Consider the following 144,179-nt stretch of genomic DNA (forward strand, 5'->3'; position numbering starts at 1 on the left):
AGTGTATAGAGAGGTGACACTATATAAGCTCTATCTATTCCGCCTGAGCCCTTCCCAGTGTATAGAGAGGTGACACTATATAAGCTCTATCTATTCCCCCTGAGCCCTTCCCAGTGTATAGAGAGGTAACACTATATAAGCTCTATCTATTCCCCCTGAGCCCTTCCCAGTGTATAGAGAGGTAACACTATATAATAGCTCTATCTATTCCCCCTGAGCCCTCCCCAGTGTATAGAGAGGTAACACTATTTAAGTGCTCTATCTATTCCCCCTGAGCCCTTCCCAGTGTAAAGAGAGGTAACACTATATAAGTTATCTATCTATTCCCCCTAAGCCCTTCCCAGTGTATTGAGAGGTAACACTATATAAGCTCTATCTATTCCCCCTGAGCCCTTCCCAGTGTATAGAGAGGTAACACTATATAATAGCTCTATCTATTCCCCCTGAGCCCTCCCCAGTGTATAGAGAGGTAACACTATATAAGCATTCTGTCTGTTCCCCTAGAGCCCTTCCCAGTGAATAGAGAGGTAACACTATATAAGCGCTCTATCTATTCCCCCTGAGCCCTTCCAGGGTATAGAGAGGTAACACTATATAAGCATTCTCTCTATTACCCCTGAGCCCTTCCCAGTGTATAGAGAGGTAACACTTTATAAGCGCTCTATCTATTCCCCTGTGCCCTTCCCAGTGTATAGAGAGGTAACACTATATAAGCTCTATCTATTCCGCCTGAGCCCTTCCCAGTGTATAGAGAGGTGACACTATATAAGCTCTATCTATTCCCCCTGAGCCCTTCCCAGTGTATAGAGAGGTAACACTATATAAGCTCTATCTATTCCCCCTGAGCCTTTCCCAGTGTATAGAGAGGTAACACTATATAATAGCTCTATCTATTCCCCCTGAGCCCTCCCCAGTGTATAGAGAGGTAACACTATATAAGCGCTCTATCTATTCCCCCTGAGCCCTTCCAGGGTATAGAGAGGTAACACTATATAAGCATTCTCTCTATTACCCCTGAGCCCTTCCCAGTGTATAGAGAGGTAACACTATATAAGCGCTCTATCTATTCCCCCTGTGCCCATCCCAGTGTATAGAGAGGTAACACTATATAAGCTCTATCTATTCCCCCTGAGCCTTTCCCAGTGTATAGAGAGGTAACACTATATAAGAGCTCTATCTATTCCCCCTGAGCCTTTCCCAGTGTATTGAGAGGTAACACTATTTAAGTGCTCTATCTATTCCCCCTGAGCCCTTCCCAGTGTATAGAGAGGTAACACTATATAAGAGCTCTATCAATTCCCCCTGAGCCTTTCCCAGTGTATTGAGAGGTAACACTATTTAAGTGCTCTATCTATTCCCCCTGAGCCCTTCCCAGTGTAAAGAGAGGTAACACTATATAAGTTATCTATCTATTCCCCCTAAGCCCTTCCCAGTGTATTGAGAGGTAACACTATATAAGCTTTATCTATTCCCCCTGAGCCCTTCCCAGGGTGTAGAGAGGTACCACTATATAAGTGCTCTATCTATTCCACCTGAGCCTTCCCCAGTCTATAAAGAGGTAACACTATATAAGTGCTCTATCTATTCCCCCGGAGCCCTCCCCAGTGTATAGAGATGTAGCACTATATAAGCACTCTATCTATTCCCCCTGAGCCCTTCACAGTGTATAGAGAGGTAACACAATATAAGTTGTCTATCTATTCCCCCTAAGCCCTTCCCAGTGTATAGAGAGGTAACACTATATAAGCTCTATCTATTCCCCCTGAGCCCTTCCCAGTGTATAGAGAGGTAACACTATATAAGCACTCTATCTATTCCCCCTGAGCCCTTCCCAGTGTATAGAGAGGTAACACTATATAAGCTCTATTAATTACCCCTGAGCCCATCCCAGTGTATAGAGAGGTAATACTATATAAGCTCTATCTATTCCCCCTGATCCCTTCCCAGTGTATAGAGAGGTAACACTATATAAGCGCTCTATCTATTCCCCCTGAGCCCTTCCCAGTGTATAGAGAGGTAACACTATATAAGCACTCTATCTATTCCCCCTGAACCCTTCTCAGTGTATAGAGAGGTAACACTATATAAGATCTATCTATTCCCCCTGAGCCCTTCACAGTGTATAGAGAGGTAACACTATATAAATCCTCTATCTTTTCTACCTGAGCCGCTCCCAGTGTACAGAGAGGTAACACTATAGAAGTGCTCTATCTATTCCCCCTGAGCCCTTCCCAGTGTATATAGAGGTAACACTATATAAGCTCTATCTATTCCCCCTGAGCCCTTCCCAGTGTATAGAGAGGTAACACTATATAGGCTCTATCTATTCCCCCTGAGCCCTTCCCAGTGTGTAGAGATGTAACACTATATAAGCGCTCTATCTATTCCCCCTGAGCCATCCCCAGTGTATAGAGAGGTAACACTATATAGGCTCTCTATCTATTCCCCCTGAGCCCTTCCCAGTGTATAGAGAGGTAACACTATATAGGCTCTATCTATTCCCCCTGAGCCCTTCCCAGTGTGTAGAGATGTAACACTATATAAGCGCTCTATCTTTTCCCCCTGAGCCGTCCCCAGTGTATAGAGAGGTAACACTATATAGGCTCTCTATCTATCCCCCCTGAGCCCATCCCTGTGTATAGAGAGTAGGGGTGAGCGGGTTCGGATTTCTGAAATCCGAACCCCCCCGAGCCCCCCCGATCCGAGTCCGATCCGAGTCAGGCTCGACTTTTCCCGCCTGACTCGGATCTGACATCGAGGCAAAACGTCATCATCCCGCCTTCCGAGTCTCGCGGGTTTTGGATCCTATATAAGGTACCCGCGTCGGCGCCATTTTCTCACTCGGCTGTGGACAGTGAAGAGGGAGGGTGGGAGTTAGTGCTGTGTAGTGTAGTGTAGTGTAGTGCTGCTGTTGTCCACTACTTCAAAGTCCATAGGGGCTGGCTGTGTTGTGCTGTGCTGCTGTTTTTAATAGGGGCTGTGTCCACTACTTCAAAGTCCATAGGGGCTGGCTGGACTGTGTTGTGCAGTCAGTTCCAAAGTCCTGTGCAGTGTCCCAGTCCTAAAGGGGTGCTGTAGTGTTGTCCAGGGGGTGCTCTGTCCATCAGGGGTGCTCCCCCCAAGTGCTAAAAAAATAATATATTTTCTGTGTTTGTGAATTGTGTGCGCAGTAGCCGCACGTGCATCAACAAAGTAGTGCCAAGCGTGCGCCTGTGTCATAAGTAAAGGGCCGGCTGGCTTGACCGTTAAGGGTGCTGTAACCCCCGAAAGTACACTCCAGTCCAAACCAAAAAAAAAATTATTTTCTGTGTTTGTGAATTGTGTGCGCAGTAGCCGCACGTGCATCAACAAAGTAGTGCCAAGCGTGCGCCTGTGTCATAAGTAAAGGGCCGGCTGGCTTGACCGTTAAGGGTGCTGTAACCCCCGAAAGTACACTCCAGTCCAAACCTAAAAAAAAATTATTTTCTGTGTTTGTGAATTGTGTGCGCAGTAGCCGCACGTGCATCAACAAAGTAGTGCCAAGCGTGCGCCTGTGTCATAAGTAAAGGGCCGGCTGGCTTGACCGTTAAAGGGTGCTGTAACCCCCGAAAGTACACTCCAGTCCAAACCAAAAAAAAATTATTTTCTGTGTTTGTTAATTGTGTGCGCAGTAGCCGCACGTGCATCAACAAAGTAGTGCCAAGCGTGCGCCTGTGTCATAAGTAAAGGGCCGGCTGGCTTGACCGTTAAGGGTGCTGTAACCCCCGAAAGTACACTCCAGTCCAAACCTAAAAAAAAATTATTTTCTGTGTTTGTGAATTGTGTGCGCAGTAGCCGCACGTGCATCAACAAAGTAGTGCCAATAGTGCCCCTGTGTCATAAGTAAAGGGCCGGCTGGCTTGACCGTTAAAGGGTGCTGTAACCCCCGAAAGTACACTCCAGTCCAAACCAAAAAAAAATTATTTTCTGTGTTTGTGAATTGTGTGCGCAGTAGCCGCACGTGCATCAACAAAGTAGTGCCAAGCGTGCGCCTGTGTCATAAGTAAAGGGCCGGCTGGCTTGACCGTTAAAGGGTGCTGTAACCCCTGAAAGTACACTCCAGTCCAAACCAAAAAAAAATTATTTTCTGTGTTTGTGAATTGTGTGCGCAGTAGCCGCACGTGCATCAACAAAGTAGTGTCAAGCGTTCGCCTGTGTCATAAGTAAAGGGCCGGCTGGCTTGACCGTTAAGGGTGCTGTAACCCCCGAAAGTACACTCCAGTCCAAACCAAAAAAAAAATTATTTTCTGTGTTTGTGAATTGTGTGCGCAGTAGCCGCACGTGCATCAACAAAGTAGTGCCAAGCGTGCGCCTGTGTCATAAGTAAAGGGCCGGCTGGCTTGACCGTTAAGGGTGCTGTAACCCCCGAAAGTACACTCCAGTCCAAACCAAAAAAAAATTATTTTCTGTGTTTGTGAATTGTGTGCGCAGTAGCCGCACGTGCATCAACAAAGTAGTGCCAAGCGTGCGCCTGTGTCATAAGTAAAGGGCCGGCTGGCTTGACCGTTAAGGGTGCTGTAACCCCCGAAAGTACACTCCAGTCCAAACCTAAAAAAAAATTATTTTCTGTTTGTGAATTGTGTGCGCAGTAGCCGCACGTGCATCAACAAAGTAGTGCCAAGCGTGCGCCTGTGTCATAAGTAAAGGGCCGGCTGGCTTGACCGTTAAAGGGTGCTGTAACCCCCGAAAGTACACTCCAGTCCAAACCAAAAAAAAATTATTTTCTGTGGTTGTGAATTGTGTGCGCAGTAGCCGCACGTGCATCAACAAAGTAGTGCCAAGCGTGCGCCTGTGTCATAAGTAAAGGGCCGGCTGGCTTGACCGTTAAGGGTGCTGTAACCCCCGAAAGTACACTCCAGTCCAAACCAAAAAAAAAATTATTTTCTGTGTTTGTGAATTGTGTGCGCAGTAGCCGCACGTGCATCAACAAAGTAGTGCCAAGCGTGCGCCTGTGTCATAAGTAAAGGGCCGGCTGGCTTGACCATTAAGGGTGCTGTAACCCCCGAAAGTACACTCCAGTCCAAACCTAAAAAAAAATTATTTTCTGTGTTTGTGAATTGTGTGCGCAGTAGCCGCACGTGCATCAACAAAGTAGTGCCAAGCGTGCGCCTGTGTCATAAGTAAAGGGCCGGCTGGCTTGACCGTTAAAGGGTGCTGTAACCCCCGAAAGTACACTCCAGTCCAAACCAAAAAAAAATTATTTTCTGTGTTTGTGAATTGTGTGCGCAGTAGCCGCACGTGCATCAACAAAGTAGTGCCAAGCGTGCGCCTGTGTCATAAGTAAAGGGCCGGCTGGCTTGACCGTTAAAGGGTGCTGTAACCCCCAAAGTACACTCCAGTCCAAACCAAAAAAAAAATATTTTCTGTGTTTGTGAATTGTGTGCGCAGTAGCCGCACGTGCATCAACAAAGTAGTGCCAAGCGTGCGCCTGTGTCATAAGTAAAGGGCCGGCTGGCTTGACCATTAAAGGGTGCTGTAACCCCCAAAGTACACTCCAGTCCAAACCAAAAAAAAAATATTTTCTGTGTTTGTGAATTGTGTGCGCAGTAGCCGCACGTGCATCAACAAAGTAGTGCCAAGCGTGCGCCTGTGTCATAAGTAAAGGGCCGGCTGGCTTGACCGTTAAAGGGTGCTGTAACCCCCGAAAGTACACTCCAGTCCAAACCAAAAAAAAATTATTTTCTGTGTTTGTGAATTGTGTGCGCAGTAGCCGCACGTGCATCAACAAAGTAGTGCCAAGCGTGCGCCTGTGTCATAAGTAAAGGGCCGGCTGGCTTGACCGTTAAAGGGTGCTGTAACCCCCAAAGTACACTCCAGTCCAAACCAAAAAAAAATTATTTTCTGTGTTTGTGAATTGTGTGCGCAGTAGCCGCACGTGCATCAACAAAGTAGTGCCAAGAGTGCGCCTGTGTCATAAGTAAAGGGCCGGCTGGCTTGACCGTTAAAGGGTGCTGTAACCCACAAAGTACACTCCAGTCCGAACCAAAAAAAAATTTATTTTCTGTGTTTAGCCGCACGTATATATCAAATCGATATAACATAAATGGAGGACCAAACTTTCTCCGATAAAAATAAAATAGAGAAAGATCAAGAACCACTTCCTCCTAGTGCTGAAGCTGCTGCCACTAGTCATGACATAGACGATAACATGCCATCAACGTCGTCTGCCAAGGCCGATGCCCAATGTCATAGTAGAGGGCACATACAATCCCAAATGGCAAAGTTCAGGAAAATGACCTTGAAAAAGACATTTAAATCAGCTGAAGAGAAACGTAAACTTGCCAATATGCCATTTACGACACGGAGTGGCAAGGAACGGCTAAGGTCGATCCCTAGTATTTTCATGACTAGTGGTTCAGCTTCACATGACGATGGAAGCACTCCTCCCACTAAAAAAATCAAAAGAGTTAAGCTGGCAAAAGCACAGCGAAGAACTGTGCTTTCTAAGAAGATATCACAAATCCCCAAAGAGAGTCCAAGTGTGGTGGTGGTTGCGATGCCTGACCTTCCCAGCACTGGACGGGAAGAGGTGGCTCTTTCCACCATTTGCACGCCCCCTGCAAGTGCTGAAAGGAGCACCCACAGTCCACTTGCTGATATGCAAATTGAAGATGTCACTGTTGAAGTACAACAGGATGAGGATACTGGTGTAGCTGGCGCTGAGGAGGAAGTTGGCGAGGAGGAGACAGTTGTTGTCCGTGGGATGAAAAAGCCCATCACGGTCATGCCTGGGCAGAAGACCAAACATTCCACCTCTTTGGTCTGGCAATATTTCTATCCAAATCCGGACAACAACTGTCTTGCCATATGTACCATATGTAAAGGTGAAATAAGTAGGGGTAGGGACGTCAACCACCTAGGAACATCCTCCCTTATACGGCACCTGCAGCGCGTTCATAAAAAGTTACTGTCAAGTTCAGAAACTTTGGCTCAGACCGTAAGCAGTCCAGGGACACCTAAATCCCGTTGTCCTGTTGTATCCAAGCGCCTGCAAACCACACCGTCAACTCCCTCCTCGTCAATTTCCTCCTTAGTCAGGATCGGAAGTAGTCCTGCAGGCCATATCACTGGCATGACTGACTCTCCTATCCGGGATTCCTCCGGAGGATCCTGCATTGCTACGCCTACTGCTGCCGCTGCTGCTGTTGCTGCTGCTGCTGGGAGTCGTTCATCATCCCAGAGAGGAAGTAGGAACACCACTACTTTTACTAAACAATTGACCCTCCAACAGTCCTTAGCGAGGAGGATGAAGTACGACAGCAGTCATCCTGAAGCAAAACGTATAACTGAGGCCTTGACTGCTATGTTGGTGTTAGACGTGCGTCCGGTATCCGCCATTAGTGCAGTGGGATTTAGACAATTGATGGAGGTAGTGTGTCCCCGGTTCCAAATCCCGTCTAGATTCCACTTCACTAGGCAGGCGATACCGAGACTGTACAGAAACGTCAGAAAAAGTGTCCTCAGTGTCCTGAAAAATGCCGTTGTACACAATGTCCACTTAACCACGGACATGTGGACAAGTGGAACAGGGCAGACTAAGGACTATATGACTGTGACAGCCCACTGGGTAGATGTATCACCTTACGCAGCAACAGCAGCAGCGTCACCAGTAGCAGCATCTCAGAAATGCCAGCTCGTTACAAGGCAGGCTACGCTGTGTATCACCGGTTTCAGTAAGAGGCACACCGCCGACAACCTCTTAGAGAAACTGAGGGAAATCATCGCCCAGTGGCTTACCCCACTTAGACTCTCCTGGGGATTTGTGATATCTGACAACGCCACCAATATTGTGCGGGCATTACATCTGGGCAAATTCCAGCACGTCCCATGTTTTGCTCACACAATAAACTTGGTGGTGCAGAATTTTCTGAAAAGCGACAGGGGCGTGCAGGAGACGCTTTGGGTGGCCCGAAAAATTTCTGGCCACTTTCGCCATTCAGCGACTGCGTGCCGAAGACTGGAGCGCCAGCAAACACTCTTGAACCTGCCCCGCCATCACCTGAAGCAAGAGGTTGTGACGCGGTGGAACTCAACCCTCTATATGCTTCAGAGGATGGAGGAGCAGCAAAAGGCCATACAAGCCTATACATCCACCTATGACATAGGCAAAGGAGGGGGTATGCACCTGACTCAAGCGCAGTGGAGAATGATTTCCGTGTTGTGCAAGGTTCTCCAGCCCTTCGAACTTGCCACACGTGAAGTCAGTTCAGACACTGCCAGCTTGAGTCAGGTCATTCCCCTCATCAGGCTTTTGCAGAAGCAGCTGGAGAAAGTGAAGGAGGAGCTAAGACGGAGCGATTCCGCTCGGCATGTGGGACTTGTGGATGAAGCCCTTCATTCGCTTTGCCAGGATTCCAGGGTGGTCAATCTGTTGAAATCAGACCACTACGTTTTGGCCACCGTGCTCGATCCTAGGTTTAAAGCCTATGTGGTGTCTCTCTTTCCGGCCGACACAAGCCTGCAGAGGTGCAAAGACCTGCTGGTGAACACACTGTCAGCTGAAGCGGAACGTGACACGTCAACGGCTCCTTCTTCATTTTCTCCTGCAACTGGGGCTGCCAGGAAAAAACTTAGGTATCCTAAGCAACCCGCTGGCGGTGATGCAGGGCAGGCAGGACCAAGTTTGGACATCTGGTCCGGACTGAAGGACCTGGCAACAATTTCTGACATGTCTACTGTCACTGCATATGATACTGTCACCATTGACAGAATGGTGGAGGATTACATCGGTGACAGCATCCAAGTAGGCATGGCAGACAGTCCATACCTGTACTGGCAGGAAAAAGAGGCAATTTGGAGGCCCCTGTACAAACTGGCTCTATTTTACCTGAGTTGCCCCCCCTCCAGTGTGTACTCCGAAAGAGTGTTTAGTGCAGCCGGGAACCTTGTCAGCGAAAGGCGTAGGAGGTTGCTTCCACAGAATGTGGAGAAGATGATGTTCATCAAAATGAATTATCAGCTCTTCCAGGGAGACCAGCCTCCAGAAGGTACAGAGGGACCTGTGGTGGTGGATTCAAGTGGGGACGAGTTAATACTTTGTGAGGATGAGGATGTACACACTGAAGAGGGTGAGGAATCGGTGGATGAGGAGGATGAGGATGACATCTTGCCTCCATAGAGCCAGTTTGTGCAGGGACACATTAATTGCCAACTTGTTTTGTGGGGGCCCAAACGAACCAATCATTTCAGCCACAGTTGTGTGGCAGACCCTGGCGCTGAAATGATTGGTTTGTTAAAGTGTGCATGTCCTGTTTATACAACATAAGGGTGGGTGGGAGGGCCCAAGGACAATTCCATCTTGCACCTCTTTTTTTTCTTTGCATTATGTACAGTTTGGGGCCTAGTTTTTCAAACTGCCATCCTGTCTGCCACTGCAGTTTCACGCCTAGATGGGTCACGTGTTTGTGCCGCCCACTCGTGTCGCTTAGCATAGTCATCCAGCTACCTCGGTGCAACGTTTTGGACATAAAAACACTATTGTGAGGTGTGAGGTGTTCAGAATAGACTGGAAATGAGTGGAAATTAAGGTTATTGAGGTTAATAATAGCATAGGAGCAGAAAAACCTACAAATTCTGTGATTTTAGCTGTTTTTATGCTTTTTTAAAAAAAAATACAGATCCAAAACACAAAACCCAGAACCCAAAACACGGAAGGGTGGTTTTGGCAAAACCAATCCAGATCCAACACACGAAGAAAGATCCAAAACACGAAAAGTGGCCGGTGCACACCCCTAATAGAGAGGTAACTTATATAAGCGCTCTATCTATTCCCCCTGAGCCCTTCCCAGTGTATATAGAGGTAACACTATATAAGGTAACACTATATAAGCGCCTGTCATGTTGATATATTACATATAAGGAAGAGGTACAACCAGTTCTTTTTTATAATGCTAATTAATATTGTGAGAACTTTGCCTCTAGCTATACACTTATATGCTGCAATAGTTGAACACATTTTTTATTGTGACATTAATAGAATGAGATCTGGAAATTGTCCATGAATTCACATGAAGGTGCTTAGTGTTACGTAACGCCTTAAACAATTAGGATTTAGGATGGACAGTGTGCGTAGTTACTATTGTGAAATAATGTACAATAAAGAATGTCCTCTTCCCTGTCCCTCCTTTGCTTCCTCCTTGTGCAGTTCCTATAAAGTGCTCAGCACTTCCCCCTGGGTCACAGACCAGAGTTCAATGGCCACAACAATTGGGAACCGCTCCAGCAGAAACAAACAACTCATAAGACCTACCTCACATCAATCCCGGAGCCAAAGAGCCGCGCAAAAATCACCATCAAAATAGGAGCCAAACAAAACCCGGACGAGCCAGCCGCACTGGAGAACAGATGCCTTGACATTTTGCCACTGAAGGCCAAGGCCAAATGCGTTTGCCATTAAATTGCACCAGAAACCTGGACCAGCTACGGAGTGTGTCATTACTCTCCACCAACAATTAACATGACGATGAGGCTGGCTCTTCCCGGCAGTGGTCCGCTCCACTTCCTAGAGCAACTTGAACTGTGGGAAGTTATAGAAAGCAAAGTTAAAGGAGCCTATCAACTAACCACCCATGCTCAAAACAACTCTGCCAACCGTTAATCAACCCGCAATGTGAGCAAGCAAATTACAAACCTTGGCAAATGACCACCTGCTATTTTGATCCCCAAATGACAAACAGTAAACGTGAACTACAATTAAGTCTTGTGTAACTGGACCTATGAAGAGAAAGTAACCAGATAATGTGCGACACCAACCCATCCAGTGCCATCATGAACACATAATTGCAAAAGAAACTGGATTTCTCAAAATAGGCACAGGAAACCGCACAGGCTGTAGTCAAACATTCATTTACCAAAACACCTGAAACCCACTGACACCCCATGAATTGCATGGCCTCGGAGACAACAAATGAAAAACCAACCTAGCATCAAACGTAACCTTCAAGGCACCATAACCACAAAGAGGAATGAGGAAAAAGAACCTCCAACTGCCCCGCTACACCTCTGCTCCAACCTTGGCCCTCAAAACTCAGTAATAAACCCTGAAAGCAACGCAAGCTGCGGGGTGCCCTGGCAAGCACAGGCTCCACCAACGTCCAACAAAATCCAAATGAAAAACCCCACAATGACAACAAAAATTCTACCAACCAGGTAGCTATAACCAGAGAGAAAGTAGCCATACAAAATGGCGACTAGGCCATAACTGGCTCCCTTGGATCTGACCTCTAAGTCAGGGGTTAAGCCCCCGATTCATGTTGGCAATCCTTGGCTAGGAGCTAACCTCCGCAGAGGTGACAGGAGAGGATAAATGACAGCCTGATCCCCGAGAGAATCAGGAATCATAACAGGTGAAACATCTGCCTCTCGCCACCTCCTATAACCAGGCTTACCAGCAGAAGAAGATCTGTGGGGTGGCCCCATAACCAAGGGGGGTTGATGCTGCTGCAATACCTCTACCTAACCTAAACCTCTCTAACCCCCAAAAGGCATACCACCCTACCATCGCAGTTCCACCCAAACTGGGCATCAACTCACCCCTTGCCAAATATAGGCCATACAAACATGTACCGCACCAAACAGATATACTGATACAATAACAATGCTCCTCAGCCCGCTCAACAAATAGCATGTGGCAAAGATGAGCATGTATTTAAACTAGAGATGAGCGGGTTCGGATCTAAGAGATCCAAACCCACGCGAATTTGGGGGATCTGGGGCGATCCTTAAGCAGCTCGGATCTCCCTGCCTGACCCAGATCCCTGACCCAAGGCAAAATCTTGTGACCCCTCTGTCGAGTCGCAAGGTTTTGTTTGCAGGGGGCTTAACGCTGATTGGCTGAGAGAGCAATCTGTCAAGGCTCTCAGCCAATCAGCGTTAAGCCCATTGAAAACAGCACAAAGGAAGAAAAGAAGATGGTGCCCATCATCCCCTGCCACCTGATACCACAGGCACCCCCCGCTGCCGACACTGCCGGCACCCAAACTGGCAGCATCCCCTGCTGCCTACACCACCACTGCCGACACTCCTTCATTGCTGCCCAACGTACTGAGGACACCGTCAGAGACCCCCACATTGCCAACACAGCCGACACTCCCACACTGAGGACACCACCACCACCCCAGCATTACCGACACAGCCAGCAAACCTGCACTAAGACACCGCTGGCACCCCCCGCAACTGCCGACACAGCCAGCAAAACTGCACTAAAAACACAGCTGGCATACCCGCATTGCCGACACAGCCAGCAAACCTGCATTAATGACACCGCTGACACCCACACACTGCCGACACAGCCAGCAAACCTGCACTAAAGACACCGCTGGCACCCCAGCACTGCCGACATCACAGGTACCCTTCACTGAGGACACTGCCATTCCATGTACTGAGGACACTGTCAGCAACCCCGCTCTGCCGACACTGCTGTCACAGTAAGTGCACTATTGGTGTATCCAACCCACACTTTATAACATACTGTATCCGTGTTGGAAATTAGAACTGAACTGCCACATGTTAGTGCCGACCACTGTGTCACTTAGCTTAGTCAGCCAATTAGCTGGATGCAACCTTTTGGCCTTAACTAGATGAAACAAATAATATTGTGAGGTGGTCAAAATTGATTGGAAATTACTGGAAATAAATGTTATTGAGGTTAATTATACTGTAGTAACAAATACAGGCCATTTTATTTGATTTTAGCGGTTTTTATGAATTTTTAAGAAAAAATCCAGATCCAAAACCAAAACACGAAAACAAAACACGGAGGTGAGGTTTTGGCAAAACCAATCCAGATCCAAAACCATGGTAGATCCAGATCCAAAACCAAAACCAAAACATGGGGGTCGGCACACATCTCTAATTTAAACCAATTATTATAGTCAAAAATGTGCGAGTCACCCATAGCACTTGTCTTCGTAACCTGATCCCACCCTACTACATCACACCAGTGAGCGAGAAAAAAATCTACAAAATTACCTCTGCGGATCCTTCCTCGCTGTAATGCAACCACGCAGAAATGCTGCATTCGCACAATGGCCCTCATTCAGAGCCGTTCGTTAACAGCAGTACGCTCGTTGCGTTCCGATGTTGAGTAACTGCGCATGCGTCAGTGTTACACTGCGCATGTGCGTACGGCAGATTGCGAGTTTTTTTTGTCTCGTTCGTCAAATAGCATACAGGAAGTGACATGTCAAATGTGATTGACAGAACAGGGCGTTTTTGGGTGTTGACGGGGGAGGAGATGGAAAAACGCAGGCGTGGCGAGGCGTTTTTTGGGCGTACATACATTACCAAATGCGAACGTCAAATGTGTTCGTACCGACTCATACGTCACTGGATGATCCTCTTTCCCTTCAAAATGCTCGCACAGCTTAGGGGCTGAATAACTCGACCACAGTGGCGATGGCCTTCTCCTCCGTCCCAGCACTCCACGATGTTGCATCGATTAATCACGGCTTGTCAGAAAATCAATTAGTGTTGGATTGAAAACCGGCATGGTATGTGTTTGGAAAGCAGTTTTTTGGGATAGCACAAAACCGAACGCAGGTGGAAATCATAGCTGCTAATGTCTGGATTACACATTCAATTAGCGTACATTTGTGGGGGTGTATTTTGGCCGCAATGTGTTCTTTTTGGACTATTGTAACAATAATGTCATCATGTTTAGGTTTTGTGGCTCATTTTGTGTTTGCAAGGTGATTTTTCCTCCTTAGGTAATGTTTTAAACGTTCCTTAACGAGCCCTTTTTTTCAATGTGTAATTTTTTAGGTTGAACGTTGTTGGCTTGTTGGCCCGGATTAAATGTAACCCATTTTTGCAATAATGTCAGAATACAAAGTCGTACATTTTAGGAAAATTTATTGGTATCCCACAAAAAAAAAATACACATATTTAACTCAAACATTTTTGCCAGTGTTCATTCCACAATATTTATTAATTGTGCAAACAATAATTTTTGGGTAAACGTAAATGCAAAAATTAAAAACAATACACAAGAAAGGAGAGGGAAGTTTTGGCCAGAAAGGAATATGAGGCAAGCACAGAAGGAGTGTGGGAAAAGTAGCCAATGGTGTCACTGTTTTTTCGGCCGTTTGGCTGGGGGAGGGAGGGTGCCAGACCGGGTCGGGGATGTCATCGGGCTGGCCTGTCCAGAGGCAGATGTTGTGGCCTCTGGACTAGGCACAGGGCTAGGCACATTTGGAGGATTGGCTGATGTTGTGCCAGAGGTGGAGGATCCTGATGTTCCGGCAGGAAGGGAGGTCGGCTCCACCATGTGCTGGCGAACGAGCTGCTCCAGGGCAGTGGTGATGCGGATGTTGGCCCTGGTATTTTCCGCCAGGGCCTGACCAATGGTCACGTTGGCCGCAGCATTTTGCTCCAGGGCCTCAGCCACCCGTGCCAGACTGGCGTCCATCCTCTGCAGAATCTCCGTATGGAAATCTGATTTTAAATTGAGTTCTGAGAGGAGGGCCACTGCCTGCGAGGGGGATTGCCCTGGAATGGCTTCTGCAGGGTCCTCAGCCGGATGTACTGGTTCCTCCCCTGCAGAGCCAGCAGAAATTCTGCGGCCAAGGCTCCCCTCCGGAGCAGACTCATCCGCCTGTGTCTCTGTTTGAAAAATGAGAAAAGAGTCACATTAGAATCTACATATTGGCACAATAACATTTCAGAGTTGGTGACATCACAATATTTACCTGGGACAACATGAGGAGCAAAGTCTGGCATGTCCGTATCCATGACACGCCAAACACCTCCACAGGCTGCACACACCCCTGTGCCAGCTCTTCTAAATCAGTCAACTCCAATGACACAGGGGTGGGACCCCCACCTGTCCCCCTTGCATGCCTAGTCCTGTCCGCCAGTTTTTGCTTTAGGCGATATTTGAAGTCGGCCCATCTGTGGGATGAAATTGGAACCATTATCCTTTTGTTTAAAATGGGTTTTGGTTTTAGGGGGGGCAAGTGTTTACTTACCGCCGTTTGACATCCCGGGCTAGACGGACATAATCACCCCCCCTATTGACATCCACGGCTACCTCTTCCCACATTCTCCACTTCTGGCTTGCACTCATATTCCTGTCTGCCTGTGGCAGGATGTCCACATACTTCTGAATCAAAACCACAATCTCCTTTCTTGTGAATTGTGGCTGCCTTTTCTTTTTGGCAGCTTTGCCCGGAATACTGGGCCCAGCAGCCTCTTCCATGTCATCCTCCTCACCTATTTGTGTAAATTTGCAGAATTCTCAACTTCACAACTTGCACAATCTTATGTTTCTAATTAATCATTGAGTCAAAATGCATGAAATACTTACCGCCAGACTGTTGTCCATTGTTTCCCTGGTCTGTAGCCATGTCAGAGCTCCAAACAAGAAATACACCAGAATTTTGTTTTTGTCTCGTGACGTATTTATACATGTGTCCTTATTTTGCGGCCGCATCATTGATTATGCGTTCCTAGGATCCCTCCTTAATTTGTGCGGGAAACAAAACACTATTTATGGCTTGGTGCGTCTCGATTCCAGGTGGCGGTTTTTGAATGTTGGAGGTTACGTTGGTTGGAGTTGATTGTTGGCTGGTGTTGGAGTTAGCGTTTTTTGAAGGAGTTTTTTTGGATTTATTCGTTTTTTGTTTTCCGTTAGTTTTTTTTCCCTTGTAATTTTTTTGGTCATTTCCAGTTTTGGTAAGTTTGTGGAAGTCTAACTTTGGGTCAATTTGTCTCTCATTCTGGTGACGATTTTTCTAATAATTTGTTCCCGTCATTTCATCTCTCTTAGGTTTTATTTTGGCTCTGCCCCAAAGACCTTTTGATCCGGATTTTTATTTATTATCTCTTGGTAAGCTAATTTGCTAAACTGTTTTGGAAATGTTCTTGTTTGTCTTTACGCAACTTTGGTTGGCCTTACACATGTAACATTTGTTTTTCCAAATCCGAAATCTGTGTTGTTGTTTTTTTTATTTACGCGGCGTTTTTGCGACTTGTATTTGCGAACTAATTAGCGCATTTTTACTACTTACTATTGTGACTTGTATTTGCGAACTAATTAGCGCATTTTTACTACTTACTATTGTGACTTGTATTTGCGAACTAATTAGCGCATTTTTACTACTTACTATTGTGACTTGTATTTGCGAACTAATAAGCGCATTTTTACTACTTACTATTGTGACTTGTATTTGCGAACTAATTAGCGCATTTTTACTACAGGTTGAGTCTCCCATATCCAAAATGCTTGGGACCAGGGGTATTTTGGATAACGGAATATTCCGTATTTTGGAATAATTGCATATCATAATGAAATATCTTGGGAATGGGACCCCAATATACACACAGAATGCATTTATGTCTTATATACATCTTATACACAGCCTGCAGGTCATTTTATACAATATTTTCAATAATTTTGTGGCTCAAGCAAAGTTTGTGTACATACATGAAATTCATTTATGTTTCATATACACCTTATACACACAGCCTGAAGGTCATTTTATACAATATTTGTAATAATTTGTGCCTTAGATAAAGTTTGTGTACTTTGAACCATCAAAAATCAAAGGTTTCATTATCTCAGTCATGCCAAAAAAATTCCGTATTTCGGAATATTCCGTATTTCGGAATATTTGGATATGGGAGACTCAACCTGTACTTACTATTGTGACTTGTATTTGCGAACTAATTAGCGCATTTTTACTACTTACTATAGTGACTTGTATTTGCGAACTAATTAGCGCTTTGTGAAATGTTTATTCATCCCTTAAATTTGTTTGTGTTTTTTCGGTAGCATTTGTTGCTTACATTTTGCCTCAATTTGACGTAGTGTGCGCAACGTTGTTTTGCTCTTTGGCCAAATGTGTGTGTGTCCCCTTTTCTGTTTTTTCTTGCTTAAATTTTTGAAATAGACATGGCCAGCATAAAATGATGTATATTTATGTTGTGATTATTTCCAGTTTCAACATATCATGACAATACCCCGGCATGTAAGCATCAATGGATGGTATTTTCAAGCTAAGTAAAAATTTTTTTTTTTGGGTGGGGTAAAAAGCCTGACATTCCAATCTTGCCATCTCAGGTTGATAAGGGTCGGATTGTTCTGGCCCTGCTCCCGGAAGCCGACCAACCTCAATCACGTCCCAGGCATAGGCATCGTAGGCATGCAAGGCCCCAGATATTTTGAACATGTGTCACCCTTTTTGGAATGCCCGATGATGAGGTTTTAAGATGCTACCGTCTTCCTCCAACAATCATCATAGACACTCTCTCATTAATAGAGAGTGATCTTGAGCGGCAAATTGACAGTCCTACAGCAATACCACCACTTACGCAATTTATGGCAGTGTTACATTTCTGTGCCTCAGGATCATTCCAAACAACGGTGGGAATAGTGGCGGGCATCTCACAATCCTCCTTTTCCCGGATCCTGAGGGCAGTGATGGAGGCACTTTTCAAGCACCTCCATCATTTTATTGAAATGCCTTTGGATATGGGTGCCCTTAGTGTGGCCAAGGCCAATTTTTACCAAATAGCTGGCTTCCCACACATCATAGGGGTTGTGGATGGTACTCACATACCACTTCAGCCTCCAGCATGGCTGGAGGCAATATTTAGAAACCGGAAACACTATCACTCCCTCAATGTAATGGTGGTATGTGATGCCTCCCTCCAGATCCTGTCCTTGAATGCAAAATTACCAGGAAGTGCACATGACTCCTTCGCCATCCGGCAATCAGGGATATGGCACAAATTAACCAACCTACAAGCTGGTGATGCATGGCTTCTGGGTAAGTGTAGACCTTTAGTACATAACAATGTTAAGCTTCATACAGAGTGAGCCTGATGTTGACTATTCTTTTTCACAGGAGACAGTGGCTACCCTTGCACGCCCTGGCTGCTCACTCCTTATTTGGCTCCCACACCAGGGCCACAAAGTGAGTACAATTCCACACTTACAGCCACCAGGCAAGTGGTGGAGTGCTGTATCAGCCTTTTAAAAGGCCGATTCAGATGCCTCCACTGCTCTGGTGGCGAGCTCATGTATTTGCCGGATATTGTTTCAAAAATTGTAGTCCTGTGTGGGATATTTCACAACATCGCCATAAGGAGTGGTGTCCCAATGCAGCCAGAGGATGCCTTACCTGAGGATGGCCCCCCCGAGGTTGGTCGGAGGTCAGTATGTGGGGGGGCAATACGCGATGATGTGGTGGCCAGATTTTTTAGGTAATTATTGACAAAACAACAGTGTTGATACCTAATGTGGTCGGGTTTGTTTGAGAACATCTAATTATTTTATTTTTTTTGCTCCATCTTCTGTTTTTTCACATAATCTTTGGCACTCCAACGCTGACTACTTCCTGCTACCCTTACAAAACCTGTATGTGGACATTTTGGGGATATATTCTGGAACCCATATTGCAATGCCTTATTTGTGGAATCATGTTGGCATGGTCCTTCATCAACCAGTTCTTGATTTGTTGTTTTTTGATTTGGTTTGGTTGGTATGTGTTGCATTTGAGATTATCACTGTGTGTTTTGTTTGTGAGTGACCACTTTGATTTTTCAGTTATGTTGTGAATAAATGTTTTGAGAGTGAAATGTTGTACCTTTTTTGGAACGTTACCAGCAAGTGTAACCAGGTTCACACACGTTACATTTGACTAAGGGGTAATCCAGTACTGACGCAAGTTGAGCTAAAATGTAATCTGTTTTCAGGGTCCAAACCAACACCAAAAGGAAGCCTGTACAATCATTTGGCTTCGTAAGATTGGCCTAAGCAGCTTGCACACCAACTAGGAACCTGTAAAATGTTGAAATATCTAATTGTGACTACACCAAAAAAGGGAAATGAGATTGTTACTGTTAGGTGTTTCTTGTGGCTGTTTTACATACAAATACAACACACAATCTTAGTGTCAAAAAATGGAAATCCTTGCAGGAACAGTCTACTTATGTCAGGGTAAACAATCTGTGATTTTGAAAAAACGAATGATCCAGAACGTTACTTTGAAAAAAACAATTTATTTTGCTAATGGGACAAAACAAAAAAAAACTAATCCCTAAGGAGGACCGACATACGGTCAAGGACCACCAGCACCCCGATTATATTGTGGCGCATCCGGGCCACACAGGTGGATAATTTGGCCCGACGCCTCTGTTCCTCTGTGGGTGAGAAAAGTGTGGGGATTAATACAACAATAGTGAAACCACATTAAAAAAGAAGCCAAAACCAAACCCCCCAAAAAATAATAAAAATTAAAATACATTAAAACACAGCAAACTGAAATGGTGTCGGCCAAAAATACAAGGCCTATGTACAAATTCCGACAGGTGTGATATGTGTATGTTGAAATCAGCAGTAACAGGTAAAGGCAATCGCCAAAATCCCCAAATGTGTAGGCAAAATCTACAAAAAAAGGAACCACACATGATTACATACAAACAGTTTGTGTCGATAAAAAACTGCAAAGAAAAACATACCGGAAGATCCAACACCAGCTACGGAAGGCCCTCCATCATCCTCCTCGGAGGTGGCTCCATTGTCCAAAGATCGGGGCGGGGTAATGACCGACTCCGGGGTCATTACCCGGGGAGGGGGTAATTCTAAGAGGGGTGGTTGGAGGAGAGGGGGAATTGGGACGGAGGGGAAGGAGGCCCGAAATTTCAGGCTGAGGGTCTAGGAAGGCTGGGGAGGACTGGGGAATAGGGGAATTAGTGGTTGAGGAGTGTTGGCTGGGGGTTGGGGAGAGTGGCCGTGAGCGCCGTCTGGCCGGCCGATGATGGCATAGTCTTGGCAGGGCCCCTAAAAGATGTTAAACAAATTGTGGTTAGTTTCACCACAAATCCTTGCCAGAAAACAATTTCAAATCCCCCCCAAAAAAAACGAAACATGCAGATATGAGGACAATGAATAATTATGAAATACAGGGAAAACATGGCCATGCAGATATGAGGACAATGAATAATTATGAAATACAGGGAAAACATGGCCATGCAGATATGAGGACAATGAATAAATATGAAATACAGGGAAAACATGGCCATGCAGATATGAGGACAATGAATAAATATGAAATACAGGGAAAACATGGCCATGCAGATATGAGGACAATGAATAAATATGAAATACAGGGAAAACATGGCCATGCAGATATGAGGACAATGAATAAATATGAAATACAGGGAAAACATGGCCATGCAGATATGAGGACAATGAATAATTATGAAATACAGGGAAAACATGGCCATGCAGATATGAGGACAATGAATAAATATGAAATACAGGGAAAACATGGCCATGCAGATATGAGGACAATGAATAAATATGAAATACAGGGAAAACATGGCCATGCAGATATGAGGACAATGAATAAATATGAAATACAGGGAAAACATGGCCATGCAGATATGAGGACAATGAATAAATATGAAATACAGGGAAAACATGGCCATGCAGATTTGAGGACAATGAATAAATAAGAAATACAGGGAAAACATGGCCATGCAGATATGAGGACAATTAATAAATATGAAATACAGGGAAAACATGCACACGCAGTTAGGGCCACAAAGACAAACATGAAAACCACAATACATAAAACGTACTTTCTGGGATCTGCATGCGAAAGCATGCCAGCAAGCGGGGCGTCCGCCGTTGCAAGTCCAACCACCTGCGCTCCAGCTGCCCGATGTTGCGGCCTGAGCCGAAGGAGCGCAGGCGGGCCCGTACCTCCGCATATGCGGAACGCTTCTCGCGGTTGGTGATGGGTGGAGGCTGGCTGGTGATCCGCCTATCCATCACCTCCGTAAGCACCAGCAGCTCGTGCCTGGTGAATGCGGATGCTCTCATGATGGCAATGGTGTTTTTCTTAAAAATCATTTTTGATAAAGTGCAACAAAATTTTATGATTGGCTAATGTATTTGGGTAATTAACAGGACCTATTCTATTGGTTAGTGTATGAGTCATGTGTTCGACAGGGCCAGAAATCTGTTGAGACTTATGATAGGCTTGATGCAGTGACATGCGTAAGCAAATTTAAATAAAGAAATTAACTCCGGGAAATATGCGGCCTAAAAAACAAATAGAACAATTATTTAATTGAGGCTAACATGTATTTTGACAATTAAAAGCGAATGTTTAATCCGTACGTATTCTGCTGGTAAACACAAACACGGACATGAATAAAGTTTATTGCATTGTGTTAAAAAAAAAAAAAAAAAAAAACAATTTAGCTAATTGATATATTGATTTGCATGATACGATTGAGGGAGGTAGGCAGAATAAACGAGCAGTTAATCAAAATCTGACAGTCCAACTTCCGGGTAGTACTAGTGCGTGCGTTCCCTTCAAGCCACTTCGCTATTTGGCACGCTCGTTAGTTAGAGGAGGGGTTGCTTGAGTTTGGGGAGGATGTTTGTCGGCATGCGAAAATACGAGCGTGTGCTTGAATTTAAATATTTTTTTACATACGCCGAACGTACGAATGGTCACTTGCGTCCGGGTCTGAATTAGGGCCAATGTACCGTTTCCTTGTTACCAACAACCTGTGTCATCAGCCTTCCTAGAATTATCACCGGAGCTCTTGGCTGAATGCTGCACAACCCTCTTGTCCATCTTGTGTGGCCGCTCCAGGTAAACGGAAAATGAGAGGAAGAACTGAAATCAGAGCAGATATGGTGAAACAATTCATACTCACCAGAACCAGGCGGTCTCAGAGGTATACAATCGGGAAGCTGGCTGCCTTAATACCTGCAGCCGGCTTCCCGACTGTCATATCCTGGTGATGGTGAAATGCCAGGCGTCTAGATGTAGACGCCTGGCATTTACCCGATGCCAGGAGACAGGCGCCAGGCATCCCGATCGAAGGGATGCCAGGTGCCACGAGTGGACAGCCATGGGGGGGAAGGGATAGGTTTAGGGCACCGAGGGGGGACTTAGGGTTAGGCACCCCCCAGGAGGGTTAGGGTTAGGCTAGGGGGAGGGAGGGTTAGGCACCCTCCCAGTGGACGTAGGTGTAGGCAGTGGGGAAGGGGGGTTAGGGTTAGGCACTTAGAGGGGGGATTAGGGTTAGGCACAGGGGGGGAAGGTTAGGGTTAGGCACCCCTAAGGAGTGTTAGGGTAAGGGGGGTTAGGTTAGTAGATACTTACCTTAGGACGATTGGGATTTCCAGCGCTGTCGGGCTTCCGCTGCCGGGCTCTGCTTGTTTGTCAGGCTGCCGCTGCTGGGATTCAAACTCCCGGCCATGCGGCCGCCAGGATATCATACCGATTCCGTCCCAGAGCCACATGCCAGTGGAGTAACTAGGGGGGGTCAAGCAAGGTACATGCCCTTGGCGCCGTGGGACCAGCGGTGCGGGGGTGCCGCCGGCCATGGTACCGGCCCACCCTAGTTAGCCAGTGTAGCGCCAACCGCAGTGAGTGCGGTCAGCGTTACACATTTACACAGGACCGGCGCTAGGCTTCCAGCGCCGGCACTGTGCTGCACAGCTGAGCCCGTTCCCTCCCCCTGAGAGCTTGCCCAATAGCGCCAGGAGGCGGGCTCAGGCTGTGCATAAGACACGAATCGCCGCCAGCACTGGTGGCAATGCGTGTGTTAAACAGCAGCCAATGAGAGTCAGATAGACTCTCATTGGCTGCTGCAGCACCCACTGCAAGAGCCAGGCTTCCGTCCAGCTCCTGCAGTAGGTAATGGGACAGACGTCATGACATCATGATGTCTCTCTCATAATGCTGAGCGCACCAGCCTGGGAGGACTGGCAGGCGGCGGCAGCGGGAGCGGTGTCGTGGTCCAGAGCAGCTGTGTGGATTCAGGTAAGTATATTTTTATATATATATATTTTTAAACCTGTCTGCACTACTGGGGGCACAATGGGGGAGGGGGGTGGCTACTACTATGGGGACCTCTACTGGTGGTGGGGGCTACTACTACTGGGGCACCATTTCTGGGAGGACCTCTACTGGGGAGGGACTACTACTGGGGGCACTTAATCGGGAGGGGTAACCTCTACTGGGGATTACTACTTGGTGGGGGGACCACTACTGGGGGCAATAATAGGAAGGACCACTACAGGGGGCACTGGATAGGGGGACCACTACTGGGGTCACTGCATGGGGGGGACTACTTCTAGGGGCACTATATAAGGGGATTACTGCTAGGGGCACTGCACTGGGGGGACCAATACAGGAGGCACTAGATAGGGGGGACTACTACTGGGTGCCTGCATAAGGGGGACCACTACAGGGAAAACTGCAGGTGGGGGTACTACTGCTGGGGACACAATATAATGTGCACTGCATAGGGGGGACTACTGCTGGGGGCACTATATAAAGGGCACTGCATAGGGGGGGACTACTACAGGGGGCACTATATAAAGGGCACTGCATAAGGGGATACCACTACTGGGTGCAATGCATTGTGGGGACTGCTATTGGGGGCACTGCATAAGGGGGAACACTACATGGGGCACTGCATTTGGGGGGACCACTACTGGGGGCACTGAATAAGGGGAACTAATTGGGGGCTGTAAAAGGGGGACCACTACTGGGGATACTGGGGAAAGCAAGAGAGGAACCGCTGTGGGAGCGGGGATGTATGAGAAAGTGAGTGGCCGGAATGGGTAATAGAGTAGGAAGGACAGCCCCAATAGCGCGGGCAAACCCAGTGTAAACAGGAGCTGCTGATGGCCGCATGGGAAGGAGTAAGGGTGGGGGGTACCTGGTGGAATGGAGGTGCAAGCTGAGTAAAAATACATACAAAGGGGGGCTATAGTGAAGGAGGAAATAGTGATGAAGGAGAGGGTAGAGAGAAAAGGGGGGATGAGGAACAACTAATAAGGGAAAAAAGCAGGAAAAAATGGGGGTACAGTGAAATGGGGAGCAAAGCCGGAGCACTATGATGTCTGACCAGAGAGGTCCAGCTGAAGAACCCCCTGCACAGGATAATAAGTGAGGAAGACACGAGGAGTGGAGGTAACAGAGCCTTGTGGGGAAGAAGCATGCAGAAACTGTGATACCCACTACCTGACAATTAGCCTTGGTGACAAGGGGACATATGGGCAATAATGTGATTGGCAGGATGACTGCCCATATGAGCAGTGCTGAGGAGCACTGCCCAAAATGGACGCCATGATATTAAGATGGCCGAGGGCCTTCCGCAAGGGCCCGGTGCTGAGACCACCCGCAGCTAAGGGTGGGCATTGCTGCACCATCCGGGGACTGCACTACTGTGCTAGCCACAGGAGGGGGAAAGGTGATACCGCAGAGTGTGCAGCAAGAGCTGCTGAAGTTGGAGCTCCTGCTGGTCCAGCAGGGCAAGTGTGCTGATGGGGGTTGCACATGCAGGAGACCTCACAGCCCCTGGAAAGCCTGAGCAGGTGGGGGAGGAGGGGGTATAGCCCTTGTACGAGCTGCACTGAGCATTTGGCAAACTGAAACCAGTGGTGGGAGGGCGGGTGGCGTGGGGGGGAAACAGTGAGATAAAGGATGGCACCAGAGGATGAGAAATAACAAAGTGTGGGCAAAGGATGGCATTATGAAACTGGAAATACAAAGTTGAAAGAATATATAAAAGGCAAAGCTACTCAGCCTGATCCTGTTTCAAAGATCCATAAAAAAGAGGCTGCCCACAATGCAAATGAGCCATTATATAATGTGCACCCGACCACTCCCTCAAGCAATATCATTGGCTCCCCCAACCAGCTGACCAGACAGCACTAGAAACTGCCCAGCCACAAGGCTGTCATCAACAGCCATACAGCAAAAAAAACAGTATTCTTAGTTATTCTCAAGCTTATCCAGTGTTCGCCTACTATAATAGAGGTGAAATAATGTTTGATAACTTCTTTCCATCACTATTCCAGCAGTTCCAAGAAATGTTCTGCACATGTAGGATGCTTTGCCTACACCATTCTGTCTGTCTGTCTTCACCTCAAACTAAATGGTGTCACACACCTCCTTGCTGCATCTGAAATCCCAGAACTGCGACCAGCATTGCATGCTGGGTTTGCCATCTCCACCATCGAGACCGATGGTTATAATGGTTCCTCCTACTGGTTCCTCCTCCTGCCCGGGCATGCCCCTGTTCTGCCCGAAATGCCACAGCGAGCGAGATCACAGGACCCATTGGCGTAGACTCTTCACCATTGGAGATGTGTGTACATTTCTGAATCAGACCCTAAGACCAGAAACTGCACCACCATTCCATGATTTGAGGCCTAATGGCTAATTATGTTCCATGTAGGTAGTTCTGATATAGTTGGAAGGCAGTTGTGGGTCATTATCATTCTGTAGGATGTACCCTAGACCAACTAGACATAGACGAGAGGGTATTGTATCATGGTACTGTATAATGCTGTGAAGCCCTTTTGGGAGCAGGTCACTGACTTGAGAGCCAGTAATAGAGCCCCGCACATCATGTTTCCTCCATGTGTGACAGGGGGTTATTTCCTTATTGGGTGTTTTGCTGTTTAAATGATTGCCCTTTTATTGTGAATTTATAAAATGCTGGGATTCAGCTGCTTTTACATTCTGCTTCTTAAGAAATAAACTCCACACACTGATGATCCCCCCTTTCACCTATTTGATGGCATACTAAAAACACTGTGTATGTGTGTGGTACCCCAGACCTTGGTGTACTCGTGCATGTTGTGTCCTACATGTAAATACTGTATATAGAATATGTAAATACAGTGTGCTCTGTGTATGTGGCAAAGACTAATCAATATAAACCATATTGTAACTGACTGATACATTTCTGCCCCACCAGAGACCTGGGGCAGTTACCCGTATACCTATATGTACTGGTGCAGGTAATATGCAGTGTGTCAGCAGTAGGTCACATGACACAGAAGCTGCTGGAATCAGCTGTAGGGGGTGGAGTAAGACAGTTACGTCGGTTACAGGGAGCCCTGAGAGGACGGTGAGGAAGGAAGGACTCGCGCTGCAACACTCACCGGGGTCTCTGTGGACACCAGAGTAACATCTGGAATCGGTAGCGCTGCACATTACAACTGGCTGCTAAAGCTCCTGGCGGTGTGCCTGTGATCCGACAGTGATGTACAGCTTTTGTGGCTGGAGGTGGAAGGTGGATCCCTTCTATCTGGAGGCCGGCTGTGAGGCAGACTCTCCCTCCAACAAGGCGTGCAGGGAAGTGAGCAGGGAGCCCGATGTCAGAGCTGATATGAAGGAGGGCGCTGATCTTATTAGCCGATCCTCATTTCCGGACAAAGGTGACGCCTGGAGAGGTCTGTAGTCACACTAAGCACAGCCCTGCATTATAGCACTAGCTCCCTACTGCTACACAGTGACAGCCAGTGTTCACAGCAGAGACTACCTCATCTCCCCAGGCCATAGTGCCTCTGTATAAACAGGATAGTTACATCTGTTCCTAGGACACCATTAGTAGTGCAAAGCAGCCAATAAATACTGTACTGAAAGACTCGCTAAAGTCACTGAATAGTTCTCAGTCCTCAAATTACAGTGATACGCCAAGTGCAACTTTCACAGTGTCTTGTGGTGGCAGAAAAGAGATAGTAAAAACTGTTTTAAGAATAATTTCTTTGCCACAAACAGAGCCAGCAGTTTGGGGATTTTCAAGGCCCTCTGCAGGGACAACTAATAATAGCTACTTCCCCTGGACACACTATCTGAGAATGAGATCTGCAACGTACAGTATGTGCACCACCTCTACAGATCCAGCGTATGTGCACCACCTCTACAGATCCAGCGTATGTGCACCACCTCTACAGATCCAGCGTATGTGCTTCACCTCTACAGATCCAGCGTATGTGCTCCACCTCTACAGATCCAGCGTATGTGCACCACCTCTACAGATCCAGCGGGGGAATTGTACTAGAGAAAGTATTAACTAAATTTAGTTTATAGTAGTCCTAAAGGGTTTTATGCAAAAATGCCTTTTACGTTGTTCCTGTTCCCTCCAACCTACTAGTGGTTTGGTCTAGATAATCCGTTTAGGTGGTTCAGATAATAACTAAATGGTATTTAGTAATGTGGTACAGTTTGGTTAAGGTAACCTGCATTGGTATTGTCAAACCAGTTTTGTGTCCTCAGGATCACATAGATCTAACAGGTGATAAGTGAAGAAAAATTTGGATCTTGCCAAGTTCCAGTATAATAAACCTTGCTACATTTTATGTGTATGTTACATATCCAGAAATACCTTTTGCATGTATTAATTTTATGAAATGTATTGTAACTATGGGAGTCATTCAGACCCGCTCGCGAGCAAAGGACGCTCGCAAGCGGGTCGATGTTTGCAGAATGCGCAAGCACACAACGGAGGGAGCTCCGTCATGCGCATGCACGAGACCCGGCGCGCGACGAGGAATACGTCGCTCGGGGTCTTGCACCAAAGGGGGCGTGCTGTCGATGGTGACTGACAACACAACCCCTTCGGTGGGCGTGCCGGGGCCGTGGCTGCCAGACGGAGGTGTTTCCATGGGAATGCCTACCGTCTGAAGCCGGCCCCACTGACATCAGTGATGATGTCAGTGGGAGTGATTTTGGCTCTGATAGAGCCAAAATCACTCCTGAGCTTGCGGCAGCGAGACCCTACCACAGGGTCTCGTCGCAAGCCCGATGGGCACGATGGTCAAAGACCATCGCAACCATCTTTTTGGCCGCTCGCATATGCTGTGGGTGGTCACCCACAGCTATGCGAGCGGCCAGGAGGCCGCTCCATTTTCAGGTAGGAGGGCCCTGATTCAGAGCGAGCGCTCTGGTCAGAGCGTTCAGCTCTGAATCAGGCCCTATATCCCTAACATTACTTCAACTGTGCTAATGAGTTAATACTGTCAATAAATAGAGTCTAGTTGAGACAAACTGGCATAATTCATTGGGTGAAGAATCAAACTCCTCCTCTGCTGTGAAGATAACCCTTGTAAGAGCTAATACAGAGAGTGACCAACCCTCTATTCCTTCTAGTAAGATACCTGAACCTCACGTAACAACTCTATCCTACCTGGCGGGGTGTCACATGTGTAGAACTAAAGATTTCAAATATTGATCCATCACACCATAATACCCTCTTCCAGTCCTACGGTGCCACTGTTGGTGCCTCATGGCTCAGACAAGCCTCCTCTATCATTGCTGCAGGACAGCTGTAAATAACCCGTTACTTGTTCCTTTTTTTTTCAATAACTCTGAAATTTACATTATTTGTCACTTTTGCTGCCCTGACCTAAACTGTTTTCTTCACCTCTAAGATCAGGTTTGTGCATCCTGTTATTCACACATTACCTGCGTAACGTCATACGTTCCAGCTGTATCTTGTGCATCTACCCTATACCTGCATTGCCTACATAGATTTTCTGCAGGGAGCCAAAAGCTTGCAAGGCCAAGAAATCTGCATCCACGGATGCAGACCCTGGCCTCAGCACTACCGTAAAATAGGGCAATGCTCTCATTTCTGGGAAGATTGTCCAGGCTCTGCCCCCAAGCCCTGCAGTATGTCAGACATGGGGGATCTGCAAATGAGATAGCAGAACCTGCTCTGCACATGCACTAATGGGTCCTGTGGATGCGTAGCTTTGCTATAATCAGAAAACTGCATTATACCACACAACAGAGGCCAGACCTGAGTCAGGCCCAAAGTCTCTGCATGATAAGATGGTAAATGGACCCTGCTTCCTGGCTGCATGCGGCTATTGTCCTTGTGTCAGGCCTATCAATATTTTGCGTTGTATGGGGGTCATTCAGACCCGCTCGCTAGGGAGCTCCATTGTGTGCATGCGCGAGACCCGGTGAGCGACGGGCTCTCTATCGCTCCGGGTCCCGCACCAAAGGGGGCGTGCTGTCGATGTTGATTGACAGCATGCCCCCTTTGGTGGGCGTGCTGGGGGCGTGCCTGCCAGATGGAGGCATTCCCATGGGAACGCATACCGTCTGAAGCCGGCCCCACTGACATCACTAGTGATGTCAGTGGGAGTGATTTTGGCTCTGATAGAGCCAAAACCACTCCAGGGCTTGCGGCAGTGAGACCCTACCGCAGGGTCTCCATCGCAAGCCCAATGGTTGCGATGGTCAAGACCATCGCGACCATCATCATGGACGCTCGCATATACTGTGAGTGGTCACCCACAGCTATGCGAGAGTCCAGGAGGATGCTCCATTTTCATGGAGGAGGGCACTGATTCAGAGCGAGCATTCTGGTCAGAGCGTTCAGCTCTGAATCAGGCCCTATATCAAGTAGTCTGCAATATCCACCACTAAATCATGATGGTGAGCTGCAGTGATGACCTCTAACATTTATCTGGCACAATACAAAGTATCCACTAAAGTGCTGAAATCTGTTGTTTGACAAAAAGTCCCTCTATCTATTCCCCCTGAGCCCTTCCCAGTGTATAGAGAGGTAACACTATATAAGCTCTCTATCTATTCCCCCTGAGCCCTTCCCAGTGTATAGAGAGGTAACACTATATAAGTGCTCTATCTATTTCCCCTGAGCCCTTCCCAGTGTATAGAGAGGTAACACTATATACGTGCTCTATCTATTCCCCCTGAGCCTTCCCAGTGTATAGAGAGGTAACACTATATAAGTGCCCTATCTATTCCCCCTGAGCCCTCCCAGTGTATAGAGAGGTAACACTATATAAGCACTCCAACTATTCCCGCTGAGTCCTTCCCAGTGTATAGAGAGGTAACACTATATAAGCTCTATCTATTCCCCCTGAGCCCTCCCAGTGTATAGAGAGGTAACACTATATAAGTGCTCTATCTATTCCTCCTGAGCCCTTCCCAGTGTATAGAGAGGTAACACTATATAAGCTCTATCTATTCCCCCTGTGCCCTCCCAGTGTAAAGAGAGATTATACTGTATAAGCTCTATCGATTCCCCCTGAGTCCTTCCCAGTGTATAGAGAGGTAATACTATATAAGCGCTCTATTTATTCCCCCTGAGCCCTTCCCAGTGTATAGAGAGGTAAAACTATATAAGCTCTATCTTTTCCCCCTGAGCCCTTCCCAGTGAATAGAGAGGTAACATATATAAGCTCTATCTATTCTCCCTGAGCCCTTCCCAGTGTATAGAGAGGAAACACTATATAAGCGCTCTATCTATTCCCCCTGATCCCTTCCCAGTGTATAGAGAGGTAACACTATATAAGCGCTCTATCTATTCCCCCTGATACCTTCCCAGTGTATAGAGAGAGGTAACACTATATAAGCGCTCTATCTATTCCCCCTTAGCCCTTCCCAGTGTATAGAGAGGTAACACTATATAAGCGCTCTTTCTATTCCCCCTGAGCCCTTCCCAGTGTATAGAGAGGTAACACTATATAAGCTCTATCTATTCCCCATGAGCCCTTCCCAGTGTATAGAGAGGTAACAATATATAAGCTCAATCTATTCCCCCTGATCCCTTCCCAGTGTATAGAGAGGTAACACTATATAAGCTCTATCTATTCCCCCTGATCCCTTCCCAGTGTATAGAGAGGTAACACTATAAAAGCTCTATCTATTCCCCCTGAGCCCTTCCCAGTGTACAGAGAGGTAACACTATATAAGCTCTATCTATTCCCCCTTTAGCCCTTCCCAGTGTATAGAGAGGTAACACTATACAAGCGCTCTATCTATTCCCCCTGAGCCCTTCCCAGTGTATAGAGAGGTAACACTATATAATCTCTCTATCTATTCCCCCTAAGCCCTTCCCAGTGTATAGAGAGGTAACACTATATAAGCTCTATCTATTCCCCCTAAGCCCTTCACTGTGAATAGAGAGGTAACACTATATAAGCTCTATCTATTCCCCCTGAGCCCTTCCCAGTGTATAGAGAGGTAACACCATATAAGCTCTATCTATTCCCCCTAAGCCCTTCCCAGTGTATAGAGAGGTGATGCTATATAAGCTCTATCTATTCCCCCTGAGCCCTTCCCAGTGTATAGAGAGGTAACACTATATCAGCTCTATCTATTCCCCCTGAGCCCTTCCCAGTGTATAGAGAGGTAACACTATATAAGCTCTATCTATTCCCGCTGAGCCCTTCCCATTGTATAGAGAGGTAACACTATATAAGCTCTATCTATTCCCCCTGAGCCCTTCCCAGTGTATAGAGAGGTAAAACTATATAAGCGCTCTATCTATTCCCCCTGAGCCCTTCCCATTGTATAGATAGGTAACACTATGTAAGCTCTATCTATTCCCCCTGGGCCCTTCCCAGTGTATAGAGAGGTAACACTATATAAGCTCTATCTATTCCCCCTGAGCCCTTCCCAGTGTATAGAGAGGTAACACTGAAGGAAACCACTCTAACCTTAAACCATTCTTCAACAAGATTATATGGACAAAGTATAATCAAGAAATGTAAGTTCACAATATCCACACTGCAAGGAACTGCTGTCTGCATCACCTGGACAATCTTCTCTGGCCTCTGTTTGCTCACTATGTGAACTCACACTTCCTATTATTTGTACTGACTCACTCGTTTCACAAACACCTCATAGCTTACTGTATTCTGTGCCTATTTCAGCTGATTTCTTAGAAATAACGTCTTCCCACCTCTTCTCTTTCTCTAGCCTGTCATCTGTCTTCTAATTCAGTTTACTTTATTAGTCCATTTCTCCTCTTTTCCTCTGCTCAATAATAGTTTGGAAATTGTGCAGGCTCCATTGTACCATTACTTGCTTCTCTGCAGATCTTTTACACTGTTTTTAACTCTCATACTTCTTCCTCCGTCTAGTTTTCCTCCCCCTATTCAACTCATCCACACAACTATCAAGTGTACTTCCCCCTCCACTCATTGTCTACCTAATCCTCTGCTCTACCACCTTTTTCCACCATTATCATTTCCCCCTTGTATTCTCCACCTCCTCCTTCCTTTTTCTGCCTTCCTCTCTCTCCTCTCCTATTGCTACTTTCATCCTCTTCTTCCCCTCCTATGACCTACTACCCCACTGATAATCCCCCCTCCAAACCTCCTCTCCATATCATCCCACCCCACCCCCATCATATTATACTCCCTCCTTGCCAACCACCTACAAGTTCCCTTCCCAGCACTGGTCCCCGCTCAATCTCTCCACTACATTCATGTCGGCCACCCATATTAAACTGACCTTCTCGCTATAGCAACCCAAACAATCTAATTCACATCTCTCCCACAATCACTGTCCCTCTATCTTGTGCCCTCTGGAATGCCAGATAAGTATGTAACAAACTCGTACCCACCCGTGACCTTTTCATCTCTAAAGCTGCATACACACACAATTTAGTTAATGAACGATTTTAGTAAACTACTTTCTATCTTGAAAAAATGAACTAAAATCGTTTACTAAAGTTGTTCATTTACTATGTTCATTTAAATGTAATGAACGATTTTTATGAACTACAAACTATTTTTGCATATTAACTTAGTGAAAATAGTTGACAAGTCTGACTGAACTACAAACGTGAACGCGCATGAACAATGATCGTTCACCGTTTCACTCAAAGTGAACGATTTTTTCAAACGATTATCGTTAAATGATATCGTTTAATGATTATCGTTAAAAAAATCGTGTGTGTGTGTGTGTTTGTATGCACCTTAAAAACTTGCATCCCCTAGCCATTACTGAAACCTGGATTTCTCCCTCTGACACCACTTTCCCTGCTGCTCTCTCCTCTGGGGGCCTCATCTTCTCTCATACCCCTCAGCCTGGGGGTCACCATGATAGTGGGGTAGGGGTCCTTTTATCCCCAGGATACTCCTACCAACTCCTAGCCCCTGAACCATCTCTTACTTTCTCTACATTTGAGGTTCATGCTATACGCTTCTTTCAACCAGTTCACCTTAGAGTAGCTGTCATTTAAAGTCCCCCTGGCCCTCCTTCCAAATTCATTGACAACTTTGCTTCCTGGCTCCCTCACTTTCTCTCCTCTGACCTTCCCTCTATTATCTTTGGTGACTTCAATATTCCTATTGATATCCCCACAGAAGCCTCCAAACTCCTTACCCTCACATCTTCATTTGGCCTCTCCCAATGGACCTTCTCACCCTCACATGTGAGTGGGCATTCGCTTGACCTGGTCTTCACTCACTGTTGTGATATTTCTGATTACTCCAATTCCCCATTCCCCCTCTCTGACCATCACCTTCTCTCTTTTAACCTATCCCTCTCTCCTTCCCTTCCTCTACCTCCTAAGGCCAAAATCACTAAGCTTAACATTGAGGCTATTGACACCATTTCTTTTTCTTCCCAGCTTGACTTACCTCTGTCCCCTATCATGTCTCTCTCCTGCCCTGAACAAGCCATTTCCCTATACAATACCTCCCTTACTTCTGCTCTGGACTCTGTTGCTCCGGCAATCACTATTCACCCTCGCAGAATTACACCTCAACCCAGGCATTCCAAATGCACCAGATACCTGCAAAAGTGTTTGCAAACTGCCGAGCGACAGTGGAGAAGATCACGCTCTAATGCTGATTTCCTCCATTTCAAATTTATGCTCTCCTCATACAGTGCTGCCCTTTCCCTCTCTAAACAGTCATATTTTAAGAACCTCAATTCCTCTTGGTCCTCAAATCCCCAACGTCTCTTCTCCACCTTCAACTCCCTCCTCCGCCCACCACCTCCTCGCCCCCCCTCCTTCGTCTCTGCCCTTGACTTTGCTACCTACTCTACATCTAAAATTGACTCCATACATCAGGCAATCATATTCCACCAGTCCCTTTGCCATCCACCTCCTCTTTTCCCAGATAACCCGTCTCCTTCCATTTTACCAACTCTTACTTTCTTCTCCCCTGTATCTGGAGAGGAAGTAATGTCCCTCATCCAGTCCCCCCCTTCCACCTCCCCCCTTGACCCTATCACTTCATGTCTCCTCTGCTACCTCTCTCCATCTGCCTGCTCCCATCTTGCCCACCTCCTCAATCTCTCCCTATCATCAGGCACTCTCCTGTCTGCATTCAAACATGCCCTTGTCTCCCCCATACTAAAAAAACCTACCCTTGATCCTAACACTCTCTCCAACTACCGTCCCATCTCTCTACTCCATTTTGCCTCCAAGCTCCTTGAGCGTGTTGTTTACAACTGCCTTACCACCTTTCTTTCCTCCCACTCCCTCCTTGACCCTATTCAGTCTGGCTTCCATTCTCTTCACTCCACTGAAACTGCCATCACAAAAGTAAGCAATGACCTCCTTGCTGCTAAATCCAAGGACCACTACTCTCTTCTCATTCTCCTTGACCTCTCTGCTGCTTTTGACACTGTGGACCACCCTTTCCTTCTGCAAATCCTTTACTCCCTTGGTCTACGTGACACTACCCTCTCCTGGCTATCCTCCTACATCTCTGACCGATCCTTCTGTCTCCTCTCATGACTCCTCTTCTCCCCCACAGCCTCTTCCTGTAGGTGTTCCCCAAGATTCTGTTCTTGGACCTCTCCTTTTCTCACTCTATATACATCCTCACTAGGGGAACTCATCAGCTCTTTTGACCTCCAATATCATCTCTATGCCGATGATACCCAGATCTACCTTTCCACCCCCGACCTCTCTCCATCTCTCCTCACTCGTGTCTCCAACTGTCTCTCTGCCATCTCTTCCTGGATGTTCCAGAGATTTCTTAAACTTAGTATGTCTGACTGAGATAATCATCTTCCCACACACCTACATAACCACACTTCCCACCATTTCTTTATCAATTGATGGCACAACCATCTCCTCTAGCCCCAAAGTGTGCTGTCTTGGAGTTTTCCCGGACTCCCCCCTCTCCTTCAATCCACATATCCAGTATTTCTCACAGTCCTGTCGTTTTCATCTTAAAAATATTTCCAAGATTAGACCCTTTCTCACCCAGGATGCCAAAAATACCCTCATACACTCACTGGTCATCTCCAGATTGGACTACTGTAACTTCTCCTATCTGGCCTCCCCAACTCCCTTCTCTCCCCTCTCCAGTCTGTCCTCAATGCTGCTGATAGGCTCATTTTCCTCTCAAAATGCCCTGCATCTGCCTCTCCTCTACTACAAGCTCTCCACTGGCTCCTCTTCCCTTTTAGACCACAATTTAAGGTTCTCACACTCACTTACAAAGCCCTCAGCTAATTCCTCTCCCGTTTACATCTCTGATCTCTCCTTTCACTTTCCTGTCTGCCCTCTTCATTCAACAAATGCACGCTGCCTCTAATGCCAATTGATCACTTCTTCCCACTCCTGCCTCCAAGATTTTGGCCACGCTTCTCCCCACCTTTGGAACTCTCTCCCACTTCCCATCAGACTCTATACCTCTCTTCAATCCTTTAAATGGGCTCTCAAGACCCACTTATTCATCAAAGCCTTCCAGCTCTCTTCTTAACTTGCTGCTACATACTCAATCCTCCCTGCCTACCCCACCTGTGTCAACCCCTGTTTGTCTGTCCCTCCCCTTTAGAATGTAAGCTCCTATAAGCAGGGCCCTCTACCCTCTTGTGCTTCTCCTTACTCTACCTTCATCTACTTCTTACTATCTACCAGGGCACCTAACACTTGGTTGCTTTGCATTGTTGCTTATCTGGGTGTTATGGTTGCAAATGTAGCAATGTATATTATCCTTGTACTGTATTGTATCGTTTTGTTAGTCACTGTAAATTAACCTATTTGTTTATGTACTTTGTAAGGCACTGCGGAACACTTGTGGCACATTATTATTATTATTATTATTATTATTATTATTATTATTATTATTATTATTATTACTCTATCTATTCCCCCTGAGCCCTTCCCAGTGTATAGAGAGGTAACACTATATAAGCTCTATCTATTCCACTTGAGCCCTTCCCAGTGTATAGAGAGGTTACACTATATAAGCTCTATCTATTCCACCTGAGCCCTTCCCAGTGTATAGAGGTAACACTATATAAGCGCTCTATCTATTCCCCCTGAGCCCTTCCCAGTGTATAGAGAGGTAACACCATATAAGCTCTCTATCTATTCCCCCTGAGCCCTTCCCAGTGTAGAGAGGTAACACTATATAAGCTCTCTATATATTCCCCCTGAGCCTTTCCCAGTGTATAGAGAGGTAACACTATAAAAGCTCTATCTATTCCACCTGAGCCCTCCCCAGTGTATAGAGAGGTAACACTATATAAGCTCTATCGATTCCCCATGAGCCCTTCCCAGTGTATAGAGAGGTAACACTATATAAGCTCTTTCTATACCCCCTGAACCCTTCCCAGTATATAGAGGTAACACTATATAAGCTCTATCTATTCCCCCTGATCCCTTCCCAGTGTATAGAGAGGTAACAATATATAAGTGCTCTATCTATTCCCCCTGAGCCCTTCCCAGTGTATAGAGAGGTAACACTATATAAGCTCTTTCTATTCCCCTGATCCCTTCCCAGTGTATAGAGAGGTAACACTATATAAGATCTCTATCTAATCCCTCTGAGCCCTTCCCAGTGTATAGAGAGGTAACACTATATAAGAGCTCTATCTATTTAACCTGACCTATTCCCAGTGTATAGAGAGGTAACACTATATAAGAGCTCTATATATTCCCACTGAGCCCTACCCAGTGTAGAGAGAGGTAACACTATATAAGCGCTCTATCTATTCCCACTGAGCCCTTCCCAGTGTATAGAGAGGTAACACTATATAACCTCTATCTATTCTCCCTGAGCCCTTCCCAGTGTATAGAGAGGTAACACATTATAAGCTCTATCTATTCCCCCTGATCCCTTCCCAGTGTATAGAGAGGTAACACTTTATAAGTGCTCTATATATTCTCCCTGAGCCCTTCCCAGTGTACAGAGAGGTAACACTATATAAGCTCTATCTATTCCCCCTGATCCCATCCCAGTGTATAGAGAGGTAACACTATATAAGTGCTCAATCTATTCTCCCTGAGCCCTTCCCAGTGTATAGAGAGGTAACACTATATAAGCTCTCTCTATTCCCCTGATCCCTTCCCAGTGGATAGAGAGGTAACACTATATAAGCTCTCTATCTATTCCCTCTGAGCACTTCCAAGTGTATAGAGAGGTAACACTATATAAGAGCTCTATCTATTTAACCTGACCTATTCCCAGTGTATGGAGAGGTAACACTATATAAGTGCTCTATCTATTCCCCCTGAGCCCTTCCCAGTGTATAGAGAGGCAACACTATATAAGCGCTCTATCTTTTCCCCCTGAGCCCTTCCCAGTGTATAGAGAGGTAACACTATATAAGCTCTATCTATTCCCCCTGTGCATTCCCAGTATATAGAGAGGTAACACTATATTATCGCTCTATATATCCCCCCTGAGCCTTTCCCAGTGTATAGAGAGGTAACACTATATAAGCTCTATCTATTCCCCCTGAGCCCTTCCCAGTGTATAGAGAGGTAACACTGTATAAGCTCTATCTATTCCCCCTGAGCACTTTCCAGTGTATAGAGAGGTAACACTGTATAAGCTCTATCTATTCCCCCTGAGCTCTTCCCAGTGTATAGAGAGGTAACACTATATAAGCTCTATCTATTCCCCCTGAGCCCTTCCCAGTGTATAGAGAGGTAACACTATATAAGCGCTCTATCTATTCCCCCTGAGCCCTTCCCAGTGTATAGAGAGGTAACACTATATAAGCTCTCTATCTATTCCCCCTGAGCCTTTCCCAGTGTATAGAGAGGTAACACTATATAAGTGCTCTATCTATTCTCCCTGAGCCCTTCCCAGTGTAAAGAGAGGTAACACTATATAAGCACTCTATCTATTCCCCCTGAGCCCTTCACAGTGTATAGAGAGGTAACACTATATAAGCTCTATCTACTCCCCCTGAGCCCTTCCCAGTGTATAGAGAGGTAACACTATATAAGCTCTCTATCTATTCCCCCTGAGCCCTTCCCAGTGTATAGAGTGGTAACACTATATAAGCTCTATCTATTCCCCCAGAGCCCTTCCCAGTGTATAGAGAGGTAACACTATATAAGCTTTCTATCTATTCCCCCTGAGCCCTTCCCAGTTTATAGAGAGGTAACACTATATAAGCTCTATCTATTCCCCCTGAGCCCTTCCCAGTCTATAGAGAGGTAACACTATATAAGCGCTCTATCTATTCCCCCTGGGCCCTTCCCAGTGTATAGAGAGGTAACACTATATAAGCTCTATCTATTCTCCCTGAGCCCTTCCCAGTGTATAGAGAGGTAACACTATATAAGCTCTATCTATTCCCCCTGTGCCCTTCCCAGTGTATAGAGAGGTAACACTATATTATTGCTCTATATATCCCCCCTGAGCCTTTCCCAGTGTATAGAGAGGTAACACTATATAAGCTCTCTATCTATTCCCCCTGAGCCCTTCCCAGTGTATAGAGTGGTAACACTATATAAGCTCTATCTATTCCCCCAGAGCCCTTCCCAGTGTATAGAGAGGTAACACTATATAAGCTTTCTATCTATTCCCCCTGAGCCCTTCCCAGTTTATAGAGAGGTAACACTATATAAGCTCTATCTATTCCCCCTGAGCCCTTCCCAGTCTATAGAGAGGTAACACTATATAAGCGCTCTATCTATTCCCCCTGGGCCCTTCCCAGTGTATAGAGAGGTAACACTATATAAGCTCTATCTATTCCCCCTGAGCCCTTCCCAGTGTATAGAGAGGTAACACTATATAAGCTCTCTATCTATTCCCCCTAAGCCCTTCCCAGTGTATAGAGTGGTAACACTATATAAGTGCTATATCTTTTCTCCCTGAGCCCTTCCCAGTGTATAGAGAGGTAACACTATATAAGCACTCTATCTATTCCCCCTGAGCCCTTCCCAGTGTATAGAGAGGTAACACTATATAAGCTCTATCTATTCCCACTGAGCCCTTCCCAGTGTATAGAGAGGTAACACTATATAAGCTCTCTATCTATTCCCCCTGAGCCCTTCCCAGTGTATAGAGTGGTAACTCTATATAAGCTCTATCTATTCCCCCTTGGCCCTTCCCAGTGTATAGAGAGGTAACACTATATAAGCTCTCTATCTATTCCCCATGAGCCCTTCCCAGTGTATAGAGAGGTAACACTATATAAGCTCTATCTATTCCCCCTGAGCCCTTACCAGTGTATAGAGAGGTAACACTATATAAGTGCTCTATCTATTTCCCCTGAGCCCTTCCCAGTGTATAGAGAGGTAACACTACATAAGCTCTATCTATTCCCCCTGAGCCCTTCCCAGTGTATAGAGAGGTAACACTATATAAGCTCTATCTATTCCCCCTGATCCCTTCCCAGTATATAGAGAGGTAACACTATATAAGCACTCTATCTATTCCCCCTGAGCCCTTACCAGTGTATAGAGAGGTAACACTATATAAGTGCTCTATCTATTTCCCCTGAGCCCTTCCCAGTGTATAGAGAGGTAACACTACATAAGCTCTATCTATTCCCCCTGAGCCCTTCCCAGTGTATAGAGAGGTAACACTATATAAGCTCTATCTATTCCCCCTGATCCCTTCCCAGTATATAGAGAGGTAACACTATATAAGTGCTCTATCTATTCCCCCTGAGCCCTTCCCAGTGTATAGAGAGGTAACACTATATAAGCGCTCTATCTATTCCCCCTGAGCCCTTCCCAGTGTATAGAGAGGTAACACTATATAAGCGCTTGGCATGTTGATACATTACATATAAGGAAGAAGTACAACCAGTTCTTTTTTGTGATGCTAATTAATATTTTGCCTCTAGTTAAACACTTATATGCTGCAATAGTTTAACACATTTTTTGTTGTGACATTAATAGAATGAGATCTGGGAATTGTCCATGAATCACAGAAATGTACTTAGTGTTTTGTAACGCCTTAAACAATTAGGATTTAGGATGCACAGTGTACGTAGTTACTATTGTGAAATAATGTACAATAGAGAATGTCCTCTTCCCTGTCCCTCCTTTGCTTCTTCCTTGTGTAGTTCCTATAAAGCACTCAGCACTTCCCCTGGGTCACAGGCACTGCTCAGGGACTCAGATATGGCTCCTGTTACCGGCTCCTTCTTGCTGCTTATCCTGTGCTGTGTGGGCTCCTCAGCTACAGATCCAGCTAAGCCTGGTCTAGATACTGGTAAGTAACACACCTGAATGCAGGAATACCCTCCTGAGTTACAGAATAGCGACATTACACTTATACACTGTGACTGATACACTAATGTGTGAATGAATCCTGTAGTGTGATGATATTCTGTACAATGAATCTCTCTGTATGCTTTACCATTGCAAGAGAACATGATATGCTATATATATTTCTATATGTACTGTATAATTATAAAAGAAAGAATCGTATTTTGTGCTGATGTGATTCTATAGGTTCTTAATAAAAAGCTAGTTACACTTTGTAGAAATCTTTCCCTAATTCTTCATACTATAGAAAGTCCCTGCCCTGGATGTTACAGTACGGTCAGAGCCTATTGCAGTAGTGGTACAGTCATATGTTTCTGCTTCTATGAAGTGATGTGGAAATTAAAAGGGTTCTAAGTAAATGGGTATAGGAATATGCCATTATATGTAGGAGACGGGTATAGGAATATGCCGTTATATGTAGGAGATGGGTAAAGGAATATGCCGTTATATGTAGGAGATGGGTATAGAAATATGCCGTTATATGTAGGAGATGGGTATAGAAATATGGATGGCTTCACTGTAGTCAAAAGCATTTTGGATATTTTTACAATTGCATTCCAGAAATTGTGGTTATACCAGAGATGTTACCTCTTGCACGATGTAGAAATAAATGTCAATGAACCATGATAACCACAGCTACTCTCAACTTTTCTTATGCTCTTCCATAATTTTGTGAACTTTTATATTTAAAATCTGGATCAAAAGATATTTTCATATTACAGAATTGTAATCTCCATAGCACTCCCCCACCCTCCCACCATTCAGAGTATTATGAACACGAGGTCTCCTACAAAGCTGCTTCCAGATGTTTTCCCATGTAAAACATACAACTCGCACAGTGTAATAGGATGTGAGCTTAAGACCCACACAAAACTAGTTAAACAAATTGCACAATAATAGATCTGTTTCAGGCTAGCCAGTTTAACCTGAGCAGCAACATGTAGCAGAAGCCTGAACAGATCAGTGAGATCCATTAGGTTTCTTTGTGTACAAAGGGTATGAAAGTGTTAACTAATGACATGAAGTCCCCCCCCTAGAGCATAACCAGCACTAAGCTCTGTGAGCCGATCCTGGTTGTAAAAATATGGGGGATAAAATAAATAGGAGTCCCCAGTATTTCCTTCAACCGGCACCAGGCTGTGAGTCAGTTCTGGCTGTGGAAATATGGGGAACAAAATGAGTAGGGGTCCCCCATATTATCCACAAAGAGTACTTTGCTCTAGCTAGTGGGGGTATCATTCCACAGCAGTGGGACACACTTGATGCGGACCCCAGTCAAAACATTCATAACCCCACTCTAGTCAGCTATAGGCCGAGGTTCCTCAGAAAATGGGGACCCCCATAAAGGGGTTCCCCCACCTGAGTATATACCAGGCTGATATCCTGAGCTATCCTCTGTGCCCCTGGGTAATAGGTGCAGAGTTTATGTGTATAAAATATAAATAATATTGTCTTTTACAGTGGGACTACTAGTCCCAGAAAGCCTATGCCAACATGTTGGCACTTGGAGATCCACAAGTGCTGACATTCCGAGACCTAAGGGCACCTCTAGTCCCATTGTAAAGAAAATACTGAACAAAAGACATGACACATCAAATATTGTATTAGTTTATTACACTCAGACTACATAATCACCTACTCTCATGGTGTTCGTCTGTCCTCTTCTCCAAGCAGGCATCCCGAGACTAGACAAAACACAGAAATGAAGTACAGTAGCAGTGCCCATGGACAATAGTACTGTACTCTAAGTACTGTCATTCCTGAATGAGCATTCACCTGCCCATAGAAATCGATGGTCGGATCGTTCATTAGCTGATAGAGACAAGCCCCCGGTTCTCTCTGCCAATAACCACTTTATCCCTTAGACTTCAATGGTAGGAGGTGCCTAGTTATTTGATTTCATTCTCAGCACTGAAGTCTATGGAGGAAGAATTTATTGGCTGAGAGGGCCGGGGGCTCACCTCTGTCAGCCAATAAATGGTCCACGGCTGGTGGCTCATTTGGGATGTGTTGTACTTAGAGTACAGTACCATTGTTAGTGGGCACCAGAAAGTATTTTTTTTTTACTTTACCCCATGAGTTTAACCATGTCAGCATCTTAACTGTCATCATTCTGTTGTCGACATTCTGGATGTTGATATTGTGAATGCTGACTCTATGAATACATATTCGTATTTTCAGGGCTACAGGGAAGAGAATTGCCTCGCGATTGACATATCAGTGGCATTGTGCAACTCTATGTAGAGAGAATTACATGATATACACACCTTACTCCTGCAGGTCCCCCCTCTCCACCTCTACACACATGCTGTAAGGAGGCGCGAGGCACGGATATTGAAAACAATGTAAAATAGAGAAGGATTTCACATTTGTGCCAAAAAGGCTAATTTTAGTCTATAAGTAGGGCAGGGTCCAAATGAGCCCTGTAAGGTGTAGAGGAAGATTTGTAGGATGATGTCACAGAAAGGTTTATGTGTTATGAGCTTTATTTCTTATATTCATATATGGTCCTAACTGCCCAATATAGTACATCTAACAGCACCACTAGTAAATGTGATGTCTCCATTGATTTCTCCATTATGAAATGCTAAATAATGGAGATATTGGGCAGACTCGTCTGTGTTGATGTTGTACTCCTCCATTGGCACTAGGGCATCTACTACTCCAGCCAAATGTACAGGTTTGGGGAGCACAAATGAAGGGGTGTAAATCAGTATGTTACCAGTAGATCCATGTGCTCATAATCTGGTTCCTGCTGGCTGATGATGTGACATATACCGAGGCATTAATACACCAATAACAACATGATATTTGCAACAGCTCAGTGATGATAGAGTCACAGTATCAACTTACTGTACTCTCTTACTGTACTCACTTACTGTACTCACTCATTGTACTTATTTACTGTACTCACTTACTGTACTTACTGTACTCACTTATTTACTCTAATCACTTACTGTACTCACTTACTGAGTGTACTCGCTTACTGTACTCACTTATGTACTGTACTCACTGTACTCATTTACTTTACTCACTTTTTGTACTCACTACTTGCACTCACTTACTGTACTCACATACTCTATTCCGTACTCACTTACTGTACTCACTTACTGTACTCACTGTTCTTACTGTACTCTTACTTATTCTACTCACTTACTTTTCTCACTTATTGTATTCACTTACTGTACTCATTGTACTTGCATAACTCACTTACTTTACTCACATACTGTACTCACTTATTGTACTAACTTACTCTACTCACTTATAGTACTCACTTATAGTACTCATTTATTGTACTCACTTTTTCTGCTTACTGTACTTGCTTACTGTACTTGCTTGCTGTACTCGCTTATTGTGCTCACTTTCTTACTGTTCTCACTTATAGTACTCACTTACTGTACTCACTTATACTCACTTATACTCACTGTAATCACTTTCTTTTTGTACTCGCTTATTGTACTCGCTTTCTTACTGTACTCACTTACCAATAGTACTTACTTACTGTACTCACTTATTGTAATCACTTACTGTACTCACTTACTATACTCACTTACTTATTGTGCTCAGTTACTGTACTCACTTACATATAGTACTCACTGTACTCGCTTATTGTAATCACTTCCTGTTCTCACTATACTCATTATTATACTCACTGTAATTATTTTATTGTGCTCAATTTCTTTACTCACTTACTGTACTCACTTAATGTACTCGCTTACACTACTCACTTACTGGACTCAATTACTTTCTGTACTTACTGTACTCACTTACTGTACTCACTTACTGTACTCCCTTACTGTAATCTTATTTTACTCACTGTACTCATTGTACTCACTTACTGCACTCACTTATTGTACTTAATGTACTCACTTACTGTACTCACTTAAAGTACAAATTTACTTATTGTACTCGCTTACTGTACTCGCTTACTGTACTTATTGTACTCACTTATTGTACACACTAACAAAACTGGATCAGAACCTCTATATACCCCTGCCTATACCTTTCTAAAATCCTTCCTATAAACCTCTAAGAATAATGCCAATTTGCGTACGCAGTCTGACCGCAAATAAAGACAGGAGTGGAATCTGTGGTTCCAAAGCACAGGTATTATTCAGGTAAAAGTTCAGTCAGTTACACGCAATTGATCCATACAAAATTTAGGCGTAAAAGGAAAATAATACAGACCCAAGTACAGTATACATACAATGCGCCTCCGGACACGTAGATAGGCATCAGTAAGAGACCCTCAGTACATACAGCATTCAGCATGGACTAAAAAACCAGTATCCGGGCACACATATTTATCCCCCCCAGACTAAAACAGGACAATGGGGAAGTTTCTTGCTGATGTCATTGGTTCCCAGAGGAGAAGCATATGTTACAGCACATTTAACAGGCTGGTTCAAATAGACTCTCCCTGCCTCTAACAGCAGGGGAATCTTTCTAGTAACGCCCTCTGTAACATTCTAACATTTAAACATTTTGTTGCTTGTAAGTTCTGCGATCCATAACTTGAGTTTGCATGATGTAATCTCTCCACCGATAACACCAGAATACTGTAAAAAGCATACGCATCAGAACAAAACCAAACACAACTTTCTCATCATGTAGAATACCTTAGTTATCAAATACCTTTAATTCTCAGCATTTAAACTAACTTAACCAACTTAAATCATACATTTTGATGCTTATTGAACCTTATGAGTGAATATGAAATGTGTGGGTATTCGGGGTTTGATATAAAGACATATTAATGTGTGTATGAAGATGGATGCATTTGACTCTAACATTTTAGCAGCGTGACATGCTGGGCTAGATAGTTCTACATGTCCTGTCAGCAGCCCCCCCAACTTTCCTGTGTTCAAAGGAAAGATACCTCTGTCAGTCTCTTCTGTGAAAATGCAAAATATCCCAACTACAAGAGACAGACCTAAGGTGACACTCTAGCCTTTGAAATCATGTCATTGCAGGAAGCTTGCTTATTTATTCTAGCCAGACCACCCGTAGTGAACAAACACTATGCAGGAAGCTTATCTACACAATCCAGTTGTCACCTGGCCACTTGCTTAATGCAATACTGTAAAGCCATTTCTGGAATATATCCTTCATAATATGCAAAGTAATGAAATAGGCTTTTAGTGAATCGCCGTAACATATAATGATGGACACAGATGCATTTGCATGATGCTAATGGTATTATCGCCACATGTACTAAATTGTGAGTTTATCTAAAATGGCGCTTAGGCGGCCATTTCGCAAAATGGCATCTTGCGATCAGTCGCAACATGGTGTCACTGCGATTCAATTTTAAACTGATCTTGTCTCAGCCAATAATCCAGATTCGACAGTCCACCCTTTGATAGCGAACAACATGCTATTAAAATTTAATTTATGCTTACATTTACGTATTATTTAGTGTTATTATGGGATGGCACAAAGTGGTTCTTACTCTATCAATAATGTCTGAGTGGGGACATAAAACTACTATTATACACACACCGCAGATCTTGGAAGATCATGTGAAAGGTGTGGGAATGCACCCGTCTTATAACAGCAGTCTTGAAGGGGAATTGAGACTTTACATTATCTGAGGTGTTCTATAAATAACATTTCAATAATATATTCTATGCATGTCTAAATATTATACATTTAAATGATGGTACTTCCTAGCTCAGGGCTGTAATGCAGGTCTGTATCTACCTCGGTATACATATTATCATTTCTGACCACCATCATAGTTTCATTCTTTCATTTCACTCTGTTTTTACATTTTCCACACTTCAACACTATAGGAACACACCGGACGCATATGCCAATTACTATGATGACAATCAGTATAAGGATCAAGAATTTGCCTATGCTGGCGATCACTTCCTGGACCCATTCCGACCTAAGAACCATTTCACTGGGTTCAGCCATGACAGCCATCCTTCTATCTTATCCCCTGCTTCAGCCACTGATGCATTATGGTTCTTACGAAATTCCTACTTTAGCTGCAGAATCTCATCCATCTTCTGGTCTATCACCTCCTTAGGGTCGCTGGTATCATTGGTGACATAAGTGCAACATTTTACTCCAAATTGGGTGGCTAACGTTACGCAATACCCTCCAGTAACAGCAGTTAAATAATTCAACACTAGCCTGTGTTGCACTAGTTCTTTCTTGTACGCTTGCAACTCTCTCCCTGTGTACCTGAATGTGTCATCGTACATCTCGGTGATATTATCTATTAATTTAGCAAGTTCCTGGATATATCTAAAATTTAATGTACCCCTAGCAATCCTGGTGGGATCCAGGGCGACTAAAACTTGGAAGCCAGTTGTCTCACTGATTAACTGAGCGGCTTTATGCATATCACCAAGTATCATATTTCTCTTGCCTCTGTGTTCATATTGTGTGTGAAGATATGGTGACAGTGTGTTTTTATGTATTCCCAACATTTCAACATGTGTGAGGGTCATAACTTCTGGGACTACTCTTCCCAGGTAACACAAACCTTCAGAACTCGGGGAGAGCCATTTATACGCTTTTCTTCCACAGATGAAATATACATTATCAGGAAGAACATAAGGAATGGTATGCATGATTATCATTAAGCACATTTCCCTTGCAAACAATCCTATTTCTGGTTCTTCCATCTGATACATGCAAGTTTCTGGCTGTATTATTTTAGCGCAATAACCATTTGGCACCTTACCAATAATTTCTTTGGTGGAACTCAATGTATACCGATACCTAAAATGTTTCCCCCCAGACTTAATGGAGCGCAATAAATCATGGTTTATGGACTCATTATCAGCTCTTTGGGAGAAGGTCATCGTCTGATTATTCCCCGTCACTTCCCATCTCCCGGGTTTATTGGGGTTGGTTATGTTAGATCACTTTTGTGTTTAATCTACTTGGAATTGATAGAGTTTGAAATGAGGTGGTTTAGATGAGAGGAATTTTCCATCCAATGTTTTCCCTTTTTGTAATTCTAAAATTTCCGTGATATTTAGCGGAAATGGCACCAACACTGCGTTATGCTGTCCCTGTGGTACATGTGAACACACCCAGCAATCAGTTTGGTTTAACACTTTGCCTACCAAGCTATGATAATCCTCTAGAGGATACCCACCCCAGTATGGATTATATTTAGGTTGGCACTGTTGTATACAGTTCTCATCAACTAGGAACCCACAAAGCTCACAAATACCGGAATCTTCAGACGATTACCCTCCACACCTTCCCCGAGTATCCAGAATGACAGCTCTTTTAACAATAACAGTACTAAGATTGGGAAGACACTCCCCTGATTGGCATTGCACTCCTACTGATTCCACTCCATCAGCACTGCCATCTGCTCCCGTTTCCTCAATCTGTCCCCCATCACAGACACTGGATATCCCTGGACTGAACAGGATGGTGAACACTCTAAAAGAGAATATGAAAATGAACACAGCAGGCCCAGCCATTGTCACAACAAGACCTGCAAATTTCTCTCAGTTCAGGTATCTTACAACGATCTTTTCAATCCTCCTGGAACAAGCTCGCGAGCGACAGATCCACGCTATCAGCTTTGTCTCTGACTTGTTTCTCCACTGGTTGATTGACCTTTTTGCAGTGAGTGGAATGGACCCAGGTATCTCTCTCGGCCACCTTCAAAGATGTAGTACTCATCAGCAGCACCTGGTATGGACCTTCCCACCGATCAGTCAAACAACCTGAACACAAGAAATTCTGATCATTACATATTCTCCTGGTTCGACATCATGACAGTTAGTTTCAGGCATATCATTAGACAACAATTTCAGTTTCTGCTGTTGCTTTAACCGCTTACTCATTGATATAAGATACTTCACAGTTACCTCGGACTTCCTGGGGACTTATAATCAAATGAGGTTGTCTGCCGAATAGTATTTCAAATGGGGACAGATTCAGAGGAGGTCTAGGAGTGGTCCTTATGCTATGTAGGACCAAAGGTAACGCTTCTGGCCATCCTAGTCCAGCCTCTGCCATAATTTTACTTAATTTATTTTTAATAGTCCTGTTCATCCTCTCTACCTTGGCACTGGCTTGCGGTCGGTAGGGGGTATGAAGTTGGCTATTGATACCCATCAGCTTACACATATTTTGGAACACATCACCTTTGAAATGAGTACCCCTGTCACTCTCGATTATCTTAGGGATACTGTACCTGCATACAAATTCCTGGACTATTTTCTTGGCAGTAAATGCAGCAGTATTAGTGGCCACTGGGTAGGCCTCAACCCAGTTGGAAAATACGTCTGTGCACACTAATACATACTTAAGGTTCCTTCAGGGTGGTAATTGGATGAAATCAATTTGTCTCACCTGGAAAGGTCCATCAGTCGGAATGTGGGACAGTTTGGTAGGGATCGCTTTCCCTATGTTCTTTCTCAAGCAGGTCAGACAGGACATTGCCATCTTCTCTGCTTGTGAAGAAAAACCTGGTGTGCACCAGTATGCCCTCACCAACTTGCACATACCTTGTATACCTAGGTGAGTTAGACCATGTGATGCCTAAGCCAGGCTGGGGTAATATCACTTGGGGGCTACTGGCTTACCTTGTCCGTCCCTCCAGAGCCCGGAGGGCTCTGGCCTACATCCCTTGAACTTCCAAATGGATTTTTCCTGAATTGAACACAAATTTTGCATCTCAATTAATTTCAGCATATCAATGGTTTGGAATGACATAATTGTTTCAATTAGAGAAGACATTATTAACCCTGCTGCCCATTTTGCAGCTTCATCAGCTCTGTTGTTGTCCAGTGACACCGGGTCATTCTCACAAGTGTGGGCTTTGTATTTAATTACTGCCACTGCTTTGGACAGTTGGATTGCTTCTAAAAGATGTTTTATGTGTCGAATGTGCAACTGGTGTGCATGCTGCTGTCATAAAATTTCTCAGATGCCATAGAGCCCCAAAATCGTGCACCACCCCGAACGCGTACCTCGAGTCAGTGTAAATGTTAGCAGATTTGCCTGCTGCCAGTTCACATGCTCTAGTCAGTGCTACTAACTCTGCCACCTGGGCTGAGTGAGGAGGACCAAGAGGTTTAGCTTCTATGATGTCTGTCATTTACAACAGCATAACCTGTACATAATTCACCTGTGTCTGTTTTTCTATGACAACTCCCATCCATATAGAAAGTTACATCCACATTCTCTAAAGGTGTCATGTATGTCAGGTCTAGCAGTAAAGGTCTGATTCAGATAAGTCATACAATCATGAGTATCATCATGTCTGCTGAACTCACCTCCCACCAGCAACTCCTCTCCTCTCCTTCCACCCTTTGTACATCATGTTGTACATATGGTAGGTATGTTGCTGGATTCAGCGTACTGCAACGTTTGACATTAATATTTGCAGGAGCGATTAGAGCTAGTTCCCATTTGGTGAACCTAGCTGAGGAGACGTATCTGGTTTGAGCTGAGTTCAACAGAGCAGATACAGCATGAGGGGTGTAGACAATCATATCATGGCCCAATACTATGTCCTCACTTTTACTCACCAATAAAGCGGTAGCTCCTACACTTCTCAAACAGGTGGGGAGTGATCCTGCTACAGTGTCCAATTGGGCACTGTGGTATGCTACGGGCCTACTGGCCTCACCATGCTTTTGTGTAAGGACACCTGCAGCACAACCATCGGCTTCCGTACAATATAATCAAAAGATTTTTCATAATCGGGTATTCCCAATGCGGGAGCTTTTGTCAGGCTATCCTTAAGATTAAGAAAAGCCTGTTCTGATTCCTCAGTGTGTATGACACGATCGGGCTTTGAGGAAGAGACTATTTCCTGTAAAGGCAAGGCCAAAATATAAAAACCTGGGATCCACATTCGGCAGTATCCACACATTCCCAAGAAGGTACGAATTTGCTGTTGATTCTGCGGCAGTGTCATGTTTTGTATGGCCTGGATTCTATCATTTGTAAGATGTCGTAACCCTTGGGTTAGGCAGTGTCCCAAATATTTTACTCTGGATTGGCACAGCTGTAACTTGTCCTTAGCCACCTTGTGTCCTGTATGCGAGAGATGAAGTAACAAAAGTTTAGTATCACTCACACATGACATAAACAAGTCAGAACATAGCAATAAATCGTCCACATATTGAATTAGAACCGATCCATTGGTAGGTTGAAAAGCTTGTAAACAGTCATGCAATGCCTGGGAGAAGATACTGGGGCTGTCTATGAAACCTTGGGGCAATCGTGTCCATGTTGTTTAATGTTACCTTTAACCTGGTGTTGTTCCATAATAAGTAATATTCTCCAATCCAGTATACTTAAGAATTTCTCATTTTATTAATTAATTAAATAATTAGATCAAGCCCTTTTAACTGGGACATATTCTCCCAGGGTTATAATACAGAAATAACCATGATTGACATTGTCACACAGTACTTATACATTATTACAATATTCAGATTATACGCCCCTTTCATACACCCACTAACATTATCAGATAGACAAAGCTTATTTTTGTTAACTCCTCCTTAGCAATCAGACTCGAAACTGAATTCCTTTTGAGTGATACTCATGGAGTGCTGCATCCCATATTTAGTCAGAATAGTTTCCTCAGCACAAAATATATGGGCATGATTTCGTTCTCTTTGTTCGTTAAACAGTTTCCCTAGGGAGCGGCCTTAAAGACATACACTGATTTCCATTTAAATCTGAGTTTGAACAGAGAAACAAAATGGAAGTACCAATGCCCTATTAAATCTCATGTACTGCTTCATTATACAGCATAAAGCATATGTAAATATGGAATTATGTAAATTAGTCTTCGACAATGTATATTGCACACCTCTGTATGTGAATAGGTACTGACAGTCAGGATGGAGAGGCACAGAGAAGAAAGCTGAACAGAGGTCAATGACAGTGAAATGGGTTGCATTTGGTGGGATCTGCATCAGGATGACAGCTGGATTTGGCACTACAGGGAATTGGCTCTCACTACCTTATTAACACCTCTAAGGTCTTGCACCAGTCTATAACCCCTCCCACCACTCTTCTTTGCTGAAAAAATGGGACTGTTGGCTACACTCGCTGTACGAACTAAGATTCCCTGTTGCAATAATCACTCAATTATTGGAAACACTCCTAATTCTACTTCCTGTTTTAGTGGGAACTGGGAAATTTTTGGAGCTTGCCTACCGCTTTTTAAGTTTACCATTACTGGGCTTACATTTTCCATTAATCCAGTGTCCTGTCCATCTTTAGTCCAGAGGGAATCTAGAATTTGGAACAACATTTCATCTACTTGTGATGGATTTTCTTTTAAAACTGTAGAGTGATACATTATCCTTTTGAGGAGTGTCTAACATATCCTGCACCTCGTATACCATTCTCTCTTGGATATCTAAATATACACCATCAGGGGTGCAATATAGAACACATCCCATTTTACATAAAAAGTCTTTGCCCAGCAGGTTAGAAGGATCCGCGACACCCAGGAGAAAAGAATGTCTGGTATGCATCGGCCCAATACTAACCTCTGCGGACTTTGTTAAAGGATAACGTTCCACTTTACCTGTCACACCCATTGTTGGTATTGTCTCGTTGGTCACCTGTAAATTTACGGGAGATTTCATCACTGATTTGGTTGCCCCTGTGTCTACAAGAAAAGGATATTCAGTACCAACTACATCAACCATCAAGACCGGTTCTTCCCTAGTACTTCCCGTTAACCTGACTACCTGTAGAGTAGAGGTATGACCTGACCCCTAGCGTTGACTATCATTCTCCAATAAAGCATTTACAGCTACAATTGAAGCTGGTGCTTGCTGAACATTTGCTGGTCTCTGTGCATATCCCTTATAGGGGTATCCAGGTTTCCCTTGATGTGGGGTCCATACTCTTTTTACTGTACAGTTTCTACTTAAGTGTCCTGTTTGTTTACAATGAAAACATGTCCGTGATTCAGGTGAAAGCATGTGTTGTGAAGTTTGAGCAGAGGGTAAAAGTGGTGGATATGGGTAAGGATTAGGGGTGAGCGGGTTCGGATTTCTGAAATCCGAACCCCCCCGAGCCCCCCCGATCCGAGTCCGATCCGAGTCAGGCTCAACTTTTCCCGCCTGACTCGGATCTGAAATCGAGGCAAAACGTCATCATCCCGCCTTCCGAGTCTCGCGGGTTTTGGATCCTATATAAGGTACCCGCGTCGGCGCCATTTTCTCACTCGGCTGTGGACAGTGAAGAGGGAGGGTTGGAGTTAGGGCTGTGTAGTGTAGTGTAGTGTAGTGCTGCTGTTGTCCACTACTTCAAAGTCCATAGGGGCTGGCTGTGTTGTGCTGTGCTGCTGTTGTTAATAGGGGCTGTGTCCACTACTTCAAAGTCCATAGGGGCTGGCTGGACTGTGTTGTGCAGTCAGTTCTCCATAGGGGCTGTGTCCACTCCAAAGTCCTGTGCAGTGTCCCAGTCCTAAAGAGGTGCTGTAGTGTTGTCCAGGGGGTGCTCTGTCCATCAGGGGTGATCCCCCCAAGTGCTAAAAAAATAATATATTTTCTGTGTTTGTGAATTGTGTGCGCAGTAGCCACACGTGCATCAACAAAGTAGTGCCAAGCGTGCGCCTGTGTCATAAGTAAAGGGCCGGCTGGCTTGACCATTAAAGGGTGCTGTAACCCCCGAAAGTACACTCCAGTCCAAACCAAAAAAAAAATATTTTCTGTGTTTGTGAATTGTGTGCGCAGTAGCCGCACGTGCATCAACAAAGTAGTGCCAAGCGTTAGCCTGTGTCATAAGTAAAGGGCCGGCTGGCTTGACCGTTAAGGGTGCTGTAACCCCCGAAAGTACACTCCAGTCCAAACCAAAAAAAAAATTATTTTCTGTGTTTGTGAATTGTGTGCGCAGTAGCCGCACGTGCATCAACAAAGTAGTGCCAAGCATGCGCCTGTGTCATAAGTAAAGGGCCGGCTGGCTTGACCGTTAAAGGGTGCTGTATCCCCCGAAAGTACACTCCAGTCCAAACCAAAAAAAAAAATATTTTCTGTGTTTGTGAATTGTGTGCGCAGTAGCCGCACGTGCATCAACAAAGTAGTGCCAAGCGTGCGCCTGTGTCATAAGTAAAGGGCTGGGTGGCTTGACCGTTAAAGGGTGCTGTATCCCCCCAAGTATACTCCAGTCCAAACCAAAAAAAAAAATATTTTCTGTGTTTGTGAATTGTGTGCGCAGTAGCCGCACGTGCATCAACAAAGTAGTGCCAAGCGTGCGCCTGTGTCATAAGTAAAGGGCCGGCTGGCTTGACCGTTAAGGGTGCTGTAACCCCCGAAAGTACACTCCAGTCCAAATCTAAAAAAAAATTATTTTCTGTGTTTGGGAATTGTGTGCGCAGTAGCCGCACGTGCATCAACAAAGTAGTGCCAAGCGTGCGCCTGTGTCATAAGTAAAGGGCCGGCTGGCTTGACCGTTAAAGGGTGCTGTAACCCCCGAAAGTACACTCCAGTCCAAACCAAAAAAAATTTATTTTCTGTGTTTGTGAATTGTGTGCGCAGTAGCCGCACGTGCATCACCAAAGTAGTGCCAAGCGTGCGCCTGTGTCATAAGTAAAGGGCCGGCTGGCTTGACCGTTAAGGGTGCTGTAACCCCCGAAAGTACACTCCAGTCCAAACCTAAAAAAAAATTATTTTCTGTGTTTGTGAATTGTGTGCGCAGTAGCCGCACGTGCATCAACAAAGTAGTGCCAAGCGTGCGCCTGTGTCATAAGTAAAGGGCCGGCTGGCTTGACCGTTAAGGGTGCTGTAACCCCCGAAAGTACACTCCAGTCCAAACCAAAAAAAAAATTATTTTCTGTGTTTGTGAATTGTGTGCACTGTGGCTGCACGTGCATCAACAAAGGAGCAGCGCCAAGCATGCGCCTGTGTCCCATAAGTAAAGAGCCGGCTGGCTCATTTCTTAAAGGGTGGTGTAACCCACAAAGTGCACTACTCTCCAGCAAAAATAAAATAATATTTTCTGTGTTTGTGTGCGCTTTAGCCGCACGTATATATATCAATATAACATAAATGGAGGACCAAACTTTCTCCGATAAAAATAAAATAGGGAAAGATCAAGAACCTCTTCCTCCTAGTGCTGTTGCTGCTGCTGGGAGTTGTTCATCATCCCAGAGAGGAAGTAGGAACATCACTACTTTTACTAAACAATTGACCCTCCAACAGTCCCTAGCGATGAGGATGAAGTATGACAGCAGTCATCCTGAAGCAAAACGTATAACTGAGGCCTTGACTGCTATGTTGGTGTTAGACGTGCGTCCGGTATCCGACATTAGTGCAGTGGGATTTAGACAATTGATGGAGGTAGTGTGTCCTCGGTTCCAAATCCCGTCTAGATTCCACCTGCATCCTCAAAGCAGCAGCGACAAGCGTGCGTCTGTCTGTTAAAGGGTGGTGAGACCCTCAAAGTGTGCTACACAAACAATTAAAATATTGTTCTTTTTTTTTCTGTCTTTGTGAATTGTGTGGGCTGTAGCCGCACCTGCATCCTTAAAGCAGCAGCGACAAGCGTGCGTCTGTCTGTTAAAGGGTGGTGACACCCTCAAAGTGTGCTACACAAACAATTAAAATATTGTTCTTTTTCTGTCTTTGTGAATTGTGTGGGCTGTAGCCGCACCTGCATCCTTAAAGCAGCAGCGACAAGCGTGCGTCTGTCTGTTAAAGGGTGGTGACACCCTCAAAGTGTGCTACACAAACAATTAAAATATTGTTCTTTTTTTTTGGTCTTTGTGAAATGTGTGGGCTGTAACCGCACCTGCATCCTTAAAGCAGCAGCGACAAGCGTGCGTCTGTCTGTTAAAGGGTGGTGTAACTCTCAAAGTGCTCCAAAAAATAAAAAACTATTTTTTTAATGTGTTTGTGACTTGTGTGTGATGTAGTCGCACCTGCATCCTTAAAGCAGCAGCGACAAGCGTGCGTCTGTCTGTTAAAGGGTGGTGACACCCTCAAAGTGTGCTACACAAACAATAAAAATATTCTTCTTCTTTTTTCTGTCTATGTGAATTGTGTGGGCTGTAGCCGCACCTGCATCCTTAAAGCAGCAGCGACAAGCGTGCGTCTGTCTGTTAAAGGGTGGTGTAACTCTCAAAGTGTTCCAAAAAATAAAAAACTATTTTTTTAATGTGTTTGTGACTTGTGTGCGATGTAGCCACACTTGCATCCTCAAAGCAGCAGCGACAAGCGTGCGTCTGTCTGTTAAAGGGTGGTGACACCCTCAAAGTGAGCTACAGAAACAATTAAAATATTGTTCTTTTTTTTTCTGTATTTGTGAATTGTGTGGGCTGTAGCCGCACCTGCATCCTTAAAGCAGCAGCAACAAGCGTGCGTCTGTCTGTTAAAGGGTGGTGACACCTCAAAGTGTTCTACACAAACAATTAAAATATTGTTCTTTTTTTTTCGGTCTTTGTGAAATGTGTGGGCTGTAGCCGCACCTGCATCCTTAAAGCAGCAGCGACAAGTGTGCGTCTGTCTGTTAAAGGGTGGTGACACCTCAAAGTGTTCTACACAAACAATTAAAATATTCTTCTTCTTTTTTCTGTCTTTGTGAATTGTGTGGGCTGTAGCCGCACCTGCATCCTTAAAGCAGCAGCGACAAGTGTGCGCCTGTCTGTTAAAGGGTGGTGACACCTCAAAGTGTTCTACACAAACAATAAAAATATTCTTTTTTTTTTCTGTCTTTGTGAATTGTGTGGGCTGTAGCCGCACTTGAATCCTCAAAGCAGCAGCGACAAGCGTGCGTCTGTCTGTTAAAGGATTACATCGGTGGCAGCATCCAAGTAGGCATGTCAGACAGTCCGTACCTGTACTGGCAGGAAAAAGAAGCAATTTGGAGGTCCCTGTACAAACTGGCTCTATTTTACCTGAGTTGCCCCCCCTCCAGTGTGTACTCCGAAAGAGTGTTTAGTGCAGCCGGGAACCTTGTCAGCGAAAGGCGTAGGAGGTTGCTTCCACAAAATGTGGAGAAGATGATGTTCATAAAATGAATTATCAACTCTTCCAGGGAGACCAGCCTCCAGAACGTACAGAGGGACCTGTGGTTCCAGCAGAGACGAATTAATACTCTGTGAGGATGAGGATGTACACACTGAAGAGGGTGAGGAATCGGTGGATGAGGAGGATGAGGATGACATCTTGCCTCCGTAGAGCCAGTTTGTGCAGGGACACATTAATTGCCAGCTTGTTTTGTGGGGGCCCAAACGAACCAATCATTTCAGCCACAGTTGTGTGGCAGACCCTGGCGCTGAAATGATTGATTTGTTAAAGTGTGCATGTCCTGTTTATACAACATAAGGGTGGGTGGGAGGGCCTAAGGACAATTCCATCTTGCACTTCTTTGTTTTCTTTGCATTATGAACAGTTTGGGGCCTAGTTTTTCTAACTGCCATCCTGTCTGCCACTGCAGTGTCACTCCTAGATGGGTCACGTGTTTGTGCCGCCCACTCGTGTCGCTTAGCATAGTCATCCAGCTACCTCGGTGCAACCTTTTGGACATGAAAACACTATTGTGAGGTGTGAGGTGTTCAGAATAGACTGGAAATGAGTGGAAATTAAGGTTATTGAGGTTAATAATAGCATAGGAGCAGAGAAACCAACAAATTCTGTGATTTTAGCTGTTTTTATGCTTTTTTAAAAAAAAATACAGATCCAAAACACAAAACCCAGAACCCAAAACACGGAAGGGTGGTTTTGGCAAAACCAATCCAGATCCAAAACACGTAGAAAGATCCAGATCCAAAACTAAAACACAAAAAGTGGCCGGTGCACACCCCTAGTAAGGATAGGGAGGGTAAGGGTATTGTGGGGGATAAGAAGTAGGTGGATAGCCTGGGACCTGTGGTTGCATTGGGTTAGTGGGATAGAGTTGTGTTTGTTGTTGAGTGGGGTTAAGGAGAGCACATACTTATTCTGACATGAGTGTGTGTGCAAGTGCAAGCGTGTCCGTTGGCTGTGATGTTACCGTCATTCCCTCCAGAGCTTGTATACTGACAGCCATTAATTTTTCGCTCTGGATCTCCCTCTTTTTTTAGATGGTTTTTGTCATGTTCTATGGCAGACTCTATGAGGTTATCTATTGTTAGTCCTCTCCAGCCAGGCTGTGAGGTCTGAACCCGAGTTTTTAAATTCTCTTTCAAACCGTCCATTAATATCATGACTATCACTCCCCTGTGGTGCATGCTATCTTTAATATCTTCTATCCCAGTGTACTGGGTGATAGCCTGCAGAGCCCGGTCGCAATAGTCTTCTGCAGTTTCACTCTCCTTTTGTTTGATTGTGAAGATTTTGTTCCAGTTAACTACTTCTGGAAAATATACACCCAACTGAGTTACAATGCGGGAAATGTTAACTTGGTTTTCTTGGTCTGTTAAGGGAACGTCACCATCCAATACACAATCCGTGATAAATTTTGTCACGTCGGTATTGCGTGGTAGACAGGCCCTTAACAACACACGCCAATCTTTATTAGTGGGCTCATGAGAACTACCCAAATTTCTAAAATCTTTGACATTTGGCTAGCTCCTTTTTGGGATCGGGGAAATCATTTATGATGGAATTTATTTCTGCTCTTGTCCATGGACAATGCATTACTACTTCCCTCGTGGACACTATACCGTTCGCATCTGCATTTCCATTTGGAACAGTGATTGTCCGAATGGGATGCAGACCGGCAGCGTTGCTACCTCTGACCTGGTTACCTGGCTTGGGGTTTAATCTGCTGCTGCTACATATGGTATTAACAACTTCCTCTATGGGTGCAGAGTGTGTTAACGCTTCCCTTGCTGTTACCAATGGAGATGGTGGCACCACCCGTGATTGTGGTGATGCAGCATATACCATCTGCACAACATGGGGAATGGCAGACATTACAATAAGGTCATCATCCCCATCATAAACACTTTCTTTATGGTTGCTTAAGAGGGGGTACAAATTGCTTGTTAAAACTTTATAGGTAGTTTTGGTAACTGTACTTGCACCTCCATCCACATAAGGTGGGGGAGGTGAGCGTGTACTGCTGGCAATACTCTCCATGATGCTACCTTGCCGCATGTGCGCGCCAATTTGCGGCTCGCCCGTATTGCAACTCAGCGTTGTGGATGTATTTTCTGGCAATGCGCTCGCAACGCTAGCTTGCGTCGTTTGCACATTTTTAAGCCACGCATCCCCTTCATGCTGCCATAGTTTTAAACATTCAAAATACTTCATCTTTTTCTCTCTGGATCGCACCATACTGATCAAAGCTACCAATTCTGGGAAACTGTCTAACACACTTCCTCGTCATATTAAACCATAAATCACAATACCTTATTGCATAAGTACCGTACTTAGTATGCATAATACGACGGGCAGATCCAATCGGAGCCTCCATTAGCAACACATCATTGCCTAACATCTCTACTGTTTGCGTGGCTCCCATTCTGAGACAACTCCTACGCTTTTCAATAAAGATTTAAGCCGGTGAAAGACAATCAAGACACTTTCACTTACCTGTGGATGATTTAAGATGGCGACGCCCACACACCTGGATAAGATTTAGTAAGGCAACTTCCACACCTGGATAAGATTTAGTAAGGTAACTTCCAAACCTATGACAGTTTATATGTCGGCTACTCTCACGCACCTCTATACAACAAAGACAACATGTACACCTGCTACTGTGTAAAGACCGGTAAAGCTGCTTACCGAGCGGCTAGGCTAACCCTTGCACCTATCCCTAAAGGATCATACAATACCCTTAACTTTGTTCAACAAATATTCACTGTTGCACACTTTTTTCCTGCGCAGAAAAATACACGTTTAACCCAGATATTGGTAATAGAAAAAAAATGTAAACCTCAATGGCTTTGTTCAAACATGTGGCAGCACAACCGGAAGTGCGTATACGCTGTTGTGCGACCAGTCGCATACACAATAATGCGACTATCACACAACCGTATAATGACTTTTTAACTGCGTATGCAAAAATGCATCTCAGCTGCATACTCAATACTGCAGCACCCCTCTGAACATAAGGTTCTATCAACAGAGGGAAAAAAACTTATTTTTATCTCTTATCCCTGGATTCTGATCAGCGCTTCCTCTACACAATAACCGGCAGTACGCTCTCAGCAACACTGTGTTAATGAAAGACTAATGCGTCTCTCAAAAGGCGCCTCCACCCTTTTGCTGAGAGAGAACTGACCGAGTGTTACCGTGTATCAGATAACGTGATAAACCTACAAGCCCCCAACTACCAAAACTGGATCAGAACCTCTATATACCCCTGCCTATCCTTCCTATAAACCTCTAAGAATAACGCCAATTTGCTTACGCAGTCTGACCGCAAATAAAGACAGGAGTGGAATCTGTGGTTCCAAAGCACAAGTATTATTCAGGTAAAAGTTCAGTCAGTTACACGCAATTGATCCATTCAAAATTTAGGCATAAAAGGAAAATAATACAGACAAAAGTACAGTATACATACGCTGCGTCTCCGGACACAGAGATAGGCATCAGTAAGAGACCCTCAGTACATACAGCATTCAGCATGGACTAAAAAAACCAGTAACCTGGCACACATATTTATCCCCCCCTGACTAAAACAGGACAATGGGGAAGTTTCTTGCTGATGTCATTGGTTTCCAGAGGAGAAGCTTATGTTACAGCACATTTAACAGGCTGGTTCAAATAGTGAGTACAATAACAGTAGGGGAATTTTTCTAGTAACGCCCTCTGTAACATTCTAAAATTTAAACATTTTGTTGCTTGTAAGTTCGGCGATCCATAACTTGAGTTTGCATGATGCGATCTCTCCACCGATAACACCAGAATGCTGTAAAAAACGTACGCATCAGAACAAAACCAAACACAACTTTCTCATCATGTGGAATACCTTAGTTATCAAATACCTTTATTTCTCAGCATTTAAACTAACTTATCCAACTTAAATCATACATTTTGATGCTAATTGAACCTTATGAGTGAATATGAAATGTGTGGGTATTCGGGGTTTGATATAAAGACATATTAATGTGTGTATGAAGATGGATGCATTTGACTCTAACATTTTAGCAGCATGACATGCTGGGCTAGATAGTTCTACATGTCCTGTCAACAGCCTCCCCCACCTTTTCTATGTTAAAAGGAAAGATACCTCTGTCGGTCTCTTGGTGTGAAAATGCAAAATATCCCAACTACAAGAGACAGACCTAAGGTGACACTCTAGCCTTTGAAATCATGTCATTGCAGGAAGCTTGCTTATTTATTCTAGCCAGACCACCCGTAGTGAACAAACACTATGCACGATGCTTATCTACACAAGCCAGTTGTCACCTGGCCACTTGCTTAATGCAATACTGTAAAGCCATTTAGGCTTTTAGTAAATCGCCGTAACATATGATGATGGTCACAGATGCTTTCGCATGATGCTAATGGTATTATCGCCACATGTACTAAAATGTGAGTTTATCTAAAATGGCGCTCAGACGGCCATTTCGCAAAATGGCATCTAGCGGCCAGTCGAAACATGGTGTCGCTGCGATTCAATTTTAAACTGGTCTTGTCTCAGCCAATAATCCAGCTTCGACATCACTTACTGTACTGAATAATTGTACTCGCTTACTGTACTTACTGTACTCACTTTTTGACTGTACCTTTCCAAGCAGCTAATCATTGGCCTCATTCAGAGCCACTCGCAAGCGGCTGTCCGCTCGCAAGTGGGTCGATGGTGTGCACTGCGCATGTGCACGACGGAGGGAGCTCCGTCATGCGCATGCGCCAGACGCGACGAGCGAAGGACTTTCCTTCGCTTGTTGTATCTGATCAAAGGGGGCGTGCTGTCAATGTTGATTGACAGCACACCCCCTTTGGTGGGCGTGCCGGGGGTGTGCCTGCCAGATGGAGGCGTTCCCTTGGGAGCCGGCCCCACTGACCTCACTAGTGATGTCAGTGGGAGTGATTTTGGCTCTGATAGAGCCAAAATCACTCCATGGCTTGTGGTCGAAAACCCCAACCACAGGCTTCTGGTCGCACTGGCGATGGTCAAGACCATCGCGACCATCATCCTGCACGCTTGTATGTGCTGTGGGTGGTGACCCACAGCTATTTGAGCGTCCAGGAGGACGCTCCATTTTTATGGAGGATGGCCCTCATTCAGAGCGAGCGCTCTGCTCAGAGCGTCTGGCTCTGAATGAGGGCCCATATTCCTATCCATATTCTCTCCCCTCCGTGCATTTCACATAGATTTTACATCAGTTTTGTTGTCTACACTCACAATTGCACCATATATCTACCCCACTAAGAGCTCTGCAATCTGGCCGGACCAATAAGCAATATATAGCACTTATCCTGGGGCTCAGGCCGGGGACCCTGGGAAATTCCAGGTTGGCCAAACTGTTTCATAGCCACACACACTCTATCATGGGAGGGTGGAGACTACGGTGATGGTGATTTTCACTGTAGAAGTGCCAGGCTGCAGTGCTTCTGCTTGCCAGGCAGTCATCAAGGCCAACCCAGCTGGCATCTACACACAGAGGAAAAAGCACTGCACTATGTACTTCCCATGAGCCTCAGTGGATGGATCAGGGGAGCATGTGTACAGCTCTCATTGTTGGAGCCCATCACATGTTCCTCTGACCCTGACTGGAGGTCAGCAGCAGCACAGCCTCAGACTGTGCCTGGTCTCCTGGCTGACAAAGGCTTCTTGTGAGTACAGCAATGCTCCCAGTCTACTGCTGTGTCTTCCCATCCCAGCACCCTTTCTCCAAATTACTGTTTCTCCCAGCACCCCTGCTCCCAGTCCAATCACTCCTGCTCCCAGTCCCATCACCTTTGCTTTCAGCCCCAGCACTCTGGCTCCCTGTCCCAGCACTCCGGCTCCCTGTCCCAGCACTCCGGCTCCCTGTCCCAGCACTCCGGCTCCCTGTCCCAGCACTTTTGATCCCTGTCCCAGCACTCCGGCTCCCTGTCCCAGCACTCCGGCTCCCTGTCCCAGCACTTTTGATCCCTGTCCCAGCACTCCGGCTCCCTGTCCCAGCACTCCGGCTCCCTGTCCCAGCACTCCGGATCCCTGTCCCAGCACTCCGGCTCCCTGTCCCAGAATCCCTGCTCCCTGTCCCAGAATCCCTGCTCCCAATCTTCTGTTCCTCCTTTTTCCAGTCCCAGCACACATTGTTCCAGTCTGTCATCCCTTCCTCTCCCAGTCCCAGCATCCCTATATTCAGAGTGAAAAAGTTAAAGGGCTAAATGATTTATATGGGAGAAGCAACAGCCAATGGGAATGATGTGGGAGGAGCTGTGAGAGGTGATATAAGCTGGTGGTGGCTATGTGCAATAGTTTTTGTGTTCCGGGGAGCAGACATTACCCTCCCGTCCCTTGCTCATCTCAGTCTGCGCCACGTGTATGTGATCACTGGATTGTGCAGCTGATGGGCGAATACTTTTAACTTGAAGTTTAAATTTCCAATTTATTTTTGATAAATTGTGCTAAATTTATTCACCAAACCCCAAGTCTCTGTGTCTTTATTTATGTGTGATGTGAGGTGTAATGTACAGTGTGTATGAGGAGAGAGTGTACTTTATGTATGATGTGAGGTGTAATGTACAGTGCGTATGAGGAGAGAGTGTACTTTATGTGTGATGTGAGGTGTAATGTACAGTGTGTATGAGGAGAGACTGTACTTTATGTGTGATGTGAGTTGTAATGTACAGTGTGTATGAGGAGAGAGTGTACTTTATGTGTGATGTGAGGTGTAATGTACAGTGTGTATGAGGAGAGAGTGTACTTTATGTATGATGTGAGGTGTAATGTACAGTGTGTATGAGGAGAGAGTGTACTTTATGTATGATGTGAGGTGTAATGTACAGTGTATGAGGAGAGAGTGTACTTTATGTGTGATGTGAGGTGTAATGTACAGTGTGTATGAGGAGACAGTGTACTTTATGTATGATGTGAGGTGTAATGTACAGTGTATGAGGAGAGAGTGTACTTTATGTGTGATGTGAGGTGTAATGTACAGTGTGTATGAGGAGACAGTGTACTTTATGTATGATGTGAGGTGTAATGTACAGTGTGTATGAGGAGAGAGTGTACTTTATGTATGATGTGAGGTGTGATGTACAGTGTGTATGAGGAGAGAGTGTACTTTATGTACGATGTGAGGTGTAATGTACAGTGTGTATGAGGAGAGAGTGTACTTTATGTATGATGTGAGGTGTAATGTACAGTGTGTATGAGGAGAGAGTGTACTTTATGTATGATGTGAGGTGTAATGTACAGTGTGTATGAGTAGAGAGTGTACTTTATGTATGATGTGAGGTGTAATGTACAGTGTGTATGAGGAGAGAGTGTACTTTATGTACAATGTGAGGTGTAATGTTCAGTGTGTATGAGGAGAGAGTATACTTTATGTATGATGTGAGGTGTAATGTACAGTGTGTATGAGGAGAGAGTGTACTTTATGTACGATGTGAGGTGTAATGTACAGTGTGTATGAGGAGAGAGTGTACTTTCTGTACTGTGAGGTGTAATGTACAGTGTGTATGAGGAGAGAGTGTACTTTATGTATGATGTGAGGTGTAATGAACAGTGTGTATGAGGAGAGAGTGTACTTTATGTATGATGTGAGGTGTAATGTACAGTGTGTTTGAGGAGAGAGTGTACTTTATGTATGATGTGAGGTGTAATGTACAGTGTGTATGAGGAGAGAGTGTACTTTATGTACTGTGAGGTGTAATGTACAGTGTGTATGAGGAGAGAGTGTACTTTATGTATGATGTGAGGTGTAATGTACAGTGTGTATGAGGAGAGAGTGTACTTTATGTATGATGTGAGGTGTAATGTACAGTGTGTATGAGGAGAGAGTGTACTTTATGTATGATGTGAGGTGTAATGTACAGTGTGTATGAGGAGAGAGTGTACTTTATGTATGATGTGAGGTGTAATGTACAGTGTGTATGAGTAGAGAGTGTACTTTATGTATGATGTGAGGTGTAATGTACAGTGTGTATGAGGAGAGAGTGTACTTTATGTACAATGTGAGGTGTAATGTTCAGTGTGTATGAGGAGAGAGTATACTTTATGTATGATGTGAGGTGTAATGTACAGTGTGTATGAGGAGAGAGTGTACTTTATGTGTGATGTGAGGTGTAATGTACAGTGTGTATGAGGAGAGAGTGTACTTTATGTATGATGTGAGGTGTAATGTACATTGTGTATGAGGAGAGAGTGTACTTTATGTGTGATGTGAGGTGTAATGTACAATGTGTATGAGGAGAGAGTGTACTTTATGTATGATGTGAGGTGTAATGTACAGTGTGTATGAGGAGAGAGTGTACTTTATGTATGATGTGAGGTGTAATGTACAGTGTGTATGAGGAGAGATTGTACTTTATGTATGATGTGAGGTGTATTGTACAGTGTGTATGAGGAGAGAGTGTACTTTATGTATGATGTGAGGTGTAATGTACAGTGTGTATGAGGAGAGAGTGTACTTTGTGTGTGATGTGAGGTGTAATGTACAGTGTGTATGAGGAGAGAGTGTACTTTATGTATGATGTGAGGTGTAATGTACAGTGTGTATGAGGAGAGAGTGTACTTTATGTGTCATGTGAGGTGTAATGTACAGTGTGTATGAGGAGAGAGTGTACTTTATGTGTGATGTGAGGTGTAATGTACAGTGTGTATGAGGAGAGAGTGTACTTTATGTGTGATGTGAGGTGTAATGTACAGTGTGTATGAGGAGAGAGTGTACTTTATGTATGATGTGAGGTGTGATGTACAGTGTGTATGAGGAGAGAGTGTACTTTATGTGTCATGTGAGGTGTAATGTACAGTGTGTATGAGGAGAGAGTGTACTTTATGTATGATGTGAGGTGTAATGTACAGTGTGTATGAGGAGAGAGTGTACATTATGTATGATGTGAGGTGTAATGTACAGTGTGTATGAGGAGAGAGTGTACTTTATGTATGATGTGAGGTGTAATGTACAGTGTGTATGAGGAGAGAGTGTACTTTATGTATGATGTGAGGTGTAATGTACAGTGTGTATGAGGAGAGATTGTACTTTATGTATGATGTGAGGTGTAATGTACAGTGTGTATGAGGAGAGAGTGTACTTTATGTACGATGTGAGGTGTAATGTACAGTGTGTATGAGGAGAGAGTGTACTTTATGTATGATGTGAGGTGTAATGTACAGTGTGTATGAGGAGAGAGTGTACTTTATGTATGATGTGAGGTGTAATGTACAGTGTGTATGAGTAGAGAGTGTACTTTATGTATGATGTGAGGTGTAATGTACAGTGTGTATGAGGAGAGAGTGTACTTTATGTATGATGTGAGGTGTAATGTACAGTGTGTATGAGGAGAGAGTGTACTTTATGTATGATGTGAGGTGTAATGTACAGTGTGTATGAGGAGAGAGTGTACTTTATGTATGATGTGAGGTGTAATGTACAGTGTGTATGAGGAGAGAGTGTACTTTATGTATGATGTGAGGTGTAATGTACAGTGTGTATGAGGAGAGAGTGTACTTTATGTACGATGTGAGGTGTAATGTACAGTGTGTATGAGGAGAGAGTGTACTTTATGTATGATGTGAGGTGTAATGTACAGTGTGTATGAGGAGAGAGTGTACATTATGTATGATGTGAGGTGTAATGTACAGTGTGTATGAGGAGAGAGTGTACTTTATGTATGATGTGAGGTGTAATGTACAGTGTGTATGAGGAGAGAGTGTACTTTATGTATGATGTGAGGTGTGATGTACAGTGTCTATGAGGAGAGAGTGTACTTTATGTAGGATGTGAGGTGTAATGTACAGTGTGTATGAGGAGAGTGTACTTTATGTATGATGTGAGGTGTAATGTACAGTGTGTATGAGGAGAGAGTGTACTTTATGTATGATGTGCGGTGTAATGTACAGTGTGTATGAGGAGAGAGTGTACTTTATGTATGATGTGAGGTGTAATGTACAGTGTGTATGAGGAGAGATTGTACTTTATGTATGATGTGAGGTGTAATGTACAGTGTGTATGAGGAGAGAGTGTACTTTATGTATGATGTGAGGTGTAATGTACAGTGTGTATGAGGAGAGAGTGTACTTTATGTATGATGTGAGGTGTAATGTACAATGTGTATGAGGAGAGAGTGTACTTTATGTATGATGTGAGGTGTAATGTACAGTGTGTATGAGGAGAGAGTGTACTTTATGTATGATGTGAGGTGTAATGTACAGTGTGTATGAGGAGAGAGTGTACTTTATGTGTGATGTGAGGTGTAATGTACAGTGTGTATGAGGAGAGAGTGTACTTTATGTATGATGTGAGGTGTAATGTACAGTGTGTATGAGGAGAGAGTGTACTTTATGTGTGATGTGAGGTGTAATGTACAGTGTGTATGTGGAGAGAGTGTACTTTATTTGTGAGGTGTAATGTACAGTGTATGAGGAGAGAGTGTACTTTATGTATGATGTGAGGTGTAATGTACAGTGTTTATAATCTGCTTGGATCAGCCCTAATGTGTGTGCTCAGGTCTATTACCAGGAACAGAACACACACAGGAGTCACTCATTAGGCGGGAGATGAGCCTCTCGGCGCTGTCTGGCTGCATGTTAACCTTATACCCTTATAGCGGATGGATCTGGGAGATATAATGGATATTTCCCAATGTTTAAGAGTTGTAATTTATGGACATCTGTATTTTTCTAACTTTATTATGTTAATTATTCACTGTAATGTGATTTCCTATCATTTGTAATCATCCATTTATGATATAACTGCAGTATATTAAATATTTCAAAATTAATTTTTTTTTTGTAATAATTGTTACTTTATTAAAGTTAATTTTACCTTTGAATTTAAGGGATTGATGGCAACTTACCTATAGAGAAAATAGGCACTTGTCCCGCAGATGTGGATTACCCAACTTGCAAAGACTCCATGTTAGAGTCAGAATGTAAGACAGACAAAGACTGCAAGGGGGAGAGAAAGTGCTGCTACTCTGGCTGCCGAATGCGCTGCCTGCTGCCTGTGGGAGGTAAGAGATGGTGATTGCTCACATGATGGCTGGAGACCATTCTCCTCTCTAATCTGTGTGACCAGCAACAACATAATATTTGTGTATTTATAGTCTATATTAGCAGAACCTATGGTGATACCAGTTACAGATCATTCAGGTTCTGTGTGACATCTTTATGTTTCAGAGGAGATTATTAAACTGTCGTCTCTTGGTCTCTGGGAGGTGCTCGGGCCAAAGACCCCGGTGCACCACCATATATATATCAATAGTCCCTTTAATACATTACTAACATTTATTATGACTTTTGGATCAATTAGTAGGCATACGTTTTTTTAAACAGCACTACATGATAGAGCGTAGGAAACCTATCACTGTGAGCTTATGTTTAATAAAACTATAAAGCAGCTTCATGCCCCAATAATTTGTATATTAAGAGCAAGAACATATTCCAAATATCTTTGGGATATGGTGCAAGTACAATTTTTGAGTCCTGTTTTTGATTTGCCAATTCTACAGTAATTAGAGCTGAAATGATGATCCCTATCCTCTATAATACAATATGGTGCGATTCAGATGGGACTATAAACAAGTTATACCAGATTCCAATGGACACAAAATGTTCTGAGCATATGGGTGGAATCAGCAAATATCTTACTGGACAGTTTTGAAATTGTGACTTCTCTACTTTCAGTATGCGGCAACGTGCCAGCAATGTACGATAGCATGCCACCACAGCCCCAGGGCATCAGTCACATGCCTTCTTCTGTAATAGTTCTTACATGTCTGTAATACTATTATTGTCTTGTGCCTGAGAGCTGGATCTGGGAGAATCATTTCTCTTTATCATGCAACAAGTTTCGTGGGTGGAATCTTTTCTGAGTAGGTAACATATGGTGAGGGACAGCACTGGTAGGTGCCAATTCTCAGAATACTTATATTGGGCAGGACGATGGCTCAGTTGCTGGTACTAATAGTAACAATAAGTTAAAAATAAAAATGACAATAATAAACTCTATCCTTCATTGTGTTTCTATTTATTTTCAGATAAGATAAACTCATGCCCTTACTTCAATTCTTCTATATGTATATATGCCAAGCCTGGCGCACCCCCAGAGTGCCACAGTGATGACCAGTGCCAAGGAACTGACCGCTGCTGCTGTGTCGGTTGTAGAAGCCAGTGCACCCCAACTGGTAAGAAGGCCAACCACCCAGGAAAATGGATGTTCTTCTAGTGAATGGATAATCTCAGCCTAATAAATGCATGAATGCCACACATATCAGATTTTTTTGGGGGGGCCAACCAAATGATCTGTAATATCAACAACCCCCAGGGTAAATGGCAAACATATGACATCAACAAACAATTGTGTATGAGATAGGAAAACCTGACACAAAGGGGAGCAGAGCCAGGGTACATTGGTAAAAGGAGAAAAGGGTAATAACCATAAAGTATAAAGGTCAAAACCATAAAACCACTGGGAGATCAGCCAATCAGGTTCAAAGTTCAAGCTAATACAGATTTGTGCCCTCATACACCTCTCCTTGGTCTTGGTACAGTACTTAGGATTAGTATCTTTGTCACAAATGAAATGGTATGAAGTTACTAATTAAGCATAATGACATGTGGCATGAGACATGGTGCAGGTCACTCATATTAGATGTTTGTCTTTTGGCTTTTTACCCAGATTAGTGACTGAGGGGTCTATGTGCTAAGCCATGGAGAGAGATAGAGTAGGTGGAGATAAAGTACCAAACAATCAGTTCCTTAATGTCAACTTTCAAGGCTATGTTTGAAAAATGATAGTTACAGATGTGCCCACACCCATCTTACTTCCTTACGTGATAAACTGCCCTTCAAGTCGCACCATGGTGTGGCGTGACTTGATAGCGCTGGGCATCTTTTTGTGTGACATTTTACCTTCAAATGTGTCTTATTCACACAGTGTGTACAGTACAGTATGCACAGTCACAGGCAGCATCTGCTGATTACAATGATATGCACCATGCCTATATTCTGTGTGTGATGTGTACAGTACAGTATGCACAGTCACAGGCAGCTTCTGCTGATTACAATGATATGCGCCATGCCTATATTCTGTGTGTGATGTGTACAGTACAGTATGTACAGTCACAGGCAGCGTCTGCTGATTACAATGATATGCGCCATGCCTATATTCTGTGTGTGATGTGTACAGTACAGTATGTACAGTCACAGGCAGCGTCTGCTGATTACAATGATATGCGCCATGCCTATATTCTGTGTATGATGTGTACAGTACAGTAAGTACAGTCACAGGCAGCGTCTGCTGATTACAATGATATGCTCCATGCCTATATTCTGTGTATGATGTGTACAGTACAGTAAGTACAGTCACAGGCAGCGTCTGCTGATTACAATGATATGCTCCATGCCTATATTCTGTGTGCGCCTGCGGATGTATGTGCATGCCTATGTTCTGTGTGCGCCTGCGGATGTATGTGCATGCCTATGTTCTGTGTCCGCCTGCGGATGTTTGTGGATTTGAAAGTAAAAGGTCACATGTAAAGACGTTCAGCATTACTGAGTTGCACGTTGCTCTCGCGCTATGTTTAATGTGACTTTTAGCGCACGGAGGTTAAGATGTATGTGGGCACATCAGTAGGAGCTGATTGATTGGTACTTTATCTCCGTCCACTTTATCTCTATACAAGGCTTGGTACATAGGGCCTGATTCAGAGCCGGACTCTCTGAACGAGCGCCTGCTCTGAATCAAGGCGTTTTTATTTTTTATTTTTGTGTGTCCTCCTGGACGCTCGCATAGCTGTGGGTTACCACCCACAGCTTATGCGAGTGTCAATGATGATGGTCGCGATGGTCAAGACCATTGCGACCATCGGGCTTGTGACGAGACCCTTGCAGTAGGGTCTCGTCTGCCACAAGCCCTGGAGTACTTTTGGTTCTATCAGAGCCAAAGCACTCCCACTGACATCACTAGTGATATCAGTGGGGCCGGCCCCTGACGGTAGGCGTTCCCATGGGAACGCCTCAGTCTGGGTAGCTACGCCCTCGGCACCCCCACCAAAGGGGACGTGCTGTCAATCACCATCGACAGAACGCCCCCTTTGGTGCGAGACCCTTAACGACAGCTTGGCCGTCGTTATTTGGGTCTCGCGCATGCGCACGACTGTGCTGCCTCCATCGTGCGCATGCGCACTTGGGCAACATCGACCTGCTTGCGAGCGCTCAGCGCTTGCGAGTGGGTCTGAATCAGGCCCATAGACCTTTGAGTCACACACAGAAGCTACAGTACATTAATGCCAGCATCGGTATTCTGTATAATTGTGCGTTGCACATTTGTTGCACTAGTGATGCAAATAAGATTCATATTCTGTAAAGAAATTTCTGGCAGGATTCTCGGCACTGCTAAGCTGCAAAGTCCATATTGCACCAAACAGGAATCTTTGATGCAAACAAAGAATAAGGGGTAAATTTACTAAAATGGGAATTCTATTTAAAAGGTGATGTTGCCTATAGCAACCAATCAGATTCTAGGTATTATCTTCTAGAAGGTGCTAGATAAATGAGAAATAGAATCTGATTTGTTGTTATGTACAACATCACTTCTTAAAGAGAACTCACATCTTAGTGACCATACCCCTAGGTGTATGTGACAACATCTGTACTTACTGTAAGAAGGTGAGCAGCTGCCTGTACTTTGCATGCAGAGGTCTTACATGTATATAGGCTGTGACCTGCACAACCAGACATTGCCTGTATCAAATGAGCTGACATACTGTACAGTAGCAATGCACTGCCCCTAGCACAGCTAGCCCATCCCGGATGTGTGACTCTGACATACTGTACAGCAGCAATGCACTGCCCCTAGCACAGCTAGCCCATCCCGGATGTGTGACTCTGACATACTGTACAGCAGCAATGCACTGCCCCTAGCACAGCTAGCCCATCCTGGATGTGTGACTCTGACATACTGTACAGCAGCAATGCACTGCCCCTAGCACAGCTAGCCCATCCCGGATGTGTGACTCTGACATACGGTACAGCAGCAATGCACTGCCCCTAGCACAGCTAGCCCATTCCGGATGTGTGACCCTGACATACTGTACAGCAGCAATGCACTGCCCCTAGCACAGCTAGCCCATCCCGGATGTGTGACTCTGACATACTGTACAGCAGCAATGCACTGACCCTTGCACAGCCAGCCCATCCCAGATGTGTGACTCTGACATACTGTACAGCAGCAATGCACTGCCCCTAGCATAGCTAGCCCATCCCGGATGTGTGACTCTGACATACCGTACAGCAGCAATGCACTGCCCCTAGGACAGCTAGCCCATCCCGGATGTGTGACTCTGACATACTGTACAGCAGCAATGCACTGCCCCTAGCACAGCTAGCCCATCCCGGATTAGTGACTCTGACATACTGTACAGCAGCAATGCACTGACCCTTGCACAGCCAGCCCATCCCAGATGTGTGACTCTGACATACTGTACAACAGCAATGCACTGCCCCTAGGACAGCTAGCCCATCCCGGATGTGTGACTCTGACATACTGTATAGCTGCAATGCACTGCCCCTAGCACAGCTAGCCCATCCCGGATGTGTGACCCTGACATACTGTACAGCTGCAATGCACTGCCCCTAGCAAAGCTAGCCCATCCCGGATGTGTGACTCTGACATACTGTACAGCAGCAATGCACTGCCCATAGCACAGCTAGCCCATCCCGGATGTGTGACTCTGACATACTGTACAGCAGCAATGCACTGTCCCTAGCACAGCTAGCCCATCCCGGATGTGTGACTCTGACATACTGTACAGCAGCAATGCACTGTCCCTAGCACAGCTAGCCCATCCCGGATGTGTGACTCTGACATACTGTACAGCAGCAATGCACTGTCCCTAGCACAGCTAGCCCATCCCAGATGTGTGACTCTGACATACTGTACAGCAGCAATGCACTGCCCCTAGCACAGCTAGCCCATCCCGGATGTGTGACTCTGACATACGGTACAGCAGCAATGCACTGCCCCTAGCACAGCTAGCCCATCCTGGATGTGTGACTCTGACATACTGTACAGCAGCAATGCACTGCCCCTAGCACAGCTAGCCCATCCCGGATATGTGACTCTGACATAATGTACAGCAGCAATGCACTGCCCCTAGCACAGCTAGCCCATCCCGGATTAGTGACTCTGACATACTGTACAGCAGCAATGCACTGACACTTGCACAGCCAGCCCATCCCAGATGTGTGACTCTGACATACTGTACAGCAGCAATGCACTGCCCCTAGCACAGCTAGCCCATCCCGGATATGTGACTCTGACATAATGTACAGCAGCAATGCACTGCCCCTAGCACAGCTAGCCCATCCCGGATATGTGACTCTGACATAATGTACATCAGCAATGCACTGCCCCTAGCACAGCTAGCCCATCCCAGATGTGTGACTCTGACATACTGTATAGCTGCAATGCACAGCCCCTAGCACAGCTAGCCCATCCTGGATGTGTGACCCTGACATACTGTACAGCTGCAATGCACTGCCCCTAGCAAAGCTAGCCCATCCCAGATGTGTGACTCTGACATACCCTACAGCAGCAATGCACTGCCCCTAGGACAGCTAGCCCATCCCGGATGTGTGACTCTGACATACTGTATAGCTGCAATGCACTGCCCCTAGCACAGCTAGCCCATCCCGGATGTGTGACCCTGACATACTGTACAGCTGCAATGCACTGCCCCTAGCACAGCTAGCCCATCCCGGATGTGTGACTCTGACATAATGTACAGCAGCAATGCACTGCCCCTTGCACAGCTAGCCCATCCCGGATATGTGACTCTGACATACAGCAGCAGTGCACTGCCCCTAGCACAGCTAGCCCATCCCAGATGTGTGACTCTGACATACCGTACAGCAGCAATGCACTGCCCCTAGCACAGCTAGCCCATACCGGATATGTGACTCTGACATACAGCAGCAATGCACTGCCCCTAGCACAGCTATCCCATCCCAGATGTGTGACTCTGACATACTGTACAGCAGCAATGCACTGTCCCTAGCACAGCTAGCCCATCCCGGATGTGTGACTCTGACATACTGTACAGCAGAAATGCACTGCCACTAGCACAGCTAGCCCATCCCGGATGTGTGACTCTGACATACTGTACAGTAGCAATGCACTGCCCCTAGCACAGCTAGCCCATCCCGGATGTGTGACTCTGACATACTGTACAGTAGCAATGCACTGCCCCTAGCACAGCTAGCCCATCCCGGATGTGTGACTCTGACATACTGTACAGCAGCAATGCACTGCCCCTAGCACAGCTAGCCCATCCCGGATGTGTGACTCTGACATACTGTACAGCAGCAATGCACTGCCCCTTGCACAGCTAGCCCATCCCGGATGTGTGACTCTGACATAATGTACAGCAGCAATGCACTGCCCCTAGCACAGCTAGCCCATCCCGGATATGTGACTCTGACATACAGCAGCAGCAAAGCACTGCCCCTAGCACAGCTAGCCCATCCCGGATTAGTGACTCTGACATACTGTACAGCAGCAATGCACTGCCCCTAGCACAGCTAGCCCATCCCGGATGTGTGACTCTGACAAAAAAAGTGTCACCTTTTAAGACTAATACATTCCGCCAATCTGCTGAGATCAAAGGGACTTCTATTGCCAGCACCCAAGCCTGTCTAGGTCTTAGCAATTACAAAATCTATGAGATCCCAGCCTAACAGACTGGGAGCGTCTACATATAATGTCTTATTTCCTCAGCATTGTAAAAGAGTCACCCTGTAATGGAAACACGAAAATTAAACTTGTTTGGAAAATCAGGGTTTTCTGTGACTTTGCTTATGAAAAGTCTTACCATAGATATGTATATGTGTCTTCTAATGCTAGTATATAAGAGCTCCGTGTCACCCCTTATGTAAGGTCTTCATACTGTATGTAACTGTGATATTTGTAAATATTGGTTATAATAACTAAGCAGAGCATGAAATGCTTTATATACAGTAAAGAGCGGATGGGCAGCACCCTCCCCCCATGTTATTAGTGAATGCTGGTCTTCTTGTTGTTATAGTGAAACCGGGGCTATGTCCAAATAAGTTTTGTGGTGGAAAACTGTCTCGTTCACTGTGTAAGAACGACAATGACTGCAGTGGAGACAAGAAGTGCTGTGATGTGTGCGGGAAGAAGTGTGTGGCTCCACAAAAAGGTAACACATATATATAGGCACTTAGCGATTCTATATCCCAAAACAGCTTATTCCATCGGTGCCATTTCTGAAGGTAAATACTGGAGTGACCTTCAGTAACATGTTTATTGTTAAGTGCTCTGAGTAATTGGGGGTAATTCTGCTCATATTTCATGTACAAGCCAATTACCCCCAGTTTATACTGATGTCACAGGCAGAGGGACTGAGATTTAGGTCTGCCGGTCATTCATGAAGTATAGGATGGTTATCAGAGCAAGTGCAGCTAAATCAACTCTTTACAAATGTATCAAGTGCTTAACAATATACAGTAACATTGGAGAAAATAAATGGGGATTAAGTACATACAAATACGGAGTTAATGTAACTTAAACATTTTGATGAGTTGACGCGTTTCTCTACCTATAACAGCAGTTTCACAGAAGGATGAGATATAAACAGGTGGAGGATGTTCCACTGTTTGCTATAATTTCATCCTGGTGCTAGAATATAATAATGTCCTGAATTGCACCTTTATCTGACCATTTACTTACTAGTTACCATCAATACAGCTATTGAATGTCACAATCACCTACACTGTCCATTTATTTAACTCCACAACTTTTAAGATAAATTTGTTTTTCATGAGTTTACTTTGTTTTTGTTGTTTTAGGTCTTAGTTGATTGTTCATAGTAACCTGTATGTCTGTTCTTATTATGTTGAAAAGGTTTTTTTTTTTTGTATTATATTTTGATCTTCATGAATATATTTCTGTCTTGAAATAATTTCCTTTGGATTATGAAATGAGTCTTAGTCTACTATTAATATATATGATCATTGATTACTTATTGTATTTTTTAAAATATATTATGAATTGGAATCTATATATGTTTTCATATAATGGAATATTCATTTTATTACTAGAATTGTTATTATTTTGGTCTATTATATTTAGGTACAGTATCTATCAGGTTGGAGCATCTATATGTAGATTTATCGGATATATAATATAGGAATAGTTTTTTATTGTATATTTGAGAGCAGATAATCTGGGACAGAGAATCGCTATTAATGGTGATAGTCGCACATATTTCCAGTGGGGCAGTGACCCTGATGTAGAGCAGGATGGAGTACCGATGTTTGTACAGACGAGTGAGTTGTTGCACTCCACATGCTCAAATAATTCTGGGAAGCGCTTACTGCGCCTGCACGAGCCCAGGTGTGCGTTGGCGTATGCAGTTGTGTGAGACATTGTTAGGGTTAGATCGGAACTTGCTATTCACGGGCATTCCTGGGTGGGAACTGGAAGTGGAAGTAAAAGTAATCCTTTCATAGGCATGTTACGGGACTGCCATGGGCGTGTGAGTATATGACGCTGCGTTCTCTTACGCAGCACCACAGTCACAGTGGCCATATTTTGAGAAAGGTTAAAGTCAATGTCTGCGTCATTGGTGAAGTGGTCGGATACACCCAGCGGACTTGCTCAGCTACAGATGTGTCCACGCACATCTAGCCTCCCTGTGCATTATACAGCCCTCCCAGTCGGGCCATGCCGTGGTGAGACTTGGTAGCGCTGAACGTCTTTTCGTGTGACTTTTTCCCTTAAAATGCATCTTACTTGCAAAGATTTCATTCGGCATGAATCGCGTCAAAGTACCCCGCTTCCTGGGGATTCTCACTGATCGTAGGTTGGGACAGGAAGGGTTGGCAGCTTGCAGGAGGCTGGGAGTGGCACCCGATTTTCTGGATTCTCCCGACCAAATTGGGAGGGTAGGCAAGTATGGTTTACTCAGTCCATGGCGCTCTAAAGCACAAGGGGAATGCTTACACTGGCGTTTCTATATTTTTGCACAAGCAAATCCGTAAGAAAACAATTACTCAAGAATAACACCCTCCCCTGTATAAGGCACAATATGTGTTTCTCATCCACAGAGCATGCTGGCTTCTGCCCATCCTACCCTGAAAACCTGCCATGTGCCACCCTGAAACAATCTCTGTGCAGCTCAGATGCCGATTGTCCCAAGACCCAGAAATGCTGCACGTCTGGAAATGTTCAGAAATGCCAGAAACCGGTGAAAGGTAAATAGGTTCCAGTCTACAATTTTCTTACATGTAACACAGGAAAATGCAATGTCCAACTATATCACATGTGACACTAAGGGGCTCACTCTGAACTGGGAATACGTATATATAATATTCCAATTGGACAAGCTCCCTGCTGTCATGGCAGCCCTTCCCAGTGGATGCAATCACTAGAAGCTGGATGGTGTGCATGTGCTGATGTATGGCAAATACCGTCTGCATCTGCATGTAGCCCACCAATGCTGGATAGCTTTGTTTACCCTGCAAATTGGACAGACCCCTAATAAATCTAAATCTCTCTACAGATGTTATGTCTGCCCCCCCCCCACGCAATGCAGTATGGTCTTACCAAGGTGCAGAGTTAATAGCTCTTTTCTTTCTATGTACATCAGAGAGTGCAGACATTTTTATACAGCTTTTTATATTGAATGACCTGATAGCATCTGCGACTTGTCAGAAAGGTGATTCTGCAGTGACTTAAGCTGCTGTGACATCACTGGCCCCATCCTACCTAACCAATCCACACGATTCATTTGTGCAAAGCATAGTGGCATTGTCTGGCTAATGTCATTTACACCTTTACACAGTTAATGCAAAGGTTATTCTGTCTTCTCAGTAACTTGGGAATCACACATATAGTACTTACATTAATATCACTATGTGCAATGCCCCAGGGTAGTATACAATATTAGGTGCAGCATTGTGTTTATACTGTGTGCAGCTATGACAGAGAATTGTTATAGAGATGTTCTGAGTAATGCCCCAGTGTAGTATACAATATTAGGTGCAGCATTGTGTATGTACTGTGTGCAGCTATGACACAGAATTGTTATAGAGATGTTCTGTGTAATGCCCCAGTGTAGTATACAATATTAGGTGCAGCATTGTGTTTGTACTGTATGCAGCTATGACACAGAATTGTTATAGAGATGTTCTGTGTAATGCCCCAGTGTATATTAGGTGCAGCATTGTGTTTATACTGTGTGCAGCTATGACACAGAATTGTTATAGAGATGTTCTGTGTAATGCCCCAGTGTAGTATACAATATTAGGTGCAGCATTGTGTTTGTACTGTGTGCAGCTATGACACAGAATTGTTATAGAGATGTTCTGTGTAATGTCCCAGTGTAGTATACAATATTAGGTGCAGCATTGTGTATGTACTGTGTGCAGCTATGACACAGAATTGTTATAGAGATGTTCTGTGTAATGCCCCAGTGTAGTATACAATATTAGGTGCAGCATTGTGTTTGTACTGTGTGCAGCTATGACACAGAATTGTTATAGAGATGTTCTGTGTAATGCCCCAGTGTAGTATACAATATTAGGTGCAGCATTGTGTTTGCACTGTGTGCAGCTATGACACAGAATTGTTATAGAGATGTTCTGTGTAATGCCCCAGTGTAGTATACAATATTAGGTGCAGCATTGTGTTTGTACTGTATGCAGCTATGACACAGAATTGTTATAGAGATGTTCTGTGTAATGCCCCAGTGTATATTAGGTGCAGCATTGTGTTTATACTGTGTGCAGCTATGACACAGAATTGTTATAGAGATGTTCTGTGTAATGCCCCAGTGTAGTATACAATATTAGGTGCAGCATTGTGTTTGTACTGTGTGCAGCTATGACACAGAATTGTTATAGAGATGTTCTGTGTAATGTCCCAGTGTAGTATACAATATTAGGTGCAGCATTGTGTATGTACTGTGTGCAGCTATGACACAGAATTGTTATAGAGATGTTCTGTGTAATGCCCCAGTGTAGTATACAATATTAGGTGCAGCATTGTGTTTGTACTGTGTGCAGCTATGACACAGAATTGTTATAGAGATGTTCTGTGTAATGCCCCAGTGTAGTATACAATATTAGGTGCAGCATTGTGTTTGCACTGTGTGCAGCTATGACATAGAATTGTTATAGAGATGTTCTGTGTAATGCCCCAGTGTAATATACAATATTAGGTGCAGCATTGTGTTTGTACTGTGTGCAGCTATGACACAGAATTGTTATAGAGATGTTCTGTGTAAATGTTGCATTTCTGAAATTCATATTCTGAGGCCATTTTGTTTATTGCAGTAAAACCTGGAACGTGCCCCATCCCTAATACAAGGTGCATGTTCCCCCCACCCCCTCCTCTATGTGACGATGACAGTAACTGCGCAGATGGTAAGAAGTGTTGTACGCCGTGGTGTCAACAGAAGTGCACAGACCCCGTCTTACGTAAGTGTATAAGGATCCAATAATCTTATTCTGCACATTTATACTGCTGGGATGTTCCACCCACTTATAGGGGGGACCTCAGCCTCCACTGGGTCATGGCCCACCCCGTACCCCTCTCTGGGTGCCCAGGTTAGTAGTCTATGAGGTTTATTTATCAAGCAGTGAAAAACTTAGAGAAGTGACCAGTGGAGAAGTTGCCCATAGCAACCAATCAGCTTTGAAGTAACATTTATCAAGTACAGTCTATAAAATAACATGTAGGAGCAGATTGGTTGCTATGGGTAACTTCTCCATCGGTTCACTTCACTGCTTGATAAATAGACCCTCTGTCCCTGAGGGAGGGGTGATGGGGTGGTCCATGACTTGCTGGAGGTCCCGTTGTGGCACCCCCTGTGCCAGCTTCTGCACATGGCCATGCCCACTCTATATTGTCAATCTTCTTACTTTCCTGTCTAGAAGGTACTAAGAAAATAGAAGCAAACTAAAGTGAAGAAATGAGTAAGAGGGAGATGCAGGCCATGAGGATTTCTGTCTGTGGGAGAAGGTGGGATAATTAGGGACCCCGCAACATATTAATAACTCACCTGTGTGTGATTAAAGAAATCCACAAAACTTGACCTGTTGGTGATACTTGAGGACTGGAGTTAAGGCCCCCCATACATCAGCAATTGATTGCAGCAATTGTGCAATTTGCAATCGATTGTGTATAAAAATATTTCCCTTTTCCAATCGATTGTGGCATCTCTGCAATTGATTGCAAAAGGGAAAGATTTTTTTACGCAATTGATTACAAATTGCACAATTGCTGCAATCAATCTCTGATGTACAGGGGCCATTACATTGAATATTTTCCCCCCATCAGTAGAGATCCTCAAGTCTTTAAGTGGTTATTTAAATTGTTTAACTCTGTCTCTTATTTTATAATTGTAATAGGAACTTTCAATACTCAGCCTAATCAGAATGACAATAAATTAATTAACCACTTGTCTAAAGATTTCCATTTCTGTATGAATGTGATCAAAAGCCAAAAAATCTGCAGGATCATCTAGAAATATTAGGAAGAGGAAAATGCAGACTCTAAGCACGATCTATTAACATTATTTTTACTAAAATAAAGTGAAAAAGGACATTTTCAAACCCTTTTCACATTATTTTAGTTTTACCTAATTATAACATATTTTTAGTAAGCAGATCGCATTTCCCATAATTGTAATGGGAAATGTGATCTGCCTAAGATTTACTAAAAATAAATTGTGAAAAAATACCGGGGAAGCCCCGTGATAATAACGTAACCTGAAGGTGACTTTATCCAGGGTTTCCCCCGGGTACCAGACTCCTGATCTGCTCTAACAGACAGAGCAGAGCCCGAAGCCGGCCCCAGTCATCAGCTGTGTGGTCTAAACAGACCCCACCCTGATCACTGCTACACAGACCCCACCCTGATCACTGCTAAACAGACCACACGCTGATCACTGCTACACACACCACACGCTGATCACTGCTACACAGACCACACGCTGATCACTGCTACACACACCACACGCTGATCGCTGCTACACACACCACACACTGATCACTGCTACACACACCACACACTGATCACTGCTACACACACCACACGCTGATCACTGCTACACAGACCACGCGCTGATCACTGCTACACAGACCACGCGCTGGTCACTGCTACACACACCACACGCTGGTCACTGCTACACACACCACACGGTGATCACTGCTACACAGACCACACGCTGATCACTGCTACACAGACCACACGCTGATCACTGCTACACACACCACACACTGATCACTGCTACACAGACCACACGCTGATCACTGCTACACAGACCACACGCTGATCACTGCTACACACACCAAACGCTGATCACTGCTACACAGACCACACGCTGATCACTGCTACACACACCGCACGCTGATCACTGCTACACACACCGCACGCTGATCACTAATACACACACCACACGCTGATCACTGCTACACAGACCACGCGCTGATCACTGCTACACACACCACACGCTGATCACTGCTACACACTCCACACGCTGATCACTGCTACACACACCACACGCTGATCACTGCTACACACACCACACGCTGATCACTGCTACACAGACCACACGCTGATCACTGATACACAGACCACACGCTGATCACTGCTACACAGACCACACGCTGATCACTGCTACACAGACCACACGCTGATCACTGCTACACAGACCACACGCTGATCACTGCTACACAGACCACACGCTGATCACTGCTACACACACCACACGCTGATCACTGCTACACACACCACACGCTGATCACTGCTACACACACCACACGCTGATCACTGCTACACACACCACACGCTGATCACTGCTACACAGACCACACGCTGATCACTACTACACAGACCACACGCTGATCACTGCTACACAGACCACACGCTGATCACTGCTACACAGACCACACGCTGATCACTGCTACACAGACCACACGCTGATCACTGCTACACAGACCACACGCTGATCACTGCTACACAGACCACACACTGATCACTGCTACACAGACCACACGCTGATCACTGCTACACAGACCACACGCTGATCACTGCTACACACACCACACGCTGATCACTGCTACACAGACCACACGCTGATCACTGCTACACACACACCACACGCTGATCACTGCTACACACACCACACGCTGATCACTGCTACACACACCACACGCTGATCACTGCTACACAGACCTCACGCTGATCACTGCTACACACACCACACGCTGATCACTGCTACACACACCACATGCTGATCACTGCTACACAGACCACATGCTGATCACTGCTACACAGACCACACGCTGATCACTGCTACACAGACCACACGCTGATCACTGCTACACACCACACGCCAATCACTGCTACACACACCACATGCTGATCACTGCTACACACCACACGCTGATCACTGCTACACACCACTCGCCGATCACTGCTACACACACCACACGCTGATCACTGCTACACACCACACGCCGATCACTGCTACACACCACTCGCCGATCACTGCTACACACACCACATGCTGATCACTGCTACACACACCACACGCTGATCACTGCTACACACCACATGCTGATCACTGCTACACAGACCACACGCTGATCACTGCTACACAGACCACACACTGATCACTGCTACACAGACCACACGCTGATCACTGCTACACAGACCACACGCTGATCACTGCTACACACAGACCACACGCTGATCACTGCTACACACACCACACGCTGATCACTGCTACACACACCACACGCTGATCACTGCTATAAAAGAAAAAGTAAAAAAAAAAACTTATCTGAGTCCAGGGATCGGTGCTCCGGTGATGTCTCCCATGCTGCACTGTGACCCGGTCAGCGGGGAAGCGCGCGATCGTGCAAGGGGAGGAGTAGCGGTGGCCGGTCAGCGTATGCATTGTCACCTTGTCACTGTATTTTTGAAAGATGCATTAGAAAAATACAGTAATGAGTGCGTAGGGGATTTGCAGGGATGGAGCTTTATCTCAAGCTCTGTCCCAGCAAAGGATTTTCAATATATCCCTGTGGTATTGCAATGTGAATCCAGTTCGAAATATCACACTGAAATCTGCATTTTAATGCGGTTTGTAGGAGATAGAGCCCTAAGAATTAAAAATGTGCCATTTGGTTCACTCTGGAATAGAATCTCTGCTTTTGGATTACATCTAAACATGTCCAAATTAGTGATGTGCAGGCTCTGATTAGTTTGGATTTTCCCGCCAAATTCCGATTTTTTCCATTCTAAAATCGGGTCTCAGAAAGAGGCAAAACGTCATCTTTCATGGACAAACATCATCATTCCTGGACTAAAGTCCATGAAAGATGATGTTTTCCCTCTTTCTAAGGCCCGATTTTTGGTGGGAAAAATCCGAATTTGGCGGGAAAATCAGAACTAACCTGAGCATGCGCATCCCTAGGCCAAATTATATGATTTAAGCTGTTTTTATAGATTTTCAAGGAACTCAAAACCAAATCTATACCAAAATATCTGGGTCCGAGCACATCTCTGCTAAGAATACTGATAGTCAAAACAATTAAGGTAAACTCTACAATTAACACGGGGTATAATGAGATCCTTATCACACTTGGCCAAACGTTCCTGCCCATCTACCATGTAAAGGTGAGTCCCGTCAGATGGGTCCCTAACATCCCTAATACAAACACCTTATATCAATGTATCCAGGACCTCCCTATAATAGTGCCCATTCTGATATAGACAGCAGGCAGCTGTGCTGGACACCTCTAGGAGTAGTGAGTAGTATATCTGTATCTGCCTTACACATGTGGACTTAATGTTACTTATATTGGAAGTATAGTGGACCTGAGATATTTCATATCCAACAGTACTTATTCCACAAAGGGTTTATACCCAAACTCTGCAATTACACAGGCACAAACCTCTCTTACCCAGAGGCGTATCTATAATGGGTGAAGGGTGTGCGGGGAACAGGGGCCCCTAGGTCCAGGGGGGGCCCCACACTGCACACCCTGCACCCATAATTTTAATTACCTCTCCGGAGTCCCATGTCAGTGTGGGGGTCCAGCACTGTAAAATGACTGCAAAATGGCCACGATGCCCATTTTCCTGTCGTTTGTGCATGCGCAGTACAGGGAAAATGGTTGCCACGGCCATTTTCCCAGTGACCTGTGCATACATTATAGACTCTGGGCACACTCTAGTCCCCTGAGTCTATAACTCCGGTGCTGGCCGTGCACAGCTCAGTGTCAGAGAATGCCCCCTCCTCTCTAGAAATGCCCCTGCTCTTACCCATGAGCATTTGTCCTCTGCGCATGTGCAGTACAGGTCTTGCGTTATCGTATACAGGGCCTGATTCAGTGTTACGCGCTAGTGCATTGCTGAACACAGATTCCTGATGATCGGGAATCTGCGCCAAAGTGCCTGACCCATCCTATGCATGTGCAGAACGGGTCTCTGATCCCACACATTATCTGGCAGCAGACTGTCAGAGATTGGCACTCTGCTGCCGTTTGTGGGCAGGTAGGGTGCGGTGATGCCCTCTGTTTCCTGAACGGAGATGTGTCGCCAGCATTGGGGGGGGAAGGAAGAGGTCAGGATCTCGTTGGCTGATGGAGATTTCCTCGCCTCTTCCTCGCATCTGCAGTGGCCGGTTGCATGCCTCCATGGATCACCTTATCTGGCCGATGTTCTGCAGATTATCCAATGCTGCGTTGGACAATGCAGCTGGGATAAGTAATGCAGCGGGAGGTGTGATGCTCCTTACTTGCAGCTTTGTAATTCTGTCTGAAGCTGAATCAGGCCCACAGAGCGGCACCATTCTGTCAGTGACTGTGTGGCTGTGACTGCAGCCTCTTACACTGATACGCCCACCACAGTCCGATAATACACCCACTGTACAGACCATCTGTGTGAGCACTACTAGTCACCGACCAGGAACATCCAGCGCATTTCCCCCATTTCTGATGTCACAGCAGCACATTTCTGTGTATACTCTTTGGGGGTTTTCTGAACTTTACACAATTGCACATAATCACTCAACTACGTGAACAAGGCATTGCGTGCGGATTGCGTGCGCCTCATAATCAAACCTGTAAATCTGTGTATAATCGATATTCTACTTCTATGCATCCAGGTAATGTGCTGACTGACATTCTCTCCCCCTTTCTCTGTGATACAGCAGCTAAAAAGGAATGCCCAGTGGTGAACACGTTAGTGGCATGCTCTAACACCCCTATTATGTGTAACAGTGACTATGACTGCACCGGGACCAAGAGATGCTGCGATACCGGCTGCATAGTGCAATGCGTGGATATCTAAGGTGAGATTGCGCCAGTCACTGTGACGTCATTCATTTCATTTACATTTCTCTTCTGTTCAGTCACTTTGCATTTTGTTAATTGATAAAAAAAAAAGTATTATCACTTCTAGGGGCTCTATTTATTAACATTATTTTTAATAAAATAAAGTGATAAAGGCTGTTTTGTGCTATCACACCCTTTTCACATTATTTTAGTATCACCTGTTGTTACTAAAGGACAATTGGAGTAGAATTAGTAAAATTCTACTCCAACCCCTAAGTATCACTTATTTTTAGTAAAGCAGATCGCATTTCCCATAATTTGTAATGGGAAATGTGATCCGATCAGAGTTACTAAAAATAAAATGTGAAAAAATATCGGGGAAAAACCTGTGATAATGTCACCTGGAGGTGCTTCACAGCATTCATCTCCAGTCTGTTCCAGTTACCTGCTCCAGTATTGCTTCACAGCATTCATCTCCAGTCTGTTCCAGTTACCTGCTCCAGTATTGCTTCACAGCATTCATCTCCAGTCTGTTCCAGTTACCTGCTCCAGTATTGCTTCACTGCATTCATCTCCAGTCTGTTCCAGTTACCTGCTCCAGTATTGCTTCACTGCATTCATCTCCAGTCTGTTCCAGTTACCTGCTCCAGTATTACTTCACAGCATTCATCTCCAGTCTGTTCCAGTTACCTGCTCCAGTATTGCTTCACTGCATTCATCGCCAATCTGTTCCAGTTACCTGCTCTAGTATTGCTTAACACCATTCTGCTCCAGTCTGTTCCAGATACCTGCTCCAGTATTGCTTCACAGCATTTACACTTGGTATATTCCTGCAGTCTGTCTGAGTGGTGCTTTTGGCATCAAGGTCCAGCATTTCCTGCAGCCTGCTTCAGTAGTGATTCTGGCAACCAGTTACAGTTTACACATACAGTACAGCTAGCCCATGTTGTCCCAATCTGGATCATCAAACTCAGTGTTGTGACACATATGTCCTCAGCCCTGCACTGCCTGAATCAGCTACCTTTCTCTAATGTCACTCCTACTTTATCATCCCTTTGATATCAAATTAGGTCTCAAAATAGGCCTGTCCTAGTCACATCCCACCCATTGTGGTGGACTCTTCCTGGACCTAGTGTCCTCTCATCTCAGCTTCACAAACTGCCTTTCCCATTGCTTCCCTTCTACCTGACCTTACCTACTACACCCCCATCTTCTCCCAAATTCATACGGGCACACTAACACCTTAGCAAACCTGCTCATCCACACCTAATCTAGACCTTTCTCCAACTTCTACTCTGTCCAGTCCTAATGCCATTGTCCCACCACATATAGAGTCTCACTCAGACCCGCTCGCAAGCACTGAGTGCTCGCAACTGGGTCGATGTTAAGGCCCTGCACACGCGCAGTGGCCATACTGCGCGTGTGCAAGCCCCGGAGCGAGTGAGAAACTCTCTCACTCCGGAGATCACTACAAAAGGTCCGGCTGTCGATGTTGATTGACAGATCGCCCCGTTTTGTAGGCGGGGCGGGGGAGTGGCTACACAAGGAGGCATTCCTAATGGAACGCCTGCTGTTTTGTGGGTGGCCGCACTGACATCAGCAGTGATGTCAGTGGGGAGTTTCCTGCTCGATCAGAACAGGAAGCTCCCTGGGGCTTGCGGTTGCCGAGACCCAACCTTAGGGTCTCGTCGCAAGACCCGATGCTCGCGATGGTCTTGGCCATCGCGACCATCACCCTGGTTCGGTCACTGAAGCTGTGGGTAGTAACCCACAGCTTAGCTAGCGACCAGGAGGCCGCACTAAAAAAAACAAGCGTCCGCCCTCATTCAGAACGAGCGCTCGCTTCTTGCGAGCAACTCTGAATGAGACCCATAGTCTCTAGAATGAAATAAAAAAACACCCTTTGCAACACCATTCCCATCCACTCCAGGACAAAATGAGAAAATCTTCATCCAATGAAAACTTCTCCCATTACAAATGTATAATTTTCTCCTGATTCCACCAAAAATAATGCCACATTATCTACCTCTCTATTTTATTTCTGGTGAAATTTGGGCATTATGGGGCTCATGTAGAGTTATATGATAACAGGACCATGCATATTATACTACTATATTAAAGAGGTCTTAGTGGGGTCATCTCCTACTGAGATTATATTATTATTATTATTATTATTATTATTATTATTATTATTATTATTATCTTTTATTTATGTGATACAACAATGTTTCCATAGCACAGTATATAAAGGTTACACAAAATACTAATATGCCAGAATTAGGTGGAGGATGTAGGACAGGGGTCTTCAACCTTTAAGACAGTGAGGGCCTCATTAAAAAAATTTGACAAGCCGAGGGCCACTAAGCTACACTGCGGTATTTTGACTCTGCTCCCTCCTCACACAATTATGACCAATAACTGCCCCCTTCTACAATTTGAATAATGTCCCATAACTGCCCCACTCTGTAGTGCCCCTTATACAGTGACCCCAGTAGTGGTCCCCCATATGCAGTGCCCTTAGTAGCGGTCCCCCTATGTAGTGCCCTTTATATAGTGCCCACAGTAGTAGTCCCCCCTATGCAGTACCCCCAGAAGTGCCCTTTATATAGAGCCCCCAGTAGTAGTTCTCCCTATGCAGTGCCCCTAGTAGTGCCCTTTAAATAGTGCCCCCAGTAGTGATTGCCCCTGTGCTGTGCCCCCAGTAGTGCCCTTTATATAGTGCCCCTAGTTGTAGTCCCCCCTATGCAGTGCCCTCTTTAGCGGTAACCCCTGTGCAGTGCCCCCAGTAGTGCCCTTTATATAATGCCCCCAGTAGTAGTCCCCCCTATGCATTGCCTCCAGTAGTGTCCTTTATATAATGCCCCCAGTAGTGTTCCCCCCTTATGCAGTGTCCCAGTATTGGTCCCCTAAAGCAGTGCCCCCAGTAGTAGTAACCCCCAGTAGTGCCACAAAAGTAGTCCCCCCCGATGCAGTGCCCCCAGCAGTTCAGCAGTTTAGACAAAGACACATACTTAAAAAAAATAAAAATAAAACACTTATCTGAATCCGCACTCCGGCTCCAGCTCCCGCTGCCGTCCACCCCTCTGTCCTCCCGGGATGGCTCGCTCTGCATCATGGGAGAGACGTCATGGCATCTCTCCCATCACCCACTGCTAGAGCCGGAAGATGGAGTTCCTGAGTGAGCTCCAGACGGCTCCTGCAGTGGGCGCAGCAGCCAGTGAGAGTCTGTCTGCCTCTCATTGGCTGGCTGCCAAAGCAAACACACTGCCAACGGCAGCGATGTGCTTGTGTTTTGTGTGTAGTGCAGACTGCACTCACTGTGCTCTGCACTACAGTAACCATCGTTGGCCATGGGGAACGCGGGCCACTTGTTAAGACCCCTGATGTAGAGTGAAGCAGGTACTGCTCACTATAGTCTACAAGCTGGGAAATGGGTTGTCATAAAGAGGGAAATCAGAGTAGAGCTGGGAAAAGAAGATGATGGACAAGTAGGGGTGTTAGGGGGTGTTAGAATTGAATGAAGAGGTGATTTTTGGGAGAATGTTTAAGAGCTGGGAGATTGGCCATGGGAAAGTATGCTAGCAGATGGGGGCAGCACAGGATGGGGGCAGCACAGGATGGGGGCAGCACAGGATGGGGGCAAGACTGGATGGAGCTTCTGTGTGGTTTCTTTTAAAGATTTTCACAATATCTTGGTTGCACATAAATAAAATATGCTGTATATCAACCAATTGGCTAAATAACTACTGTTGTTAGTGTTGGTAATATATCTTATACTAGCTAATGTACCAGGTTTCACCTGCATAGACCTTAGATATTTACTGTTTCCATTTCCATCTCACCACTCCTGTAACACATTAGTCCTTCACCATTATAGTATTGAATCATTGCTATAGTAAGACATTCCTGTCTTTCACCTGTGTAGTAACACATTCCCCTTCCTCACCCATGTAGTAACACATTACCTACCCTCACTATATAAATAGGGGAGTCACACCAACTGCCAGTGATGTTTGGCAGCACTTAGGGTGACAGTTGGTGTGTGAATATGACCTGTGCCTTAGCACGATGAGTCAGTCAGGCAGGACAGTGCACAGGGGGAGGAGATATTTTAGCCCTTTCCACCCTCTTACGAGTCAAATTTTTAATAATTTCTTCTAAGTGGGTATCTACATCATGGTGTTCATCAGTCAATGAGTAAGTCAGGACATTTTATATATATATATTAGGGGTGTGCACCGGCCACTTTTCGTGTTTTGTGTTTTGGTTTTGGATCTGGATCTTTCTTCATGTTTTGGACCTGAATTGGTTTTGCCAAAACCACCCTTCCGTGTTTTGGGTTCTGGGTTTTGTGTTTTGGATCTGTATTTTTTTGAAAAAAAGCATAAAAACAGCTAAAATCACAGAATTTGTAGGTTTTTCTGCTCCTATGCTATTATTAACCTCAATAACCTTAATTTCCACTCATTTGCAGTCTATTCTGAACACCTCACACCTCACAATAGTGTTTTTATGTCCAAAAGGTTGCACCAAGGTAGCTGGATGACTATGCTAAGCGACACGAGTGGGCGGCACAAACACGTGACCCATCTAGGCGTGAAACTGCAGTGGCAGACAGGATGGCAGTTTGAAAAACTAGGCCCCAAACTGTACATAATGCAAAGAAAAAAAAGAGGTGCAAGATGGAATTATCCTTGGGCCCTCCCACCCACCCTTATGTTGTATAAACAGGACATGCACACTTTATCAAACCAATGATTTCAGCGCCAGGGTCTGCCACAGAACTGTGGCTGAAATGATTGGTTCGTTTGGGCCCCCACAAAACAAGCTGGCAATTAATCTGTCCCTGCACAAACTGGCTCTACGGAGGCAAGATGTCATCCTCATCCTCCTCATCCACCGATTCCTCAACCTCTTCAGTGTGTACATCCTCATCCTCACAGAGTATTAATTCGTCCCCGCTGGAATCCACAACCACAGGTCCCTCTGTACGTTCTGGAGGCTGGTCTCCCTGGAAGAGTTGATAATTCATTTTATGAACATCATCTTCTCCACATTTTGTGGAAGCAACCTCCTACGCCTTTCGCTGACAAGGTTCCCGGCTGCACTAAACACTCTTTCGGAGTACACACTGGAGGGGGGGCAACTCAGTTAAAATAGAGCCAGTTTGTACAGGGACCTCCAAATTGCTTCTTTTTCCTGCCAGTACAGGTACTGACTTGTCTGACATGCCTACTTGGATGCTGTCACTGATGTAATCCTATAACAGACAGACGCACGCTTGTCGCTGCAGCTTTGAGGATGCAAGTGCGGCTACAGCCCACACAATTCACAAAGACAGAAAAAAAAAGAATAATATTTTAATTGTTTGTGTAGCACACTTTGAGGGTGTCACCACCCTTTAACAGACAGACGCACGCTTGTCGCTGCTGCTTTAAGGATGCAGGTGCGGCTACAGCCCACACATTTCACAAAGACAGAAAAAAAAAGAACAGTATTTTAATTGTTTGTGTAGCACACTTTGAGGGTGTCACCACCCTTTAACAGACAGACGCACGCTTGTCGCTGCTGCTTTGAGGATGCAGGTGGAATCTAGACGGGATTTGGAACCGGGGACACACTACCTCCATCAATTGTCTAAATCCCACTGCACTAATGGCGGATACCAGATGCACGTCTAACACCAACATAGCAGTCAAGGCCTCAGTTATACGTTTTGCTTCAGGATGACTACTGTCGTACTTCATCCTCATCGCTATGGACTGTTGGAGGATCAATTGTTTAGTAAAAGTAGTGATGTTCCTACTTCCTCTCTGGGATGATGAACAACTCCCAGCAGCAGCAATAGCACTAGGAGGAAGTGGTTCTTGATCTTTCCCTATTTTATTTTTATCGGAGAAAGTTTGGTCCTCCATTTATGTTATATTGATATATACGTGCGGCTAAAGCGCACACAAACACAGAAAATATTTTTTTATTTTTGCTGGAGAGTAGTGCCGGCTCTTTACTTATGGGACACAGGCGCACGCTTGGCGCTGCTCCTTTGTTGATGCACGTGCAGTCACAGTGCACACAAGTCACAAACACAGAAAATATTTTTTTTTTTGGTTTGGAGTGTACTTTGGGGGTTACAGCACCCATTAACGGTCAAGCCAGCTGGCCCTTTACTTATGACACAGGCGCACGCTTGGCACTACTTTGTTGCCCGTGCGGCTACTGCGCACACAATTCACAAACACAGAAAATATATATTTTTTTGGTTTGGAGTGTACTTTGGGGGTTACAGCACCCTTTAACGGTCAAGCCAGCCGGCCCTTTACTTATGACACAGGCGCACGCTTGGCACTACTTTGTTGATGCACGTGCGGCTTCTGCGCACACAATTCACAAACACACAAAAAATATTATTTTTTTAGCACTTGGGGGGAGCACCCCTGATGGACAGAGCACCCCCTGGACAACACTACAGCACCCCTTTAGGACTGGGACACTGCACAGGACTTTGGAGTGGATACAGCCCCTATGGAGAACTGACTGCACAACACAGTCCAGCCAGCCCCTATGGACTTTGAAGTAGTGGACACAGGCCCTATTAACAGCAGCACAGCACAACACAGCCTGCCCCTATGGACTTTGAAGTAGTGGACAACAGCAGCACAGCGCAGCACAGCACAGCACAACACTACTCTGCACTACACTACACTACACAGCCCAGCCAGCCCTAACTCCCATCCTCCCTCTTCACTGTCCACAGCCGAGTGAGAAAATGGCGCCGACGCGGGTACCTTATATAGGATCCAAAACCCGCGAGACTCGGAAGGCGGGATGATGACGTTTTGCCTCGATTTCAGATCCGAGTCAGGTGGGAAAAGTCGAGCCTGACTCGGATCGGCCTCAGATCGGGGGGGTTCGGATTTCAGAAATCCGAACCCGCTCACCCCTAATATATATATATATATATATATATATATATATATAAATAAATATATACAAACATTACAAGTATGAGGTGCTTACCATACTGCCAGCTGCCCTGCTGAATTATACTGTGCATCATATAACACATGAATGTACACTATATAGTTAATGTTTTTTTTTTATAATGGATACATGAGTAATGCTGTAAAGTAACTATCTAATTTTAATATATATATATATTTTTTTTTTGTATCTTCAGCAGATGAATCTGGATCAGCAAGAAAATAAATTGCTGTGTATATGTGCGATGTCATTCTATACGAGGCTGATGAAGCAGGACAAAACAGTGCTCATTGTTCTATTATACACCTGATTGGTGAGGGTGACATGGCCTCTTCCTCCTAGTCACCACTTACAGGCTATACTTGCTCTCCTTTGTCCTCTTTAAATGTTCTGACCTGTTTTCCATCTTATGAGTTTGGAATGTACTAAATGTTCACTTCTACAAACAAATAAACCTATTTTGCTGCCATATATTGAATTGTCTCTGATTGTGCACCTAGAAACTTGCACTTTAGTTATATGAAATAAATGGTTTTATAAGTATTTACCCCCTTAATATCTATTATTGTAATTACTATATGCCATCTTGGCTGTGAGGATACATGGGTAATTATCTACCAGTTTTGCATTTCTGAGGGGACAGATATTAAAATGCAGTTTAATGAAACTAAGGTCAATTTAATCAGTGAAGACATTAATAGGTTTATCAATGGGACACTGTTTTATATAATAATTTGGGTACAATATTGTATTGGTTTGTTATTGAACAAGCATGTAAGTAGTATTACTGTGTCTCTGCTATCACCAGACATGGATATCTGAGGGGACCAGTTCTATTTAGCATTGAGCCAGAAATCTCTAACTATGGGGGCACAAACATTACTCTAAACCCTATCAAGAGATAGTTTGACACATTACATTTGTATGTTTCCCTTCTGGAGTCACTAAGGGCTCTATTTATTAACATTATTTTTACTAAAATAAAGTGAAAAAGGGTGTTTTCACACCCTTTTCACATTATTTTAGTTTCACCTGTAGTTACTATAGGGCAATTGGAGTAGAATTAGTAAAATTCTACTCCAACCCCCAGTATCACTTATTTTTAGTAAAGCAGATCGCATTTCCCATAATTGTAATGGGAAATGTGATCCGACCACAGTTACTAAAAATAAATTGTAAAAAAATACCGGGGGAAGCCCTGTGATAATAACGCCACCTGGACGTGGCGTTATCCAGGGTCTCCCCCGGTTACCAGGCTCCCACTCTGCTCTAATGGGGAGAGCAGAGGCGGGAGCTGGTACCAGTAATCAGCTGTGTGGTCTAAGCAGACCGCAAGCTGATTGCTGTAAAAAAAATTAAACATTTTTTTTTTTTTTTACTTACGTGAATCCAGGGACCGTTGATCGGGCCTCCGGTGATGGCTCCTCTCCGGTCAGCTGGTCTCCCACAGTGCACTGGGGCCCGGTCATCAGGTGATCAGGCCCCAGTGCAGTATGGGAGATCACCTGATCGGGAAGCCCGGAGAAGATTACCGGAGGCCAGGAGGATGGAGGTAAGTGTAATGAAGGGAGGGGGGGTGGCGGGGGCTCGCGGCAGGGGAGGGGGGGTCACGGGGATCCGTGATCATGGGGGGAGGGGCTTAGCGCCGGGGGCGGGGCATAGCGTCGGTGGGGGGGTAGCAGCGGTGGTCGGTCTGCGCATGCGCGGGCTCTTAGTTGCGGTATTTTTTCTGAAAATACCGCGACTAGAGTGCGGATGGGATCCGCAGGGACAGAGCTTTATCGCAAGCTCTGTCCCTGCAAGGGATTTATAGTAAATCCCTGTGATATTGCCTGAATTCGCAATGCGAATTCACTAGGTAATATCACCCTACAATCCGCATTCAATATGCGGATTGTAGTAAATAGAGCCCTAAGTGATATATTTAATGTATTACCAGTTATTTATATAATGCAGGGTACTCATATTCCTGTGCACATTACAAAGGAAATGTCAGTCATTCACATCAGTCCCTGCCCTAGTGGAGCTTACACTCTATCGTATGTTCCATATGTGCACACTGAGGTTATCCTACCCATTGGGGCTGGATTAGAGTAACTCAAATGAAGGCTGGTAGAGGACACTGAGGGGATTAGTTTGTATTCTAAGCTGACTCTTTCTGTATTCATTGGGTGCTTGGTGGAAAATAAATCTATTCCCATCTCATGAGCCTCACACAGACCTATCTGTGCATGAATTACATCTTCATTGTCCACATTACAAATAATGATTTTAGTATTCAGAAAATAATTAGGCAGGGAGCACATAAGCCTGATGTGCGATATTACATAGGTGCAAGGTAGCAGCTGTACAATCTGTAACAGCCAATATGCTAAGGTCTCAGGAGGGGTCTGGTGTAACTTGTAACCTCCTGACTACATTGCAGATCTGAGTGCTGCATCCTAAGACACAGCATCTGATCTGCTGCGAGACCATCGGCAGTCTGAGTAACCAGGAAGTCTGCGCCGAAAGAGGAAGACCATCGCCTCTGTACTCCCGTAGAACAGGGGTGACGCCCTCATTTGCCAGAACAGAGGCCATCCCCGGCCACTGTCCAATCAGGCTATGGTTTTGGGGACCTGCAAGATATCTCCCAGTAGAAAACTGTCTCATGTCGGGATATATTTACTAAAGGTTGATTTTGGCCGATATTGGCTTTTTGGTGTATTTATAGGTGATTTTAAGACGATTTGGCAAATCAGGATTTTTCTAAAATCAAAATCAACTACAGGATTGACTAGAAAACCAAAAAGCAAACAGACAGGCAGCTATGTGTGGTGCTCGTGGTTGTTTGTGAACATGCAGTTTTTGTTCCTCAATGAAATTTGTCACTGCAATGTGATTATTAATTTTCCAAAGATACTGTATATGGGTTAAATCTAAGAATGTTACTTTTATATCATCAACATACAGCAACAGAAAATAAGAAACAACCTAGGCCCATATAGGGCACTACCTCACTTCTTCAGCACTAATCACCAAGGACAGCCAGTCTGTGCACAAGTCTCCGTTCTGCCTGATTGTGGCCTCCTAGTCCACTGACCTCCTGGCCTGGCTCGGTTGCCACAGCCCAACCTGGGCTATATTCTCTGGGCAGCAAATAAATGTGGTCACATTCCTTTGTAAACTTGTTTGGATGGATTACACCTTCAAAGATCAGATTCAGTGGCTCACCAATGCCACCCAGCTTCCTTCTACTATTTATTTCTCTACCCAGTTGGTTATTCTTCTTCTATTTCAAAACATCCAATTATTTTTCTTGAACCTCGAGCCCAGTGGTTGTCAAACTTGGTCCTTAAGACCCCACACAGTTCACATTTTCCAGAATACCCAGCAGGAGCACATGTGTATTCATTACTCACTGACACATTTTAAAAGATCCATAGGTAAAGGAAATAATTTCACTTGTGATTCTGTGAGGAATCCTGGAAAACATGCACTGTTTGGTGTCCTGAGGACTGAGATTCAGAACCCCTGCTCTAGCCCAAGATTCTCTATAACCACATTAATCTCTTTTTGGCTGTACTTCGAACTTCAATATTTTCCCCCACATCAGAAGTACAGAGGTTAGGATCTTCATTTTGCACACTTTTAGTGACATCTGGCATTATTAAAGCAATGTCACAGACTTTAATGGGTACATTTACTAAAGTGAGAGTTTTTAGAAGTGAGTTTTAAAAGTGATGTTGCCCATAGCAACCAATCAGATTCTACTTTACATTTAACTAGCACCTTCTAGGACAGGGGTTCCCAACCACGGTCCTCAAGATACACTAACATTCCAGGTTTTAGGGATAGCCGTTTGCAAGTACAGAAACAGACAAATCTCAGGTGCGCAACTCCAAATTATTAATAATATATATAAATGCAATAAAATTTTGCAATCAATAGAGGTGTTTAGCATAATCATGGCCAAGGTTATGGGCCTACCCACTATATCCAGGTAACCTCTTTCGGGTAGGTCCCTAACATACTAGGGTTCAAATCCAGAGTGCAGGACCCCCCAAAACTGGCCCAGTCAAGCTGCCCCAGGGCACCACCATAGTAAGAAAAGTGCAGTGTAACGGGTAACGTAAAAAGCGGTTCAAAACGCAGATGGTAGAGTTTGGTGGTGGCAGTATCATTACACGCCCATGGCTCAGTGGGCGGAGTCAGTGACAGACGGTCACTGACGGTGAGTGGGAGTCCAATAGCGCTAACACGTGACCAGGGATGGCCTAGGCGAAAGGCGTCCGGTCACATCTGGTGGCATAGCGGTGGGATAATCCCAGGAGGCTTTTCGGTCACCTGATGAGAGAAGCCGAGTTACTCTAGAGAGGAGTAACTGCAGTTCAGGAGAACGCGCAGGATGGCTGATTACAGCGGAATGTCCAAGAATGATCTTGAGATGGTGTGCCAGGAAAAGGGCATTCCACTCCCTTACATTACAACTGCAAGTGACATGAGGAAGGCACTCAGGGGCTGGGAGGAGTTGCATCAGACGGAGGTGGAAAGTGCAGCCAGCGTAACAATGGACGCCCCTCAGAATGTGGTGAGAGCAACAAGTCCTGCCCCCTCTTACAGCAGTTATGTTTCTCAGCATTCCCCAGCATGGCAGGGATCCCAACGAATGGATACCCTAGCGGAGCTGGGAGAAAAAGCAACGGAACAAGAACATATGCTCATCATTCGCATGTGGCATGACGATCGGGCACCATGGGCCGTGGTACCCCAAGCACCGTTGCAGACTGCTATACCCAGATCAGGATGTATACAGTTTGCCAAATTTGCAGACAGCAATGGGGACATTGATGGACATTTGCCAGTATTTGAAAGGACTTGTAAATTACATGATTTACCCAAGCAGGAGTGGGTCAGACACCTTGTGCCCACACTGCACGGAGAGGCCCTTGAGGCTCATCGAGGAGTGGCCACCGAGGACTGCGGTGACTATGAAGAAGTCGTAAGGGCCCTCCTACAACGATACTTTGTCACTCATGAGTCCTACAGGAAAAAGTTCCGTGATTTGCCCGAGAACCCTACCAGCACCCTTGAGCAGTTCGCCACTCAGTTGAGGCAGTACGTGGTGAAGTGGGCAAAGGGATCTGGTGCCACTACCTGGGACGCACTGATTGATTTGCTATGCCAAGAGCAGTTCTACCACAGGTGTGACCTAGAGGTGAAGGAGTAAGTGCTAGACCGGGTGACACCCAGCTTGAAGATGGCGGCGCAGTTAGCAGACAAGTATGTGGCAATTCAGCCACAAGGGCAGAAGCACCCGACTAGTAGCTGACACCAATGGACTGTACAACCAGGGGAACACCACTCTTCTGCTCATCACCCCCCAAAGCAGGCATCCTCCAACCCGGGTGCTCTTGACCAGCAATTGCCCCGCCCTGTCCCTGCAAATCACCGGGGCCCCGACTGGTCAAGATGTGTTATGACTGTGGGAAAATCGGACATCTGAGGATGAACTGTCCCACACCCCAAGCACCCCAGACTCGTGCCCCAAAACCGAGTGCTGGAGCCTGGCTTGCTTGCCTGACCAGGGGAGGTGAGCCCAAAGAGACTGTTCATACTCCAGTCAGTCCAATGGAGTGTGGGGAGAATCAGGTGAACTCTACAGAGAGTGTCACCTGCATGGCCAAGGGGCCACCCCAAAATATGTGGCAGCACCTGCATATGGTCCAAGTGTGGCCCCTGCAGGGACAAGGATTAAGAGACTATGGGGCCTCAATCACTGTTGTGAGCCCCTGCCTAACTGAACCTGCCACAGTACTGCCAGGTCGCACAGCCAAAGTGAACGTGGCCTACCTGGACTGGGGAGCTGGCCGAGAGTTGAGGGATGTTGCTGTCATGGATGGCCTTCCAACTGATGTGGTCCTGGGGAAAGACCTTGGTGGTAGAATCATTACCACGTTTGCTGATGCCATCGCCCGGAGTCAAGTTTCCGGATCACAGTCTACATCAACTGCACCAGAACAGCCCAGCCCAGAGGAAAAGACCACAGCGGCTAGACAAATGCCAGCACAGCTTACCACAGCATCAACCAGCCCAGAGGAAATGATTACAGCGGCTAGATCAGCACATCTACCCAGCATGCCTTTTGTCTCTGGTATGCCTACGTCCCCTAGCAATGCAGAGGATGTTGGTTCCGGCTCGTTGGATCCTGTGAGGGTGCACAGTGATGCTCCTGTCCCTAGTGGTTTGCCAAATCCGGCGGTGAGTATGAATGACCACACTGACTTCCCTTTGACTGACCTCAACCAAACTGACCCTAGTGATCCCAACCCATATCCCCTTGTAGACTGTCTCTACTCAGAAGGAAGTGAGGGCCTCAGACAGGAGTTCAATGGAAGCTCAGCTTGCTGACCCATATCTGGAAGGCATATCGTGCCAAGCTGGCAGCAGATAGCGGCAGTGAGTGTGACCTGGCAGGAAGGGTTAATGTACAGGGAAGCCAGGGAGGTAGAAGGGGATAGGCCAGTTAGAGAGCAAGGTCCCCTGCTTGTGCCAAGTAGATCGGGGAAGACACGCAGCCTACCCATGGTGGATTCCACACGGAGCTCTGAGGCTGGTGATCTGTCCGCCATCACTGTGGAACAGGTAGTGGACAAGGTGGTGAGAGAAGGCCTAGGTGACAGGGTAGGTTCCCCTAGTCATAGGTCATTGGAGGAGGATGGTAGGGCAGGTCTGACAGGTAAAACAGACAGATGCAATGTGGAGATGACAGAGGTGCAGTGCATAGGGTATAGAGTGGAGGGAGACTGTGGTAGACCCAGACAAGTGGGGGTGGAGGCAACCAGAAACAGTACCTGTCATGGGGTTGTGGGACGGGGACAGACCTTAGAAACTGTAAGGCCCTATGGACAAGTTGTCCCTGACTTTAGTGCTGTAGTGATACCCCTCACAGATTGGACTAGGGAGGGACTGCCCAAGTTAATGGACTGGATACCAGCTTACGAGTTGGCATTCCAGTCTTTGAAGGAGGCTCTGATACCAGCTCCAGTGCAGATGGCGCAATTTCAGGACCAGGACATTGTGGTACAAACTAATGCATCATTGCACAGACTGGGAGCAGTACGGAGCCAGGAGGAGCCAGATGGGCAGGAGCACCCCTTGGCTTGCTTGAGCAGGATATTGCTACAGTGGGAGATGGAGTATGCCACAATTGGAACAAAGGGTTTGGCAATTGTTTGGGCATTGGACCACCTTCGGCACTATGTGTGCGACTGGTCCCCCAAAAGGGTAACGGACAGACTATTGTGGTGGAGCCTTAGACTTCAGTTTGACTATTTGGACATTGTGCACCAAGGAAAGGCCCACTGCAAAATGGATGACCTGTCTGGGCCGGAGCCAAAGCCCCCCAGGTAGCTTCCCTTAAACCCCCAACAGACTGCGGGACCAGGAGCCAAATCGTTGGGACATGGCCCTCTGGTGTCCCGCTTGAGGGGGGCAGAAGTGTGGCCAGAGGCTGGCCACATGAGGCTAATAGCAGCCGCAGCACTGAAAGGGTTAACCCCGTGTGCTGCGGCGCCATATTTAAAGAGACAAAGGGTGCTAGGTCCCATGTTTAAATGTGTTGAGCTGCACCAGGGGACTGTCTGAAGCACCGCATGCTGCCGGAGTTGAGCTCCGGCCGAGCGGCGATGGCAGGATTAACCCCTGGTGGAGCCCCGGCAGTCCAGGACTGCAGAAATAAGGGAGCCCAGCGCTGAGCACAGTATAAATAGCACAGATGTACATGTGGTTAAAAACACAAAATGTCTTTAAAATGTATGTTCAGCACTGAGCCAGAACAGGAGGTCCCGGGCTGCAAGTATATAAAAGCCTGATGCTGTGCACAGGCCCGAACGGTGAATGTATTTAAAGTGTTTAAATGTATAGTTTAAGTAAAGTGCACTTACCTGTGATGCTCTGGACAGCCAGGGGGATCCAGAGTCCTCCATGGGCTGCTGGAACCCCCAGCCCCTTCCAGAGGAAATAAAATGTCCTCCTATGCAGCCTCATGCCTGGAAGTGGTATGAGGGGGTGCATAGGGAGCTGGCTAAGGCAGCCAGCTAGCTGTTTCAGGGAGCTCCAAAATCGCTTCCCTTCCGTGGCCAGGAAGCCATGCCCGGGGACCCTGCTTCCCCACCTCTGGAGCTCAGATTCAGGCAAAGGTGGCTGGGCTGCTCCCTTAGCAGATTCCTGGAAGTAGGGTTTTTTAGGGAAACCTCCCCCGGCCCTAGACGACCACTCCCCTCTGTCCATAGGGGACAATGTTAAACGTGCATGTGGCTAGCACGTGCACAGGTCATGCACTTAAGGTGATTGGTTGGAAACCACAAGGCGGGCTTACCCCCTGCGGAAATGTGTATTAGAGTGGCATAAAAGGAGGCTTCGTTCCTGGTAAAATTGTACATCCTTATGAATCCTGTGTGGAGAAGAATTGCTGTAAAATCTTGAATTGTATGCTGATTATTCCCCTTCAATCCAAAGGGAGGGTCTTTTTTAAGACTGAGAGCAATAAACATCTTGCCTTTCCTGCGACTATATTTGTACCCTGCGACCAAAAGAATTGCACCAAACGCTATTCCGTTCTCCGGCTGTTCTGGGTAAGAGCTCTGTGTCTCCAAGTTCAAGTCCTCTGCTAAGCTACCGTGCAGACCTGGTCCATTGCAAGGGATCATGAGGATTCAGCCGACACCAAACAGGATGTGTGTCTGCAGTTCGTCGACGCATACGCAGCAGAGCAGTTCCAGGCGCCAGCGGTAGGAGCCTGAGGGTAAAGTAAAAAGTGGTTCCAAACGCTGATGGTAGAGTTTGGTGGTGGCAGCATCATTACACGCCCACGGCCCAGTGGGTGGAGTCAGTGACAGGCGGTCACTGACGGTGAGTGGGAGTCCAAAAGCGCTAACCCGTGATGGCCTAGGCGAAAGGCGTCTGGTCACACTTATGTTGTATACTCTGCTAGTTATGTATACTCTGTTCTGTGTAGATCTGTATTAGTTGCCTATGACTGGCTACCTCTTACCATGTGACAGGGTTGAATCCTTCATGTTATCTTACTGCAGTGTCTGTGTATGAGAAGCTGACACAAGCTGTATAAGTCTCATGTACCCTACAAGGCTTATATCTCCTTACCGCTCGCACATTCTATTATATTTTATTTTGTTACCACAAGTACAGAGATCTACTCTGCAGAACCACAGCTATATTATATGGACAATCATTCCAGTCTGTATTAATAAAAGTACAAAGTTCCAAAAATCTCAATGTCTGTGGATTAAGAGATGAACTTGGTTTAGCTATCTGAGTTACACACGGCTAAGATGCAATGAGGGTCAGAATAGTAAGAAGATCACCTTTCTGTGGGCTCAAGCTATACAGACTTACTGCCAGGCTGGTGTAATCTCACCCATTACAGATCCATGATCCAGTGACTACGTTCATATAGCCGGAAATTCCCACAATTTAGTTTTGGACTCATCATCACGTGCAGTTGATATCGGATCTAAGGCGTTTTACTGCAGTCAGTTTCACCATACAAAACTAAGTAAGTCATACACCTGCAAACGCCACATCATGGAATACTATGGGCGGGATGTAATAGAGTTCTAGTTTTTATATTTTGCGAGTTTCTCGAAAAACTCGCACATTTTGTAATCTCGACCAATGTAGTAGCGTGCGCGATCCTGCAAACTCGCATTTTTCCAAATACACATTTTTCAAACTCGCATCCAGATGTTTCCCCTGGTTGTACATACAACTCGTGCAATGTAATAAGGTGCGAGTTCGAAACTCGCACATAAAACATTTCCATAATCTCGCCAAAAAATAGACCAAAATGACAATGGAGAGTTGTATGTTAAAAAGTTTTAATTTTTTTCTAAACGGTTACAAATGAATCTTTCAGTCCATAAACATACATAAATATGCCTATACTGTAAGTGTAAACACACATTTTTATGGATGTAAATACTCATATTTCTTAATTATTTCCCGCAATACTTTTCCGCTTCCTGGACTTTTCGCCTACTTCGCCTGGTTTGCAGGCGGAAAAGTATCGCGCTCGTGGCCACGTATCCCCATATTCTATTAGAAAGTAGGCGAAAATGGGACCCAGCGAAACTTGAACAGGCGGAAAGTACTGTAAGATTTGGGGAAATCAGCCTGATATCCCCCAAAAGATGCTCTGACATGGGGGTTCACTATGGTACCCCCCGATTTGGCTTGCTGAAGGTATTTGGTGTTCTTAAACGGGCTCAATAGCTGCTAAATAGCATTTTTCTATATGTGGTGCAGAATAGTATTCAGGAGGTTTTTTTGCCTAAAATAACTAATCCCAGCAAATTTGGGGTACTTGAAAAGGGGGGCCAGCATATTTAAAAGTTGCTAAAGTTAAGTTGACAAAACATGAAAAATCCACCTGCCGCAAACCCCTGCAATGTAAAAACACATCGGGCATAATTGGGGACCCCCCCGAGTCAAGTTCGCTAGTTTTTAACTTTGTCCCCCAACTTTTTTTTTTTCGCCCCCAAAATCAAAGTGATTTTTTTGGTGTCCTTAAGTGTTTTTTCTAAAAAAAAATTACGCATTTTCCCTTTGGGGGACTGTCTGAAGGCTGCACTGGGGTTCCTGCATTGTTGCACCCCAAAACCTCAATTGTGCACTTTTTTCGCCTGCTATTCATACGCGAAACTTTTCCGCCTATTACATTGCATTGACTTTCCGCCTAGGCAATGTGAAATCCTACATTAAATCTCTCTACGGCTGTTGACACTATGTTGACGCACCTTGCGTATGGTGATACGCAAATATGAATGCACAGTGTACGCAACGTGTAATGCATACACAATACATATGTTTGCATGCACTCCCTGGATCCAGAGTACAGTCGTCACCAGATGACTGGTAGAATACAGCTACTGCTCTCTGGATCAGGGGAGCTTTATTTTATACAGTTAAATTATAGGTGTGTATAATGGCAAGTTGTGTCTCCTTCTATTGGTCCAGGGGCGGGATGTTTCCAGTTCACTGGGGGTCATTGGTTGGTTCGAACAGTGATGCCTAGGCTGCGGATGCTGTTACAGATGTTCACCTCTGGGTTCCCTCCAAAAAACTAGTTCAAATCAACCATTGTTATATGCTACATTAAACATAAATCCGGCATTGCTAATATCTGCTTGCCACAATGTACGACAATCTATTCACAATCACTGGATTACTGCTAACACAATTCTGTACATTATGAACCCAAATACAATGTTAATATGTGGTTCCATCCCTGGACTATATGTATAGCTGGTTTTCTTCTATATATATTTGTATTTTTGGTGTTATCTCAGATGAAATATGCAACCATTACAGTGGTACAATGGTTATAGTAAAAGAATGATTATGAAAGGAAAATTTGGTTACAGGAAATGCCTAAATATGTATTTGGAACAATTTTGTTAGATTTATGTGTGGACAATCAAATTAATCTCTCATGGCCACAAGCCGTCACCACAGCTATCTGGCAATCAACTGTAAAATCAAATATATCCCAGGAATATGAAGATGAGAGACATTGCCTAAATTGAAAACATCATCAGTTGCCATTCTAGATATACTGCATATATATATATTTCGTAGCAAGGAGTTCATATGTGTTTGTATGTATACATGTCTAAAAATAGTGAATTACTTTAATTAATGGACATCAAATATATCACTAATGGGAGCCAGTTTGAACAAGTTTCCCTGCTTATGTCATAAAACAATGGAATGGGCACTGGTATGCACTGGTGTGTAGGCTATATGTATAATTAAGATCAGAATCAAAGTGTAACAGACCTTAGGGCAATCATAAAGTCAGTTCATCCATTGTTCAGTGGGGGTCAGAAGAGGGGCCATGATGGCAGCAGATAAGAAGTCATATATTTTGGTGGACCCCAGGCATGACAAGCTTCTTTACACATCAAACACAATCAAGTAAAGGAGGATTTTATTTGAATAGAAATACCACCTTTTATGACACCCTGTCTGCTGGGGGAATAACAAGCCTTATTGTTTACAAAACCTTGGCATTTGTTACTTAACAACATAGTGTCAATAGAATAAGGTTCCTTTGAAGAGAGTGATATATGTATATAGATCACAGAATTATGCCATGAGAATATGCCAGTTAATGTTAATGTCTGGGATTTTAGTTATTTTGTAGAGTATAGAGATGTGCACCGACCCCCGTGTTTTGGTTTTGGATCTGGATCTCCCCTGGGTTTGGATCTGGATTGGTTTTGCCAAAACCTCACCTCCTTATTTTGTTTTCTGGTTTTGGTTTTGGATCTGGATTTTTTCTTTAAAAATTAAAAAAACAGCTAAAATCACATAAAATGGGCATTTTTTTGTTCCTACAGTATTAATAACATCAATAACATTTATTTCCTCTCGTTTCCAGCAAATTTTGCCCACCTCACAGCTCACAAGGGGACCAGGAAGTGTGCTTTCCAAAAATAAATAAACAAATGACTTAAATAATGCTTTGCAAATCTTCTATAAACTGGCATTTCCCAACCTGTAGAGGGACATAAAAAAAACATAGTTAGCTCAAACTGCCGTTGTTCCCACTGTCCACTTAACCATGTGAGATATATTGTGATCAAGCAGAACTGAGCAGCAAATGCAAAATTTCAGACTTAAGGTTTAAGTATTACGTTGTGCGGCTGCGCCATGCCTGCTTGCTGCCATTTTTTTTCATCCCAGAAGGGGACCAGGAAGCGTGATTTCCAAAAATAAATATTCTGTTCTGTTTCCCAACCTGTAAAGGGACATTAAAAAAAACAGAGTAAGTTAGTGGCCTTCAAGTTGCCATTGTTCCCACTGTCTTGGACTGGAGCAACCATGGCGACTGAATTAGTGTCATAAGGAAGAGGAGGCTGCAACTGGGTGTCATGTTATGAGTTGGCCATATGGGGTATGTTGCTGTTAAGGGATCAGGCTGGTTATCAGTGGACACATTATTATAGTTGTTGTTATTCTGGGTTGCCATCTCCTGAAGGGTGTTTAGCAACAGACAGAGACTACCTACCTATCAGCTCAGGCATAGACAGTTCTTGAGGAACAGAGCTCTGTTCTCTGGACAGAATCCAAATAGGTGAGAGCCCCTGTTCCAAGTCAAACATTTGAAGCTCTTATTCTCTCCACATCATCTCTGATAGAAGCTCCTCTTTCTGTACCCTGCTTACCCTTTTTGGACAGTATGCAGCATGGATGGTTTGGAAGAAGGCCTAGCAACAGATAGGAATGTTCATTAACAAGACATGGTCCCCCCAGTAGGTGTAGTCTTGGAGGTATTGGTTGGTATGCAGGCAGCGGAATAACAAAGGCGTCCATGTTGTCTGTGCTTACTATTCCGTATTTCATTTTGCCATTCAGGTAGGAATAAACTAGTGGGCTACAGAACACAGTGACAGAATCACTGGATGTCTTAGTGCATTCAGGCCAAATATGATCAATGAATTCCCAGACAGATTCCAGACAGATATATCCTTTGCTTGTAATAATCTTTGGCTATCTATAACACCCACATTTGCAAGGATTTACCAGACACTTTGAAGGCTGTAACTTTGAACTGCTTTATAGAAAACATGTGAATGAAACCTTTCCATACTGCGGAACATGATGGAGAAATCCCTAGAAGTTCAGCACCTAGAGCACCTTTTTTCATGTTCTCTGAGGCCTCTCCTGACTGTGAAGAAAGATTCTCCACAGTGTAGTCTTCCATTGTGACTTTTTAATGGTGATTTCAATGTTGTCCACAGGCTGAGATCCATCTCATCTGATGGTTGTGTTTTCCCCATGCAAATGAGACAATTCACATCCAGAAGGTGACTTATGTTTAGCCGTGGTGTCAGTCTCTCTTTTGGTAGAATTAGGCTTTAGTTTTTTACAAATATTATAAATATAGGCTTTAGTTTTTAGAGCATATAACTTTATAAGCTGTTAGAATAACATTTCTGCTATGTTTAAGATTAAAACAAAAAAAACCTTTTGTAACCCAATAACTTAAAAAAAAAAGTTTTCATTGCAATATTCATGCAGCCCCTTGCCAGACAGCAGTACAGCACCCCTGCACAGCTACGCTGATGACAGTGACAGGCAGGTGTAAAATTGATGATGAACTAAATAAAAATCTATTCATTGGTTGCAGCCCCTGGCTGCTAAATTGATCATAAATTAATTTAAAAAAATCATTGGTTGATAAACCAACAATAACAGAAATTTAAAATGTCAGACAGCAATGCCCCAATCAGCAAGTAATGGAATGGAAAAAGCTGCAAGATGGAATAGTTCTTTGGCCCTCCCACACACCCTTTATGCAACAGGACAGTTTAACAAACCAATCATTTCAGCGACAAGGACTGCCAATTGATTGTGGCTGAAATTATTGGTTTGTTTGGACCCCCATAAAACAAGTTGCCAATGTGCTTTGGACATGGAAAAGAAAAATAATCCCATACACAAACTGGCTTTACATTACAAGATGTCATCATCCTCATCCTCATCCTCCCATCAGTGTGTACATCCTCTTCTTCACACAATATCAATTCATCCCCGCTGGATTCCACCATAGGCACCTCTGTCATTTTTTTATGTAATTGTTGGTCGAGGTCTTCCTCGTGGAATTTGTAATTCATTTTAATGAACATCATCTTTTCCACATTTTGAGGAAGTAGCCTCCTACACCGATCACTGACAAGGTTGCCAGCTGCACTGAAAACTCTTTCGGAGTTCACAATGGAGGGAGGGCAACTTAAGTAATGCAAAGCCAGTTTGTGTATGGGACTTCAAATTGCCTCTCTTTCCTACCAGTACTGAAAGGGACTGTTTGACATGTCTATTAGGATGTTATCTCTGAAATAGTGCTCCACCATTCTGTGAATGGAGACCGTATCACACATAGTCACAGTAGAAGACATGTCACTAGTAGGCAGTTCTCTCAGGCCCGACCAGATGTAATTTTTTGGTGACTGATCTGCATGACCAGTAGGCATTCTCTAAGTAAAATGTAGTTTTTTCCTGGTAGCTGTTGAAACTGAAGGAGGAGATGAAGGGGTCTCACATGCGGCAGCAGCTGACAATTTTTTAACAACAGCTCTTTGCGTAGTTTTAGTTTTTGGTCTGTTGGAAAAAACTCAAAAGGTAGGACTTAAACCTAGGATCCAGAATGGTGACCAAAATATATTTTTTAGATTTCAATAGATTGATGACTCTTGGAACCTGGTGAAGTGAATCAAGGGCTTGATCCACCATTCCGACATACTTTGCACAATCGCTCCATTCCAACTCCTCCTTCAGTTTCTCCAGCTGTTTTTGCAAAAGTCTGATGAGGGGAATGACCTGACTCAAGCTGGCAGTGTCTGAACTAATTTCACGTGTGGCAAGTTCAAAGGGTTTCAGAACCTTGCATATCACGGAAATTATTCTCCACTGCACTTGAGTTAGGTGCATTCCCCCTCCACGGCCTATGTCATAGTCCGCTGTATAGGCCTGGATGGCCTTTTGCTGTTCCTTCATCAGCAGATGGAAGGGCAAATTTAACTGTACCTGCTGGTCATGCAATATTCGACAAGCGGTCGCTGAATGTCTAAAATGTCCGGATATTTTGCGTGCGACCAAGAACATCTCCTGCACGCCCCTGTCATTTTTTTAAAAATGTTGTACCACCAAATTAATTGTGTGAGCAAAACATGAGATGTGTTGGAATTCGCCCATATGTAATGCTCTCACAATATTGGTGGCATTGTCTGAAATCACAAATCCTGAGGAGAGTCCAAGTGGGGTAAGCCATTTAGCAATAATTTCCCTGAGTTTTTCTCAGCGGTATGCCTCTTAGTGAAACCAGTTATACAAAGAGTAGCCTGCCTCTGTATCAGCTGTCTTTTGGGAGATGTTGCTGCTGCTGTTGCTATTATAGGCAATACACCTACCCAGTGGGCTGTCACAGTCATGTAATCCTTAGTTTTCCCTGTCCCACTTTTCCACATATCAGTGGTCAAGTGGACAGTGGGTACAATGGCATTTCTGAGGACATTAATAAGGTTTTTTTTAAAGTTCTTCTACAGATTTGGAATTGTTCTTCTAGCGAAGTGGAATCTAGAAGGGATCTGGTAGCGAGGACACACATCTAATACCAGCTTAGCAGTTATGGCATCAGTAATCCGCTCTGCAACTGTGTGATTGCTGTCATACTTGTTTGCCCTTGCAAATGATTGTTTAACAGTTTATTGCTTTTTGGAGGATATTCTATAAGTAGTCTTCCTCCTGGTCCCCTTCTGGGATGAAGATCCACTGACAGCAACAGCAGCAGCAGAATCAGCAACAGGCATAGTCATCAAGGAGCCTTATGAGGAATCACGGATAGCAGTGGAGTCAATCATGTTTGGAATACCAACATTGGATGCAGCAGGACTACTACTGATGATGAATGAAGATGTTGATGATGCAGGTGTTGGTGTTGGAGATCGAAGGCACTTGGATCTCACAAAGAGGGAGCAGGTAGGTGACACTGGACTTGTTATGTTTTGAGTTTTGGAACTTGGCAACATACACTTTCATATTTGATGAATGCGCTCCAAGTGACGTAACAAGGAGGTCTCTAGGTGGTTTAGGTCCCTCCCTCTACTCACTCTTGCATGGTAATGGGCACATTTGGCTTGACAGCTGTTGTCCGGATCGGGATGGAAATAATTCCACACGTGAGAAGTAGATGTTTTTTGTCTTTTATCCTGACATGACAACAATTGGCTTTGGCTTTTTAAAACCATGGGCATTAGCTGTTGCCTTACTTACACAAAGGACATCCTCGGCATCAACATCCTCATCACCAACACCATCCTCATCATCCTTAGTGGCTTCATCCACCAAAATATCCTCCTCCTCCATGTGCAATTCCACAGAAGCATCCTCAATGACTACGTGTGCAAGATGTTGACTGCCCTTCCCCACATTTACAGAGGGCACACAAATATTGGAGCTTGGAGGATCCTCCAGTACACTAGTTTTTAGGTCGGGCTCACACATGGCAACCACGGACACACTTGCACTCTCCTCGGGGATTTGTGATTTCAATTTCTCAGGGCACACAGTTGGTTTTTCCAGAGTTGTCTTAACAACTTTCACATTTTTAATTGGACCACCACCACCACTACTACAAGCAGAAGGGCTATCAGAATCAGCAGTCTTCTTCATAAAGTAGGAAGGCCAAGATCTTATCCTTTCCTTGCCACTTTGTGTAGTGAATGGCATATTGCCAATTTTTTGTTTATCTAAAGTCAAATATCCTTTCAATTTTTTTTCCTAATTTCAGTAATACCTGCTTTACTATTACTACCATATAGATGGTGTGACTTAAGCCCTGGGACATGGGCCTTCCTAGAGGTCAAGGAACTTGACGGTCTTGCACTGCTGCTGGCAGCTACAACATGTGGTTCTTGGCCTTGCTCTCCTGTCATGTGACAGCCCTCCATATTTTTTCTGCTGTCTAGAAGCAGTGTCACAATCACCAATAGTGTAGCCAAGGTGCGGTTACAAAATTAACACACGTGCAGTCATGCGCACACACAAAAATATTAGAAAAAAATGACAAATGATGATTTATATTTTTTGTCAGCTCCAGAAGAACTTGGCCCCTGAGTAACGATTGATCACGACTGGAGTCTGGCAGCACAAGGTTGGAACTTGTGGGCAGCACAGACGGTGTAATGGTTAGCATTACTGCCTCACAGCACTGAGGTCATGGGTTCGATTCCCACCATGGCCCTACTTGTGTGGAGTTTGTATATTCTCCCTGTGCTTGCGTGGGTTTCCTGTGGTTTCCTCCCACACTCCAAAAATATACTGGTAGGTTAATTGGCTCCCAACACAAATTACCCCTAGTGTGTGTGTGTACATGTGGTAGGGAATATAGATTGTAAGCTCCACTGGGGCAGGGACTGATGTGAATGGCCAGATCTTCTCTGTAAAGCGCTGCGGAATATGTGTGCGCTATATAAATAACTGGTAATAATAATAACTTGCGTTGCTGGCTGGATCTTGTCCACTACTACGGCTAAGCTGAAAACTCACCCATACAAACAAGAAAAAAATATATGACAGTGACACTTGTATTGTTTTTTTTTATGAATGACTTGAGTCGGGCAGCACAAGGTTGCAAGTGCAAGTGCATGGGTGCAAGTGCGTGGCTGGCTGGCTGTTGTGCGCTACTGTGGTTAAGCCTAACACGCATGCACACACAGAAAAATATAAAAAGACACGTTTATTTTATTTTTTTTTACTTTTTTTTTTTTGAGTCCAGAACTTGGACCCAGAGATGGACACAGCACAAGCCCAGGCCACAGCAGACAGCCCAGATGGAATACCAGACAGTACAGTGAGTGACAGCACTGTGACCAGAGACCAGAATGGATCAGCACAGTGATAGTGATTAGTGACAGCACCATGACCAGAGACCAGAATGGATCAGCAGTCACCAGCCCAGGACACAGCAGATAGCACCAGTACCTCTCCCAGCCCAACACTACCCACCCTCCCTGTTCACTTTACACAGCCAGAGTGGAAATGGCATCCGTTGCGTGGTCCCTTATATACTACATTGATCATAGAGACAAAAGCTCATGGACCACGAGATTTCTGTCTTTATGGTTTTGCCTCGGTTTGGAGAACCGAGGAAGGCGGGTACCTCCAAGCCTGCTTGGATTTGATTCGGATATGCTAAATTTGGGTGGCCTCGGTTCTCTGAGAACCAAACATGCTCATCTCTAGTAGAGTATTTAAATATTTTCTGACTTCGACAGTGAAAAGTCTTCCAAATTGAATACGGAGGAAAGTCAAAACAGGCAAAAATGTCGTCATTGGCAAAAAGTCTTGGGGATAAGTTTTCTCCCGGTGTAAAGTCACAATTGGTGTTTTTTATACCCTGAAACCTACTTTTTGCTGATAAATAAATACAAACATCTGTTCCATTTAAATACAGTTCAAAGTAAACAATACAATCTTAGTTTAGTTTGTAAAGAAAGACAGACACAAATTTAATTTAACTTAATTTACTAAACTAGTAAGGTAGCAGGAAAAAAATCCACTAATTTTGAAAACAACAAAAATTACTGTAAGGCAGATGAACCTCTACCCCTCCATGACCCTGTAGTTGCACCCCCCCCCATATATGGGCACTTCTCCTCGGGGGACTCATTGGTGAGACCGTTTGGGGACTGGTGGCTTGCTAGCTGGGTGTAGATGCTGATGGCACTTCCCTAAGGGCCCTTTGTGCCACCAGCTCCCTTTGTAATTCCACAATAGCCTGTGTTTGCTCCTGTATGGCAGCATTTTGGTATCTGGAGGCCTGTGTTTGCTCCTGTATGGCAGCATTTTGGTATCTGGAGGCCTGTGTTTGCTCCTGTATGGCAGCATTTTCTTCTCTGGTGGCCTGTGTCTGCTCCCATATGGCAGCATTTTGGTCTCTGGTGGCCTGTGTTTGCTCCTGTATGGCAGCACTTTGGTCTCTGGTGGCCTGTGTTTGCTCCCATATGGCAGCACTTTGGTCTCTGGTGGCCTGTGTTTGCTCCCATATGGCAGCATTTTGGTCTCTGGTGGCCTGTGTTTGTTCCCATATGGCAGCATTTTGGTCTCTGATGGCCAGTGTTAGCTCCACCAGATGCCTACTGAAGTCACTAGCCATACGGGTGCAGGACCCCTGGGCTACTGCGGAGGTCCAATTTAGCTTCCTGAGCTGGTGTGTGATGCTGTCCATTTGAATTTTTTGCATCTCCATGTACTGCATCTGGTGTTGGTGGAAGCTGTGCAGGAACTGAGCCAGCTCATCTGCACAGGGGGTGGGTGCTGTCCTGGTTGCTGTGTTGGTGGCTGTGCTGGTTGCTGTGTGGGTGGCTGTGCTGGTTGCTGTGTTGGTGGCTGTGCTGGTTGCTGTGTGGGTGGCTGTGCTGGTTGCTGTGTTGGTGGCTGTGCTGGTTGCTGTGTGGGTGGCTGTGCTGGTTGCTGTGTTGGTGGCTGTGCTGGTTGCTGTGTGGGTGGCTGTGCTGGTTGCTATGTGTGTGGCTGTGCTGGTTGCTGTGTGGGTGGCTGTGCTGGCTGCTATGTGGGTGCCTGTGCAGGTTGCTGTGTTGGTGGCTGTGCTGGTTGCTGTGTGGGTGGCTGTGCTGGTTGCTGTGTTGGTGGCTGTGCGGGTGGCTGTGTGGGTGGCAGTGCTGGTTGCTGTGTGGGTGGCTGTGTTGGTTGCTGTGTGGGTGGCTGTGCTGGATGCTGTGTGGGTGGCTGTGCTGGTTGCTGTGCGGGTGGCTGTGCTGGTTGCTGTGCGGGTGGCTGTGTGGGTGGCTGTGTGGGTGGCTGTGCTGGTTACTGTGTGGGTGGCTGTGTGGGTGGCTGTGTGGGTGGCTGTGTGGGTGGCTGGGCTGGTTGCTGTGTGGGTGGCTGTGTGGGTGGCTGTGTGGGTGGCTGTGCTGGTTGCTGTGTGGGTGGCTGTGCTGGTTGCTGTGTGGGTGGCTGTGCTGGTTGCTGTGTGGGTGGCTGTGTGGGTGGCTGTGCTGGTTGCTGTGTGGGTGGCTGTGCTGGTTGCTGTAATGGTTGCTGTGTGGGTGGCTGTGTGGGTGGCTGTGTGGGTGGCTGTGCTGGTTGCTGTGTGGGTGGCTGTGCTGGTTGCTGTGTGGGTGGCTGTGTGGTTGGCTGTGCTGGTTACTGTGTTGGTTGCTGTGCGGGTGGCTGTGCGGGTGGCTGTGTGGGTGGCTGTTTGGGTGGCTGTGCTGGTTGCTGTGTGGGTGGCTCTGTGGGTGGCTGTGCTGGTTGCTGTGCGGGTGGCTGTGCAGGTTGCTGTGCTGGTGGCTCTGCAGGTGGCTGTGCTGGTTGCTGTGCCAGTGGCTGTGCTGGTGGCTGTGCTGGTTGCTGTGTGGGTGGCAGTGCTGGTGGCTGTGTGGGTGGCTGTGTGGGTGGCTGTGCTGGTTGCTGTGCTGGTTGCTGTGCTGGTTGCTGTGCTGGTTGCTGTGTGGGTGGCTGTGCAGGTTGCTGTGTGGGTGGCTGAGCTGGTTGCTATGTGGGTGGCTGTGCAGGTTGCTGTGCTGGTTGCTGTGCGGGTGGCTGTGCTGGTTGCTGTGCTGGTTGCTGTGTGGGTGGCTGTGCTGGTTGCTGTGTTGGTGGCTGTGCGGGTGGCTGTGCAGTTTGCTGTGTTGGTGGCTGTGCTGGTTGCTGTGTGGGTTGCTGTGTGGGTTGCTGTGTGGGTGGCTGTGTGGGTGGCTGTGCTGGTGGCTGTGTGGGTGGCTGTGCTGGTGGCTGTGCTGGTGGCTGTGCTGGTTGCTGTGTGGGTGGCTGTGCTGGTGGCTGTGTGGGTGGCTGTGCTGGTGGCTGTGTGGGTGGCTGTGCTGATTGCTGTGTGCGTGGCTGTGCTGTATACTGTGTGGATTGCTGTGTGGGTGGCTGTGCTGGTTGCTGTGCGGGTGGCTGTGTTGGTGGCTGTGTGGGTGGCTGTGCTGGTAGCTGTGCGGGTGGCTGTGCTGGTTGCTGTGCAGGTGGCTGTGCTGGTTGATGTGCGGGTGGCTGTGCTGGATGCTGTGCGGGTGGCTGTGCTGGTTGCTGTGCTGGTGGCTGTGCTGGTTGCTGTGTGGGTGGCTGTGCTGGTTGCTGTGTGGGTGGCTGTGCTGGTGACTGTGCGGGTGGCTGTGCTGGATGCTGTGTGGGTGGCTGTGCTGGTTGCTGTGTGGGTGGCTGTGCTGGTGGCTGTGTGGGTGGCTGTGCTGGTGGCTGTGCTGGTTGCTGTGTGGGTGGCTGTGCTGGATGCTGTGTGGGTGGCTGTGTGGGTGGCTGTGCTGGTTGCTGTGTGGGTGGCTGTGCTGGTTGCTGTGTGGGTTGCTGTGTGGGTGGCTGTGCTGGTTGCTGTGCGGGTGGCTGTGCTGGTTGCTGTGCGGGTGGCTGTGCTGGTTGCTGTGCGGGTGGCTGTGCTGGTTGCTGTGCGGGTGGCTGTGCTGGTTGCTGTGCGGGTGGCTGTGCTGGTTGCTGTGCTGGTTGCTGTGCTGGTGGCTGTGCTGGTTGCTGTGCGGGTGGCTGTGCTGGTTGCTGTGTGGGTGGCTGTGTGGCTGGCTGTGCTGGTTGCTGTGCAGGTGGCTGTGCTGGTTGCTGTGCGGATGGCTGTGTGGGTTGCTGTGCTGGTTGCTGTGTGGGTGGCTGTGCTGGTTGCTGTGTGGGTGGCTGTGCAGGTTGCTGTGTTGGTGGCTGTGCTGGTTGCTGTGTGGGTGGCTGTGCTGGTTGCTGTGTGGGTGGCTGTGCGTGTGGCTGTGCTGGTTGCTGTGCGTGTGGCTGTGCAGGTTGCTGTGTAGGTGGCTGTGCGGGTTGCTGTGTTGGTGGCTGTGCGGGTGGCTGTGCGGGTGGCTGAGCAGGTTGCTGTGTTGGTGGCTGTGCTGGTTGCTGTGCGGGTGGCTGTGTGGGTGGCTGTGCTGGTGGCTGTGCTGGTGGCTGTGCTGGTTGCTGTGCTGGTGGCTGTGCTGGTTGCTGTGTGGGTGGCTGTGCTGGTTGCTGTGTGGGTGGCTGTGCGGGTGGCTGTGCTGGTTGCTGTGTGGGTGGCTGTGCTGGTTGCTGTGCTGGTTGCTGTGCTGGTTGCTGTGCGGGTGGCTGTGCTGGTTGCTGTGTGGGTGGCTGTGTGGGTGGCTGTGCTGGTTGCTGTGCTGGTGGCTGTGCTGGTGGCTGTGCTGGTGGCTGTGCTGGTTGCTGTGCTGGTGGCTGTGCTGGTTGCTGTGCGGGTGGCTGTGCTGGTTGCTGTGCGGGTGGCTGTGCTGGTTGCTGTGTTTGTGGCTGTGCTGGTTGCTGTGTGGGTGGCTGTGCTGGTGGCTGTGTGGGTGGCTGTGCTGGTTGCTGTGTGGGTGGCTGTGCTGGTTGCTGTGTGGGTGGCTGTTTGGGTGGCTGTGCTGGTGGCTGTTTGGCTGGCTGTGCTGGTGGCTGTGTTGGTGGCTGTGTTGGTTGCTGTGTTGGTGGCTGTGTTGGTTGCTGTGTTGGTGGCTGTTGGTGCTGCACAAGTGGATTTTGCCTTGTTGCCACCACAGGACTAAGAGGAATTGTTGCCTCAGCCTCCTCCTCCTCCTAAGACATGTAGGCCATCAATCCAAAATTACTTCCTGGTACCCTAGACGCTGGTGGTGTGCTCCGCAGAGGAGGCACAGAAACTCCTGATGGTCATGATATATTAAAATAAAATATAGTAGAAATAAAAAATTGTGTTTGTATTAATTCTTGAGTTTGAGTTTCACATATATAAAAACCAAAACAGGTACATACATCCTGTCAGATTGGTGTAAAACAGCCTGACACCCCCAAAAAAGATGCACTGACATGGGGGATCACTAGTGCCGTATTCAATTTTAATCGGACCAGCGATTCTTTTCTGCCATGCAAAACCAGGCAAAGTAGGCCGAAAGTCTGGGAGGCGGAAAAGTATCGGCGAATCATATTGAATATGGCCTAATTATGTAGCGCCTACAGCAGGCTTGCCTACCCTCCTGATTTGGATGGGAACCTCCCGATTTTCGGGTGACGCTCCTGGCCCCCAGAAAGGCAGGCAAGCCTCCTGGAAGCCTGCGACCCTCCCGACCTCCCCCCTGATAAAACTAGAAACGCCCGCAGCAGGGGGGCCAGTGAATCGCATCATCGTGGCCCCACCCCCTGCTTCACAATGTCGAAAATAACAGCATTGTGAAGAGGGGCGGAGCTATGATGATGCGATCACGTGGACTCGCCCCCGCCCCCAATGTGACGCCAATGGCCGGCCCCGCCCCTGACTCTGCCCCCAATGGCCGGCCCCGCCCCCCACTGTTAGCCGACAATCAGCTCCCTCCCGGAAGGCTGGAGCTGACTGTCAGCAAGTATAGCCTTCAGGTGCGTACACACTACACCATTTAAAATAAAAAACAAACATGGGATCTACAATACTTTTAAAAAAAGAAAGTGAAAAGCAGTAACATTTGTTTGCATACTCACCACGACGCCTAGGGGTTGCTGGCCGGTCAGTGTCTCCAATATGTGGATCTGGAAATACCTTAGGAGCAAAAGCCGGCCTCAGCTCCTGTTCATCTGGAGTGAAGTGAACTCTCACTGGTTTTCCTGCTCCTGTCATGCATCGCTGCCTATGCTCCTCAGCCATTTTCTCTTTTGTGTTCCTTTTAACGTCATTATAGCACTTTTTGATATTTTTAAGGTCACGCCGGTATTCACTCACTGCATTCACTGCATCAGTGATGTTATTGCACATCGCCTTTTGACACGCTGCTGACGTCCGGTGTGACTGTGCCCCAAGTAGGTTTGGAAAAACAGGTACTATTTCACTGACCAGGGCACAATTTTCATCATAACGGAAGCGTACATTATGCCCAGTACATGTTTTACAAGGGGCTGGGGGGGCTTCAGCCGGAATCGGTATGGTTTACCAGCAGAGTCATGCCCGGCAGAGGAGGAAATCCCGATCGTCCAAAGGTATGTATTGACTAAACTATTTCTACCCCCTAACCCTCCCTTAGGGCTGCCTAACCCTAACCTTCCCCCCAGTGCCTAACCCTAATCCCCCCTCTAAGTGCCTAAACCTTACCCCCCCTTCCCCGCCACCTAAACCTAAATCCCCCTGGGTGGGTGCCTAACCCTAAGTCCCCGCCGGGGGTGCCTAACCCTAACCTTCCCTTCCCCTAGCCTAAACCTAACCTCCTGGGGGGATTCCTAACCCTAAATACCACCAGGAACCCTAAACCTAACCTTTCCCCCCCTCGGTTATCCACGCTTGGCACCCAACGTCCCTTTGATCGGGATGCAGGCCCCCGGTCTCCCAGCATTGGTAATATGATAGGCATCTAGATTTAGATGCCTGTCATTTAACCCTCACTGGTATTAAGCAGTCGGGAAGCCGGCTGTCGGGATTAGGTCCACTGGCTTTCCGACTGCATACCCTTCAGCCTCCTCATCTTCAACACCACCCTCAGCCTCAGATTCCAGCTCTAGTGCTTCCTACTCCACACTCTCCTGCTCCTCCACCTCCTCACTGCTCACCTCCTCATTGCTCACCTCCTCACTGCACACCTCCTCACTGCACACCTCCTCACTGCTCACCTCCTCACTGCTCACCTCCTCACTGCTCACTGCTCACCTCCTCCCCAATATCAGGTCTCAGTTTGACCTCCTCCTTCTCCACCATCCTGGCCACCCTCCTTGCTTTTCTGGATGCCATGCTGCAGCACAATACCAATACAATTCTAGGCTTTTTTTTTACTCTCTCAAAATTCCTTCACAAAACTCCTAACTACCTTTCAAAGGACAAAATGGAGGATAGAGGTTTATATAGTGTGTGTAAGGTGTGAGGTAAGCATAAGGAGTCTTTGGAGGGCCAATGAGCGACTTTTTTTAAACACTACAGAACAGTAAATGAAACTCGCATTCCGTTTGGTCCAAAAAAACGCATACTTCCGGATCTGTACTCTTGTGGGAACACGCACTCGAAAACACAATTTGTCTAAAACATCGCACCCCATTACATCACACGAGTTGTATGGGAAACATGATCAAAATGAATGTGCAAGAATGTGCGAGTTTAGAAATGACTAAAAACTCAAACTCTATTACATCCCGCCCAGTATGTCAGTCTGAAGTGTGGCCAGGCTTCTTTTTAAATGGCTGAAGCATAGATCAGAATTACAGAAACGATTGAGCTTATTTCCCCTGCGCACTAGGCCTGCAAGTGACATGCAGTGAGGGCGGAAGTATGGTTCCATGCCCACAAAGTCCACCTTGAGAAGAAACTTGTAAACTCGCCACACTTCATGCACGATGGCTTGCTACGCTCATCACAAGATTATATTCCCTCTCTATGTCCAAATGGATGGTAGGGAATGACATTGGACAGTAGCTGATGATGTCAGGGTCCTCTCCGTGAAGGGAATCTAGATACTACTTTATACTAGGGATGAGCGGGTATGGTTCCCTGAGAACTCAACCCACCAGAATTTCAGGGATCCAGGGCAGTCTGTGGTGCCCATCGGTTCTCTCCTCCTGCCCCGGATCCCTAATCAAGGCAAAACCTCAAGATCCTCTGTGTTGGATCTCAAGATTTGTCCCAAGCAGCTATTTTAAACAATGCCTGATTGGCAGACAGAGCTGCCTGTCACAGCTCTCAGCCAATCAGCATTGTTGTGCTCATTTGCTTGAAGCATGAACCCGGGAGATCCGTGCTACATGCCTCTGTGTGATTGACATAAAGCACGGATGTGTCAGTGATACCCATCTGTGCTGCTGTGTATTTCAATGACACAGATGCATGCATGGACCAGGAGATCTGTGCTACTTGCATATGTGTCATTGACATAGAGCACTGTTGAGTCCTTTTTAGACCCATCTGTGCTGCCGCTGTGAAAAAAAGAGCAACCAGCCCCGGGCATTAGTGACCCAGTGCTGGGTGTGCTTAAATACAGGGGACAAATGATGTAGGGGTCACCCGTAATTAAGCACAACCAGCACCGGGCTTGTCAGAACCAGCCCTGGTTGCCAAAATATGGGGGACAAAAGATGTAGTGGTTCCCCGTATTCTGCGCAACCAGCACTGGGCACTGGTCCGGTCCTGGTTCTGGAATAACAGGGGAAAAAAATTAGTAGGGTTCCCCTGTAGTTTCCAGAACCAGCACTAAACTTTTTCTAGCGGGGGGCTGATGCCACAGCCAGGGAGCCCTTTCAACGGGCCCCCCAGCCGCAGCATCAGCCCTGACCACTAGTCAGCCCAGGCCGGGGATCCTGCTACATGCAAATGGGCACCATAATGCTGATTGGCTTCCTGTCTGCCACTGCAGTGCCACTCCTAGATGGGCCACGTGTTTGTGCTGCCCACTTTTGTCACTAAGCATAGTCATCCAGCTACCTCGATGCAAACTTTTGGCCTAAAAACAATATTGTGAGGTGTTCAGAATAGAGTGGGAATGAGTAGAAATGCATGTTATTGAGGTTCTTAATAGCGTAGGAACAAAAAAAGTCCCCTTTTATGTGATTTTAGCTGTTTTATTGATTGTTTAAGACCAAAACCAATCCAGATCCAAAACCAGGGGAGATCCACATCCAAAACCAAAACCAAAACACGGGGATCAGTGCACATCTCTACCTTATACACCACTTACACCAGAGCTAAAAACTGAGTTATTGCAGGGTTAACCCGGGCAGCTCCATGGTGTAAAAGGGGAGAGGGTTGGATTCCTGGGTTGAGTTACCCAACAATCCAACCCAGGTAACTTGCAGGGTTTTACAGGAGAGTAACCTGTGAAACCTTGCAGTGTAAATGGCATGATCCCAGTCACGGTGAACTGGATCATGCCACATGCCTGCCGATAGGCCAGCTTCAGTGGTGCTTGGAGATAGCGTCATCTCCAAGCGTCCACTTCGATGCCAGAAAAGCCGGGTCACTGCAGACTCAGCTCCAGTATGAATGGTGCCAACTCAGGAATATCCTGGGTCGGCACTGGGGAAATTCCAGGTCTGATCCTAATTGGAACCCTGTTCCAACCTCTGGATCAGACCCAGAATTTCGGTATAAAAGGGGTATGATAGTAATGCAGCAGGTTTGGTAATATCTGTAGAAGTGGTGGGTAATCAGCTGGCTTGCTCTCAACCATGCTCTCTGCATATGGAGCTGTGGATGTGAGGGGGAAAGTCTGTGCTACAGAGGGTAGTCTGCTGGCAAGTTCTCCATCGCGCTTACCACAATTCATTATTTGAAGAGCACCATAGCACAGTGATTTCTGTAGCGTTGTTTGTGATATTATTAAAGCTTAGCAAGTCTGGTTACTTTACAGCTGGGATTTTTCATATTTTATAACATTTTGGCTATACAGCCACGAGTGTGAGAGATAACCTAGCATGACTCTCCCTGTCTATACATGTGCAGTGCCCAAAACTCTACTCAGTGATGTGCACCAGGTCATGCAGGCATACTACAACATCAGGTTAGAGGTCACGCATCTGGCTGGCTCTTGGTCCTAGTGCCTGGAATGTGCTGCAGAGATGATGGAGATAGTGCAGGAGTACACTCCTCTCCAACATCATCTACTAAAATTAGAGCTTTTAAAAGTGGAGATGTTGCCCATAGCAACCAATCAGATTCTACTGAACATTTAACTAGCACCTTCTAGAAAAGGGATGGGGAACCTCAGGCCCAGGTAGAGCATATAAGGCCCCAGGAATCAGTTGGTCTGGCCCTCTGAGCTTTTTTCTGCTAGCCTCATCTGCAGGGACGCCATCAGGGGGGGACTGCTGGGTTTCCAGTCCTGGGCCCGGATGGAGAGGGGGCCCGGGTGGCAGTGGCAGACACAGGCGACAGATACTTGGAACACTCAGGGAGAAGGAGCACCGGGTGCAGCGCGGCAGTGTCCTGTCATTAGAAATATGGAGCCGGCGCGAGCCATTCACAGCTCGTGGAATGGAAGCCAATCAGTCGCGGCTGTTGTTCCACGAGCCAATCACCGCTCGGGGAATGGCAGCCAATCAGGAGCGGCTGCTGTTCCTTGAGCCAATCACAGCTGGCTCCATATATCAAATGCCGTTGCCATGCCATGCTGCGTCCGGTGCTCCTTTTCCCTGCCAGCCCAGTATTTGTCGCCTGTGTATGCCCCGCTGCTGCCACCTGGCTCCCCTCTCTGAAACTGCTTAAGCCTGAGTTAATTTAAGAAAAAACAGGTACTCTGACCCCTGTAGCTCAGCCAGCCTTTCCTACTGTGCCCCCCAACCCTGCCAGCCAGCCAACTTTCTCCTGTCTGCCTGCACCACCTCCCCTAATCCAGCCAGCTTTCCTTTTGCCCAGCCAGAGTCCAGCCAGTCTTCTGTGCACCCTAGTCCAGCCAGCCTGTGTTTGCCCTGTCCCAGCCCAGCCAGCCTGTGTTTGCCCTGTCCCAGTCCAGCCTGTCTTCCCTGCCCTACCACCAGTTCAGCCAGCCTGTCTTCCCTGCCCTGTTCCAGTACAGCTGGTATTCCATGCCCTGGTCCAGCCAGCCTTAACTGTGCCAATCCTAGTCCAGCCAACTTGCCTTCCCTGCCCCTCACCCAATGTAGCCTTCTCTAACAAAAGCCCCCACAGACCAAACTTTGAGAATTTTTAAAAAGGTTTATGCACCAATTGATGCCCTGCCTCCAAAATGCCCCCAACCACATTATCCACCACCCGACCACCTCTGCCGCATACCTGAAGGTGGAGGGGGGGCCCTATCTAATTTATCAGTACCGGGCCCCAGAATTTCTGATGGCAGCCCTGCTCATCTGGCAAGCAGGGTGCCCAGAATGTTACCCTGCAGCCAGAATCTTTGCATCAGTGCCGTCTGGAGCTTCCTTAGGAGTCTTCAGATGGTCACATCGCTGCCTTTACAGCTCCCCAGTGCATTCCTCAGGATGTTCCGGTTATTGCTGTAATCACCAGTGATTGTGGCCCTGAACCCATGTGACATCACATGGAGGGGGCATGGCCTGCACCACACCCACAAATAATGTTACTGTATATACAGTATATCAAAATTGCCCTCTGCAGAAAAAAGGTTCCCTACCCCTGTTCTAGAAGGTAATAGCTAGAATCTAATTGGTTGCTCTGGGCAACATCTCCATTTCTAAAAACTCTCACTTTAGTAAATTTACCCCAATTTGTTGCTTTCTATACTTGCTTTTGGCAGAGGATTGTTTGACTCAGTCATAATCTAACTGATGAAGGATCTCCCTATTTATCATAGTTGAGGCTTTTCTACAAAATATATATTTTTTCAGACCTCTTTCCTCATTTAGACCCTTCAACAACCTACATGGCTCCCCGAACCCATCAAAGCATGTTTTCTCACCTTAGTGCTCTGTCCATTAACTATCTTTATTCTGCCGGAATGGCTCATCTTACAAAGGTGTCTTCCCTCCTGATGTAGGGTGCGACCATTATTAATATTATGACATTTTATTTATAGGGTGCCAGAAGTGGTCCGCAGCGCAGTACATACATCAACATTTGCAGCAGCTCCTTAAAAATGGGGCCATACAGTCTCAGTACATTTCTATAGTCACCATGATTATTATTCTGAATTTCTATGTACAGTGATAGGTTCATATGGAACCACAGATATGTCCAGTGACATCTCACCTGCAATGTGTGCGCATAGCGGCAATGTAGTTGTAGTAAACATGCCTGTGAACAAGTACATGCACATATTTGCCCCTGTGACCATAGACATTAACCAGACACGCTCTGAGGCCTCAGACTGCATAGGTCATCGCAGTGGATAATTTTTGAATGCACCTGCAAAGCAATGATATGCACTGACATGTCTGCATTCGCCCTATCATCATCCCCCCGTCATCACCCACAAATGGCATTTCCTATCAATCACTCTGTGATTGGTCTGCATAGTGACCCATAGAGGGCGCACTCCTTCCCAACATCCCGATTTAAGCTGGACAGGAATGTCCTGCTGTTCCACCCGTGGGCTGAAGTGGGTGGTCAAATCGGGAGGTTGGGGACCCCCACCGCCGCAGTTGTGCATCGGTGCTGGATGTCTGGAGTGTAAATGGATGGTGCACACATGTGTGCGGCATCCACTTAGTGACTGGAGAGGGGCTGGGGGAAGCCCAGCTAGTGTGGGCTCCCCAGCCTGATGTTATTTGGAGACGTGCCTTTCGGGCATGCCTCCTAATAACGTCACATAGGGGGCATGGCCTGTGATAATTAGGCCACACCCCCATTTTTGGTCATGCACGGCGAATGGGGCACCCTGCACAGGGTGTTCTGACCCCTGGAGCCGGCCCTGTTTGCCACCATGGAATCACAATAATTTGACAGTGTATAAGGAGACACAATATTACATGAAGTATTAAGGACAGGGGATCATGTTACACAGAATGATAACTCAGTAACGTGTTCTCAGGAAATCAGATGCTCTTAGAATCTTCTTCTAAGCTTCAGTAATTGTTGAGTTGCTATTGTTATCTGTCATACTGAATCTATCAGGCGTGCCCCCAGCTTTAGATCCCACCATTCACTCACATGTTACTCTATGGCTGTGATGACTCAATCTTCATGTTGCTCCAGTTTATACTGTGATTCACTGATCTGTGTCTTTCCTCACCAGGAAGCCAAACGCTCGCGGTGAATTAGTGATGCCCTGCAGCTGTCTTTCTTGTGCCACCGGATTTTCTTGTCTGCAGGATAAACCTGTTTTATCGGTTCTAATGTATTTCCAAAGAAAAACAAATACAGCTCTGGCCTCCCCTATTTATTAATAAAATTTAGAAATAAATATATGGAGATATAAAAGGAATAATAAAATAATTTTGTGTAATAAAATGTAATCAAATTTTTAACTCATGAATCTAGCCGCCTTTTGTAGATATAAGGGCAGAACACACATCACAAGGAATTTTTTCAATTATTATTATCATTATCGTTTATTTATATGGTGCCACAAGTGTTCCGCAGCGCCTTATAAAGTACATAAACAAATACTGATGTGCCCAGCTATAACGTGGCATCGCAGCGCTATCTCTCACGCCACGCATGGCGCACCACACACCACGCCATGAGTCGCGCCACAAAGAAAGTTTAGTAGTGAAAAAAGTCATTATGTGTAATACAACATTTTGCCCACCAGATGTCACTTTTCCTAAACTACATAGCGCATGCGTCTGATTTCATTACGTGTAATACAACATTTTGCCCACCAGGTGTCACTTTTCCTAAACTACATAGCGCATGCGTGTGATTTCATGATGTGTAATACAACATTTTGCCCACCAGGTGTCACTTTTCCTAAACTACAGTAAATAGCGCATGCGTGTGATTTCCAATGTACTGTACGGTATGTTCTGTATCACCGGCCGATGATTGTTTGACAGAAGCGGTGATTCAGTACACTATACAGTATTACAGCGTTTTCCACATAGAATCAGGAATGTACGGTATAATAACGCGGTAGAAGAATGTGTAATCCAGTTTGAAATCATTTAGCTCTGTATTATCCACTGACTGTGCGGTTGAAATCATACTGTGTTTGCGCAAATGTAAATACTGTCGGCACTGTCCCAGACTTAGACTTTAGACTTTACAAACTACAGAACTCTAGTAATGGGTGAAGCGTGTGGCCTAGCGGTCTAATGTCTAGTCTCACTGCTTCTCCTCTCTTCTTGTTCCGTTGGTTCGAGACCTTGAAAATACAGTATGTTTTTTTAATTTATTTTTAAAATCTTCACTTAAAATATTCAGTATTCAATACAGTACATGTGGAGTGCATGTCTGCCCAGTGCTTCGGGAGTCAAACAGGAAAACTAGGATTTTTATTATTGTACATACAGTACTGTACCTTAGAATGCAAACTTGCGTCAATGCCGGCGCTGGCATGAACGTGGACATTATAGTGATTTATTATGACCACCAAGTGGCAATGGGCCCTGTTAAAGAGACTGGTTTCTGTATATCAAACTGACTGCGCGTTTAACCTGCAAAATTGCGTCAATGTCTGCGCGTGCCCAGTGGTCGGGTTTTAATCACAATGGAATGTGTGCCCCATGTCCAGTGGAGCCAAGCCATACATTAAGTAGCGCTATTTTATGGTGCATGCCCAGTTGTCTGTATTGCTAACAGTACTGTTGAATTTTCACACTAGTGCCATTCTGCACTGTCCGAGACTTACCGCACAGTATACACAATAGTAAATTCATGACTTCATAAGGTGCTACAGTAGTGGTTTAACAGCAGTTTGTAGGGCAGATGCAGAGCGCAAACTTGCGTCAATGAAAATGCTGTCCTAGACTTGTAAACTTTAGTAATTTAATATGTTTAGTAACTGATAGTTGACTGTGTATAAGAGAGGGGTCTCTATAGTACAAACTGACTCCGCGTTTAACCCGCAAAATTGCGTCAATGTCTGCGCGTGCCAAGTGGTCGGGTTTTAATCACAATGTAATGTGTGCCGCATGTCCAGTGAAGCCAAGCCATACATTAAGTAGCGCTATTTTATGGCGCATGCCCAGTTGTCTGTATTGCTAACAGTACTGTTGAATTTTCACACTAGTGCCATTCTACACTGTCCGAGACTTACCGCACAGTATACACAATAGTAAATTCATGACTTCAAAAGGTGCTACAGTAGTGGACTAACAGCAGTTTGTAGAGCGCAAACTTGCGTCAATGAAAATGCTGTCCTAGACTTGTAAACTTTAGTAATTTAATATGTTTAGTAACTGATAGTTGACTGTGTATAAGAGAGGGGTCTCTGTAGTACAAACTGACTCCGCATTTAAACCGCAAAATTGCATCAATGTCTGCACAGTTTGCGTTGTGGTTACTTATAGCCAGTTCTGATGGGTAACGGTACAAATACTGTAGGATCTCTGGCGCGTGCCCAGTGGCAGGGTTGCAATGCATTGCCAGTGGTGCTGCGCCATAGCCATACCCTTGTAGAGCTATGGCTATGTACTGTACGCCATTGTGTACAGTATGGAATATCATACTGTACAGTAGCGGGTCATGATTCACACACAGTGAAAGTGTGTTATTATTACACTGACTGTGTAATAATATTAAAAATAAAAAGTGTAACCTTGACTGTCTAATAATAATGAAAAGCTTCATTATTAAGCTTCCTGGTTTTGAACCCGGGATGTACAGATGTCTGCAATGTAGAAGTTCGATTTCTTACCTCTACGCTACAGACGCCTGAGTACTGTACGTCATCGTATGGTACTGTAGATGTCACATAAAGTACTGTAGACTAGGAGAGACTTGTGAGCAAGGGGTTAGGTGATCCGTCTTGCTTACACTTCTCTCCTTGTGTTCGAGACCTTGATAATTTAATTTATTTTTTTAATGTTCACTATAGTACTGTAGTTCAGTCTTGTTATCCAACCCTTACAAAAATCAATCTATTGTACTGTAGATGTGCCCAGCTACAGTACTGTAGTTTGTTGCTCCATACGGTACGCCATACAGTATACCGCATTGCTAGTTGCGCGCTACACTGTGTCGTATTGAGTCTCATAGCACTGCGCATGCCCAGTTGTCTGTATTATACGGTACTCACAACTGTAGTTGTGAGTACAATACGGTAGACATTGTAGTGATTCCCTGACTCTAGGAACTGCAGTACAGTAGATGCAGTAGTCTAGGGGGCCATTGCCTAGCCCTACTGCATCTACCATTTTCTTGTCTCGCTGGTTCGAGACCTTTAAAGTACATACTGTATACGGTAATGTTATTTTGTTTCTATGCCACAGTACTTTGACAAAAAAGTCTAACCTTGGCAATAATAAAAAATAAAAAGTGTAACCTTTCAAGCTTCGAACCCGCAAAAGGGTTATACAGGCAGCGTAATGTATTGGTTTGATTATTTACCATTACACTACAGCCACCTGCAATACCAAGGTTGCACCTGGCTTGAGTGTTTCCTACAATACTGTACGTCATCGTATATCAGGCGCATGCCCAGATCTACTGTATACCCATTTAGCACTTTTTTTTTGTTTTTTTTTAAGTCTTCGCTACTTTTCTTCAGTATTGTTATCCAACCCTTTCTAAACTCAGTACATTTTATATATTAGGGGGTAAATGTACTAAGATGGTAGTGCTATTAAGAAGTGATGTTGCCCATAGCAACCAATCTGATTCCAGATATTACTGTACAGTATCTTCTAGAAGGTACTATTGTAGATAAATGCTAAGTACAGTAGAATCTGATTGGATGCTATGGGCAACATACAGTACAGTTTCTTAAATAGAACTCCCATCTTAGTAAATTTACCCCTACAAGTTTCACTTTTTTCCCCCCATTTTTTTTTTTCCGCCCCCCAAAATGAAAGTTAATTTTTAGTGTGTTCTGACTTTTTTTTTTTTTTAAAGTTACGCAGTTTACAGTACCTTTAGGGGACATTGAAGACTTCCCGCAACATTGCACCCCAATTCACCAAATTTTTCCGCCTGCTATTCATACAGTAGGCGAAACTTAACATACAGTACTGTCTTACTGTACATTGCATTGACTTCCCGCCTACGGTAGGCAGAAAAGCTTTCAAATTGAATACAGCGATAATTTTACGCCTGGTGAAATGACGTAATCTCCTAAACTTTTTTTAGCCAATCACGTGTTTTTGCTCCAATGGGTGAAAAAGGGCCAACCAATGTTCTCCCAACTGTCATCTCACAGGCTGTGTTTGAAAAATGACAGTTGGGAGCTGATTGACTGACACCTTCTCACTTTTTTATCACTTCTCACTGTCTCCTAACACTACTTAGTACAGTAAATAGACCCCTTGGAGTGAAAAGATGAGACCGGCTAAAAAAAGTAAATAGACCACCCCAAAATTGAAAACGGCCCTCAGTGTATACAGTACTGTATGTCTACTGTACTGTATTCTACTGTAAGTGCCGGGCAGCTGTGAAATCACTGTGATGGGCAACAGGGATACTGTACAGTATACAGTATGACTGTGGGCGGCAACCCCCATCGGCTGGCGCGCCCCTGGTGAGTGAAATCCTGGCAAATAGGACGATACACCCCTGCATCTGTGTGTTATTGACTTTTTGTACCTTTTTAATGACAGATGCACGTGTTGGGTCTCAGGCGCACTTAAAGACTGAATTACATACAGTACAAACACCAATTGTATAAATTAATGACAATTTTTATTTAACCTACAGTAACATGCTTTACAGAGGGGGGGTGGGGAACTTCTTTAGCTTTCCACCCCTGTAGTCCTCTACTGTCACATGCTTCTTTCTTCTGGCACTGGCATGTCCTGGAGTTCCAAGCTGGACACGGACATGACTACTGTACAGTACCTACAGTAGGAGGAAAGAGATGACGTGAGAACAGTCCTTCCTCAATGCCGACCAATATGCCCTACTGGACCGAGGACTACACAAAAAGAGTAGGCTTTTAAGTTAAAATCATCACTGCCACTTTTGGCCTCAGATGCAGAGTTTCACCTATACCAGGTGCAGACTCTACCGTGCATCAGAGTGCAAGGTCCACTGTATGCCCTGAAGAAAGGAGGATAGGCAGAGACAGACAGTAAAAGACAGACACAGGTTCTCACCGGAGATGCTCTTCTTCTTCATCCTGCTTGATCTCACCTTATCCTGATGTCGAAGGGACCGCCGCTCCAACCATACAGTAGATGTACAGTAGAAGCCTGTCTCTCAATTCACGGTGCACCCACTACTGTACAGTACTGTATGTCTGCAACTATGGATGTGGATGTTGAAGCAGCCACTACTACTGTACTGTATATGAACTAAAGGAACCTGAAAACTTGAAACATCTGCATTACAAACGGCAACATCAAGCGCAGTAGCAGAAACTGGCAGCTGCAGCACAATCGGTGACGATGCCAATGTGTGCCTTGGAACAGGGGGCAATGTACAGTAAAAGTAGGTGTAAGGAAAAGAGGAAAAGTATGAAGTACAGTACATAAGGTACAGTAAGGGAAAGTTATTGTAGATAAAGAGCTTATAAAATAAATTAGGAGAATACTGTATAATGTAGGGACAGAAAGCACAACCACAATACTGTACATACAGTATGGACACAGTGTACAGTACTTAGCAGTCCAGATCACAAACTGAATAGAGGAAGTTAAACCCCTCCTCCACATTACTAATTATATACAGTACAGTATAAGCTACATAGCAATTGCTTGACCGTTTCTTTTGATGACAACTGGTAAGACTCTATGGAGATGATCAATATAATTGTTACACTGGGCACGTGTCAATACTGTTCTCCAAAACTTCATTATCCCATCCAAAAGTTCCTGTTTAGTTGTTGGTTTCACATCAGACCTGATGAACCTCTTCAACTGGGCCCAGACCATTTCAATGGGATTCATGTCCGGTGACCTACAGTACAGATAAGTAAAAAAAAATATTCAGTCACAGTACTGTACTTAGTAAAAAGTGTACTAGAATAATTACTGCTCGGTACTGTACATACTTTTTGGTACAATAAACAGTTAATACAGTACTATAGGACAATACTCACTCTGGTGGTGTGCATTCCCAATTTATCCCTCTCTCTTCCATGAGTTTTGCTGAAGCCGAATGTTTGGGATCATTATCCTGGAATAATCGATGTCCTGATGGAAAGCATTTTCTCACAAATGGCACCATACAGCAATCTACTATTTTTTCTTGGAAGAAGGTCTTATCCATGATGCCTAAAGAGATGAGAAATTGTCAGTAACAAGCGTACACCGTACAGGACTGTAAATAATTTTTACAACAAACATTACTGTACTGCACCTTCAAAAATATAGATCGGTCCTGCACCCCAACGAGATATACCTCCCCATACATGGACTTTTAATGGATGCTTCGGACGTGGTTTAAGTGAGAGATGTGCACGGTGTCGGAAGGACAGTCTTGAGAACATCTCGAGAGAAACTGAAGTTTCATCTGTGAAAATGACGTCATTAAAATTCTCTCCACTATCTATCCACTGTCTTGCTTGTTCAACTCTCTTTACTTTATTAACATCCCTTATCATGGGATTTATCCTGTGGAATAAAAACAAGTTTTAGTTTACTGTCATGTAAAATCAGTGCATTATTAATATACAGTATATATATATTTTACAGTACACATTCATAGCGGCACACTAGTTGTCCTAGCAGATGGGGGATGGTGTCCCTGGCAATGGTGACAATTCGTAGCATTTTTCTGGACACTCAGGCAGAGCTGACTGCTTACAGTAAATGGATTAACAAAGCTTCTTTTATTATGGTAATGTGAGGCTCTTTGCTTGCTTTGGGGGAAGGGACCTGATGCACTGTGTATGACTCTCGGCCAGAAATCCCATCGCAACCCTCCTACTGGGCATGCGCCGACCACAGATGGAAATGCAACAGCATAGAGTACAATACTGTACCGACTGCAGTAATACAGCCATCTGCGCATGCTCAGTGATAGCATAGCACTACATGGCGTATGGCTTGGCACCACAGATCCCATTGTACCCCCCTCCATTTCTAATCCATCGCAGATGGCTGACAGCCACCATAGAACCAACCGTTTAATACAGAGAGCTATCCCTCATACAGATCCCACTACTACCGTACTTAGTGTGCAAGGTTGGAGCAGCATCACCAATGTCATCAGTTTGCGATGCAACACTATTTGGCGCTTCAAACGCACAGTCAGCTTTGAATACAGAGCGATCTCACATATACAGAAACCCCTCTCAGACACAGTCCAAGGGACGTAGCCATAGTGCACAAGGCTGAGACCGCATATGCGTTGTCGCATGTTTGCGTTTGCGGTTTTTGGGCGCACAGTTTGTGATGCAGAGCCCTGTCTCACATTCTAAACTGTAGATTCACTAGCAGTTTCTGCAGTTATGAAGTCACTATTCTGTGGTGCTAAATTGTACGGCACCGTCAGTTTACAGATGCAGAGCCCTGTCAGCCACCATAGCCACAGTATGAAATCACTATTCAGTGAAATACAGAGCCCTCTCTGGGCACTACAGATCCCATTTTAAACCCTCCACTGGGCATGCGCATGAAATCCGATTGACGAAAGCGCAGACATTGACGAAAGTTTTGCACTATTGAAACACACAATCTGTTTGTAATGTCTTACTTTTAAGCAGCCTTTTAAACAACAACACTACAGTATTACTAAAGTACAGTAGTTTCACTATAGTGTCCAGAGCAAACAGTGACAAAAAAAAAATAGACGGTACGGTATATTCTTTTCCAGGGATCGAACCCGGGACCATAATTCTACCAAAGTGATCACCTAACCACTAGCCCACACGACAGCTACAGTGAACCACAGAGAGTGGCCTCATCCTTGTGCACTCCTCCAGCTGCTGTTTTTTAATAAAAAATAAAAAAAATTGTCAAACTGTAATGCATCCCATATCAGTGAAAGCTGTGCATGCATCTCATTAATCTACAGTATCGGTTATACCATGACAACAACTCCGGCAACTTCTCTACTATTCAGTTACTGCACCATACCATATGTACAATACAGTAAGTGCAGTGATTTGCATCCTGTTATAAGATGTTACGTACAGTACGGTACAGTACTTTATACTGTATACAGTATGTATATTATGTGACATTAAAAATACAGTATTGGTTGTGCGTACATGAAAATGCTGTGAATATGATATCCACCCAATTTACTGTAAGTTTAACAGTATGGCATTCTGCATAAGACATTCAGTACAGTGGAGCAATCGCCACCCAGCAGTTAAGCACTATATTACATGCAATTACAAAAGTGGAGCACTCGCCACCCAGCGGTTAAGCACTGTATTACATGCCATATCATATCCTTCGTTGAAGAATACCACGGTATTCCACAAGTCCATGGTGTGACTCAGAGGCCTGCATGCCACGCCATGAGCAGCAAAATAGCTGGGCAGATCTGTAGGTTGATTTACAGTGACTTACTATACAATACATTACAGGACATGGATAATGTACATTGCTACATTCACGAGTATAACACCCAGATAAGCAACAATGTGAAGCAACCAAGTGTTAGGTGCCCTGGTAGAGAGTAAGAAGTAGATGAAGGTAGAGTAAGGAGAAGCATAAGAGGGTAGATTTACATTGGTTTATTGCTTCTAACCCTTAACAACATTGTCTACCTTACATAACTTAAACTAATAAATAACGACACAGACAACAAGAGGTTTGGTAAAGGGTCACAGCTTTTATTTATAATTAATTAATGAATGAATTAACCTAACCAGGGTGGCAAAGAGTAACTGCAGGCTCAGTTCCTGCTTTCACCTCACTCAAATACTTTGGGAACGATTGAAACGTCCCCCCTCTAGCCGCATAATGCTGCAAGGGTCCCACTTCACTCCTGCGCCAATCTGAGATGCTTCCGTACAAAGCGCCTGGGTCCCCCCGCATGGAGAATGACAAATTCACCAGGTTCATCGAGGGCAAGTGCCCCCACAAAGTTATCTTTTGCCACATAAAGTCACTGAGCTGCAGCGTACTCTCTCCATGCTGCGCCTCCCCTAAATAGGGACAAGAAAAGGTTAGTATGACACAACACAATCCATTAATGAGTGGGATGGTGGGTTTCAAAGATCAATAAAAAATACGCTGCCCACAATGCAAATGAGCCAATATATACTGTTCATCCGACCACTCCCTCAGGTGCATAACTACCACTTGTCGCAATGTAAAAAACTATCTACCCCAACCTGTTTGGTCTCTTCCAACCACCAAACCTTGCAAAGCACCACTGAGCTCTGAAAAACAATGGGCCTGATTCAGACCCACTCACGAGCGGCTGTCCGCTCGCAAGTGGGTCGATGGTCTGCACTGAGCATGCGCACGACGGAGGGAGCTCCGTCGTGCGCATGCTCCAGACACGACGAGCGAAGGACTTTCCTTCGCTCGTTGTGTCCGATCAAAGGGGGCGTGCTGTCAATGTTGATTGACAGCACGCCCCCTTTGGTGGGCGTGCCGGGGGCGTGCCTCCCTGACGGGGGCGTTCCCACGGGAACGCCTCCCGTCAGAAGCCGGCCCACTGACATCACTAGTGATGTCAGTGGGAGTGATTTTGGCTCTGATAGAGCCAAAATCACTCCGGAGCTTGCGGTTGAAAACCTCAACCGCAGGCTCCGGCTCGCAATTTCGATGGTTGTGATGGTCACGACCATCGCGGCCATCAAAATGCACGCTCGTATAGCCTGTGGGTGGTGACCCACAGCTATACGAGCGTCCAGGAGGACGCTCCATGAAAATGGAGCCCGGCCCTCATGCAGAGCGTGCGCTCTGCTCAGAGCGTACGGCTCTGAATGAGGGCCAATATCTTTAAACAAAAGCCCTGACGATGAAGATGTCTTATTGACAGCCACCGACTCTCTCAACCTAAATGCCACAAAAATTGCATTCAAAAAGTGCAAATGGAATAAAGAGAAGACTCAAAACCATCAGAAACCACCTGACCCATGACCCCAAGCAACACCTATTATAAACGGCACATCAATAAGCCGCTGGGAGACAACGCGAGTGGGGAACCCCCTCACCCAACTTTTAATAGCTTAGCAAAAATAATTGACTCGGTTGGGTCATGATACCTTCAAACTACAATAGAATGAGTTCCCCGCTAGTGCCGCAACCACGTGGGCCTTGGACTGACTCTGCTACTAATGGGTCCAAACAAAGGAAATATTCTAAGACCTGCCTTCCATATATGGCTGAGCACCATAAGCTCATCAAACCTGCCAAGCAAACGATTACATCCGGAGTGTCATTGTGACGAGGGACCACAGCGCCAACTGTGGGTTAGGGTTAGGGTTAGGGTTATGTTAGAAATCTAAAAATTCGATACTGAAACTCACAAAACTAAATGACGCAGCAAGCGCAAAATGAAAACTGCAGACGCGCTTTGGTTGTTGATGGCATGAACTAAACCCAATTTTGTCACAACATGAATTAACTCAGCCTCACAGACCAGAGTTCAATGGCCACAACAATTGGGAACTGCTTCAACAGCAACAAATAACTCGCAAGACCTACCTGACACCAATCCCGGAACCAAGGAGCCACTCTGAAATCCCCATCAAAATAGGAGCCAAACAAAGCCCGGACGAGCCAGCCGCACTGGTGAACAGATGCCTTGACATTTTGCAACTGAAGGCATACTTGCCAACTTTTGAAAACTGGTTTCAGGGAGATTATATTTGTTAGTAAAATGCACTGAGCGGGGCGCCATTGAGGGGACCTGTCATGCTCCGCCCCAAGGGCGTAGATCCGCCTATGGGCATATATATTTCCACTCAGGGGTTTGTCCTGTAGTGGCAGGCAAAAACTGTAGTACTAAGATTAGTATGGGCAGGGTAGAGGGGTATGAAGGGGCAGTAGAATGCTGATAGCTGATCTTAGTAGTATTGCAGTGTAATAGTTTAAAATGGGCGCCAGCAATTATAGTGCTAGCAATGACTCTTGCAGGGTGAGGTCACTCTGGCATTGGTGGGGAGGGGGGCATAGGGGGTGTAGGAGGGAGCTGGCAGCTGACCCCCATATAGTAGCATGTAATAGGTGTAACATGAGCAGAAGCAGAATAATAATCACTGCTTTCTGCTGGGTGAGGTCATCATGGCATGGAGGGGGTGTATGTAGGATGCTGGCCCTCAGTGTTAATGGGGGTTTAACAGTGAGACATGGGCACCAAAAGAATAATTATTACAGCTGCTAGCAATGCCTGCTGCTTTGCAGGGTAAGAGGACCCCTAGCATTGGGGGAGGGGGGGCAGTCACACACTTCCACACACATACACTCACACACATACATACAGTCACACACATACACACACTTATACACAGTGTCCCCCCTCCCTGTTACTGCCTTACACTGTATATCGTGTCTGCAGTGCTCCTCTGAGTCCTCTCCCTCATGCTGCTTGAGTCAGCCTGCTGCACACTGACGTAGAGCCCCACCCCCCAACCCCTGCATGGACCTCTCCCTCTTCCTTTCAGTTAGTTTCTGATAATAATCCTGTATAATCCAAGGCTGGGGGGGGAGCCCAATAGAGGGGATACATAGAGCACTTACCTCCTCTGGTCTGTCCTCTCCCCTCCCTAAATCTGGCGCTGTTATTGCTGCAATACTGCTCTCCTGCATTCCTTCCCATCCCTCCACCACCCGGTGATCTCTCTGTCCGCAACACAACTGCCATCACAGGTCACACCCTCCCATCTGCACTACACTATGACTATCAGTAACTATTACTTACTTGCAGAGGTAGAAGGAGCTGTAGCCACTGCTGTCTGTCCCCGCTAAAGCAGGAGAGAATGGACATCTCTGCCTGTACTGACAAGTCACCCAGAAGGCTCTGCTTGCTGGGGGAGGCGGCCAATGTTACCCACAACCCCGTGGTGCGTGGCCAGGCATACTGCTGTCATGTCCTTCCCCTGTCACATCCGGACCTGCGCATGCGTTGTCCAGGATTTCAGACGGAGCTGTGGGGAATGTGGGGTATTCAATAAGTTTGCGGGGCAGCGGGAGGCTTGTCAAAAAAACAGGAGCCTCCTGCAAGATGCGGGAGGGTTGGCAAGCATGACTGAAGGCCAAGGCCAAATGCGTTCGCCATTAAATTGCAACAGAAACCTGGACCAACTACGGAGTGTGTCATTACTTTCCACCAACAACTAACATGATGATGAGGCTGGCTCTCCCCGGTAGTGGTCCACTCCACTTCCTAGAGCAACTTGAACTATGGGAAGTTATAGAAAGCAAAGTTAAAGAAGCCTTTCAACTAACCACCCATGCTCAAAACAACTCTGCCAACCATTAATCAACCCGCAATGTGAGCAAGCAAATTACAAACCTAGACACTTGGCAAATGACCACCTGCTATTTCGATCCCCAAATGACAAACAGTAAACACTAACTACAATCAAGTCTTGTGTAACTGGAATCCCCAAAACACGTAAAAGTTTCCTGCACAGAAAAGAGGAGGTCTGAACAGACGTCACTCCTTCCTGAAACTATGAAGAGAAAGTAACCAGATAATGTGCTACACCAACCCATCCAGTGCCATCATGAACACAGAATTGCAAAAGAAACTGGTTTTCTCAAAATAGGCACAGGAAAACGCACAGCCCGTAGTCGAACATTAATTTACCAAAACACCTGAAACCCACTGACACCCATGAATTGCATGGCCTCGGAGACAACAACCTAGCATCAAACGTAACCATCAAGGCACCATAACCCCAACTGCGTACTAAAACCAAAAACTCAACAAAATGGAGAAACTGCTCTGAAGGACCTACGGGAAAGGCATAATTAACGGAAGTCAACATTGACTAGGATTAATTCTGCACTAACCGGAAACTAACCTGTCACCTGTGAGGGAACCACCCCACCAGAGAGATACAGAGATTCTGCAAGGAGGAACGAGGAAAAAGAACCTCTATCTGCCCGCTACACCCCTGTCCAACCTTGACCCGCAAAGCTCAGTAATAAACCATGAAAGCAACGCAAGCTGTGGGGTGCCCTGGCAAGCATATGCTCCACCAACGTCCAACAAAATCCAAATGAAAAACCCCACAATGACAACATTGCCTGACCCAGAACCCTGACCCAGGCAAAACCTCGTGACCCCTCTGTCGAGTCACGAGGTTTCATTTTCAGCGGGTTTAATGCTGATTGGCTGAGAGAGCCATCTGATGCCCATCATCCCCCACCACCTGATACCACCAGCACCTCCCACTGCCGACACTGCCGGCACCCCTACTGGCAGCAACCCCTGCTGCCCAACTTACTGAGGATACTGTCAGCGACCCCCACATTGCCGACACTGCCGATACTCCCACACTGAAGACACCACCAGCACTGCTGCACTGCCGACACAGCCAGCAAAACTGCAGTAAAGATGCTGCTGGCACCCCCTCACTGCTGACATAGGCCAGCAAACCTGCACTAAAGACACCGCTGACACCCCCGCACTGCCGACACAGACAGCAAACCTGCACTAAAGACACCACTGACACCCCAGCATTGCCGACATCACAGGTACCCTTCACTGAGGATACTGCCATTCCATGTACTGAGGACACCGTCAGCAACCCCGCTCTGCCAACACTGCTGTCATGGTAAGTGCACTATTGGAGTATCCAACCCACATTGTATAACACACTGTATCCATGTTGGAAATTAGAAGCTGAACTGCCACATGTTAGTGCCGCCCACAGTCACTTAGCTTAGTCAGCCAACTAGCTGGATGCAACCTTTTGGCCTTAACTATATGAAGCAAATAATATTGTGAGGTGGTCAAAATTGATTGGAAATTACTGGAAATAAATGTTATTGAGGTTTATTATACTGTAGGAACAAATACAGGCCCATTTTATGTGATTTTAGCTGTTTTATCATTTTTTAAGAAAAAATCCATATCCAAAACCAAGAAACAAAAACAAAACATGGAGGAGAGGGTTGATCCAGATCCAATACCAAAACAGGGGGTTGGTGTACATCTCTAATTTAAACCAAATTATTATAGTAAAAAATTTGCGGCTCTCCCATAGCGCTTGTCTTCGTAACCTGATCCCACCCTACTACGTCACATCAGTGAGCAAGAAAAACTACAATATTACCTCTGCACATCCTTCCTTGCTGTAACGCAACCGCGCAGAAATGTTGCATTCGCACAATGTACAGTTTCCTTGTTACCAACAACCTGTGTCATCAGCCTTCCTAGAATTATCACCTGAACTCTTGGCTGAATGCTGCACAACCCTCTTGTCCATCTTGTGTGGGCGCTCCAGGTAAACGGAAAATGAGAGGAAGAACTGAAATCAGAGCAGATATGGTGAAACAATTCATACTCACCAGAACCAGGTGGTCCCAGAACCTCATCCCCAAAGCTTTCATGCAGAGGAGCCACCAGCTCGACCTCAGGGGCCGCCTCGACGTATACAGGATCATCTGCCACACGAGCCACCGAGTCTTCTCCCAAACCTCCTCCTGCAATTACAGAAACCTGCAACTACAGGAGACAGGTGAGGAAAAGCAAGAGAGGAACCGCTGTGGGAGCGGGGATGTATGAGGAAGTCGGTGGCCGGAATGGGTAATAGAGTAGGAAGGACAGCCCCGATAGCGCGGGCAAACCCAGTGCAAACAGGAGCTGCCGGTGGCCGCCTGGGAAGGAGTAAGGGAGGGTGGTACCTGGTGGAATGGAGGTACAAGCTGAGTAAAAATACATACAAAGGAGGGGGCAATAGTGAAGGAGGAAATAGTTGTGAAGGAGAGGGTAGAGAAAAAAGGGGGATGAGTAACAACTAATAAGGGAAAAAAGCAAGAAAAAATGGGGGTACAGTGAAATGTGGAGCAAACCCGGAGCACTATAAGGTCTGACCAGAGAAGTCCAGCCGAAGAACCTCCTGCACTGGATAAGCAGTGAGGAAGACACGAGGAGTGGAGGTAACAGAGCCTTGTGGGGAAGAGGCATGCAGAAACTGTGATACCCACTGCCTGACAATTAGCCTTGGTGACAAGGGGACATTTGGGCCATAATGTGTGTGGCAGGATGACTGCCCTTATGAGCAGTGCTGAGGAGCACTGCCCAAAATGGGCGCCATGATATTAAGATGGCCGAGGGACTTCCGCAAGGGCCTGGCGCTGAGACCACCCGCAGCTAAGGGGGGGCATTGCTGCACCATCCGGGGACTGCACTACGGTGCTAGCCACAGGAGGGGGAAGGTGATACCGCAGAGAGCGCAGCCAGAGCTGCTGAAGTTGGAGCTCCTGCTGGCGCAGCAGGGCAAGTGCGCTTGAGGGGTGCTGCACATGCAGGAGTCCTCACTGCCCTTGGGAAGCCTGAGCAGCTGGGGGAGGAGGGGGTATAGCCCTTGTACGAGCTGCACTGAGCGTTTGGCAAACTGAAACCAGTGGTGGGGGGGCGGGTGGCACGGGGGGGAAACAGTGAGACAAAAGGATGGCACCAGAGGATGAGAAATAACAAAGGGGGGGCAAGGGAAGGCATTATGAAACTGGAAATACAAAGTTGAAAGAATATATAAAAGGCAAAGCTACTCAGCCTGATCCTGTTTCAAAGATCCATAAAAAAGAGGCTGCCCACAATGCAAATGAGCCATTATATACTGTGCACCCGACCACTCCCTCAAGCAATATCATTGGCTCCCCCAACCAGCTGACATGACAGCAATAGAAACTGTATAATGCTGTGAAGCCCTTTTGGGAGCAGGTCACTGACTTGAGAGCCAGTAATAGAGCCTCACACAACATGTTTCCTCCCTGTGTGACAGGGGGTTATTTACTTATGGGGTGTTTTGCTGTTTAAATGATTGCCCTTTTATTGTGAATTTATAAAATGCTGGGAATCAGCAGCTTTTACAATCTGCTTCTTAAGCAATAAGCTCCATACACTGATGATCCCTCCTTTCACCTATTTGATGGCATACTAAAAACCATGTGTGTGTGTGTGGTACCCCAGACCTTGGTGTACTCATGCACGTTGTGTCCTACATGTAAATACTGTATATAGAATATGTAAATACAGTGTGCTCTGTGTATGTGGCAAAGACTCATCAGTATAAACCATATTGTAACTGACTGATAAATGTCTGCCCCACCAGAGACCGGGGGCAGTTACCCATATACCTATATGTACTGGTGCAGGTAATATGCAGTGTGTCAGCAGCAGGTCACATGACACAGAAGCTGCGGGATTCAGCGGTAGGGGCAGAGTAAGTCAGTTACGTCGGTTACAGGGAGCCCTGAGAGGATGGTGAGGAAGGAAGGACTCGCGCAGCAATGCTCATCGGAGTCTCTGCGGACACAAGAGTAACATCAGGAATCGGTAGCGCTGCACATTACAACTGGCTGCTAAAGCTCCTGGCGGTGTGCCTGTGATCCGACAGTGATGTACAGCACTTGTGGCCAGAGGTGGAGAGTGGAAGGTGGATCCCTTCTATATGGAGGCCGGCTTTGAGGCAGACTCTCCCTCCTACAAGGCGTGCAGGGAAGTGAGCAGGGAGCCCGATGTCAGAGCTGATATGAAGGAGGGCGCTGATCTTATTAGCCGATCCTCATTTCCGGACAAAGGTGAAGCATGGAGAGGTCTGTAGTCACACTAAGCACAGCCCTGCATTATAGCACTACCTCCCTACTGCTACACAGTGACAGCCAGCGCTCACAGCAGAGACTACCTCACCTCCCCAGGCCATAGTGTCTCTGTATAATCAGGATAGTTACATCTGTTCCTAGGACACCATTAGTAGTGCAAAGCAGCCAATAAATACTGTACTGAGAGACTCGCTAAAGTCACTGAATAGTTCTCAGTCCTCAAATTACAGTGATACGCCAAGTGCAACTTTCACAGTGTCTTGTGGTGGCTGAAAAGAGATAGTAAAAACTGTTTTAAGAATAATTTCTTTGCCACAAACAGAGCCAGCAGTTTGGGGATTTTCAAGGCCCTCTGCAGGGACAACTAATAATAGCTACTTCCCCTGGACACACTATCTGAGAATCAGATCTGCAACGTACAGTATGTGCACCACCTCTACAGATCCAGCGTATGTGCACCACCTCTACAGATCCAGCGTATGTGCACCACCTCTACAGATCCAGCGTATGTGCACCACCTCTACAGATCCAGCGGGGGAATTGTACTAGAGAAAGTACTGACTAAATTAAGTTTATAGTAGTCCTAAAGGGTTTTATGCAAAAATGCCTTTTACGTTGTTCCTGTTCCCTCTAACCTACTAGTGGTTTGGTCTAGATAAGCCGTTTAGGTGGTTCAGATAATTTCTAAATGGTATTTAGTAATGTGGTACAGTTTGGTTAAGGTAACCTGCATTGGTATTGTCAAACCAGTTTTGTGTCCTCAGGATCACATAGATCTAACAGGTGATAAGTGAAGAAAAATTTGGATCTTGCCAAGTTCCAGTATAATAAACCTTGCTACATTGTTATGTGTATGTTACATATCCAGAAATACCTTTTGCATGTATTCATTTTAGGAAATGTATTGTAACTATGGGGGTCATTCAGACCCGCTCGCAAGCAAAGGACGCTCGCAAGCGGGTCGATGTTTGCAGAATGCGCATGCGCACGATGGGGGGAGCTCCGTCAAGCGCATGTGCGAGACCCGGCGAGCAACGAGGAATACGTCGCTAGGGGTCTCGCACCAAAGGGGGCATGCTGTCAATGGTGACTGACAATACGACCCCTTCGGTGGGCGTGCCGGGGGTGTGGCTGCCAGACAGAGGCGTTCCCATGGGAACGCCTACCGTCTGAAGCCGGCCCCACTGACATCAGTGATGATGTCAGTGGGAGTGATTTTGGCTCTGATAGAGCCAAAATCACTCCTGAGCTTGCGGTAGCGAGACCCAACCGCAGGGTCTCGTCGCAAGCCCGATGGGCACGATGGTCAAAGACCATCGCAACCATCATTTTGGCCGCTCGCATATGCTGTGGGTGGTAACCCACAGCTATGCGAGCGGCCAGGAGGCCGCTCCATTTTCAGGTAGGAGGGCCCTGATTCAGAGCGAGCGCTCTGGTCAGAGCGTTCAGCTCTGAATCAGGCCCTATATCCCTAACTTTACTTCAACTGTGCTAATGAGTTAATACTGTCAATAAATAGAGTCTTGTTTGACACTAATTGGCATAATTCATTGAGTGTAGAATCAAACTCCTCCTCTGCTGTGAAGATAACCCTTGTAAGAGCTAATACAGAGAGTGACCAACCATCTATTCCTTCTAGTAAGATACCTGAACCTCTCTTAACAACTCTACCCTACCTGGCGGGGTGTCACATGTGTAGAACCAAAGATTTCAAATATTGATCCATCACACCATAATACCCTCTTCCAGTCCTACGGTACCACTGTTGGTGCCTCATGGCTCAGACAAGCCTCCTCTATCATTGCTGCAGGACAGCTGTAAATAACCTGTTACTTGTTGCTTTTTTTATAACTCTGAAAGTAACATTATTTGTCACTTTTGCTGCCAAAACCTAAACTGTTTTCTTCACCTCTAAGATCAGGTTTGTGCATCCTGTTATTCACACATCACCTGCGTAACGTCATACGTTCCACCTGTATCTTGTGCATCTACCCTATACCTGCATTGCCTACATAGATTTTCTGCAGGGAGCCAAAAGCTTGCAAGGCCAAGAAATCTGCATCCACGGATGCAGACCCTGGCCACAAGAATACCGTAAGATAGGGCAATGCTCTCATTTCCGGGAAGATTGTCCAGGCTCTGCCCCCAAGCCCTGCAGTATGTCAGACATGGGGGATCTGGAAATGAGGTAGCAGAACCTGCTCTGCACATGCACTAATGGGTCCTGTGGATGCGTAGCTTTGCTATAATCAGAAAACTGCATTATACCACACAACAGAGGCCAGACATGAGTCAGGCCCAAAGTCTCTGCATGATAAGATGGTAAATGGACCCTGCTTACTGGCTGCATGCGGCTATTGTCCTTGTGTCAGGCCTATCAATTTTTTGCAGTGTATGGGGGTCATTCAAACCCGCTCGCTAGGGAGCTCCATCGTGTGCATGCGCGAGACCCGGCGAGCGACGGGCTCTCTATCTCTCCGGGTCTCGCACCAAAGGGGGCGTGGTGTTGATGTTGATTGACAGCACGCCCCCTTTGGTGGGCGTGCTGGGGGCGTGCCTGCCAGACGGAGGCGTTCCCATGGGAATGCTTACTGTCTGAAGCCGGCCCCACTGACATTACTAGTGATGTCAGTGGGAGTGATTTTGGCTCTGATAGAGCCAAAACCACTCCAGGGCTTGCGGCAGTGAGACCATACCGCAGGGTCTACATCGCAAGCCCAATGGTCGCAATGGTCAAGACCATCGCGACCATCATCATGGACGCTCGCATATGCTGTGGGTGGTCACCCACAGCTATGCGAGCGTCCAGGAGGACGCTCCATTTTCATGGAGGAGGGCACTGATTCAGAGCGAGCGCTCTGGTCAGAGCGTCCGGCTCTGAATCAGGCCCTTTATCAAGTAGTCTGCAATATCCACAACTAAATCATGATGGTGAGCTGCAGTGACGACCTCTAACATTTATCTGGCACAAGACAACGTATCCACTAAAGTTCTGAAATCTGTTGTATGACAAAAAGCCCCTCTACCTATTCCCCCAGTGTATAGAGAGGTAACACTATATAAGCGCACTATCTATTCCCCCAGAGCCCTTCCCAGTGTATAGAGAGGTAACATTATATAAGCTCTATCTATTCCCCCTGAGCCCTTCCCAGTGTATAGAGATGTAACACTATATAAGCGCTCTATCTATTCCCCCTGAGCCCTTCCCAGTGTATAGAGAGGTAACACAATATAAGCTCTCTATCTATTCCCCCTGAGCCCTTCCCAGTGTATAGAGAGGTAACACTATATAAGCTCTATCTATTCCCCCTGAGCCCTTCCCAGTGTATAGAGATGTAACACTATATAAGCGTTCTATCTATTCCCCCTGAGCCCTACCCAGTGTATAGAGAGGTAACACTATATAAGCACTCTATCTATTCCCACTGAGCCCTTCACAGTGTATAGAGAGATAACACTATATAAGCTCTCTATCTATTCCCCCTGAGCCCTTCCCAGTGTATAGAGAGGTAACACTATATAAGCTCTATCTATTCCCCCTGAGCCCTTCCCAGTGTATAGAGATGTAACACTGTATAAGCGCTCTATCTATTCCCTCTGAGCCCTTCCCAGTGTATAGAGAGGTAACACTATATAAGCGCTCTATCTATTCCTTCTGAGCCCTTCCCAGTGTATAGAGAGGTAACACTATATAAGCTCTCTATCTATTCCCCATGAGCCCTTCCCAGTGTATAGAGAGGTAACATTATATAGGCTCTATCTATTCCCCCTGAGCCCTTCCCAGTATATAGAGAGGTAACACTATATAAGAGCTCTATCTATTCCCCCTGAGCCCTTCACAGTGTATAGAGAGGCAAAACTATATAAGCGCTCTATCTATTCCCCCTGAGCCCTTCCCAGTGTATAGAGAGGTAACACTATATAAGCGCTCTATCTATTCCCCCTGAGCCCTTCCCAGTGTATAGAGAGGTAACACTATATAAGCGCTCTATCTATTCCCCCTGAGCCCTTTCCAGTGTATAGAGAGGTAACACTATATAAGCGCTCTATCTATTCCCTCTGAGCCCTTCCCAGTGTATAGAGAGGTAACACTATATAAGCTCTCTATCTATTCCCCATGAGCCCTTCCCAGTGTATAGAGAGGTAACATTATATAGGCTCTATCTACTCCCCCTGAGCCCTTCCCAGTATATAGAGAGGTAACACTATATACGAGCTCTATCTATTCCCCCTGAGCCCTTACCAGTGTATAGAGAGGCAAAACTATATAAGCGCTCTATCTATTCCCCCTGAGCCCTTCCCAGTGTATAGAGAGGTAACACTATATAAGCGCTCTATCTTTTCCCCCTGAGCCCTTCTCAGTGTATAGAGAGGTAACACTTTATAAGCGCTCTACTATTCCCCCTGAGCCCTTCCCAGTGTATAGAGAGGTAACACTATATAAGCGCTCTATCTATTCCCCCTGAGCTCTTCCAGTGTATAGAGAGGTAACACTGTATAAGCGCTCTATCTATTTCCCCTGAGCCCTTCCCAGTGAATAGAGAGGTAACACTATATAAGAGCTCTATCTATTCCCCCTGAGAATTTCCCAGTGTATAGAGAGGTAACACTATATAAGCGCTTTATCTATTCCCCCTGAGCCCTTCCCAGTGTATAGAGAGGTAACACTATTAAAGCTGTATCTAATCCCCCTCAGCCTTTCCCAGTGAATAGAGAGGTAACACTATATAAGCGCACTATCTATTCCCCCTGAGCCCTTCCCAGTGTATAGAGAGGTAACACTATATAAGCGCTCTATCTATTCCCCCTGAGCCCTTCCCAGTGTATAGAGAGGTAACACTATATAAGCTCTCTATCTTTTCCCCCTGAGCCCTTCCCAGTGTATAGAGAGGTAACACTATATAAGCTCTCAATCTTTTGCCCCTGAGCCCTTCCCAGTGTATAGAGAGGTAACACTATATAAGCGCTCTATCTATTCCCCCTAAACCCTTCCCAGTGTAGAGAGAGGTAACACTATATAAGCGCTCTATCTATTCCCCCTGAGCACTTCCCAGTGTATAGAGAGGTAACACTATTAAAGCTCTATCTATTCCCCCTGAGCCCTTCCCAGTGTATAGAGAGGTAACACTATATATGCGCTCTATCTATTC

At 45.7% G+C, this 144,179-nt stretch overlaps 1 protein-coding gene across 2 annotated transcripts; it reads left to right on the plus strand.

The window, feature by feature from the left end:
* Positions 1–39,834: 39,834 nt before the first annotated feature.
* On the plus strand, positions 39,835–91,866 carry LOC148523020 (uncharacterized). 2 transcript variants are annotated; one of them, XM_088473302.1, is made up of 8 exons: positions 39,835–39,988; positions 66,879–67,052; positions 68,079–68,225; positions 74,127–74,261; positions 76,171–76,317; positions 78,400–78,543; positions 84,291–84,431; positions 91,595–91,866. In XM_088473302.1, the coding sequence occupies exons 1-7, from the start codon at positions 39,898–39,900 to the stop codon at positions 84,428–84,430; spliced, it is 978 nt and encodes a 325-aa protein (XP_088329428.1). In that variant the 5' UTR covers positions 39,835–39,897; the 3' UTR covers position 84,431; positions 91,595–91,866. The 2 variants fall into 2 exon arrangements, with proteins under 2 accessions (XP_088329428.1, XP_088329427.1); XM_088473301.1 differs by having other exon boundaries at positions 39,836–39,988; positions 91,592–91,866.
* Positions 91,867–144,179: the final 52,313 nt, after the last annotated feature.

The sequence above is a fragment of the Taudactylus pleione genome, unplaced genomic scaffold (assembly GCF_031769625.1).
Source record: "Taudactylus pleione unplaced genomic scaffold, aTauple2 ptg000134l, whole genome shotgun sequence".
Taxonomy (NCBI): Eukaryota; Metazoa; Chordata; class Amphibia; order Anura; family Myobatrachidae; genus Taudactylus; species Taudactylus pleione.

Bases quoted from the DNA above. Each gene is read 5' to 3' on its own strand.
- LOC148523020 (XM_088473302.1), top strand. From the start codon at position 39,898: ATGGCTCCTGTTACCGGCTCCTTCTTGCTGCTTATCCTGTGCTGTGTG. The intron at 68,226-74,126 runs GTAAGAAGGCCA...TTGTTGTTATAG, and splicing joins AAGCCAGTGCACCCCAACTG to TGAAACCGGGGCTATGTCCA. The intron at 76,318-78,399 runs GTAAATAGGTTC...TGTTTATTGCAG, and splicing joins ATGCCAGAAACCGGTGAAAG to TAAAACCTGGAACGTGCCCC.